We start from the raw sequence: 144,179 nt of genomic DNA, 5'->3' as shown, positions 1-144,179 counted from the left end.
CTTGTTGGTTTTGAATGTGACTAAGCGGCCTGGAAGCTGACTGAGGCGGGCATCTTGGAAACACGAAGTGAGCTGAGGATGCACAGGGGAAGGGAAGTGAAGGAGCCCGAGGCCCTAAGACACCCTCCATCACTGAGCTGTCCACGCCCAGAGGTCTCCTCAAGAGAGATAACGACATGTCTTCATCTCTTAATTGGGTCTCCTATATGGTAATCCCTGGTAACTATGGGGACTGGTTCCAGGACTCCCCGTTGATAACAACATCTGTGGATGCTCATGTCCTTTATGTAAAATGACATAGTATTTGCATAGAAACCATGCATATCCTCCTGTCTACTTTAAAACCTTTCTAGATAACTTACAGTACTTAATACAAATGCAAAATGCTATGTGCTGTCTATGAAATAATGACAAGAGACACAAAGTCTGCATCTGTCTAATACAGCTACAATTTTTATGTATTTGTTTATTTCAGACAGAGCACTCCCATTTACTGGTTCAACCCCCCAAATGCCTGCAAAGTCCAGGAAAGGGCCAGACTGAAGCTGGGAGCCAAGAACTTAAATCCAGGGTCTCCCACACGGACGGCGGGACCCAGTTACTCATGCCGTCACCACTGCGTCCCTGGGCTTTGTGTTAGCAAGAAGCTAGAGTCAGGAACTGGAGCTTGGAATCGAGTCCAGCTGGGACTCAGGTGTCTTAACCGGCATCTTAACCACTACACCAAATGCCTGCCTCAAGGCATGTTTTTCCAAATATTTTTGATGCATAGTCTGTTGAACCCAATGGATGCAGAACACTTTGATAAAGGATTATTATATTAGCATCAGACCTTCTTTACAGAACTAGGCCACAACCACCATTAGTCTTTTTTTTTTTTTTTGTGGAAGAAATGAAGAATTTGCCGAGGGCAAGTGACTGCTAAGGCTGTAAGGGCAGATGGGGTCTCACGTTGAACGCACAGTCTGACTCCAGGCATGCTCTCTGGGCCCTGTCTCTGCCAGCCTATTTGACTTTTGTGACCCAGAGTTAGAGGGTCTGCAAAGATAGTGAGAACCAGATAAAATGGAGTAATAAAAAGAGGACAAGACTGAGAGAAGTTGACTGGTATACTGTAGAGAAATGGCAAAGGGAAGTAGTAAACACATAAGTGGCAGAACAACTGGGGAGAGGGTGGAAAAAGAGATTTTGAGACTCCAATGAGACTGGAACATACAGGACTAGGAATAAAAATTGTGGCAGTTGGCAGGTGTTTCAAAAGATAGAAGTAGGGGCCAGCACTATGACATAGTGGGTAAAGCCACCTCCTGCAGTGCCAGCATCCCATAAGGGCACTGGTTCGAGTCCTGGCTACTCCACTTCCAATCCAACTCTCTGCTATAGCCTGAAAAAGCAGTAGAAGATGGCCCAAGTCCTTGGGCTCCTGAACTTATGTGGGAAGCCTGGCAGAAGCTCCTGGCTCCTGGCTTCGGATTGGTGCAGTTCTGGCCATTGGGGCCAACTAGGGAGTGAACCAGCAGATGGAAGACCTCTTTCTCTCTCTCTCTGCCTCTCCTTCTCTGTGTAACTCTGACTTTCAAATAAATAGATAAATCTTTAGAAAGAGAAATAGAGAGAGAGAGAGAGAGAGATCAAGAGTAGAACTTTCTTCTCTGTAAGGAAAAACAAAACTCCCTATCTATTGGTTCCAAATCTGTAGATCCAATCAACCATGCATTGAAAATATTTTTAAAAACTAGCATAAATGTTTCAAAAATTTGCATCTGTATTGAACACGTGCAGAATTTCTTTCTTGTAATTATTGTCTAAACAATATAGTATGCTAAGTATGCACACAGCATTGATATTGTAGGTATTTTATATAATCTAGGGATGATTAAAGCACCTGGGAGGTGGTGTGCAGGTTGTGTGCCATTGCTATTACTCTACACCATTTTATAGCAGGGACTTGAGCATCCGTGGGTTTTGTAATTCTTTTTCCCCAAAAGTGTTTTTCTGTTCATTTTGACTTACTTGCTGGGTGAGGTGATCAGGAACATAATTGAAGGCATCCAATCCCGAATCCATCAGTCAATTAGTAAATATTGACTCAGAGGTTCCAAACCTTCTCATTTCATGGTGCACTTAGTTTCTCAATATATGTCACGGTACCTCTGGGTCAACAGAAAATCTTCATGTCCATTAAGTAAAGGCCAAACAACTTGGTAAGTACTTATGTCTTAATAATTTGGCAGTTCTTTGAAAAAAAAAAAAACTTGTAAATTGAATGACAACAGTACTTTTTTTTTTAACTTTTATTTAATGAATATAAATTTCCAGTGTACAGCTTATGGATTACAATGGCTTCCCCCTCCCATAACTTCCCTCCCACCCGCAACCCTCCCCTCTCCCGCTCCCTCTTCCCTTCCATTTGCATCAAGATTCATTTTCAATTCTCTTTATATACAGAAGATCAATTTAGTATAAAGATTTCAACAGTTTGCACCCACATAGAAACACAAAGTAAAACATACTGTTTGAGTACTAGTTATAGCATTAAATCACAATGTACAGCACATTAAGGACAGAGATCCCACATGAGGAGCAAGTGCACAGTGGCTCCTGTTGTTGACCCAACAAATTGACACTCTAGTTTATGGCGCCAGTAACCATCCTAGGCTGTCGTCATGAGTTGCCAAGGCTATGGAAGCCTTCCAAGTTTACCGACTCTGATCATATTTAGACAAGGTCATAAAAGACAGTGAGGATAGTAACCAATGATCCTAAGAGTGGCATTTACCAGGTTTGAACAATTATACAGCATTAAGTGGGGAAGAGGACCATCAGTACACACAGGTTGGGAGTAGAGCCATTGGTGGTAGGGTAGAGGTTATGATTACAAAGGAATGAGGCCCAAGTGCACTAGACAGGGCCTAGAACAAATTTCGTCCATCAATGGCCACAATTACTAACAGGATCTGTGGTGAGTCGGGTACTGAGTGATTTCTCAAACTTTGGAATCTGCTTGACACTGCCACTGTCGTTTCCTGCTCCGCATGGATCCTTGTGTGGTGCTTGCATTTTATCACAGCAACAACCAAAAGCCCAGCTTCAAAGATTGGGTGTGACTAAGACAAGTACAGGGAATCTAATTCTGAAACTGTGACTACCTCAAGATGGTAGTCTGCCCTGGGTCCCAGGGATATTAAGACTTGCCCTGTTGCCATCAGAAATGTGAAATATTTTGGGGCTCTTGTGGGTCTGCTGTAGCTTATAGGGTTTGGGAACCATGAGAATGGTAAGCCACTCTGTGCCAAGAGCTCTGCTAGGCATGGCATTTCATGCAGTGAAACAAACGGCCAGTCTGTGTGCCTTGAATCTTGCAGCCCAGTGGATGAGACCAACGTTAATAAAATAATCTGGAAAATAAATGCATTATCACAAGCTAATAGGTGCAGTGTAGTAACAGCAGGGTGTTGCCTGCAGGGTCTTTTTCTCAGGCCTAGAGGAAGAATCTGTTCTTATTTGGTTCCAGCAGGTGCTTCCTTTAGCAGAAGCAAAGCTACAATTGTACTCAGCACCATCCTTCCTGGAACAATGACTTGGATTGGGGGGAAAATGGTGCATCCTGAACACTGGAAGGGGAAATTATAATGGCTGTTCTAACAAGATGCAGGTGGCTGGACCGGAGGACGCCCATATCCTACATCAGTGTCATCTTGTCACCCCTGATTCTCAGGGAAGGTATTTAGAGGGGGCTCTCCAAGAAAGACCACTTTGCATGTCAGCAAGACCTTTGCTACAAACCTTGGGAGCTGGGCCATGCTGGGCTGAGTGCTGGGGCTGTTAGTGTGGATGCCCTTTGTCCTGGCCCCAGGAATCCCCCGGAAGCACAGTGTCTGATTTCTGAGCTTCTGTGCCAAGGGCCCCTCTTCATGTCCAGATTTCCGTTCATCAACCAGACTGTGTTCACAGGGCTGCCTTGCCAAGCCAGCTGCATGGGGTCCTAGGACTTCCCTAGGAGAACATTGTTGGGGAGACTTTTGATCTCAGCCTCTCAGGCCCCAGTCCCCCGAAACACCCCCATCCTGAATTCTAGTCCGTCCTTGGTTTCAAGGAGCGGCGTGAACCGAGAGCTCCCACTAGTGGCCGGAGCGGGCCATCAACGTTGCTTGGTTCTTCATTTGTTTCTTCCCTTATTCGCATGGGCCCTAGCAGCCAGGTCTGTGGTCTGCTAGGAGCATCTCAAACCTCGTGTTCACTTCTAGGGGACATTTGCCCTGACACCGGCAACTCTCTGTGGGCTTGCAGGAGCAGTGGGCATTTGTAGACCTTTCTGAGTATCTCGTCATGTTGTCCCCTAAAGAGGAGGAAAGCTGCGCGTCAGCCCGTTCCTTACTGCTGCCTTCTCCTTCCCCTGTTGCTCTTTTTGCTGAGGCTTGTTCAGAATCAACAGATATAGATCTTTCTCTCTCTCTCTCTCTCTCTCTCGCTCTCGCTCTCGCTCTCACGCGCGCGCACGTGCACACACACACACACACCCATTTATGTGATCCCTCCTTCGCACCAGCAGTGACAGACTGGGCAGCTGGGGAGGTGTACAGTGAGTGGCTTGGAGACGCTCCACAGAGGGGTAAGCAGAGCCATCTTTCCCCCTCACTTCCCAGATGATGCTTTCCCCTGGCCTGCCTTCCCTTGGTGTCAGAACAGAGAGCCTGGGGGAGACTGGGCTGAACGGGCACAGGAGGTTGCCAGCCTTCCCAGAGTTTAGGCTGCCTGTTCACCTCCAGTCAACCCAGAGGCAATGGGGTCCTATGCTGCCTGAGCTCCATTCTAGGTCCCTGGAGCATTAAACTGTAGTATGGGGGCAAAATCCTTACAGCCGTAAAGAACACGCATGTCTGGCATCTCCCTCCTGATCCATCACTGTAATAGATGGGTGGGTGGAGGGTCAGGATTTCAGGGTCCCTGCATCGTTACATACTACCTCATCACAACAACCTACCACAAATAGTACCATTAAGAATGATAGCTTGGGGCCAATGCTGGGCATGGTGGGCAAAGCTTCCCCTTGCAGTGTTGGCAACCCACATGGGCACTGGTTCGAGTCCTGGCTACTCCACTTCCAATCTCACTCTCTGCTGTGGCCTGGAAAAGCAGTGGAAGATGGCCCAAGTGCTTGGGCCCCTGCACCCGCGTGGGAGACCCGGAAGAAGCTCCTGGCTCCTGGCTTCAGATCAGCTCAGCTCTGGCCGTTGCAGCCATATGGGGAGTGAATCAGCCATTGGAAGACCTTTATCTCTATCTCTCCTTCTCTCTGTCACTCTGCCCCTCATCCTATGCGTTTCGTATGACATCCGTGGGTTAGCGAGACTTGAAAGTTCTGAAGTTATTCCTCTCCCAGGACAGAACATTGAAGACAAGGTGGAACAGCCACCAGTGGTTTCCAGTTGTGACATCAAGACTTCTACTGATTTGCAGGGGAGATTCCAGGGGGTGAGGATCTCTTGTCATGAGAGAACTAAGGGACAATACTAAAATGTTCCCAAGCGGTATGTGCTGAGTTGTATCTCTTCAAAATTCCTGTTGCAATCCTAACCCCCAGGACTTCAGAATGTGACTGCCTTTGGAAAAAGAGACTTTCAAAAGGTAATAAAGTTAAGATGAGGTCATTATGGTGAGTCCCAATCCAGTGTAACTGATGTTCTTATAAGAAAAGGAGATTGCGGGTGGGGGGTTGCCCACATCAGAGTGGCGGGGTTTAAGTCCCAGCTCTGATCCCTCACTCCAGCTTTCTGCTAGTGCAGACCCAGGGAGGCAGCAACAAAGCCTTAAGTACCTGGGTCCCTGCCACTGAAATGGGAGACCTGGAGGGAATTCCTGGTTCCTGGCTTTGACCCCAGCCCTGGATGTTGTAGACATTTAAGGAGTGAACCAGAAGATGTGATCTCTCTCTGCCTCTCAAAAATAAACAAACACATAAATAAATGCCATTTCCCCTACTCTCCCCAGCTTCTTCCTAAAGAAGCAATCGGGACTCAGGTGCACCCAGAGGAAAGACCACGTGAAGTCACAGGGCAAAGTCGGCCAACTACAAGCCAAGGAGAGGGAACTCAAGAAATCCACCTACCAACACTTGAATCTCAGATTTCCAGTCTTTAGATCCCTGAGAAAACACATTTCTGTTAACTGCAGCCATGCAGTCTGGCACTGTATTCTGGCATTCCTAGAAACTGAGTGTACCAAGACTGGGCGTTTTCCTGGCCATTTTCATATATTTCAGAACTCAAAATGATACCATTGGCAATGCTGGGAATCCAATTCAAGTCACTGTCACTTCAGAAGCTGTGTGTGAGTGGATGGTACTAATTCTTCGCCACCTTGGGCTATTTGGAAATGATGGCTTTCAAAAGGGTCATTAAAGAATATTTTGAGGGAAAGAATGATTTTTTAGTGAGGACAGCCTTCTCATTGTTAGTGAGTTTTTATTTATTTGAAAGGCAGAGAGATAGAGACAGGCAGAGGCACACAGCCAGGAAAACAGATCTCCCGTCCACTGTTTCACTCCCCAGATGCTGGCAACAGCTGGAGTTGGCCAGTTTGAGGTTGGGAGTCAGGACCTCAATCCAGGGTGAGTGACAGGGACCCAACTAATTGAGCTGCCTGCCAATTAACCTGCTACCTCCCAGGGCGTGCATTTGCAAGAAGGGAGCTGGAATCAGAAGCGGAGCTGGAAGTCAAAACCAAGCACTCTGGTACAGGATGTGGGCATCCCAAAGGGCGCCTTAAGTAATGTACCAAACACCTGCCCCAAGGCTGCTTTCTGAGTTAATGAGGCTTTCTCTGAAGACCCAGACTGGCTTCTGCATCGCCTCCTGGGGCTACCTCCACACAGGGGTTCTGCCGTGAGCATGGGTCCCAGAAGGCAAAACGGGGCGTGGGCTTGCTCAGGCACCACAGGCCGTGTGAGCACATGGCTGTACCAGAAACTTGTCATGAACACATGAGGGCTCGAAGCTTCCCAGAGCGGCTCCGTGTACGGGAACAGTCCCTGTTCTTGGGCTGCATCACTGTGCTGTGGACCCTCATTCTCTAGCCCCACATCCTCAGAGGAGCTGAGACGAATTTCCGCCCTGTTTGGAATTCGCTGCCTGGTGGCAAGTGTCACTGCCAGCCAGGGAACAGGTGTGCAAGCTGCTTTACAGAGATCTCTCTGTGCTGTGCATCTCGGCGTGTGGTACCTCCTAATCCTCACCCACACGCACTGGTCGACTTCATTCCCCAGGACTTCCTGTGTGCTGCATAGGCCAGGCCTCACTCGTATCCTAGTCTTACAGGTGAGAAAAGGATGTCTCAGAGTGACCAAGGCTGACACCTACCCCGCCAAATAACATCACGAACGTGGGGGAGAAAGAGACACCCAAAAGGGAGCTGAGTGTTCCTCACTCCTGCAATGGCCACATCTTCAGGTTTGCTCTGGTTCCCAGAGGAAGAAAACAAAGTTGGAGCCCAGGGATCATGCTGAGCTAACACCATAGCTCCCACGGTAATGTGGAGACAAAGGGTATTTGTAGGTGTGCATGTGGGGGCACAGGTCCCACAAAAAAGCCACTGGTACACAGTATACCAAACAAAGTTTTCTGAGCTCACATTGTTGGTGGGAGTTCTGTTTAGACCTTGAAGCAGACCAAATCCTTAGAAACTTGGGGTAATTCTTTCAAGGCGACACTTGTGTGCAAATTTAACCAGCACCACTTACTTATTATGTACACTAAGAAAAGAAGTCCTCATCAGTTGCAAGTCTGTCCTTGCGGCAGCCTCCTGTTTCTCTTCATTTCCAAATCTTTTTGATATTGACTTCTTTAACTATAAAAAGATCTCCTTATCTCCTCCAATAATGGTTTCATTCACTAATAAAGAACTATCTTAAGATGGACTTCCTGGGGCTGGCATTGTGGTATAGCAGATTAAGCCTGTGATACTGACACCCCATATGGGTGCCAGTACGAATCCTGGCAGCTCTGCTTTTGATCCTGCTAATGCACCTGCAGAAGCAGTGGGAGATGGCCCAAATACTTGGGCCTTGGCACCCATGTGGGAGATCTGGAGGAAGCTCCTGGCTCCTGGCTCTGACCTGAACCAAACCCAGCCATTGTGGCCATCTAGGGAGTGAACCAACAGATGGACGCTCTCTCACTCTCTCTCTCTCTCTCTCTAACTCTAACTCTCTAACTCTGCCTTTCAAATAAATAAATAGTTTTTTAATGAAAGCTGGACTTCCTGGGAAATCTTTTGAGGTCTGAGAATGCCTTAATCCCCTCCATCTCTGACTTTGACCTGCCCACCTGCGGCCTGCCAGGACTGGCTCATTCTCCAGGTGCTGCCCTATTCTGCTGAGAGCATTTGTTGCAGGGTCACCCAGCAGCCTACAGGGCTCCTCCAAGCAAGCGGAAAACACCCTCTGTCCCTGGAGGCTGATGTAGCCCTGCAGGCCTGGGCGGTGAGCTGACTGGGCCTTGGCATGGAAGAAGGGCCCTCCGCCCTGGAAGCACAGACAGGGTGCAGGGCTTGGAGATCGGAGTGCAGGCTGGACTAGGGTTGCCCTTGGCCTGGCAGGTGCACAAAGGTCTGTGCCTGCAGCCTGGAGCCTCTCACCCCTGCAGGAGCCCCAGCTTCGACCTCCTTCTGATCCTCCCTGGGGGGTTCCTACCTGCAGGCACCACTCCATCTCACCCCTAGCTAGGGGGCATCAGAAGCCCAAGAAGTGGTCTCTGCCTCCCTTGTCGCCTCTTTTCTTCTCTTTTCTTGTCACCTGGGAACTCTAGATTATGCTGTTGCCTCTCTCCTGACTTCACTTCTGGTTTCCCGTAAATCTCTGTGCTTCAAGCTTGGCACCCTCAACTGTTAATACGTGAGCCAGACTAATTCACTAAAAAGCCAATTTGTCAGGTGAGCAACTTGCCCAAATTCTGGAGATTTTTTGAAGAGTTAACTTTGCCCTAAACCTGCCCTAGCTCTATCCCCAACCCCAGAAGCTGTCATAACAATATTTACCTCTGGGCACAGGACGGTTTGCAGGGTTATTGTACCGCCCAAGGCAGGAACAATGGCAGAAGCAGGTTACCCAGCTTTATAAGGGGAGTGCTGGTATCTAGCCCTGGTTTTTCTTAGGATTAATTCATTTGATACAAAGAAGGCATGTACAACAGTCTGGCAGGCAAAACACAGAACCCAATCAATATAATTTTCAATATTCATTTTACACATGCATTTAAACAATACGCACATTTAAATTGCACATGAGATGAAAACAAAAAACAGCAATTTAAACGGAGATGCCAGGATATGAAGACAGCAGTCACCAGGGCTGCTTCAGTGCCCATATTCTTTTCTCTTATTTATTTTTTATAGATTATTTATTTATTCATTTATTTATTTATTTGAAAAGCAGGCTGACAGAGATGGAGAGACAGAGAAAAAGAGGTCTTCCATCTGCTAGTTCACTCCCCAAATGGCTACAACAACCAGGGCAGGGTCAGACTGAAGCTAGGAGCCAGGAACTGTATCCAGGTCTCCCACGTGGGTGGCAGGGACCCAAGGACTTGGGCCATCTTCTGCGGCCTTCCCAGGTGTATTAACAGGGAGTTGGATTGGAAGTGAAGCAGCCAGGACTTGAACAAGCACTCCCGCGGGAGTGCCAGCTTCCCAAGTGGCAACTCAACCCACTGTGCCACAACATAGGCCCCTTCTCTCATTTTTTAACTAAAAATATTCATTTGAAAGGAAGACAGAGAAAGAGAAGCATCATGCAAAGAGAGACAAACAGATAGAAAGACAAAGAAAGCTCCTATCCACTGGTTCACTCTCCACATACTCCCACTTACCTGGCTGGTTCAAAGCTGGGGGCAGGAAGTTTAATCCAGGCCCCCCATGTGGGCAGCAGAAACCCAACTAGTTGAGCCGTAAGCCGGTGCACCCAAGGATGTGCAATATAGGAAGCTGGAATCAGGAGTAGAGCCAGGATATAAACTCAGTCACTCTCAGATAGAATTAGGAGCATCCCAACTGGTGTCTTAACCTCTAGGCCAAATGCCTGCCCATGGCCCATACTTTTGGTCTCATCATTGACCACAGGTTTTATAATTACATCTAGTGGCCAGGGTGTACATACAGAGCTATACTTGTGAACCTTATGATGAATTTTTGGGGATTTTCAACAATGACTCTGAGAACAGGTGATTTGTATCTTTTTTTTTTTTTATTTTTTTTTTATTTTTTTTTTTAACTTTTATTTAATGAATATAAATTTCCAGTATACAGCTTATGGATTACAATGGCTTCCCCTTCCCATAATTTCCCTCCCACCCGCAACCCTCCCCTCTCCTGCCCCCTCTCCCCTTCCATTCACATCAAGATTCATTTTCAATTCTATTTATATACAGAAGATCAATTTAGTATAAATACTTCAACAGTTTGCACCCACATAGAAACACAAAGTGAAACATACTGTTTGAGTACTAGTTATAGCATTAAATCAAAATGTACAGTACATTAAGGACAGAGATCCCACATCAGGAGCAAGCGCACAGTGGCTCCTGTTGTTGACCCAACAAATTGACACTCTAGTTTATGGCGCCAGTAACCACCCTAGGCTGTCGTCATGAGTTGCCAAGGCTATGGAAGCCTTCCAAGTTCCCCGACTCTGATCATATTTAGACAAGGTCATAAAAGACAGGTTGAGGATAGTAACCAATGATCCTAAGAGTGGCCTTAACCAGGTCTGAACAATTATACAGCATTAAGTGGGGAAGAGGACCATCAGTACACACAGGTTGGGAGTAGAGCCATTGGTGGTAGAGTAGAGGTTATGATTACAAAGGAATGAGGCCCAAGTGCACTAGACAGGGTCTAGAACAAAGGACAGAGTCATTATTAGAGGAGCTAAGAAAGGTGCTGTCTAAGCTACAATTAAGTTTTCTGATTGAGAGGCAAATAGAACCTGATAGAAGGGGCTTGATAATAATCTGGTGGGCTTTAGGCCTTGTAAGTTAAGAGGCCCAGACCTATCTATCTCTTCACATGGGGTATATCCTAAGGGAGGTGTGAACCTCCTAGGGGAAGGCACTCTGTTGACTTTCATTACTTGGCTGGCCTGGGAGGAGAGCTGGCCAGGTAAAGGCAGGGGGCATCTCTAACAAGAAATTTACAGTTCTGCCTGCAATGTTGCTGACCCTACTTGGCTGTCCCCTCAGCTGCAGTGGTCACTTTGGAAGTTGGGCTGAGTGAAGGGCTTTTCAGCTTGGAGCCAATAGGATCTGTGGCTCTGACCTGGGCATCCTTCGACTCCAGGGCAGGTCCATTTCCAGTGATCCAACTCTTGGCAGAGCTGCCAGGGCTCTTCACAAGCTGACTTCTGCTGAAGCCCAGGCTTACCACATTGAAAGCCACTGCAGTGGACTGGCCTGTTGGGTCTCCTTGAGGGCAGATCACTGTACAGATCAGCCATTAATAGGCCTGCCACCCATTGCTTCTGATGACTAGCTTTCTTTTCCTCCTGGTTTGTGTTAAAGCAGACCAGACGATGCAAGTCAAGGGAGTGCCCGTGTCCCATCTCTAATCTTCGGTGGCCTGAACTACAAGTCTATAGTCACAGACATGTTCTGTAGCAGTTTTTCTAAGGTAGACAATGCCCATGAGGAAAATTATATTCTCACTTTAAAACTTTCTTTCCCTTTGGTCTGAAAGGGAGGTTTTTTTTTCCTACTTACTGTATACTTCGCTGATGGCAATGTGAATCTAGCTATGAGATTATTAGTTAAGTTCATATTTTGGCTATGCTATTACAGAAAAATGTTAGCCATCTCTTATAAGGTCTAAAGATTAAATTGTGCATCCTACAGATTCCTTCATAATAGAATTAGTTCCCTACCTTGAAGAGAATAGAGAAGTGAAAGAACAAGTTGGGCTTAGAATAGAGAGATGATGGAGCAAGTCCTAGATCACTTGCTGACAATAGCAATATTACATGAATACTTAGCAAACCGTTTCAACCTTTAGATAAGAACTTAATAAAACATTTACCAGAAGGTCCAATGCCTTCTATAAATTTTAAGAATCATGTATTTGAAAACACGTCTTAAATATCTAACATGGTGTAGTTTGTTTAACCAGTAAACTTAAGCACAACCATATAAAATGTTTTTAGTTTCTTTCTACCAACAAGTCTAAAACATATGATACACAGATTCAGGTCCCACAAATTAAAATGTATCTTTGATTGATTTTAGCAGCTTAAATTTATGGACAATCTTATCTATAAGCCATTTAAAATAAAACTCTTAATAAAATTTCCCCATGTGGAAATACAATATGTACGCACATATAACATAGCATAATAGACCAATATCAAAATCCAAAATATCTGGTTGAAATAAGATTCCTTAAAATCATGACATAACATAGACCAAATCTGATCATTGTTACAAGGTGATTATTCAAGTCTTTGAAAATAAGCACATAGTTAAATAACCCATAGCTCTTCATCTCCTCCCTCTCTTTTTCCACTCTTAGATTTAACAGGGATCACTTTTCAGTTAAAATTTAAACACCTAAGAATAATTGTGTGTTAATTACTGAGTTCAACCAATAGTACTAGAACCACAACAACAACAACAAATACTAAAAAGGATAAAGTATTACATTGTACATCTAAAGTCAGGACAGGAGCTGATCAGTTCATTGTTGCTTATAGTGTCCATTTCACTTAACAGGTTTCCCCTTTGGCGCTCAGTTGTCACCGATCAGGGAAAACAAATGATATTTTTCTCTTTGGGACTGGCTTAATTCACTCAGCATGATGTTTTCCAGATTGCTCCATCTTGTTGCAAATGACTGGGTTTCGTTGTTTCTTACTGCTGTATAGTATTCTATGGAGTACATGTCCCATAATTTCTTTATCCAGTCTACTGTTGATGGGCATTTGGGTTGGTTCCAGGTCTTAGCTATTGTGAATTGAGCTGCAATAAACATTAATGTGCAGATGGCTTTTTTATTTGCCAAATTAATTTCCTTTGGGTAAATTCCAAGGAGTGGGATGGCTGGGTTGTATGGTAGGGTTATGTTCAGGTTTCTGAGGAATCTCCAGACAGACTTCCATAGTGGCTTAACCAGTTTGCATTCCCACCAACAGTGGGTTAGTGTCCCTTTTTCCCCACATCCTCTCCAGCATCTGTTGTTGGTAGATTTCTGAATGTGAGCCATTCTCACCGGGGTGAGATGGAACCTCATTGTGGTTTTGATTTGCATTTCTCTGATTGCTAGTGATCTTGAACATTTTTTCATGTGTCTGTTGGCCATTTGGATTTCCTCTTTTGAAAAATGTCTATTGAGGTCCTTGGCCCATCTCTTAAGTGGGTTGTTTGTTTTGTTGTTGTGGATTTTCTTGATTTCTTTGTAGATTCTGGTTATCAATCCTTTATCTGTAGTATAGTTTGCGAATATTTTTTCCCATTCTGTTGGTTGCCTCTTCACTTTCCTGACTGTTTCTTTTGAAGTACAGAAACTTCTCAATTTGATGCAATCCCAAATGTTAATTTTGGTTTTGACTGCCTGTGCTGTTGGAGTATTTTCCAGGAAGTCTTTGCCTGTGCCTATATCTTGCAGGGTTTCTCCAATGCTCTCTAATAATTTGATGGTTTCGGGTCGTAGATTTAAGGCTTTAATCCATGTTGAGTGAATTTTTGTGTAAGGTGATAGGTATGGGTCTTGCTTCAAGCTTCTGCATGTGGAAATCCAATTTTCCCAGCACCATTTATTGAATAGACTGTCCTTATTCCAGGGATTAGTTTTGGATCTTTGGTCAAATATAAGTTGGCTGTAGATGTTTGGATTGATTTCTGGTGTTTCTATTCTGTTCCATTGGTCTATCCATCTGTTTCTGTACCAGTACCATGCTGTTTTGATAACAACTGCCCTGTAGTATGTCCTAAAATCAGGTATTGTGATGCCTCCGGCTTTGTTTTTGTTGTACAGGATTGCTTTGGCTATTCGAGGTCTTCTGTGTCTCCATATGAATTTCAGCATCATTTTTTCCAGATCTGAGAAGAAGGTCTTCGGGATCTTGATGGGTATTGCATTGAATGTATAAATTGCTTTTGGGAGAATAGACATTTTGATGATATTGATTCTTCCAATCCATGAGCATGGAAGATTTCTCCATTTTTTGGTATCCTCTTCTATTTCTTTCTGTAAGGTTTTGTAGTTTTCATCGTAGAGATCTTTAACGTCTTTGGTTAAGTTTATTCCAAGGTATTTGATTGTTTTTGTAGCTATTGTGAATGGGATTGATTTTAGAAGTTCTTCCTCAGCCGTGGCATTGCCTGTGTATACAAAGGCTGTTGATTTTTGTGCATTGATTTTATATCCTGCTACTTTGCCAAACTCTTCGATGAGTTCCAGCAGTCTCTTAGTAGAGTTCTTTGGGTCCCCTAAATAAAGAATCATATCATCTGCAAAGAGGGATAGTTTGAGTTCGTCCTTCCCAATTTGTATCCCTTTAATTTCTTTTTCTTGCCTAATAGCTCTGGCCAAAACTTCCAGAACTATATTGAATAGCAGTGGTGAGAGAGGGCATCCCTGTCTGGTACCAGATTTCAGTGGAAATGCTTCCAACTTTTCCCCATTCAATAGGATGTTGGCCGTGGGTTTTTCATATATTGCTTTGATTGTGTTAAGGAATGTTCCTTTCATACCCAGTTTGCTTAGAGTTTTCATCATGAAAGGGTGTTGTATTTTATCAAATGCTTTCTCTGCGTCTATTGAGAGAATCATATGGTTTTTCTTCTGCAGTCTGTTAATGTAGTGTATTACGTTGATTGTTTTGCGAATGTTGAACCATCCCTGCATACCGGGGATGAATCCCACTTGGTCTGGGTGGATGATCTTTCTGATGTGTTGTTGCATTCTATTGGCCAGAATTTTATTGAGGATTTTTGCATCTATGTTCATCAGGGATATTGGTCTGTAATTCTCTTTCAATGTTGCATCTCTTTCTGGCTTAGGAATTAAGGTGATGGTGGCTTCATAGAAAGAATTTGGGAGGATTCCCTCTTTTTCGATTGCTCTGAATAGTTTGAGGAGAATTGGAGTTAGTTCTTCTCTAAATGTCTGGTAGAACTCAGCAGTGAATCCATCTGGCCCTGGGCTTTTCTTTGTTGGGAGGGCCTTTATTACTGTTTCAATTTCTGTGTCAGTTATTGGTCTGTTTAGATTTTCTATGTCTTCCTGGCTCAATTTAGGGAGGTTGTATGTGTCCAAGAATCTGTCCATTTCTGATAGATTTCCCTGTTTGCTGGCATACAAGTCCTTGTAGTAATTTCTGATGATTCTTTTTATTTCTGTGGCGTCTGTTGTTACGTTTCCCATTTCATCTCTGATCCTATTGATTTGGGTCTTTTCTCTTCTTTTTTTAGTTAGTTGGGCCAATGGGGTGTCAATTTTGTTTATTTTTTCAAAAAACCAGCTCCTTGTTTGGCTGATTTTTTGTAATGTTTTTTTGGATTCAATCCTGTTGATTTCTTCTCTGATTTTAATTATTTCTCTTCTCCTACTGGGTTTGGGTTTGGTTTGCTGCAGGTTTTCTAGATCTTTGAGATGACTTGAAAGCTCATCTATTTGGTGCCTTTCCAATTTCTTGATGTAGGCACCTATTGATATAAACTTTCCTCTTAACACTGCTTTTGTTGTATCCCATAGGTTTTGGTATGTTGTGCTGTTATCCTCATTTACTTCCAGAAAATTTTTGATTTCTCTTTTAATTTCTTCTATGACCCATTGTTCATTCAGGAGCATGTTGTTCAATCTCCATGTGTTTGCACGTGCTCTAGGGATTCCTGAGTTGCCAATTTCCAATTTCATTCCTTTGTGGTCTGAGAAGCTGCATGGTATGATTCTAATTCTTTTGAATTTGCTGAGACTTGCTTTATGGCCTAGTATGTGGTCAATCCTAGAGAGGGTTCCATGTACTGCTGAGAAGAATGTAAAGTCCTTAGATGTAGGATGAAATGTTCTGTAGATATCTATTAGATCCATTTGGGCTATAGTGTCATTTAAATCTACTGTCTCCTTGTTGATCTTCTGTCCTGTTGATCTGTCTATCTCTGAGAGTGGAGTATTGAAGTCCCCCAGTACTATTGTATTGGGGTCTAAGTCTCCCTTTAAGTCCCTTAACAAGTCTTTTAAATAAGCTGGTGCCCTGTAATTAGGTGCATATACGTTGATAATCGTTATATCTTCCTGTTGAATGGATCCCTTAATCATTAAATAGTGCCCCTCTTTGTCTCTCCTAACAGTTTTTGTGGTGAAGTTTATGTTGTCCGATATTAAGATGGCTACGCCCGCTCTCTTTTCATTTCTGTTGGCGTGGTATATCTTTTTCCAGCCTTTCACTCTCAGCTTGTATGGATCATTGTTGGATAGATGGGTTTCTTGTAAGCAGCAAAAGGATGGGTTTTGTTCCTTAACCCAATCGGCCAATCGGTGTCTTTTAACTGGACAGTTCAAGCCATTAACATTCAATGTGACTATTGAGAAGGAGTAACTTTGCCCTGCCATTAGCCAAAGATACTTTCTAATATATGGTTTGAGATTCCTGTGTTCTTTTGGTGTGAGGTTTCCTACCTTTACCTTCTTTCATATTGGTGACCGTGTTTCTGTGTTTCTGTATGTAACACATCTTTAAGCATCTTTTGCAGGGCTGGACGAGTGGCGACAAATTCTTGCAATTTCTGTTTGCTGTGAAAGGTCTTTATTTCACCTTCATTCATAAATGAGAGCTTTGCAGGATATAATATTCTGGGCTGGCAGTTTTTCTCTCTTAGCACCTGGGCTATGTCTCGCCATTCTCTCCTAGCTTGCAGGGTTTCTGAAGAGAAGTCAGCTGTGAGTCTGATTGGAGATCCTCTGAGAGTAATCTGGCGTTTCTCTCTTGCACATTTTAGGATCTTTTCTTTGTGTTTCACTGTGGTGAGTTTGATTACGACGTGTCGTGGTGAGGATCTCTTTTGGTCATGTTTATTAGGGGTTCTATGAGCTTCCTGTATTAGGATGTCTCTGTCTTTCTCCAAACCTGGGAAATTTTCTGCTAGTATGTCACTAAAAAGGCCTTCTAATCCTTTCTCTCTCTCCATGCCTTCAGGTACTCCTAGAACCCGAATGTTGGGTTTTTTAAGAGTATCCTGTAGATTCCTGACAGTATTTTTTAGGTTTCTGATTTCTTCTTCTTTTCTTTGATTTGATTGTTTCCTTTCCTGTTCTCTGTCTTCTAAGTCTGATATTCTCTCTTCTGCTTCGTCCATTCTGTTTTTAAGACTCTCTAATGTGTTTGTCATTTGATCTATTGAATTCTTCATTTCATTATGATTTCTCATCACTATCACCATTTCTTGTTCCACTAGTTGTTTCAATTCATTTTGATTCCTCCTTAATATTTCATTTTCACGAGAGAGATTTTCTATCTTGTCCATGAAGGATTTCTGTAGTTCAAGAATTTGTTTTTGAGAACTTCTTAATGTTATTATCAATTTTTTGAGATCTGATTCTTGCATTTCTTCAATCTCCCCATCTTCATAATCTTGAATTGGGGTGTCTTTTTCATTTGGGGGTGTCATAGTGTCTTCCTTGTTCTTGTTAGCTCGGTTTTTGCGTTTGTTGTTTGGCATGTTGGAGATATTTGGTTTCTTCACTGTGGTGTTTTTTCTTGTTACACTATGGCTCTATATTAAGTGGACTGTCTGCTTTCAGTGGTGCCTTAGAGGCTTGGGATGAGTGTGGACTGAGAGCTGTGTTTGGTTCCTCAGGGCTGAGGGTGTGTCAAAGATGAGACTCCCAGGTTAGGTGTGGTAAATCTCTCTCTTTTTTGATTCAAAAGGGAAGTAATTCCGCACAGCTGAATGTAATTGGAGGTAGTTAGCAGGCAAATGATATACCCACAGGAGCCAGAGATCGGAAGCTCTTTCCCACGGACCACACAGGGAATCTCTGCTGCCCTCAGTGTGGGCACCAATTCTCCCGCAATCTCCCACTGGGTTGCCAAGTTAGATGCTAATCTCCTGTTATTTCACCCCTCCCCCCAGAGTCAGGTTTTTCTGCTAGGCTAAGGGCTGGCGCAGACCTGAGGTCGCCCTGCTTATGACGTATGTCCAAAATGGCGCCTGCTCTGTCTTGCTCGCCTTTGAGAGGTGAGCGGAGAGAGAGAAACTTGTGTCCGTATCGGTCGCTTTTTTTTATTTTTTTCCTCTCTCTCTTCAAGTTAGCCTGGTGAACTTTTCCCCACGAAGTTTCAAGCCTCGTTCCCTCTAGCCTCCTCTTTCCGCTTGCCCGCTGGTGTCTCGGGTTATTGTGGTTCGGCTCACCTCGCGTTCCAGCGCTGGTGCGTTGAGTCTGCTGCTGGTGTCCCGATCTTGGGCTCCCACGCTCTCCACGCAGGTACACTGTGAATCTCTAGTTCCGGAAGAGTTTCCTATGCTGTTTTATCCCCTACTCTTCCTTGACCCTGCAGTATCTCCACTTATATTAACCTGTCTCTCTCTCCAGCCTAATAGTGTGCTTCCTGCCTATTCCGCCCAGTCCATGCCTTTCCTGATTTGTATCTTACAGACTGAAGAACCAGATCACGATTACGTGACTATCCTGCATTGAGAATCTTGGAGGAGGTGGCACAGGGTATGGAATCCATTGTTTAAAGAGTATCTCTTATAAAGAAAAGACTTCCAAGGACAAGCTGTGGGGAGCACTCCTTTCACAAATTACTAGAAGATCTTAAAAAGGCAGAAAGTTGATCTAGAACTAGAGACGTGCCGTCGTCCCAGAATCCATGTATGGAGGACTTCTCCCCATGCTGCCAAGGGCCAAAGGCAGCCGACTTGACGGATGGAACCCTGGAAGAACAGTGGGAGCTGCAGTTGTGTGCTGGCTCTCAGACTTCAGGGAGCATCAGACCCTGCTGCCTCCTGTTGTCCGAGGCTTGGCTACGCTTTGAAACAGCTCTCGTTGGGAAGATGACAAGCCTGCGACTTTCTAAGTGATGCCAAGTTGAACCAGTGATTTTTCTCAAAGAATAAATTGATTAATCTAATCAAATTGACTAAACCAGTTGGTTGTTCTAATAGAGTAAATCATTTCAAATTTGTAGGCTAGCTAGGAGCCATGTTCTTCTATGCAAGCGTGTTATTATTTTTATGTCCAATGCTTAGACACAGATTGTTTCTCTTGACACTCAGGTCATTGTGATTGGGTGATTCGGCTCTAGAATCAGGTAGATTTGGTTTTGATACTTTCTCCTGTCACACGGTATATTTTCTTAGCTCTAAGTAGCCATCAACTAGTAGTAAGATGTTCCACTTTAAATACACTAATCACCTGTAAAATATATCTGGTTTGAAAATATTGCAGTTGGGGCCGGCGCCGTGGCACAGTAGGTTAATCCTCCACCTGCAGCGCAGCCATCCCGTATGGGTTCCGAGTTCTAGTCCCGGCTGCTCCTCTTCCAACCCAGCTCTCTGCTATGGCCTGGGAAGGCAGTGGAAGATGGCCCAAGTGCTTGGGCCCCTGCACACGCGTGGGAGACATGGAAGAAGCTCCTGGCTCCTGGCATCGGATCGGCGCAGCTCCGGTGATTGTGACCATCTGGGGAGTGCACCAACGGAAGGAAGCCCTTTCTCTCTGTCTCACTCTCACTGTCTGTAACTCTACCTCTCAAATAAATAAATAAATAATCTTAAATAAAAAAAAGAAAAAAGAAAAATATCGCAGTGACAAAAATGACTCTTGACAATGAGATACTTAACTGTGAACCTGAGCAAATCACTTAACCTCTTGCTTCCTGAATTTTCTCATCTGCACAGTGGCAATGACAGCAGCCCAACCTCACGGCTTGCTGTGATAATTAATTCACCTCTGCAGAGAGAACACCATACTGGAGGAATAGAAAGCGGCTAAGAGATGCCTGGAAAAAAATTGTTCTAGTCAAATGTAGTGCTTCTAAAATGTCAGCTACTACAGGAGGAAAAATTAGTATTGAAACATTTTGCAATGCTGTAAATGCAACTTGCACTAAGTAAAGTTATCACTGCTAATCCTACCCACACAATTTTTCTATAGAGACTATCTCAAGGTCGGAATGACAATTTCCAGTGTCACCTGGTTGTCAGCTATTTTGTCCCTCCAATTGCCCTCAAATTCTTGGGGAGAGCTATTGTAACACTTTCAGAAGAAGCGCAATGGAGACACACGTGAATGACTATTTACAAGTAAATAGGTAGCACGGACACCAAAACAAATCACTGATAAACATATAGTTGGGACCAATATATGCAATCCTACATGAGAAACTTGAAGGTGATAGCTTGAATTCTGAGTGTAACAGCCTTGCTTAAAAATCAGCATTTCAGCAAGCGAGTTCAGTATTCAGAACACCATGCGGGCTTTTACTGAGATTGTTTTTTCCATGAAGTTAATGCAGTCAGATCCCTGAACCTGCAGGTTCCACATCCGTGAATTAAATGTTCAAAAAACTTGTACTTGTACAAGTAAGTGGACTTTTTTTCTTGTCATTATTCCCTAAATAATCCAATCTAACAACTATTTACATAGCATTTACAATACATTAGATTTTTTTTTTTTTTTTTTTTTTGGACAGGCAGAGTTAGTGAGAGAGAGAGACAGAGAGAAAGGTCTTCCTTTTTGCCATTGGTTCACCCTCCAATGGCCGCCGCGGCCGGTGCGCTGCGGCCGGCGCATTGTGCTGATCCAAAGCCAGGAGCCAGGTGCTTCCTCCTGGTCTCCCATGCAGGTGCAGGGCCCAAGCACTTGGGCCATCCTCCACTGACTTCCCAGGCCACAGCAGAGAGCTGGACTGGAAGAGGGCAACCAGGACAGAACCGGCACCCCAACTGGGACTAGAATCCGGGGTGCCGGCACCACAGGGAGAGGATTAGCCTAGTGAACCGCGGCGCTGGCCTATGCATTAGATTTTAAAGCTCGTCTGGAGATGGCTTAGAGTGTATGGGAGGATGTGGGTGGGTTATGTGCAAATACTAGGCCATTGCATACCAGCAACTTGAGTATCTGCCAATTATTGGCATCTGTGGGGTGTCCCAGAACCAGTCCACCAAGGAGACTAAGGGCTGATTATATCCAGCCCTGAAACAGACACAGTGAATCCAGATCACCTGCTTCCCAGTGATCAAGTCCAAGTGCCTGCAGAATGTGTCTGCTGTCAAGGCCCAGGCCAGCAAAGCCGAGCCATGTGCTCAACCCGGCTCCTTCTCTAAAATAAGAACTGCAAGCAAACCAATGCCCTCTTTCACAGCCTGGGAAGGAGCAACTTCTCAAAAACACAAGGGCTCTGTATCCTCGCCAAAAAGCCCGCAGTGATAAAGCGGAAGGAGCGGAGGGCAAGTGCAGGTCACTATATCTCTGAGGGGCCTTGTTTCCAGAGTGGTCACATGGGGCTGCTTCCTCTGCCCACTGTTTTCCCAGAGTGGTCTGAAAACTGTGCGACCGCGTGAAGCAGGCTGGAGACAGAAGCCACAAGCTCCCAGACATGCTGGGCCGTCTCAGGCGTGCACGTCCAGAGGGCAGAGCCTGCTTAACTTACGACACATACGAAGGTGAGGAAGACATGGGGGATATGGGGCCTCTTTCTTCCCACCAGCACCCCAGCACTCACCCAGAGTCCTCCGTGTGCAATGGGAAGAGTTCTCTCTCTTGCTCTCTTGCTCTCTCTCTCTCTCGCTCTCGCTCTCTCTCTTTCCCCCCAAGGTCTCACTGGCGGGACATCCTCCATGCACTGTGCTCCACTGGAGGACCCTCCCACGCTCATGGGAGGAGGAAAGAGTTCTCTAAATGGAAAGAGCCTTGAGAATATGTAAGGAAGTTGAGCACACAGAGCCCTGCGAGGCTCATCCCTTAGCCACATGAGATCAGACTCTGAGGAGACCCCATCCCAGTTAATCCTGAGAGACATCTGGAGGGTGGTCCTGCTGATACGGAGCCCTGAGTTGATGCCAGGCAAAGACCTGGCAATGTGTGACCCCTCCAGCCACCGTCACAGCAGCAGTGGGCACGGCCGGGGCTGTGGGGAGGGTGTCTGCCTGCTGACATGTCTCCACATTGGTGCTGAAGTGGGAAAGGCACGATGCGTGCTTCTTCCCAGAATTTCCAACCAGGCTTCTCTTTTTAAGAGAAAATGACGTTAGCCATTTTATTTCAGTCCATCACCGCCAAGAGATGGTTTTCTGTGTCGCCCTTCTTCCCCATATGAGGGTCAGGCTGACACAGCATTGGGCAAATTGGACAGACTCGCTTCAGTTCCGAGCTCTGCTGCATTGAAACCTCAGGAAAACAGACTTGATTGTAATCAAAGAGCTACGGGATGTACAGTTCCCCTAGAGTGGAGGGCACTCACATCCCATACAATAGTTCCTGGCTTGACTCCCAATTGCAGCTTCCTACTGACGCATACCCTGGGATACACAGCTCAAGCAGCTGAGTCCCTGCCACCCATGGAGGAGACCTGGATTGGGCTCCTGCCTACCGGCTTCGGTCTGGCCCAGTCCTGGCCACTGTACATATTTGGAGAATGAGCAGTAGATGGGAGCTCTGTCTATCTGTTTGTCTCCCTCTCTTTCCCTCTCAGATTCTCAAATAAAAGTAATTTTTAAAGATTTTATTTATTTAATTGAGAGGTAGAAGGGGAGAGACAGGGGTTTTCCATCCACTGGTTCACTCCCAAAATGACCTGCAATGAAGCCAAGCAGAAAGAGCTTCCTCCAGGTCTCCCATGTGGGTGTAGGGGGCCAAACACCTGGGCCATCTTCTATTGCTTTCTCAGGCCAGAGCAGAGAGCTGGATTGGAAGTGGAGCAGCCAGGAGTCAAACCGTTGCCCATATGGGCTGCCCATATGGGCACCACAGTGCTGGCTCCCAAAAAATGTTTTAAAAAGACAAAATTTGATTGAAGACATGAAGGCAACTCATATTCCAAATGCTTGTCACAGTGCAGAGAAGAACAGGTGTTTGCTGTTTATTAGTGGTAGTTATTGTGATGATGTTGACACCGGGATCTGGAGTGATGTCTGAATACGGTGGGACCCAGCAGGACCAAGGGAACATCAACAGTGGGGGAACAGGGAGCAGAAAAGACATCCGGGTGCCCACTTCAACCTGTCATCAGGTGTGCTTAGGGCAAACTTGAAGGGAGAGTGAGCCAGCGGACGGAAGATCTCTTTCTTTGTCACTCTGTTTTTCAAATAAATAAAATAAACCCCAGTAAATAAATAAATCCCAATTCATTCTGATTTGTTACCAGGATTATTAAACACAGCTCAAACTGCTCAGTTTGACCTGAGTTTGATTAATGACAGTGTTAAATCTATCTACTGCCCCTCCCACCAGCAGTCAACACAACCATGCTCTCTGGTCTTCCCTGCTCTCAGAATTGCCTGTCTAGCTTTTCTGCCCTGTCGCTCCATCTGAAGTGGCCAGTACACTGCAGTACCTGGTGACGTCCCTGCTCTTAGTCTGTCCCTTCACCCACCACCCAACTCACCTGGCAGGCTCTCATGCCTTCATTCTACAGCTCTCTTCCAGGAATCAGACCACTGTTTTAAAAGCTGGTTTCAGTGATTAATGGAGGCTTCATGGTTTTCTCCCAGTAACAACACATTCATGGTCAATATTGTAAGCTACTGGTAGGGATACCTTAATCTAATATGGATCTGAAAAGAAGATGTTTTTAATCAGAGCTATTCCCAGTACTCTATAAAACAAGCCCACGTGTTCTTACCTTCTGTGCCTAAGAATAGAATCTACCTGTACACAAGTTGAGCGCACTCTTATTATTAAAGCAGTCTCAAAATTCTTGGATTTGTTCATGACTAAGCTGTTATATTGAGACTTTTTGAAAAGATTTATTTATTTATTTGACAGAGTTAAACAGAGAGGAAGAGAGATATAGAGAGATTTTCCATCCACTGGTTCACTCCCCAGATGGCCACAATGGCCAGCACTGGGCCAGACCAACACTAAGAGCCAGGAGCTTCTTCTGGGTCTCCCATGTGGGTGGCAGGGGCCCAAACATTTGAGTCACCTTCTGCTGCTTTTTCCAGGTGATTAGCAGGGAGCTGGGTTGGAAGAAGAGCAGCTGGGACGCGAACCAACACCATATGGGGTGCTGTTGTCTCAGGTGATGGGTTACCCCACTACGCCACACCACCAGCCCCAGAGATTTTTTGGTAACATCCCCAGGCTCAGATTTCCCTATCTGCAAAATGGGCATATAACATAAACCCATTCTCTGTCTCTTCTTAGGTACCTCTTATCCTAAACAAACGAGTTCATGATAAGCCAGCGTGTAGGGAAAACCAGAGAGCTCAGTTGTGTTGACTGCTGGTGGGAGGGGCAGTAGATAGATTTAACACTGTCATTAATCACAACTCAGGTCAAACTGAGCAGTTTGAGCTGTGTTTAATAATCCTGGTAACATATCAGAATGAATTGGGATTTATTTATTTATTTACTGGGATTTATTTTATTTATTTGAAAAACAGAGTGACAAAGAAAGAGATCTTCCCTCCATTGGTTCACTCTCCCAAATGGCTACAACAGCCAGGGCTGGATCAGGCCAAAGCCATAAGCCAGGTACTCCATCCGGGTCTCCTATGTAGGTGACTGAGGCCCAAGTACTCAGACCATTATCAGCTACATTCCCAGGCACATTAGTAGGAAGCTGGATCGGAAGTAGAGCAACCGGGACTCCAAGCGGCACTCTGATACGGGATGCCAGCATTACAGGCAGTGGCTTAACCTACTGCACCACAACGCTGGCCTCAGGATTTATTTTTTTATACTGACTGTTAGAACTTACCCTCTAGGACTCCAATCGACTGATGTGGGTCGGGATCTGAGTGTCAGCATTGTTTCGAAAAGCACTTGAGGTGATTGTCCTATGCAGCCAAGGCTGCAAACCACCGCCTTAGAATACCATTGCTAAGAAAACAAGCAGGTGTAAAATGGCATCATACGGGGTGGGTCTTGCCTGTGACCCCAAGCTGAGGCCAGTTCTCTATTCTGGAAGCGCTCAGCAACAGAGGCTTGATAAGTTTCACACCTGGTTGTGGTTGAGGGGAGAAAACCCTTGGACAGAAGTCAAGAACCACAAGAATCACTAAACTGTGGCTTGGAGCAGCCTTCAAAAATCACCTCCATCAGTCCTCCTCATCGCTGTGTGAGCACTGGCCCTTCAGCTTATGACCCTGGGCCTCAGTTTTCCTGTTGACCAAGTAGGCAGGTTGATTAGATACACACGAGGGTGTCATCCAGGTCTGTTCCTCTGTGATTCTATGCGTGTCTTCCAGCAGCAGGGGAAAGAGCAGCCACGGGTCCATACCCAGGTGGGTAGCGGCTCTGGAGCTGCACTGGAGCCTTCTAGCTCCAGCCCTCTCTGGTCAGCCTGGGCTCCTCAATCGGCAGCCCAAGGCTCCAGCCGTGGGGCCTGCATCCTCCCAGCCTTCCGGGGCAGGGTGAAAGATTGCGTGTGATTCTTGTAAAGGCGGCCCAGTGGGGCCGGCGCTGTGGCATAGCTGGTAAAACCCCCGCCTGCAGTGCTGGCATCCCATATGGGTGCCAGTTCGAGTCCTGACTGCTCTACTTCCAATTCAGCTCTCTGCTGTGGCCTGGGATAGCAGTGGAAGATGGCCCAAGTGCTTGGGCCCCTGCACCCACATGGGAGACCTGGAAGAAGGTTCTGGCTCCTGGCTTCGGATCAGCTCAGCTCTGGTCATTGTAGTCATTTGGGGAGTGAACCAATGGATAGAAAACCTCTCTCTGTCTTTGGCTCTACCTCTCTCTGTAACTCTGTCTTTCAAATAAATACAATAAATCTTTAAAAAAAAAAAAAATAGGCGGCCTGGTTTAATTGCAGCCGCAGCCCCGATGTTCCCTCTGCTCCCCAGCCAGCATGCGGCCTGACTGCTGCTGGTATCTGCACAGGAAGCGGTGGAATGCGGGAGTTTACACCACGCCAGTGTACGGCATCTTCTGGGCCAGGCCATGGAGCCCAGCCAGTGGATGCCGGCCACTGTGCCGCCCCTTCTCAGCAGGCCTGGCCAGCCCTGGGTTCCTGTTTTGGGCTTTTCTGAGATGAGGGCCTCTGAATGGAGCTTGACCAAGTCGGCCAGAAGCGCAGCTACAGATGTTTACTGCCTGCTTCCTGTGCAGCATCTCCGTCCTAGGAATGCCAGACTCAGTTCTCTCCTGGCTTCAGACTCTGACCACAATCCCACAGTCATCCCAGCTGATCCCTAGGACAAACTGTTCTCCCCAGGGCACAGCCTTACTGGAAAGCCACAAACCTGCCTCAGACTTGAGAGAGAAGTGTCCTGGAGAAGCCACGCTCCAGGCTGGGAGGCCAAAGAGTGCGAGGGGCTCTCCAGTGCACAGCTCCGATCTTTGCAAGTTTTCAGCAGGTGCGTGGGCGGAAGCGGGGAAGGTGAAGGTGACGGGCGTGGCTGGACAGAAGGAAGACTCAGCAGAGCCTTGTCCTTGAAGAGCATCTGAAAGCAAAGACCGGAGCTGGAATGGGCCTGTCTCCCAGCACTGCCTTCTAGAATGTGGCCCCAGGTCCAGGTGAGTTCCAGATGCATGCCCCATCATGCATCTCGTGGATGCCCTTTTGGGACATTGAGGACGGTGGCATCGGAACCCACAGGCCCCTCCCTTGTCTGCCTGTGGACTCAGGAGGACCTGGGGATCTGGAAGAACGCTGTTTCTTTGCCCTCCTTATCTGGAGGGTGGCACAGGAACAAAGGGTGGCAACTTAAGCAAGCCGGCTTCTCGACAGTGAAAAGGAACTGACAGTCCCAGACTCCTCAGTGCTTCAGAAGCTGCAACGGCAGTTCTGCTGTTTTGTGATATTGGCAGGAAGCGTAGACCTGCACTGACACTGCCACGCAGCCCAAGCTCTGGCTTACAGACCCGGCGAGCTCCTCTAGCACGGGCCTCAAAAGAAACTGGCCGGCACCATGGTTCAACAGGCTAATCCTCCGCCTTGCGGCGCCAGCACACCGGGTTCTAGTCCCGGTCGGGGCGCCGGATTCTATCCCGGTTGCCCCTCTTCCAGGCCAGCTCTCTGCTGTGGCCAGGGAGTGCAGTGGAGGATGGCCCAAGTGCTTGGGCCCTGCACCCCCTGGGAGACCAGGAGAAGCACCTGGCTCCTGGCTTCAGATCAGTGCGGTGCGCCGGCCGCAGCGGCCATTGGAGAGTGAACCAACGGCAAAAAGGAAGACCTTTCTCTCTGTCTCTCTCTCTATCCACTCTGCCTGTCACCAAAAAAAAAAAAAAAAAAAAAAAAAAAAAAAAAAAAAAGAGAGAAAGAGAGAAAGAGAGAAAGAAAGAAAGAAAGAAAGAAAGAAAGAAACTGACTACATGGTCTCCTCTTCATACCTTCGACCAAATGATCTTCAGAGACTTTCACTTCCACTCTCAAATCAACTAGCACCCTCCGGGTCAGTGCGAGGGATCTGCACACACTCACCAACACAAGCCAGGTATCCAATAAGGGTTTCCTGTTTGTGGATCTAATTAAAGTACATTTAAACTCCAGGAAGACACATATTTGACCGCTTTTCTTGGTGATGACCCAAATTTCCCCCTCAATCTTCTGTAAGCAGGGCTGTCAGAGGATGCTTTGTGCTGTCCCCCACCCCATCAATCCTCAAGGGACTGCGTGGTGGAGCAGGGCCTGCGCACCAGGAATAAGCAATTCTGATCCTTCTGTCTGTGAGTACTAAGTCTTGACCACAGGCAGGGGGCACTAACCAGACTGAAGAAAACGATTAAAGTAAAAGGCGTGAACAGGTGGCACACATATGCTGGGGAAGGCTATGCCCTCACTACAAACTGCAGGCTGCAAACCACAAATTAAGCCATGGCTTAATTCTAGGGTTCATGTAAACTCATGGGAACAGTGGGGTGAAAAGTACTAAACACGTACAGGTAATACCTGCTGGAAATCATGCCAGGGGTCTAGAGAGCTGGAAGCACATTCAAGAGCATCTATTGGCCTTGGATTTTATCTCACTGGTTTCTGTCCTGAGTGTATTACATTATGCATGGCGTAGTAGTGCAGTAGTACATGTATACACAGTTCTCCAGTTGTCCCACAGTATCCACACTGGGTTGGATACTAACATCCTGGGATATTAAAGTCCCTTAGATAAAATGGTGCTGTATCTGCACATAGCCGATACCCATCTTCCCATATATTTCAAATCATCCCTAAATTACTTACAGTACTTGACACAAGGTAAATGCTAGGTAAATAGTTGCCATACTATATTGTTTAAGGCATAATGATAAGAAAAATTAGAACATGTACAGTACAGACACATTATTTTTTTCCTTAATATCTCTGAGCCGTGGTTGGTTGAATCCATGGATGTGGAACTCATGGATGTTGATGTCCGGCTGTAATTTATAGATAGATATGTCTACAGTGGGAAGATGCTCTGACAACTCCTGCTGCTGGCACACACAGGCAGAAGAGCTTGGAGACAATCTAACTAGAAGGATGGAAAAAAAAACATAAAAGGCTCAACTAAGCAGAATAAAGGGTCCAAGATATTACCAAGGGTGTCTGCCAGGCTGACCTGATGTAGAAAGGGAATAGTCAGCTGTCCACTGGGAAGTCCCTCCCCCAGGGATTGCCTAGTGCCCCATATTCTCTTAAAGGATAAATTCACTTGCACTTTGGTGAGACAGAAAAGAATGTCATCATCCCGACTCTTGCCATCTAAGCCCACAACCAGTCTCTGGCGTCTCATTACACTTAGCAGCCTTTGTTCTCAGGCCCTCCACACAAAAGCATGGCCCTGAAAGGCTAGGAGGGGTGCAGCCCAGCCCATGCCCAGCTCACCAACCCACGTGCCTCAGAGAGGGGCCGTCTGCTGAAGGAAGAGCCGTCTTTTATGAATTCTCACAAACGCTCTGTAAGCAATAGCAATGCCCTTGCTTTTTGCTCTTTATTTGAATGCAATTTTCCCATTTGGTTTTGCTTTTATAAATACAGTTTATTGCTTGTTTTGTCTTAGTTTAATAATAAGTCTGAGAACCCTTGAGCAATGTGCATCATGGTAAGGGTGGCAGAATGAGGTTCTGATTTCAGCAGGTGCAGCTTCCCCCAAACACAGCCCTCCAGGAGTCAGCACATGGACGATGAATATCGTTTCCTGCCCATGTGGCCAAGACGCCCTGAGGCCATCCACACGGAAAACGCAAAATGAAATGTTTGAGTCCTGCCTCTGGCTTACCAGCCTGTCTCACATATCTCTGTTGGACATGGTCATTCAGCAAAGGAAAGTTCCAGGCCACACATCCTGAGGCCGCTGTGAATAACACAGTCGCTTTGAGTGCTGCAACAGCTGGCCACAGATGTGCACACACGTTGCAGCTCACTCTCCTCCTGCAAGCTCCACTGATTTATGTGCTGGGAAATGCAGTGCCTTCTCCCCAAATGTCCTCTCCCTCTTCGGGAGTAACCGCCTCTCTCAAGATGTCCCCGTGGCACTTCCGGGATGCTCAGGCATCCGGTTTGGGCTCCTTCATGGATTTGACAAATTCCTTGACTTCCTCTTCCAAGACTTTGTTCCTCCGCTCCACGTCCTCCCGGGAGCGCTCCACGTTGCGGAGCCTGATTTCCAAGGCTGAGAATTTCTTCTTTTCCTGCTCCAGCTCTTCGTTGAGCCTCACCACCTTGGCCCAGACATCGTAATTTTCCTTCTCCAGACTATGAGGAAAGAAAGTGAACAGGGCATTAGTTCTAGATTCTTCCTTCACCCTGGCCCCAACCTCCGCTCATTTTCCTCCCTACAGAACCATATGCAACTCCTATCTCTTATTCATGCCCCTCCTCCTACATAAGGACTTCCCAGTGAATCTGAATTCCATAACAGGTGTGAGCCCCTCCTTCCTCACGTGACACTCCTATTATTGTTATTGATGTTCATGTTGTTTTGTGTGTTTTATGTCATCTTTGTAAGAAGGGACCCCTAATATATGCATATTGTTATTAGTCCTGCTCGACAGAAGCTGTGGAAGCCCCATCCATATTCTCAATCTCCTCATCCAGGTTCAAGGGTGAGCACGGGCCATCACTCTCTCTATCAAAGTCCTCCTGGGATCAGGATTTGAAGAAGCAAAGGCAATCACCCATTGGGAAGCAATGGTCCCAGGTGCCCCACCCTCACTTCGGAATCCTACTACAAGTGGAATATATGTAAGATGCTGCGTTCCTTGGATTTTCATTGCTGCTGACCAAAATCCTTATGTGGTCCCAGGTAACCCCCTGCCAGGTTGAATTCACCCTTAGGAGTGAGTATGCAGAGATCATTTTTAAGCCAAAGAAGGGAATTTCGGATGAGTGGGGGAGATTGTGTGATTGGAAATTTGCTTTGCGTTTCATTCATTGGTGAGCAGCCTCCCAACAGTCCTGGCTCCCCAGACAGCCTGCCCGTGCTCACAGGGAGACTTGACTCCCACCTGTGCCCGTGCTCTGGGTGCTCGCCTCAAGGGCCTTGGCCTATTCTGTGCGTAATGGGCCCTCTTCAGAGCCTTGCCCACGCCTGCCTGCCCCTTCTGAAAGCTACCCTGGGCTTCCTCCTTCTGACTGGCTCATTACAGATCACATTTTCTTCTCCAAGTTCTCCATGCCCATCTGGCTCTAGTGGAAGTGACGGATTCCCTCTTGACCACTGAGCACCGGGCAGAAGTGGAATCCATATGGGCTCAGGGGACTGGCGGACCCAGGTTCACATCCCAGCCCACCTCCGTATGACGAGTTCTGAGACCTTCAGAAGAGTTTTATACCTCCCAGCGCCCATTTCTGCTGTTCAGCGGGGCTTCCCTATTTCACAGGATGGCTGTGGGGACTGCGTGAACAGATGACACTGAAGCACAAAGCTAAGAGTGGGCACTGCTCACTGTCAATCCCTCTCACTCTAAGGGGCTAAGAGTGGCCCCCGCTATGGCAGCTGGTTCCTCTCCTACTCTCTCAATGCCACAGGGTAAGAACACACTGTGATTCTTCTCTGGGATGGCTATAGTCACTGCCAAGACATCACACAAGTCTCCTCATCCTACCAATGACTGCTGGCAGGTTCTCAGGCACAGAAGCTATGTTTCACTTCTAGATGGGCAGCTCTGGACCAAGAAGTATCCATAAATGTGAGAACCCCGCTCATTGACATTTCACTTTTTTTTTTTTTTTTTTGGACAGTCAGAGTTAGACAGTGAGAGAGAGAGACAGAGAGAAAGGTCTTCTTTCCATTGGTTAACCCCCAAATGATTGCTATGGCCGGCGCTGTGCCGATCCGAAGCCAGGAGCCAGGTGCTTCCTCCTGGTCTCACATGCAGGTGCAGGGCCCAAGCACTTGGGCCATCCTCCACTGCACTCCCGGGCCACAGCAGAGAGCTGGACTGGAAGAGGAGTGACCAGGACAGAACTGGGGTCCCGACCAGGACTAGAACCCGGAGTCCCGGCGCCGCAGGTGGAGGATTAGCCTAGTGAGCCGCAGCGCCAGCCCACATTTCACTCTTATGACTTGTGTTCACATGGGCAAAGCTGGATTGAGGTTTTCCCTCAGGAAAAGCATGGTGCTGGAGAACTAGTCATGTGAAAGAAATTTCACGAACACACTTGCCTAAGTGCGTCCAAGCACCTTAGGAACTGGCTTGAAATTGTGGAGGTGACTTCCTGACAGATCTGCTACTTTGGTTTGCCTGGTACAGCCTGCGCTCAGTGGGGAGTCAGTGACCCATGAATCAAAGCAAGTGCCAACCATCCAGAAGCTTCCACCTTACTCAAGCTTCCTGGAGGTCACCAAAACCCTACTGTGCTCTGGCTTCCTGTTTCTCCCCCCTCACCTTGTAGCATTGCCCTCCCTCTCCTCCAGCTCTCTCCTGCTATCCTCCTGTGGCCTCCACCCCTCTGCTTCTCTCCACCAGCCAGGCTCTTTCCACACCTGTGGACCTGACTTGGTTGCAGAATCAATGAACAGCTTTGAAATGAAACAATTAAAATGCTCCTTTTAATCCATCAAAACATGTTGATCCTTAAAGAGCCACTATTTATTTGGAAACTAGTGGTTGAGTTACGTTAGAGATTGACATTTTTGGAAATCAAATCCTAAGTTTAGAGCTTATACTAATTTAGTCATCTCTTCACTTCCCTTATCCTTTCTCCCTTGGGCCTGCTGCACGTCAACTGGCTTCCCTAAACTGAGTTTTTCAGTGTGAATTCTTTGGGAGATGAGAACAACTCCCCTGCTCAAGACGGAAGCCGAGCGCTACCTAGCACTCCTCCGCGTGTGACTCACTTTTTAATCTGCTCCTCGTACATTTGCTTCTGGGATTCGATCTTCTCTCGCAGCTCCTGGACCACCCTCTGCAGGGACTGAAATTCCTCTTCTTCAGAGTTCTTTTTTCCAGGCCCTGTTTCAGAGTGTGGGCCGGCAAGAGGATCTCTCTTGGAGTCCCAGGCAGGGGGAGAGAGGGCGCCCACCTCCTGGCGAGAGGACCTTGGTGGGGCCGGGACGTTGTCATAGGTGGAAGTCCGCTGGGAGTCGGGAAGGTGCCGTATGTCTTGAGACATGGTTCTCCTGTGCCCCTCCCCTGCCTTGGCTTCTGCGGAAGGCACCCAGAATTCATTCTTAAAGATCTCCACTTTGCCACCGTTGGCGCCTTGGAAAGCTGATGTCAAGAAACATTTTCGGTTAGGGAGCGTCTGAGTCCTTTTACGTGATTGCAGCTTCCAGTCTCCTGGCTTGTCCCTGGGTGCTCTGCTGCTGTCCTCTGGAAGTCCATCACTAGGCTGCTTTCCGAAGGGGCTGCTGGCCTCAGAGTCGCTTGTCTGGAAAACAATGGCCATGGTCATCACAAGAGTTTTCCCCACCCTGTCTTGTGCTTCCCAGATAAGGGCTTGGAAGAAGTGTTTCTTGGTTGCACACCTACGACACGCTTAAACAGAAGCATATTTCTTAATTTATCACATCCGTTGATTACCTGCCCGGTACTTTTTTTTCCCTGAAGGACATTGAACTGACAGCAACCCTCGCTCTACAGATGAAGTGAGTCCATTGTTTGTTGGTGGTAAAAGAATTCTACACTAGGATACTTTTATAACCCCAGAATGGGAAGTCTTTCAAACTGTGACTCAAAATCCAGAAGCCATAAAAATTCAATGAATTCAACTGACATAGATTTCCTTGACCTTTTGAATTAAAGGGAACAAAAATAAAACAAGCAAGCCACCACATGCTAATTCAAAAATAAATGACAAAATGGCAAACGTATTTACAATGCATAACACAGGCAACTCTAACCTAGAAAGCTTATAAAAATCAGTTCCAAAAACCTCACAGCCAATATAAATATGGATAAAGGACAAGATTAGACAGGACACAGAGGGGGAAATGTGACTGATTTTTACACACAAGGAAAACCTCTCTCCTAATGGCAAACTCAAATTTAAATTCAAATTTACTGGAATACCAATTCTCTCCTATCACACGGGCAAATCCTCTAAATTTGACAACTCACTGTTGGCAAAACTATAAGGAAACAGGTTCTCTCAGGCACTGCTTGCAGATATGCAGTGGCATAAATTCTAATAAATTTTATAAAAACTACACATTTATATCCATTTGCCCTCTGAACTAGCAGTTACACTTCTGGGAGTTTATTGCAGAAAAACATCTGCATGGATATGTAAGGAGATACGGTCAAATTTCCTCATTGCAACCTTGTTTGTAGTACAAAGGACTGAAAACAACCTGTTCTTCTATAGCGGCTGGGTAAGTAGAACGTGAGACATGCACAGAATAGGATGCTATACACCTGCCAAAAGTGAGGTGATGGCCTATTGACACTGGGAAGTCTCAGGACTTGGTGAAGTTCTGCTGAGTACAAAATGCCAGCTATAAAGTGCGTGTGTATGGAGAGAAAAAGAAAGTGGCATTATAACACATTTTGTGTAGAAAGTGTGGTGAATAAGAGTTTGCTTCCATGTGCACTTACATTTGCATAAACAAAGACTGGAAGAAAAAACAAAAAACTAACAGGGGCAGGGAGGGTTGAGGTAAGTGGAGACAGGTGAAGGAACAGGACTTCTCAATGTATACCTTTTCCTATCTTGATTCTTTGAACCGGGTGTATATATCATGTATTAGAAGATTAAGCTATGAAGAAGAAAGAAAATGAGAAAAGAATGAACTGTAAATGTAAAATCAGTGGCCAGTGCTGTGCCATAGCAGGCAAAGCCACCGCCTGCAGTACTAGCATCCCATATGGCAGCCGGTTCAAGTCCCGGCTGCTCCACTTCCAATCCTGCTCTCTGCTGTGGCCTGGGAAAGCAGTGGAAAATAGTCCAAGCACTTGGGCCCCTGCACCCACGTGGGAGACCCCAAAGAAGCTCCTGGCTCCCAGCTGCGGATCCGTGGAGATGCAGCCATTGCGGCCAATTGGGGAGTGAACCAGCGGATGGATAGATCTCTCTCTCTCTTTCTGCCTCTCATCTCTCTGTGTAACTTTCTCCCTGCCTTTCAAATAAATAAAATAAATCTTTCAAAAAAATGTAAAATCGGAAAATCAAGACTTAAGATCCCCCTCTCATTCTTTCAGCCCATCGTCTGCCTCACAACCTCATCTGGAGTCGGAAGCACTGGGTCCTGAGGTGGGAATGAGAGCAGGGTCCCCTTCTATACCAGGCTGGGATGATGCCGTGGGCCTACTGGTCAGCTTCTTGGAGTCTCAGCTCCTCAAGCATAACATGTGGATGAGAAAGTCTGCCCTGCACAGTTAAGATAAGGACTCCAGAGATGACATATTTTTAAAAATTTATTGGCTTATTTTATTTGAGACATACACAGACAGAAAAGAGAGAGAGAGAGAGAGAGAGAGAGAGAGAGAGAGAGAGAACGAGCTCTTATCCACTGGTTCACTCCCCCAAATGATTATAATGGCTGGGACTAGGACAAGCCAAGGCTGGGAGCCAGGAACTCAATTTGAATCTCTTACATGGGCGGCAGGAATCCAATACCTTCTCCCTCTCAGATTACATGTCAGCGGGAAGCTGGAGTCGGGAGGCACTTAGGTGTAGTAGGACACAGGTACCCTAACCAGTGTCTTAACCACCAGGTTAAACACTCACTGCACTGCCAGAGGTGACCTATTTAAATCTTCCAGCATGGTGGCTATGGAGCCAACAACAGACAGTAAAATTCCGTTAAATCAGCACCATAAGGGCTGTTTTCAAGGATTTCTAGGATGATCTCTTCACAAAAAGTGTGAAAATTTCTATTTGGTTTTAGAGTATGAATACGTTGCATTGTTTCTAGAAAGGCCTCACCTAAGGAAGACCACAACCACTGTCTACCTTTTTTTTCATCTCTAAGATTACTGGTTACTATAGGTACTTTTCATTATCTGGTCAACCAGAAATCTTGCAATCATTTCTTGGCCACACATAAGTTGCTATATTAAGTTTGCATGTTCTTTATAAAAACATCTGTCCCTATAAATATATGAAAGTATTTGACCTTTGTAAATGATTGCCCTCAAATAGCCTACATTTCAGAGTCGGCAGGATTTTTGGACATTGAGAACGTGAGCCCCAACCCTTCAGTACAAAGGAGGGGGTGACATTGCTGAGAGAGTTTATCAGGGAATGAGAAATATTCCACAAACACATCACATACTCTGAGAAAGAAATCACGTTTCACAGCTTAGCAGGAAACCAGCTCTCACTCAACTTTCACCCAGGATTTCCAACAGTTCTCACTAGCATATTTGCAATGTGGTCTATGTTTTGTCCTCGACCATGAACTTCCTGACCTATGTTGGAAGGGGCTGCAGGGAGGACCGCCATCGTTCAGCCTTTGGGAGATCAGCACACACATCACTGACCGCCCCCTCCAGTAGAGAAGAGATTTTGAAGGAGGCCAGGTTTTCGGGCTGTCTTCATACTGGTCTGTTCCAGCTGTGCCACAAGCCCCCAAATGACCCAGAGCCGCTCTCACATGGAGCGAGCAGGACTAGCAGAAGAGTCCAGTGGGAGCAGGGAGGCTCTGCATCTTACCACGTTACTGAAGCTGTCCCTCCTGGACACTGGGGGGTCTTCACTGGCATCCCAGCCCACAGAGCTGCGAGGCACAGGAGGCTTCTTGGGGTCGTTTTTCTGGGCAGGAGGTGACAAGGGTACATCCTTAGACTTGGGGAACAAGACTTCGTGGTCTCTGATCATCATCGTCATCACTCTTTGGATCTGAGGAGTGCCTGCAAGAAAGCAGAGAGGCATTAGGAGGCATGAAATCCATAGCATGTCTCTATACACGGCTCTCAAAACAGAGGCTCTCAGAGACCTCACTTTGCTCCTCACAGGGTCTTTCTCAGTTGCTTTGTGGATTGAAGGGACGCAATAGAAGAGAGGCAGCAAAGAAGGGTGAAAGAGAGAGCTATTCAAGTATTTTCAGCCTATGATGCACTGGATCAGTCTCTGACCAGAACAAAATAGGCTATATAACAAGAATAAAATAAGGAGAGAAAAATCAAGACATCTTTTTCTCCTAAGGTGGTCCTCAATATGACATTTAGTTTATTTTGGGACACACAGAAAATATGTGCCAGGCATACTACTTCTCCAAACCCATGTCAGGCATCAGTAGTCTATGCCGGTACTTGTGCTCATTGAGAGAAGATACAACCTCAGAAGTCTGATAATACATTTTTATAAGCAGCCTTTTCATGAGCTGGTCTTCAAGTGAAACCATGTACTCTATCTGGCTAAAGGCATTTAAAAGTAATGAAAGATTAAGAAACACTGTTTTCAGGCTAGCCTACTGTACCATGTGAGCATTGGGCAAACCTTGACCTCCCTCTTCTGTTGTTATCTGCAAAATGGACATAATTCCTGCCCTGCCTTATTTCACAGGGCCATGGTGCAACTGAGTCAGGAGATCAGCTGAAAATGCTTAGGAAACTACAGAGCTGTGCACAAGCATCAGGGGTAGTATAGTATTGCTGCCGCTTCCTCTGTACGACCAGCCCTACCTCTCATGATCACCGCAGGGTCTTCCACTTTAGACCTGATGAGATTCACACCGATCACAGTGGCCAAGTTGTCCACGCTCATCTTGTTAACAGCACAGTTCAACTGGATTTCATGCAGGAACCTGCAGGCAGCCAAGAAATCCCATAGTAGAAAATGAAAAGCTGCCAGGAGGATGCGTTTCAAGGTCCCGAGAACTCAGGGGTGGATCCCAACTCTTTCCCGGGGTCTCAGGACTATCTTGTAAGAGTTAGCTTCTTCCTGAAAGACCCAAGGCCAAGGAAGGAAGAGAAACTAGGAGCAGCCTGCCCAGCTGCGGTGGACCAGGCAAGGGGCTGGAGGTAGGAGGGGGGAACCACACACACCAGCAGGGGGCAGGATCCTATTCAGGGAGCAAAGAGGAGACCGGAGACCACAAGAACTACAATCTTGCCTTACAGGCTTGTCTTTCAACTCCAGAACCCACCCCACTCAAGTGTTCAGAGAGGAGAAATTTGTTGGTGAGAAGGTCTTGGATGGGGCTCTGTGGTACCTTATCATCCTCATCCTCCCATTTCAGCCCCAAGTATTTCCAATTTCCAGCAAGTGCTCAAGAACTAAACTAAATTTTGACTATAGTTCTACCCATTTGGGGCATGCAACTCTCATATTCACTGTAAAGAAAAATAATGAACACATCAGTGAGGGGAGTTCCAAATATTCTGTAAAAATCATTTTTAAATGGGTAGAAAATTCCAAACATAGGGAAATTGTTAAATAATTGGTGGTGTGCCCAAATGATGAGACAGTATGGAGTAGTATAGATTCATTTATAAGTGCATAGTCTTATTTTATGATATAAGGAAATGCATATAGCATAAAGTCAAAGGAAAAAAGGCAGACTATGACTCCTTATATGAGTATACTCATATATATATATGCATATATAGTATAATTCCAATTTGTATTTCAAAGTTGTGCCCTATATTTATGTTGACATATGAAATGGTCTATCACAGGGAGAGAATACCCAAGGAAACATACTAAGTGTTAATAGTGATTACTGCTGGGTGAGGGACGTGCAGATAATTTTTATTTCTTTTTTCTAGTTTGCTGTATTTTCCTGGTTTCCAAATCAAGCAAGGATAACTTTTGTAATCTGGAAACAAACAAACAAACAAAAAGAATAAAAAAAGCCAGAACTGGGTCTGTGTGGGTTGAAAATCCAGGGTCCCGGCCCAGCATAACGAACGGATGAGCCCTCAGGCACGAGATGATGCCACAGGCACAGCACACAGCAGGTCCTCAGAAAGTGAAAAGGATGGCCCAGGATGAATGTCTCCAGGTGCTGAGTTCCAACCCAGGGTTAGGAGAATGGGGGATAATTCTAAAAAGACTCTGCATTCTCTCACATGTTCTGGGACTTTGGGCGGTGCCGGGGCAGACCTGAAGGAAGGAGCACGTTCATTTTGTATGCAGATTGGGTAATCAGGGATCCTAGCAATTACCGTGTGCAGACAGGAAGCCAGCTCGGTGCTGTGTGAAGACAGCTGACCTCCCAATGCTCTGGGCCAGAGTCTCTGGTCCTTGTCTAAGCAGAGCCTTGTTCCCAATGCAGCTGAAAATTGTACAGTTGGTAGCAGGGGACTCTCACCTGCAGAGGTAGCTCAGGAGACTATAGTTGTCGCGAGGAAGGATGGAGAGCTGCTTCATCAACTCCTGCTGAGCCTGGGAAAAGATGCATCTTCCATGAACTCTGAAGACCCCTTATACTTGACTTCTTTAGCTTCTAAATCCCAATAGTGAATTCAAACAAAACTATTTTGGGGGCAAATATTGCCTTTGCCTACAGGGATATATCACCCTGTAGGCAATCAGTAAATAAGCCAGCCTAGGAAGTCAGCCTGTCTACTTGCCAGCAATGAGATCCTGAAACATTTTTGGGGTATCTGTTCAGAAACCACACACTGGTGGTCACACCTGTTCATACAGTTTTGTGATTTTTTTTAAACTTATTTTGGAAAAACAATGAATTCTTGAAAGTTGCAAAAAAATATCCTAGAGAGGGGCGTGTTTTGTTGTTAAGATGCCCACATCCCACACTGGTGTACCTGGATTCAATCCCCAGCTACAGTTCCTGACTCCAGCTTCCTGCATTTGCACACCGTGGGAGGTAGCGAGTGATGGCTCAACTTGTTAGGTCCCTGCCCACCCGTGTGGGAGATCTGGATTGTGCTCTGGGCTCCCAGCTCTGCCCTGATGCAGCCACAGACAGGTCCCAGCTGAACTAAGATACCTGCATAAATTAAGACATCATATCCTCTTCTCTCTCCCCCTACAAAAGTTACAATTCATGTATAACCTCCCCTCCATCAGGTCATATAATCTAAGTTTTGCTTGGAAAATAGCTACAATAGCTCTAGCATGTTAACTGCTTGTCACTGTCCTCGTCCTTTCCTAATTAACTTGGGCGAGGATCTACTCAAATCATCAGGTGCTTCACTGTAGGCCAGGATCAAGAAGTCTCCCACAAGGATAGGGCACTCTTTCTTCATTCATTTTTAAAATATGTATTCTTCCTATGTTTTGCCCTTAGTCTTCAAAGAAGTTCTGGATACAAGAGATATGATTATTACAACTAAGTTTGTGCTGTCCAATACAATAGCTTGCCACATGTGGCTGTTTAAATTTAAATACATTCAAATGAGATACAATTACTAATAGACTCCTCAGGTGCACTAGCCACAGTGCAGGTGCCTCACAGCCATGAGTGGCTAGCAGTTACCACTGGACAGTGGGGAGATACAGCAGTTCCATTCAACACAGACTGTTCGATTGGTCAAAGTAAATACATAGCCTCATAGAGTCTCATAGATGAGGCATAATTTGCTTAATGGCAGAATCAGATTTAAATGCACATCTTCATTATAGATTTTTTGTATGCACCACCTCACCAGAAAAAACTTCTAATATAGTCATGACAGAAACCAACCTATTCACAGGAGGCACTTAGCACCCCCATGTTAGCAATGTAGTACACATACATTCAATGGCCATTTGGTGTTGAAAATCTTGGTTCAGAGCCATGAAGGCTTTACAGTGGTGAAATGGATTTATTCATTTCTTTTTGGTTGGCTTATTAACATACTCCAGTGTGGTGATTGTTGACTACAAGGCTTCCCTGGAAACAGTTTATGTAGGATCAAAAAAGTCTACCTATGCATTTGTGTGCTCTCACAAGCACGATGGTGCAGGAGGTGAGCAGGCCCTTCAGGCAGCTGTGGCTGAAAAGAACAAAGAAGAGCCCCCGTCCTCAACTCTCCTTGGCACACACATTCCTTGAGCAACCCGGTCTCCTGCCCCAGCCATCACAGAGCATGTACAGGGCCCTCTGGTGTGGCCAGCCCGCCCCCGTGTCTCAGCAGGTCTCACTCCCCCAGGCTGCAGTGCCTGACTCCCTTCTCAGAAGCATCACCTTTTTTTTTTTTTTAATTTATTTTTGACAGGCAGAGTGGACAGTGAGAGAGAGAGACAGAGAGAAAGGTCTTCCTTTGCTGTTGGTTCACCCTCCAATGGCCGCCGCGGTAGGCGTGCTGTGGCCGGCGCACCGCGCTGATCCGATGGCAGGAGCCAGGTGCTAATCCTGGTCTCCCATGGGGTGAAGGGCCCAAGGACCTGGGCCATCCTCCACTGCACTCCCTGGCCACAGCAGAGAGCTAGCCTGGAAGAGGGGCAACCGGGACAGAATCCGGTGCCCCGACCGGGACTAGAACCTGGTGTGCCGGCGCCACAAGGCGGAGGATTAGCCTAGTGAGCCGCGGCGCCAGCTCAGAAGCATCACCTTTTGTCGCCACACACTTTAAAGTGCTTCTGAGATAGCTCACTAGGGCCCACCTTGTTACTGGATTCTTAAGCAGCCTATACATTTGCCAGTCACTGTGATTGGCATTGTCTGCCTTTTGCTGCTGAGCAATTTCCAGTTTAACAACGAATCTCATCTGAAGGCCTGGGGCCCCCTCATCCACTGTTGCCTACGAGAATAGCAATCAGGAGACAAATCACTCTCTCCTAAAGCAGGACGCTGAGCGCTGATGGAATACAAACCTTGACCTCATCCGCATTCATGAGCTGCCCACAGAGCAGGAAGCCCTCGTACTGGCTCCAGGGAACCACAGGCTCTGGCAGGTCTCGGAGGTAGAGCTTCAGCAGGGAGGCCACGGTGTGCACGTCTGTCTCACTGTAAGAAAACAGGCACAGCGCTTCGAAAGGGGCACTGTGGCCCTCTCCCCACTCCCACCCGCGGACCCACCAACAGAACTTCCAGCTTCCAGCTGGAGTTTCACGGAACACAAGAGGCTGATGAAGAATCAGGCCAGAATGCTTGTACTGGTGCCCCTTCCAGAGCAACAACCCTCGATGTTTTTCCCTCTCTCTTCCACCCAACTGCCTTGGAGGGAAATTGAAATCCCTCCTCCCCCCTTTCTTTCTAAACTCTTTTTAACTATCTGGGTTTTTATAGCTTTTTTTTTTTTTTTCAAATCACTTTGTACCACAAGCACTGTCTAATTAGTCACTAATTTTTCATCAGTTAACTATTTATATCTTTGGTGTATTGATCTCTTCAAGCTCCCAGGGTGCTTAAAATCATCCTAAGAGTCATTCATATATTCACTCAAGAATTCACTCAATCAATAAGCTTTGAGAGAGCTTCCTAGGTACAAGATACTGCGCCAAGTACTGGGATTTCAGTAGCAAGCCCAAGGGACACCCGGGGCTCGTAGCCTCATGGAGTCACAGAGCTTGGGGGACTCAAATATTATCAGGTCATTGTTAGTGCCATGATATGGGAAACCAGGGTTCAGGACCATATGGAACAGTGGGAAAGGGATGCCCAAGACACAGCTGGGGAGCCACTGGTGATTCTCCAGATAAACAGCACCACAGTGGGACGCACAAAGTGGCAAGGGGCTACGGCACAGGGCAGGCAGCACATGTGTCAGCCTGGAGGGTGGGAGAGGAGGCCCCTGCAGGCGCTGAGATGGAATCCAGATGACTGCCTGGTGGCCTGCCCGCGGTAGGGGCTCTTTGGTTAAGCTTGTCCAGTTTATAGCAATGCTCAGCAAAACACAGTCAGCAGGCAAATCTGCTGTGTGTGCACAGCCTGTGACCTAAGAGTGATTTTTGCATTTCTAAATGATTGACAAAAAACTAGTCAGAAAGAGAAGGATATCTCACAGCGTGAAAATTAGGAGAAATTCCAATTTCGGTATTCATATATAAAATTTTAGAAGCACACAGCCACACTTGTTCACAGATGTGTTGTCTTGGTCTGCTTTCTCACGGTGAGAGCAGAGTGTGGCTGTGGCAGAGATGGTCTGGTCTGCACAGCCTAAATATTTCATACAAGGCCCATTAGGAAAATGTTGATGATCCCTGTTTCATAAGGGTATTGCTACAAGAGGAAATAAACCTGACCTTGCATACACAGTCATGTGTTGCTTAACGACAGGATCTGTTTTAAGTGATAGGGCACTAGGCAATTTCATGATTGTGTGAACACCACAGAACGTATTTACACAAACCTGGATGGCTGAGCCTCCTATACACCCAGGCTGTATGGTGTTTGCTGGCTTCTATGTGTCAGTATACAGCACATGACTATACGTTAAGCTCCTTAAGGAACAAATGTTTATCTCACATAGATAAAAACTGACGTTATTTTTAATAATGTGCTCTAATGCAATCATTCCTTTTTAAAATAGTTATCTTTATCTGAAAGGCAGAGAGAGAGAGAGACAGACAGACAGACAGACACCTTCCATTTGCCAGTTCATCTCCAAATGCCCACAACAGCCAGAACTAGGCCAGGCCAAAGCCAGGAGCCTGGAACTCAATCGGGGTCTCCCACATGAGTGGCACGGATCCAACCACTCGGATCATCACCTGCTGCCTCTGAGGGTGTGCAGTAGTAGGAAGATGGAGTTTGGAAGCAGATCCAAGACTCAAACCCAGGCACTCTACTATGAGGTGTGGGCATCCCAAGTGGTATCTTAACCACGATGCCAAATCATCCCTAACTTGGCATTCCCAGGGAGCAACACAGGGGCATCTTGAAAAGCTGTGATCTGCTAAGAGGTGCTGATAACCTGGGGAGGATGGGACAAGAGCTGGAGGAGGGAGGCATCTGGGGCAGTAGAAACAAGCACCTGGGGACCTGACTGTAAGCCCTGCCCTGGTGTTTTGTGTCCATTTTGTTGGCTGTTGACGGCCAGGTGTCAGAGCTACCTTCCGAGAAGGCTCCACCTCTGCACCGTGAACTCTCTACCTCCACAGGAGGACACAGTGCTGGCACGGACCTCTGCCAATGCCCCTGCCTGCAGGAAGTCTGGGGCGGGGACCATTCACGCACCATGGGGATTTGGGAAAATCCTTTCCTGCTGAGTCACTGCCTAAAAATACCCCTGGACAAAGGCCGGCAAAAGCACCCATGGCAAAATACAACGAGAAGTTCCTAAGAGTGTCAGGAAGACAACCAGCTAACAATTTGCAGAAGCTGCGTTCTCTCCGAGTCCTAACATCATACCCTAATGTCCTTAATCTCAGCTCACCTACTTGTCTTTAGCAGAATCTCAGCACCCCGGTTTCAGGGGGCCGTGTCTTCACTCGACCACTAAGTAATCTCCCCAGTCTCCTCAATGCCATTAACCCCAGGTAGTGAGAATCCCACAAAGCCCATCTCCTCCATTCACTACCCCGCTTCCGGTCACTGCTGCTCCTCAGAGCTCTGCCTCAGGTCTCTGCCCAGCCTCCTATCTGGTCTCCCTGCTTCCAGTGTTCAATTCACTGATGCACTGTCCACACACATGGACATGGCATGGCAGTCAATACACAAAACACAGCCATGGAATGAATGCAGAAAACAAAGAATTTGAAGCAAGAAAAGCAGCATAAACAGTAAGTGTAGAACTCAACTTTTTAAAGAAAAACAATAATTTTCTTTAAAAGGCAATTAAATAATTTGATCAGAGCAAACTTTAACAGCTCATGGCCCAGCTATTTCCTGTATTGGGTCTCAGCTTAAATATCATTTTCTTAGGGACCTCCTGAAATCCACCAAGCCCCTGTTTTAAGTTTTCATAGTTAGCTATTTTTCTTGCTTACAGCTTAGCAGAGTGGACCTTATATAGCTATTTCTTTAACTTTTGGTTTTAACTTTTGTGCACCAATTATGCCATGGCTGATACAGATGTCGTTCACACAGAAAAAACTCCCAGCATCATTTTTCCTGAGTTGGATATTCCTCTAATCCACTGAGACATCCTTGAATGATTTTTAAAAAAAATCAAGGACCAAGAGCAAATCAGGCAGGATCCGGGTGGCCTCTGAGTTCAACAGTGGATGGGCCAGCGCTGTGGTGTAGTAGGTTAAGCCTTCACCTGTGGTGCCGGCATCCTAGATGGGTGCCAGTTCAAGTCCTGGCTGCTAAACTTCCAATCCAGCTCCCTGCTGATGGCCTGGGAAAGTGGCAGAGGATGGCCCAGGAGCTTGGGCACCTACACCCATATGGGGAACCCAGGATCAGCTCCAGCTGTTGTGGCCTCCAGCTGTTGTGGCCATTTGGGGAGTGAACCAGTGGATGGAAGACCTCTCTCTCTCTCTCTCCAAATATTCCATAGCAATCAGACACTTCGCCACGAACCCCCATGCTGACCTACAGGTCAGGCAGTTATTTGGAAAATCCCAGCAATCACCTCTATTCCTTTTGCCTTGCTGTTTTTGGATTATTTTAACAATAACCCACCTGTATCTTTTGATCTACTCAAGGCAAATTAAAAACATAAACAGAGGAAAAGTGGCATGTAAAGGTGGGAAGCTTAATGGAACAGATGCCTGCTCACAAAAAACAGTTTACAGTGTTGCTGACAAGTCCCTAAAGTGGACAACCCACAACCTTCCAGAGCCCCAGCAACAAGCACCCCACCTGGGGCTTCCCCAGGAGGCCGTAGGACGCTAGAGTAATCTCTCTCGGTAAATTAACACATTGCATGCCAAGGGCAGACCAGACAGACAGCTGTGGTTTAAACTAAGACCGTGGCTTTAGCATGGAGACAAACAGATGACCTCGGAGATGGTTCAGAGGAAAAACAAGCATTGTTGGTGATTACAGTGGAGAGTGAGGGCGAGGTAGCAATGAGCCTGCCTAACCCTTGGGTCTTCACAATTTCCCCAGGATCAGTGCTACCCCTCCACACCACCTAAGTTCTGGAAAATTTCAGCTTTTGCACACTGGAGAGAGCTCAGGCCCATCTTAGTAAACCTTGCTTTATGGACTCTTCACTTGGAAAGAGCAATCCATCTTCTGCCAGCAGGACAAGCGCACACAGGCCGCTGGGGCAGATATTTCTCAATAGGCAGGGGCTGAGCAGCGTCAGGGAGGGCATTGTGCTAGAGAAGGAGACGTCTGCTGGGCAGAGGGAGCGGGGAGAGGAGGGGGAGGGTGCCAAGAAACATCACTGCATTGCTCGATGTGCTTCTAACAGGGGTGTCGAGGAAAAGGCCAGGGACAAGATGGTGAAATGTGCTCCCCCAAAAAGGGCTCAGTGCTGCGGTTAGAACTGCTCAGTGCTGTGGCTCGGACACTGCTGAGAACCCCCAGTTCTGCTGTGTTGGGAGCCCCGAGGAAACCCGCTGGCCGTGCCTGTGCAGCCAGCTTAGCTCTTTGGTGTTCCTCCTCTGCCCAGGCGGCGGGCTTCGGGCCAGTCCTCACTCTTGTCCCCTCCTTGGACTGTCCCCTCTCCTACATCCTGCACACCCCTTGACCGTGCCCAGCACGGCTCTAGTGTGGTTGCCACCATCCCCCCTCCACACCCTCAGCATACTCTCCTAGCTGCTCCAGGCCCCCAAATTCCAAATTATTAGCGAAACAAAAGGCCCTTTCTGCTGGAGCCAGACTCTTGGGAGCGTCTGTGAAGTCACACGCTCAGCTGGCACGGAGGGCTGCTCTCACGGAAGCCAGGCCTACCTGTCGAAGGACGGCCGCTCCCCGGCGTCAAAAGTGTCTCGGAGCTGCTTCACCAGGTTGTCCTGGCCAGGCAGCCGGAAGATGCCCTCTTCATTGACGCCATGCTCCAGGATGAACTCTGCACACTTCTCCACCAGGATGGGCACCGGGTGGGGCCCGAACTTCTGCTCATAGGCCACAGTCTCATCCAAGCGCTGGCCAAACACCGCTGCAAAGAGAAAAAGGAGGCCCTGCCCATCACGGCACCGTCCTTGGATGGCTGCGTGGCTCTGAGTGCTTGCCTGTGTCGGGATCCTCTGTGTCGCCTGTCACTTCAAAGGGGTCAGTGGGGGTGATACTAAACAAACTCTGGGGAACAAATCACTCATCCCATTTCCTGGAGCTATTAATGTGGGACAGTGGCTGTCCGTGTTCTCATGTTGACTCACATTCTTCCATATGTAACATGATTGGCAGCTTTTACAGAGTACACCTGCACACCTTTTCCCATTTGGTCTCGACAGCAACCTCAAGAGGTGACAGTGCTGTCACACCCACTTCACTATTAGACACTGAGCCCTGGAGGCACCAGTGGACTTGGCGGGTCAGGTGGCATGGGGTGTGGCTTTTACAGAGTACACCTGCACACCTTTTCCCATTTGGTCTCGACAGCAACCTCAAGAGGTGACAGTGCTGTCACACCCACTTCACTATTAGACACTGAGCCCTGGAGGCACCAGTGGACTTGGCGGGTCAGGTGGCATGGGGTGTGGCCCAGTCAGAATTCAAGGAATGGGCATTCGGCTTAGGATAAGAGGCCAGTTGGGATATTCGTGTTCCACATCACAGTGCCTGAGTTCCATGTCTAGCTCTGGTCCCTGACTCTAGGTTCCTGCTAATGCAGACTCTGTGAGGCAGCAGGTGGTGGTAGCTCAGGGGGTTGGTTTGCTGGGAGGCCTGGAGTGGTTGCTGGCTTTTGGCCCCTGAGCCATCGTAGGCATTTGGGAGTGGGCTGGTAGATGGGAGCTGTCTGTCTCTTAAATAAATACATTAATGTTTTTTTAAAAAAAATAGTCACTCAAGCCCAGGCAGTCAGCTCCTAAGAATGTGCCCTTAACAGCAGCAGCAAGCAGCCAGTCTGTCTGTGTCATGGAGCACCGTAAGAAAGCAGGATGGCATTTAAAATCATTTAGGTTGTTTACTATGGTCTACTATTATAAACACTGCCACAACAGACATGCTCATTCACCCAGCAGAGGTCTGGAATGTAGGCTGTACAATGTGTAATTTCTAATTAATTGCTTAATTAATTCATTAACATTTGGAGGGAAGAACACAGACGTTTTTCTTTTGAATTATTTACTTAGAACACATTTCCACATACAGAATCACAGGGTCAAATGTTTTGACCATTTTTATGACCTGATGGTATGCAAATTGCTTTCTAAAAATATGTTTCCAAATTATACATCCTCCAGCAATGCAAGTGTGGACCAGCTCCACCCCAGTCCTGTCGGCACCTAGCCCTGTAATTTCTCCACCTCCAGCAGCGTGATGAGATTAGTTTCTGAGCCAAGGCCCGTGTTGCCTACCCGCCCTCCCACCATGTCCTGAAAGATCAGAAGGCATTCCCCGTGGTTTCACTTTTGTCCTGTCTCCTTTTCCCTCTGTTGTAATTAGGACTCAGCTGTACCCGATCCGTACGACCTTGGTTTCTAAGTCCCTTCACTCTCCCCATGACTTTCTCTGTGTCTCTGATTGGTCCTCCCTGTCCACTCTGTGATTTAGCGTCCATTCCACCTCTACAGAGAGCTGTACCAGGCTCCTGAACCCCCCGCGTGCGGTCTCGCCTGCTCACTGCCCACACCCAGGCCAGCTGTGCTCGCTGTGATCTCGTCTCCCTACCAAGTGTGGAACCCTCCTGCTAACTACCTCTCCAAACTGCTGGTACCCAGCTGTCCACTCTTCCCTGCTGCCGCAGTGATGTTTCTCAAATGCTCCCACAAATCCCTGGGAGCTCCTCACGGCCCCTCCCTCATTATGCCAGGTGCTGAGAGGAGAGGGAGGCAGATCTTGGAGGAGCTAAGTAAGTGGACCTCGGGACTCCGCAAGCCCAACCAGATCAGCTGTTTGACATAGTACAAGCGAGGCTTTGTCTGATTAAATATTTCTGCGGATAAAACTGGAAAACCAAGACAGGCATTCCCTAGGTAAGCATTCATCCTGGTGAGACTTCCTGCTGTGCTCCCAAAGGCACTCACCCTGACACTCCCAAAGCAGTGCTCTCCTGTCCCCCTGTCCTCAGACAGTCCCTGTCCTGTCCAGGGTAAACTCCCCCTCTCCTCTCTGCTGGTTGTCTTCCCTGGCCCTGCATGAACCTCATCGTCCCTGCCACGCCTTCCCTGAGCCCGGCTGGGGAGATGACAGCCCTGCTCTGTGAACTTATCCAAGTCCCTTCCGAGCAGCCCCACCCCTTACTACTACGCTGTGCAGTAATGAATCGCGTGTGCCTGTGTCTGCCACATGACCGGAAGCCCCCCAGTGCTGGGACTATGGGGAGGGTCTAAGGAATCCAGTGATGGGAATAATATGGGAATATTAAGCTCAATATGTAGCATAATAATAGCATAAGACAGACAGTCAACAAATGTTTGCCAAATTACTTAATGAGCTAATTTTTCATGGCCAATGATTATTTTGGCATTTCTTTAAACACTCATAGGCCTCTCCTGGGGAAACGAATTTGGCCTCACATTCAGCTTTATGAGTGCCCTGCCATGGGCCAGCAGCTGGCACCTGGAACAGGTGCATGTATGAACTGGTTCTTGCTTTCAGTTGATCTACCATCAAAAAAAGAACCATGCAAAAATGGTGATAAACAATTAGGAAGCATCAGTAAGTATGCAGCATTAGATCTCTACCTGTCTGTGAAAGGAACTGGGTATATATGTTTACCAAGTTGGAAGGACCTGATTGAAATGATCTGATCTAGAACGTAAACCACTGGCATTAGGAAAATTCCCTTTGAGGGTCCCAGCCAGGGAGGGGCTCTGCACAGGGAGAGGCAGATGCCTCTTGAGAAGCTGAAACTTGGGTTCTAGGATCTCATTGGATGCTGATGGGACAAGACAGTCCAACCACAACATAAGGATGTATGAGCTTTTGGACATGAACTCCGTTTCTGAGGAGGTGAGGAAGATGCCTTGCAGGGGACTGGAACCCAGCTCCTTCTCACGTTACTCTGCACGGCCAGCTATCTAACACTTCTCCTCAACTGAGCCAGTCAGCCTCGCCCTTTGCGTTATTTCTAACTCCAGTCTCTCTTGGGTTCCAGACCTTCCCCACCAAGTTCACCAAGCAGCTCCCTCCATTCTCTCAGCAGGTGGCCTTCTTTCTACACATGGAGGGAGACGGTGGACTCCCTTGGTCCCTGTCTCTCCTATGCTTCTTCCTACCTGTGTCCCCGTCCTCCCTCAGAGGGCTTTCCTCGAGGTTGATGCTTTCCTGAGGTGTGTGCGCCGCCCCTCCCACGCCTTCATCTCTTCATTCTCTCTGTGGATCTTAAATTTTCCTCTTTTTTTTTTTTTATTTGACAGAGTTAGACAGTGATAGAGACAGCGAGAAAGGTCTTCCCTCCATTGGTTCACCCCCAAAATGGCCGCTACAACCGGAGCTACATCGATCTGAAGCCAGAAGCCAGGTGCTTTCTCCTGGTCTCACATGCAGGTGCAGGGGCCCAAACACTTGGGCCATCCTCCACTGCACTCCCGGGCCACAGCAGAGAGCTGGACTGGAAGAGGGGCAACCGGGGCTAGAACCCGGTGCTCATATGGAATGCTGGTGCTGTAGGCAGAGGATTAACCAAGTGAGCCACAGCGCCAGCCCCAAATTTTCCTCTTTAATTGAGTCTAGTTTTGTGTCAATTATGCTGTCACTCAAATAACCTTTCTTCTCTGCACCAATACACTCATAGTAAAGATGCATCTCCTTCGAGAGAGATGGCCACCCTCACAGCCCCCACTTCCACTTGTCACTCTCTTCTCAGCCTCTCAACCCATCCCAGTCTGGATTCCTTAGACCCTCCCCATAGTCCCAGCACTGGGGGGCTTCTGGTCGTGTGGCAGACACAGGCACACACGAATCAATTAGCACAGCGTGGTAGGGGGTGGGGCTGCTCGGAAGGGACTTGGATGAGTTCACGGAGCATGGCTGTCATCTCCCCAGCCGGGCTCAGGGAAGGCGTGGCAGGGATGATGAGGTTCATGCAGGGCCAGGGAAGACAACCAGCGGAGAGGAGAGGGGGAGTTTACCCCGGACAGGACAGGGACTGTCTGAGGACAGGGGGACGGGAGAGCACTGTGTTTTGGAAATGTCAGGGTGATGTGCCATCAGGAGTGTGGCAGGAAGCCACGCCAGGATGAACACCTATCTTAGGAATGCCTATCTGGGTTTTCCATCAGATCTGCTCACTAATACTTCTGGTGGCCTCTTCAAGGTCATGTCCAGCCCACGTTGATTCCACACCCTCCTGGTCTCCTCTGAACACCCATATGGTCTCGATTCTTCCCCTTTAAGACTTTCTGTCTTCTTTTCTTCTCTAGGTAGACATTCTTTTTAGGAAAGTATATGTGATTCTCCTATTTGAATACCACCTATAAACCACTAACTTGTAAATTGCAGAGCTGGTCCAGATATCTCTATCTCTATTTCTCTCTCTCTCTCTCTCTCTCTCTCTCCATGCATACATGCACATACACACACAGAGATAAAACCAGCATCATCTATCCTTCCATATACATATAAACAAAACACACACTCCATAGCTACCACCACCACCATCATCATCTCTCTCTTTTTCTCTCTCTCTCTTTTTTCCTCCCTCTCTCCCTCCCTTCTCTGTTCCAATGTGTAATGGCAATTCTTCATCTCACTCTCCTCCCACCCCAAACCACTGCTTCTCCTATAGCCTTCCTCACAGGCAATGCCATCCAATCCACAAGCCAAGCTCCACGCCTACTCCTAGACACTGAAAATCCCAAATCATCAATATAAGGCACCTGCAATTCAACCAACTCAATTAGCAAAATTATGAGCGCTTGAATTTTTTGCAGTACTCTCCTCTCCCTCCAAATAGATCAGGACATTCTAAATACCTCTCCATCAATTGTCTGTTCTCATAGCTACTGCCAGGATTATTGCAAAAATTTCTTTTACAAATCTATTCCTTCTATCAGAATTCACAAAATTATTCAGCAAGCATAGACTAGGCATAAACTGGGGGGTCAGATCATTTGGTAGCTAGAGATTGTGAAACAAAGAATGAAAATGGTCTTGGTTCTTCTAAATTCTTGAGTTAACGCCTTTCCTCCAACTCCCCACCTGGAAACCTGATGGTCCTGACTTTGGACCTCTTCTCAAAGGAGACAAAGTGGTCACTCCCTCTGAGCTTACAGAGCTCCCTGTGTACACTTCTGTTTTACCGCCTTGCCTCTCATTTGACGGTGTTTTACCTAAACATCCCTCTTCCACTGCAATGTGGGCTTCTCAAAGGCAGACATCCTGTCTGGCTCACCATCTATTTTTATCTTCTGGCACAGAGACTAGCACATGATGGACCCGTCTCCAAAGTGCTGCTACTACCTGCTATCTCGCTTTCTTCCCATTCCCCGCTCCTTCTCTTTGCTCAGCACTTCTCCAAACCTGCTCTTCTCTAGGGGATCAATGGCCTTTCACCATTTTAAATCCAGGCCTTAAATCTTCAATCCTCATCTCCATCGCTCTCACAGCTCCATGTGCACAGCTAACCACCCCCTCTTTCTGGAGACACCGTCTCACATGGCCTTAGGACACCACACTCTTGATCCTCCATCTATCTCACTGGCTGCTCCCGCCCAGCTCTCCCGGTGATCCTCCTCTCCTTGGATCCAAGTGCTGCAGTGTCTCAGGCCCCTTCCTCATCTGCATATGCTGGCCTCATAGTCCCAGGATTACAGTCTCATCCAAGTGATAGAGACTTTGGACGCTGCATCTCCAGGCTAGGAATCAGGCAAAGCTCTTGCCTCCAACTAGAGTAATCACTGTGTGTGCCAGATACACGGGGGCATGAGAAAAAGGGTATCCTCGTCTCTCGAGAGGGTCTAAGTCAGGCTTTGACCCTCTGCATCTCAGAGGGACATCAATCCACCTCTCCTGGACCTAAAGACCCGATGCTGCGTGCCAAGCCCTGACCTCTGGATCCTGACTGCCGCTCTTTGAATACGGATGGACACAAAGATGCCTAGATGAAGAGAAATCCTAAGAAAGCTGGGGAAGGAGGCTGGTCAAGGAAGAAGAGAGTCACTCCCACTCCATTCTCTACTCCAACAACCACAAGGACAAGACCCAGGCTCTCGTCCTGCATTGTGCTCTCCTAGGTTGTACCCAGTCCTGCAGGGGACTGGCCTTCTAGGGCTCTCCACACCCTCCGGCAGCAGAACAGGGGAAACCACTCATTCACTTGGAACTCTTATCTCTTCAGCCCAGCCACCAATAGTGTAGGAATTTCCACCTGAGGTGTAAGTGTTAATTAATTATGTTTATAATTATGTGCCATTATAACTATGTATAATCGATTGTTATATATTATAATTATTATTGCATATAATCTGTCATTAATAATTAGCTAACTTAATTAAGTCAATGCTGGCAATGCCCTAGGTGCTTTCGTCTGTGCTATCTCATTCAGTCCTCATGAGAACCCTGCAAAGTAGATATTATTGTTCCATCCTACACATGACAAAACTGGGACTTGGATTAGGAATTTGTACAGTCATATTTACCCTGTGATTCTCTATTCAGAACTTTAATTTCTTTGGTTTAAAGTCAATGAGGTAAAGTTTCAGACACCATCAAGTCTCAAGGGAAGGGATTAAGGTATTGGAATGCTTGGAGCTGCTCCCACAGACCTCTCATGCTATCCCGGGCCAGCCCCACCTCCCCTCATACCACGGCCACCTTGGTCTTTACCTGCCCCCAGACGTAAAGCTTTGGCCAGAAAGTGCCCCATCCCAAAGGAGACTTCACTGCCACAGACTAGGTACTTGCCCACCTCTACACCCCGGATTGGCTAGAAGACCCCAGGATACTGACTTGGTTTGGGGAAATGAACAAATCAGCTGTCACCTCCTTCCCAACCTTGTTCCTCTTCTGTCCTAACTCGGACACTCATGGGCTCAGACATGAGCCGCTCCCCTCCCACTCTGCCTCCAGCCCAGCCCAGTCCCCAGGAGGGCTCCCCATGCACCTGCCAGGCCAGTCCTGCTCCCTGAGTCCCAGGGACTCAGCTCCAGGAGCATCCTCTACGAGTGACAAGACTAGGAAGAGAAGCCAAGGAAAGTGTGTCTAGTGGAAGAAGTGAATCAAGAAACAGGAGGACATACCTTTCCTTCGGAGCTGAGGGTTTTTCTTCCCGAAATTCCAGCAAAAGAGCAACGCCAGGGCAGAAAAGCCACAGCTCAGCTCCCATCGCGGCATCTTGAGAATCTGAGGCATGGCCGGCCGGGACTCCAACCTCTGTCCTGCAGCCTCAGGCTTTCCCTCCGCCCCAAGCCGGAGGAACCGTCCCCTGGCTCCCAGCTCAGCACATGCTCGCTAACGCCAAGCGCAGCTCAGGTCTGAGTCCTGTGCGGAAACTCTGGGATCTGTCGGCACCTGCCCAGGGCCCGCGGCCCCTCCTCCCTACACCACTTCCCCTCCCCACTCACCTTTGCACACAGGACTCTTGGCTTTGAAAGAGTGAACATAAAGCTGTCAGGGCCGCAATAAAAATAAGTGCCTCCTTTTACTTAGCAGCTAATTGTCAACTGCCATTCAGGGGATACCTCAGAGGTGGGTTTAAAAAAAAAAAAAAAAAAGCCACGCGCAAGCCCAGCCCTTACCAGCACTGCCCCATATATCAAAGTGTCTGGCACAAACACAGAATTTCACTTAGCATTTAGGAAAGCAGCCCACCCTCCCCTGGAAATGCTTTCAGAGTCGCACGTGGCACAGTCGGGAGCTTCAGAGTGAATGATCCTGGAGGCAGGCTGCTGGGGTGGCAGCCCTGCCAGGCCTTCCCAGGAGACTTGAAATGGACTCCGTGCATCCCGGGGCGGGGACGGGGTGGGGGGGACAGGCAGGAGCAAGGTTGCCAGGAAGGGCCCTGGAGCAGGCTCTCGCTGCTCAGCCGTCCCAGATCCAGAGTCAGGAAAGGAGGACTGACCTGGGACACCCCTGTGTCAGACTCTGCCACGTGCACATTGTCGCCCCCAAAGCACTGAGTAGATCTGCTCACTTTCCTCCATGCTCACCGCACTCACAACTATCTGCCTCTCTTGCCTGGATGACAGCTTGAGCTCCATGTTTGCTTTCTTGCCTCTACTATGATCTGTTGCCATCAGCTCAGTCCATTCTCCGCACAGCAGCTAGAGTGATCTTTTACGTAGGGTCTGAATTATGGGCTTCTGGCTAGAAACCTCCAACGGTGCCTTGCTGGTCCTCCACAGAGCTATCTCCACTGTCAGGATCTTCCTATCATCCCAGAACCTGCTCTGCCTGTCACAGGACCTTTGTACGTGCTCTGCCCTCTGGCTGAGATACCATTCCTCTTCCCCATCTTCTCTCTCTCTAGCCATCCTCCGCTGGCACCTTCCGAGGTGGGCTCACTTGTCGGTAGCTCAGGGCAGCCTTCACTGTCCTTGACAAAGGCTGACTTTCCTACGTGACACTTCATAGTGTCTTCACAGCTGTAGCTTGTGTCTTATTGTGGTCCCCACGTAGACTGTGAGTTCTGTGAGAGAAGCAACTTTGTCTTGCTTTCTTCTCTCTTCTTTTTCTTACCCTGGTATCCCCAGGGCCAGCACAGTGCTTGGCACATGGCACATGATCAAGAAACGGCTGCAAAGTAAATGAAGAAACAAGTGCCAGGCTGCTCTCAGGAGCTGGGGGCAGGCACAAGGAGGCATTTAGTGGAAAGCAGTAGAAATTGTCCCCCTTATTGTTCCGTTTAAGTAGACAGAAAGGACCAGAGCCCTCGAAATAGCAAGGAATCAGATGCAGCACACCCCCACCAGACTGAACTTGGCTGTGCCCTGTGGAGTCAGGCTGAGAGCAAGCGGGGGGGGGGGGGGGGGGGCTAAGTATATGACCATTCAGTGTTTCCATACTACGTGCCTTGCCTTGGTAAACACACAATATGCCCAGGGCCTTATAACTGGGCTGGGCAGAGCAGAACTAGGAACAATTTAAGGCAGAGTCCATAAACCTGACAATGACCCAAGCAAAACCTCAAATGGCTGCTCTGAGGAAGAGGACCAGAGTAGGGCTGCACTGAGGACCAGTTTGCACCTGGACCACCTGCTCTCTGGTGTTGGGACAGGAACGAGGCTCCAACAGGAGGGCCTGGAGAACACATGGCCTTCTTAGCTTGAGAACGGTTGTCAGCAGTCAAGACAAAAGTGCCTCTGTCCCCTGCCTCCTGCCTATCAGAGACACCAGGATTGCACCCAGAACTTCTGGGGGAAGAAGTGGTCCAACCTCTCCAGCCAGGCTCTCAGGAGAGGGCTGTACGAGAAGAGAAAGGCTGAAGCAAGAGGCAGGCGCTGCTCTCGAAGGTAGAGGACCGCTCAGATCCCTGCGCGAGGCAGCAGAAGCCAGGGGGAGGGCAGGTGCCGTGCGGTGGAGACCACGGGGCCATCTCTCCAGTCAGGAGACGAGGTGGCGGCAGCGGGGCCGGGGCAGGGAGGGGCACTGGCTCTGCAGATCTGTCAGCACGCGGGCTGCTGACACTGAACTTGGGGATTGCACTGAGGGGGCACATGTGGGCGACAGGTGTCTGAACAGAGCTTGCTGCTGAACACAGAACTGTTGGCCTCCAGGTCCCTTTCTGGGGAGTCTCAGTGGCTTGGATCAGATTCTCTAAGGATGTCTGGGCCAAGGCTCCTCGCTGACAAGCGTGGAGGAAGATCATCCCAGAGGCAGCAGCCCCTTTACTGGCAGTTTCTCAGATACGCTGATCATCCTGTTCACGGAGAGGAGAGCCTCCAGGAGAGGAACAGGGAGAGGAGGCCATTCCCCTACTCATTGACTAAATATTTGCTGAGCATCTATTATAGCAGGCTCTGTTTAGATATGTGGGTCCAGTACTGAGCAAGACAGAGAAAAATAATTCTGGCCAAGACGAGTGAAGTTTTCATTCTAGGGCAGCTTAACTATGAAGGAAACCAGCAAGTACAACATTCAGCAGGACAGAAAGCAGTACATGGCCAGGTGGGAACCGCAGGAGGAGGGAGGGAGCGGGAGGGCTGGGGTAGGGTGGGAAAGGGGCTCAGGGTTAACTGCCAAGGCCAGGGCCACGGCCAGGCTTACTGACAGCATATCTGAGCAAAGGTCTCGAGGAAGCAAGGAACCAAGCCATGCAGCTCCTTGGAGAAAGAGGAGTCCTGGCAGGAGCAAGGGAAATGCAAGTGCCCTGGGGCAGGAACACGCCTGGGGTGCCTGAGGAAGCTGTTGAAGGAGGGGGTGAAGTGAGCCCAGGGAGAGGGTTCTAGGAAACTAGGTCAGAGGTAATGGGGCGGGACAGGTAGTGCACTGGAAGTCATTATGAAGCTGTTGACTTTCACTCTAAGTAAGGAAGGAAGTGATTGGAGACTGCTGCGCAGGGAAGGACCCTGGTAAGACAGACAGAACAGGCTGCGAAAAGCCAGGGATGGGGCCAGCGACTTGTCTTATTGGGTTGGGCATCACCTGCGATACATCCATCCCATTTGGGCGCCGGTTCGAGTCCAGGCTGCTCCAATTCCCATCTAGCTCCCTGCTAATGGCCTGGGAAAGCAGTAGAAGATCGCCCAAGTGAGCACCTGCACCCATGTGGAGAACCCAGATGAAGCTCTTGGTTCTTGCCTTTGGCCCAGCCCAGTCCTGCCCGTTGTTCCCATTCAGGAAGTGAACCAGCAGGTGGAAGACTCCTCTCTCTCTTTCTCTCTGTAACTCTGCCTTTCAACTAAATAAATAAGATGAAGATGAAGGAGGAGGACGAGGAGATGGAGGAGGTGGAGAATGAGAAAGAGAAGGAGAAGGAAGCGGCGGCAGTGTGGGCAGGCACGGCTGTGGGGAGATGAGGGTGGAAGCCATGGCTGTGATCCGGACATGAGAAGGATTCCGCACTTTCCACCAGGGTGGCAGTGGCAAAGGTAGTGAGAAGAAGGCAGGTTCCAGACGGAAAAAGCCACTGACAATTTCACAAGGGGCTGGAAAGACACAGCAGCCACACTTCTCAGTGGAGTCATGATATTTGGGGGACATCCCCTGCTGATCCAGTCAGCCCATAACAGGGGTAATGACAGGTGCTTCACACGGTGGCAAACCTCCCAGGCCCTGCCCCACACAGGTCTCTGGGTTCCCTCAAGGCCGAGATTCCCTGACTTGCAATTAGGAAGAACAGACATCCGCTTTGCCCTGTGGCCTTAGTGAGACTGCTCTCCTGAAACACCTTGTCAGTCTGGGATCTAGGATCTGGGCTCCATGAATAACTCTATGAACGGCCATGGTCCCCATCAGAGTAACACTGTTGCTCCTTGCGTAAGTGGCCCTGCAGCCCACGTCGCCTCCTCCGGACTTTCCGTCACCCACAGGACACATGCTTGACTTGCTTTTCAGGGTGGGGGCCTTCGGGAGAAATTCCCCCAGGAGGATTATGACTGAGCACAGCCACTCCGCATGGCATGGCTTAGCCAAGCATCACAGGAGGACGGATCCTAGTAAAAGTACACAGGTGGCGTTTTGACTCAAAACAGGTGCATGACTGAGCAACAGCCACGCCCACGGTCAAGCACTGGCCTGGGAGAGCAGCAGCCACAGCGCACAAGTCTCATAACCAGAACAATAAGGGAGGTCGCAGCTACGGTCACCCAGGATAAGACAGCATATAATTAAGCTTGAATACATAAAAACCGCATCTCAGCCCATCAGCACAGCAGGGGAAAGCAATATGTGTAGGCACCGGGAAACTGCTAGTCTTTTTTGTAAATGCGAAATGCACGTGTTTGTAAGGATGGCTGTGGCAGGTCCCCTTGGGTTGGGGCTGTCTCCCACTCAGGTCATTTCTGGCCTCCAATGCCCTCTGGGGGGTCACCAGCCACGACTGCCTCTCTGCCCCAGGTTCTAGATCCAGGCAGACTCCTGAGCTCACCTGAAATGGGCAGAATCTTTCTCCAGAATTTGGAAGGCTGAGCTGGTGTTGAAGGGAGACGCATAGGAAAGCTGGGCTGGCCCAGTAGTGTTTGGGGCAAGAGTATACACAAGGGGGCTACTGACTACATAGAAACAGGCATCCATGCAGAGAAAAGCAGAGTAAGAAATTGCAGGGACCCGGAGAAACGGACAGGATAAGCTCAAGGCCTGTGTGCTTAAGGCTTCTGCGTAGTTCCTGCCCCTGGCTTAGTTCTGTAGTTACCGACTAAATCTCTTTGTTGCTTGAGCTTATTGGACAGGATTTTTCATTTCTTGTACACAAACAACCCCTGAAATGCATCAATGAAAATTCAATAGAAACAAAGATGTGCTTATGTGATAAAATAAATGCTATTAAACTGTATATCTATCATTTGGGAAAAGGTACGTACATGAGGGCACTTAAAAAAGTTCGTGGAAAATGGAATTCAAAGATAAGTTTATTTTGACGCAAAACAGTTTTGAAATCTATGCATAGTTGTTTCATAACACACACATTGCACCAACTTTTTGAAGAGCCTTTCTATGCATGGGTTTCAACAAATTTTTGCACCAAAATCAATTTTCTTTGAATCCATTTCCCATGAATATTTTGAAGGTCCCTTGCATAGCAAGACTGGCTGGAAATAAAGGCATAAAATTGCTTCTGATGGTTGGGGGGGGATCATCTTTTTCCCCAGATTTCCATACAATTATTGCAGTGCTTATAATTTTTGAAAGATGCCTCCAGGCTATTAAATTAATATTTAAGCCATGAAAACCTCCATCAGTGATTTGCTAAATGAACCAGGCAGTGTGGTCAACAAATAATTCTACATTCACGCAGTTAACCCGCAGATCTCACAAGATAGGTGTGTTCCTGAACAGCTACAGGAAAATGGTAGCTCGGAACCCGTGCACACCAGTTCTTCTTTCCTCTTTTACAGAAAGGAAGAAAACATACCAGATTGGCATGTTTGTTAACTTCAGGGTCTTTTTTGCAGGTTTTCAGTGTGTGTGTGTGCATGCACACGCGTGCGCGCGCGTGTGTGTGTAGGGCCCTCCTCAACTGTGGAAACACCACTAGGAGTCCCAGAGAGCTCCAACACCTGAGCCACGTAACCCAGAAAAGTGTTGAGCACAGAATTCTCATGTCCCTGCAGGAGCCTGGACACAACGCCTATACCTTCCTCCAGTCCTCTTCCCTTCTTCTGGACAGCAACTTTGTCTTCCGTGCTAATCAGCCTAACTTAGACTTTCCGTACAGTTCCTACCACCAGCCCAGCCAGATCCCAAAAGCCCCATGACCAGGCAAACTCATGGTGCTGCATGAGTTAGTGGTGCTGGGGACCCTGGGTCAGCCGGTTCAACCCATCTATTTTACACATGAGCGTTCCTTGGCCAAGAGATGAGAACAGATGCTCAGGGTAGCACAAACATTTGCCGACAAACTGCAAAAGGCTTGGTGGATCTGGAGTCAACTGTGTGGTGACCCAGGGAGGGAAGCCCTGAACCCTCTTTTCCTCCACTGGATGCAGGTCTTGGCTGGGTTGTCACCCTTGAACACTGTTCCTGGGGAGATTATGGTTGGAACTCCTTCCACACAGTGCCTGAGAAATCACAGACCTGCCCGGGGAAGCCCACAGGCATCCTTACCTCCAGAGGGTGTGCCAGCGACTCTCCTGAGGAACTTAACCCACTCCTCCATCTCCGCCTGGGAACTGGCCATGAGCACATAGGAATCCTGTCCTGTGCGGTTCTGGTCCCACGAGGCTGGAGGGAGAGGTAGCACAAATGAAGGTCTTGGAGTGGGAAGGGGGTCGGGGCGAGGGGAAGGGGAAGACGTGAATTCGCTCCTTGAGTAAATGGGGCATTGCCAGTCAAACACCACAAAAGCAGTATCCAGTTATGCTCAGTGGAGCAGGCGTCCACGCAGTTTGAGCTGAAGCTCCAATTCTGACAAATCACAGGAGACAATGATTTCCTACTCGGACGGCTTAAGCTGAGAGCTGCTCCCATCAAGGATACAAGTCACCTCTTAGCAAAAGGAAGAGGAAGTTCAAGGAGAAATTTCAGTGTGTGTGTGTGTGTGTGTGTGTGGCAGGGGTGGGGAGAGAGGATAGGATCAGCCCACGTGAGTCCAAACTGACTTCAGTTCATCACACAGTAATGCAAGCTTTTTTCGGGTGACCGTGAGCTGGGAGATGGAAGTGGAGGAAGAAGACAGCAACCCCGGGGGACAGGGACGCCTCTGTTGCGAGTTGGTGCTTCCTGTTCAGAGGACTGCCCTCCTGACCACACCAGACCTCACAAACAGGGAGGTTCTCCTCCGCACCTCGGTTAATGGACATGTGAAGCTTCTCAGCACTTTCTGTACCATTTTCGCTTTAAGATTACAGCCTTGTGGTGTTTCCTGGGTTGCTGTTCTCAAATGGACAAAGAGTAGAGGAAGTGACAAGTGTAAGGGAGGAGGAGGCCAAGAGAAGAATGGGGAGAAGTGACAAAAAGAGAACAAGAGAGAGGAGGGGAGTAAATAGGGAAAGGGAGAGTAGCAAGCGCAGCTCTTAGACCAAGGAGTAGCAGATCTGCGATCAGAACTACAGCGTCCACTAACCTCCTTGCAAATGGAAATCTGCAAAGTTGGAATTGTAAGTTGTCCAAAAGAAAAAAAAAAAAAACAAAGAAAAGAAAAACAGTTCCTTGGAGGAACAAGAAAATAGAAGTGATCCCTTTCAACTGCAGGATACTATTGAATTTCAAAGTGCCTTTGTAAACATCAGCCCATTCTTCTCCCAGGTCAGGCCTGTATGCTCTGACAGAACCTGTTCTAGCTCCAAGTTCTGTTCAAACTTGTGCTTTCTTGCAGGACAATAACAGATATTCAACTCCCCTTTGGCTCTGGTCTCTAGAACCTAGCCTAATAGCACCAAGCTTCACTATAGTTCACAACTAGTTTGGGACAATCTGATTCTAATCTTTTTATCAGTCACCAGCTGTCTGACCAGAAGGTCCAGTCCCCAGAAAATTGGGCCATTCAGGACCACCCTGAGAGCTGGTTTATCCAGAAATAAAAAGTGCTCATTGCTGAAAGATCTCCTAGGAGTTGCCATATCCCTTTGAAATAGATTAAAGAGTTCATAGTAACAGACCTAAAGATTAAAGATGCAGAGGCCCCTGCCCATCAGCACCCTGTGAGTTTTGGTGAAACTTGAGCAAGGCCACTGTTCTCCTCTCCCCCAAAAAAGATTCTCTGCTAGCCCATATTGCTTCCCAATTTGACCTTGGAACAAAGTCCTTAGGCTTCCTTCATCCCCCATCTATGTTCCAGGCTACAGTGTGGTCAAAAGCCGCCTTCTTCCTTCACCCTGACCCCCGGGAGACCTTTTAGTTCGGTCACAGGCAACCTCCTGGGGAAACGCCCAGCCCGCAGGATGTTTGGGAATGGCCAGGGAGAGCGGATGACCAGTGACAAGGTGGGTTGGGGATCAGGTTGTTCCAAAGGGTAACAGAAGACACGGCTTGATGGGCTTGATGTTAGGAAGATAGGCCTAAAGGACCAGAGCCCGAGGGCATTCAGTTACCTTTTTTATTGCCTTCAACTCAACTATTTGGGTACAACTGGGATCAAGGACAAGCTTTCTCTGAGGGAAACTGACTGACAATGTGCATAGCCCAGGAACCCAACCCTGCCCTCAGGCGCACACTCCCCAGCCTGGGGAGCACGTGTGTCACCAGTTAGGCAGACACAGGCCTGCCTGCTTTTGTTATTCTAAGGAACTTCTATTCATTCTTTTTTTTTAATTCATTCTTTAACACCCAATTCAGGAGACATCCATTCTAGGCACCTTTTCTTAACATCTCCGCCCCCTCGTCCAGACTGAGTGGGGGGCCTATTCTGTAGTCCCTTAACATCTTAGCCTGGCCTCTACCACGGCAGGGGCTCAATTATCCTAAACAGTGCTCTCCTTATCAGTTCAATCCAGCTGATTACCTGATAGTACAAACCCGAAGCCCTGCGCAGAAACAACATTGCTACGTGCACGGATCTCAGTGCCAGTAAACCTACCTTTCCTGTTTTTTATTAGCTACTTTTTATTCTCAACTCAAAAGACTTTGAAAACGTGAACGACATGATGTCACTGTTGTGCTCAGAAGCGCTTCTAGCACAAAACCTGAAGTTCTCACAAATGCCTACGAGGGCCAATAAATTCCGTGTCCACCCCTCCCAAATGCCCTACTGAGTCCACTGTCTCATGACTCCATTCTAACCACATTGGCCTCCTGGATGTTCCTGGAACGTGGAAACAGGCGCAGGGATTCTGCACTGGCTTTTCCCTCATCACCGGAGGCTCTTCCTCCAGATGTGTGCTAGGCTCACTCTTTGTCCAAAGGTCACATCTTCCATGACACATCCTCTGTCAGCTCTGTTTAAAATGAGTGCCACCCACACCTTGGCCAGTGCCATCTCACCCTCTGCTTTAATTATTCCATAGTACTTAGCCCATCAGAGAAACTGTGCCATTTACTCATCTACTCTATCGGCTGCCAGTCTCCCTCTACCAATCTGTAAGCTGCACACAGGGTGTTTTCTTCTTTGGTAGATTCTTTGTCCTACCATACCACTGAGTTTGTAGTAGGTGCTCAATAAATGTGCTGGCTAAATGAATGACAGCATCTCCCAAAGTGTTAGGAGAATTCAATGAGACAGGATATGTACGAAAGGAACCTATATCTCTGGTGACTCCCTGGGGTGGGAGGAGAACAGAAGTTACTCAGCTGCAGGACTGTGGGGGAGACACAACCTTGCCCTAGATTGCTCCTGCTCTAATTTTTTTAAAAGCATACCAGGAGTGAGTAGCTTCCATGTGGTCTTTGTGCAACTAAAACTCATGATCACCCAGAAAGGATCCTGATTAGGGAACCCATGTCTTACCCCTGAGAATCACTAACCACTGAAAAGCATCTTGCACAAGAGGATGACAAAAAAAGGAACTGCAAATTCTCTACATCATGACCAAAAAAAAAAGGCTGTCTTTTTTAAGGATGGGTGGAGCCCTGGAAGGCCTTTAGGAAAATGGTTCCCTACCTTGCTGTTGCTTTAGAGTTGTTGTTGTTGTTGTTGTGTGTGTGTGTGCATGTGTGTGTTGGGGGGGAGGAGAGGGGGAGAGAGAGAGAGAGAGAGAGAGAGAGCGAGAGAGAGCATCTTTCCAAGGATCCCCAGCAGCCCAGAGTGTGACTATGAGAGGATGACCCCTCCTTCTCTGGTACAGCAGTCTTCGAGGAGGCTGGCCTTCTGTTGATTTTATTTTGGAAGACTGAGACATAGAAACAAAGAGAGAAGTTTCTCATCTCCTGGTTCACTCCCCAGATACCTGAAGCCTCCAGAGCCGGGCCTGGCCAAAATTAACAAGCCTGGGATTCCATCTAGTTCTCCTACATAGGTGGCTGAGGGCAAAACACTTGAGCCGTCACCTGCTGCCTCCCCGAGTGTGCGTTGGCAGGAAGCTGGATCAGGAGCAGAGCCAGGACTCAGACTCAGACACTGTATTATGGGATGCAGACATCTCCAAGCAGCATCTTAACCACTGTACCACATGCTTGTCCCTCGTGCTGGACTTCCATGCAGAGCCCATGGGGAATTTTCAGCAGAGCTCCCGGCGGGGTTATCCTAGCTTGAAAACTCAGACTTAGGAATGTGTGTTACCAAGAATGTCTGCATCTCACAAATGGCCCTGTGAGAAGGATCCTAGGAATGGGACCCTTGTTTTTCTATTCCTAGGGACAGAGATACTGAGAAAACAGGCTCTTTTTCTGAGAAGAAGAGAAAATAGACCTTCAGATTAAAAAACAATGGGATGGCCATCAGGGGACCACTTGGGAACGTAAAAATAATTTTTCCTGGGGCCAGCCCCGTGGCTCACTTGCTTAATCCTTTGCCCACAGCGCCAGCATCCCATATGGGCGCCGGATTCTAGTACCGGTGGCTCCTCTTCCAGTCCAGCTCTCTGCTGTGGCCTGGAAGGGCAGTATAGGATGGCCCAAGTGCTTGGGTCCTTGCACCTGCATGGGAGACCAGGAAGAAGCACCTGGCTCCTGGCTTCAGATCGGCACAGCGCTGGCTGTAGCGGCCATTTGGGGAGTGAACCAACAGAAGGAAGACCTTTCTCTCTGTCTCTCTCTCTCTCACTGTCTATAACTCTACCTGTCAAAAAAAATAATATTTTTTCCTTTGTTTTCTCTACCTTGTCTTAGCTCATTTTAGGATCCCCACCCCCACCCCCACTCCCCATATAATTCCCTCTAGTTATCTTCCAGATGTCAAACATGGCACTACTTGGCACTGAGCCAAGAAGTTTCTTTTTTTTTTTTTTAATTTTTTATTTATTTATTTATTTTTGACAGGCAGAGTGGACAGTGAGAGAGAGACAGAGAGAAAGGTCTTCCTTTTGCCGTTGGTTCATCCTCCAATGGCCGCCGCGGCAGCGCGCTGCGGCCGGCGCACCGCGCTGATCCGATGGCAGGAGCCAGGTGCTTATCCTGGTCTCCCATGGGGTGCAGGGCCCAAACACTTGGGCCATCCTCCACTGCACTCCCTGGCCACAGCAGAGAGCTGGCCTGGAAGAGGGGCAACCGGGACAGGATCGGTGCCCCGACCGGGACTAGAACCCGGTGTGCCGGCGCCGCAAGGCGGAGGATTAGCCTAGTGAGCCGCGGCACCGGCCCCAAGAAGTTTCTTTAATCCCCCTCTTCATCATCCTTGTCCTCACTTTATAGATAGAGAAAAAACGTGGAGAAATGAAGAACCCCATTACATAAATAGTAAGTGGCAGGGTCAAGATTTGAATGCAGGCAGGCTGGCTCTAGCCTGGGCATTCTAACCACTGGGCTACTCGGCCTCCTGCATCAACCTTCTCATGCACACTGCCCCCTTGTGCGAGTGGGAAGGAAGAGTCACGGGAAGGGGCACTCAGGGACCGGCAGCCTCCCCTGCTGTGGTCAGTGTGGCAGGGACAGCAAGGTGGTGCGGTTGGATCGCAGTCCTGGAGTTCCGGCGGGGCTAGGGCTGGCACAGGAGCAGGAGGCAGGGAGGAGATGGGGAGAAGCAGCCTCCCCGTGGCAGTCACAAGTATGAGCCCGACTCCCCACCCCAGATACATTTGGGAAGAGGACGTTTGATTGGGAAGAGGCTCTCTGCAGTGTAGATGACGTGTACACGCATGTGCAGCAGATGATGGACAGCACCTGACACATGCCCAGGGCTCAGCCGGCCAAGCTGTCGTTTCTCTTTAGGTCACACTGAACTGTAAGAGACTGATTTCTTTCCACCACTTTTGATCCACCATGCTGGCAATTTCACATAGCTCAACTTGTATCTTATCCATCAATTTTAACGTCCCACCTACCTTCTAGATTGAGCTCCTTGTAGTGAGTGAAGACTTGGCACTTTGTACCTGGCTTCAAGCATGCACTCATGAAAAGTTACAGAGTTCAACCAAAGGAGCACCCACTTAGTTCACGGGGTGCTTTTCATCCACTTGCTGTTAGCTTATGAGCTTGGGTAGGTTCACTAACCACATACACAGCCATGATACATTCTGCAAAATGGTTGGTTGGTTAGTTGGCTGAAGGACCCCCTGAGGCTAGCCCCTGACATCCGGGATCCAGAATGGGAATGTAGTGCACCTCTACCCCACTTTCTGATGCCTACCTGGAATGACTTCGAAGATAAACTTCCCAGCTTCTTCAGGGTGTGTGGCGATCTCCTTGACTGTGCTTCCTGGCAGATACATGGAGCCCTGAAAGATCAAAATCAGATCTTCAAGATCTGCGGCAATCTTATCACCTATGACCAAGGTTCAGTTGGAGGACAGATAGGAGAGTGATGGCTGGAATGCCAGGAGGGTGGGTGGAGAGGACCTGGAAAGTTAGCAGCCCAGTCCTGATGGGGACTTTCTGCTACTCGGGCCATGGTCAATTTAAGTGGCAGTGGTCTGAGAACAGGCTGGATGCCTGGAGAGAGAAGGAAAAGTCCTGACATACAACACATGCCATCCAGCAACACTCGTCTCTTCACACTTTTCCAAAGATCCAACTTCATGGCCAAACCAGATACTTGATGGTTGAAAGGCAATGCTAAGGGTGGTGAGACAATATTCCAGCTGCTAGCAGAGGCAGTTAGGGAGGAACCACAGGTTCCAGGAGACAGGGTCACCTAGTAGCAACAAGAGCCAGTGAGCAGCACCTTCAGGTGTCTACTGCTTGCTAATCTCCTTGAATGTACAACTCACTTATTCTTTCTAGTAATCCTCCAAGCAGGGTATCATCACACACATTTTATAAGTGAGAAAACTGTGAATCAGAAAGCTCTGGCCATTTTTCCAAGGTCACAGGGCTAATAAGTAAAGTGGCAGAATGACAGCTCGTTCTAGAAGTGAGTCTCAAGACAGTGCTCCTTAACATCACAGCTGAAATGTGGGAAACAGTCAGCTCCACCCACCCCTTCCCCAGAGCCAGGGAAGGGGTCTGTAGGCAGTCTCAGTAGGATAAGCAACATAGCAGACACAGACACGGCATCCAACGGACAGGTCACTTCCACCACGTGCATCTTGGCACTTTATCATTTACAGTGCATTTCTCCTAGGAGCCCCGTGGCAGCTGCATATCAAGATCATGGCATGATTTATCACTTCAACTTCGCAGACGGGGAAACTGGCGCTGGTACCATGGAAGTCCAAGTGATTGCACAAAGTGACAGAGTAGACTGTACCAATCAATATTCATAAATCACATCTCACTAGACACTGAAGACAGTGTGTCTGATTGTGAGCTGAGAAAACATGTGTCTCTATTCCAGAACAAAGAATGGGTAAACAGACTGGACCAGAGAAACCTAGAAAGGCAAAAGAATCTTGAGTCGCTCAGAAGTAAGATAGTAAGATCAACTCGAGTGTCTCAAAGAGTAAATGTTCTTGAGGTACTAGAAATAAAGATGTCTAAGACTGAGTGAGAAAGAGACAAGATGGAGCGGGAGGACTAGGCAAGGGGAGGAGGAAGAAGAGGAGAGGGCCAGAGGACAGTGAGGCCGAGAAGGAAGGGGACGAGGAGGAAGGGAAGGAGGAGAAAAAACTCTACCACAGAGGTCTGCACTTTCTTCACCTTCCTCTAGTTAGTGCTTAAAACCACCTCCACTGCTACGGTCGACTTCATCCACAGTCGTCCCATCACTGCCATCAGGACCGAAGGGCCCTGGGATTGTGCTGCAGGTCTGCTTTGGGCAAGGCAGGGCGTGAGAATCAAAGGCCAAACCACTTTCTTTTTTGTTTTTTGTTTTTTTAAAGACATTATTTTTTATTTATTTGAGGGGTAGAGTTACAGACAGAGAGAGGGAGAGACAGAGAGAAAGGTCTTCTACTGCTGGTTCATTCCCCAATTGGCCGCAACGGCCAGAGCTGCGCTGATCTGAAACCAGGAGTCAGGAGCTTCCTCCAGGTCTCCCACACGGGTGCAGGAGCCCAGGAGCTTAGGCCATCTTCTACTGTTTTCCCAGACCATAGCAGAGAGCTGGACTGGAAGAGGAGCAGCCAGGACTAGAACCGGCGCCCATATGGGATGCTGGCACCACACAGGAGGATTAACCTACTGCGCCATAGAGCCAGCCCCAGGCCATGCCACTTTCAGACAAGAAGGAACACGTCCTGATGGGAAGAGAAGGAAATAGCAAACTTCAGAGGTTCCTGCCTTCCCTAAGTACCACTCTAAACTGTCTTGCACTAATCAAAATTGTTTCATCAGAAAATAGTAAAAATAAAATAATAAAAATATACATACCATACATTGAGCGGTCTGTGCTAACTTCTCTGAATGTATCAGCACACCTAATCTGCATAAGAACTTTTATTATTTTCCCCCATTGCAGAGAGGAGGAAGTAAGGCTCAGAGGGGTCACAAAGCTAGTTAATAAGAAAGCTCGGACTCAAGCCTTGGTCAGAATCACAATTGTTACTTTTAAGTAGGCGTCAGAGTTAATCTGATTCACACCACGTGTACATGACTGACTGCAGGCCCTCTCCTCACCCTGAGCATCAAAGATGGATCGGAGAGGATGGATAGAGGGGAGACCTCAGATGGAGAAAGGACTGACACAGAAGGGGAAGGGCCCAATTGGCTCATAACCACTTTCACCTGCTGTGCAAGTTGACAAGGGTGGGCTTCGTGACGAGAGAAGGAAGGGGAGCTTCAGACTGAGCCCACCAGTCCTGCAGCCATGGAGTGGCAGTGACAGCAGAGCCAGGGACCTGCGGGAGCCAGCTTGCTTTTGCTTTTTGGTTTTTTTTGACAGGTAGAGTTATAGACAGTGAGAGAGAGACAGAGGGAAAGGTTTTCCTTCCGTTGGTTCATTCCCCAAATGGCCGCTAGAGAGAGCTGGACTGGAAGAGGAGCAACCGGGACTAGAACCCGGCGGCCATATGGGATGCCGGCGCCACAGGCGGAGGATTAACCAAGCGAGCCATGGCACTGGCCCCCTGGCTTGTATTGGTTAACAAGAACTAGCTGCCACCTTGTCAGGGGCATTGTGAACCAGATGCTAAACACTGTTATAACTGTGCTTAAACTGAAGCTTAAATCATACGAACTTATGATGAAAAATTTTATACAAAACAAGATAATAACACAAAAGTTGTTTGCTTCCTAATTATTAAATATAAAAGGCTCATGGAAAATGAAATTAAAAGCTAATTGTGCAAAAACTTTTTGAAACCTAGGCATAATTTTTTTTTTTAATTTTTTGCCAGGCAGAGTTAGACAGTGAAGAGAGAGAGAGAGAGAGAAAGGTCTTTCCATTGCTTCACCCCCAAAATGGCCTCTATGGCCTGTGCGCTGCGCCGATCCAAAGCCAGGAGCCAGGTGCTTCTCCTGGTCTCCCATGTGGGTGCAGGGCCCAAGCACTTGGGCCATCCTCCACTGCACTCCTGGGCCACAGCAGAGAGCTAGACTGGAAGAGGAGCGACCGGGACAGAATCTGGCGCCCCAACCGGGACTAGAACCCAGGGTGCTGGCACCGCAGGCGGAGGATTAGCCAAGTGAGCCGCAGCGCTGACCCTGGCATATTTTTTTTTTTACAATGCATATTTTCCATGAACCTTTTAAAATCCCCTTATATGTTACTATGACTTCTTCTGTTGTGGTTATTTCCACTTATTCTCGCTGTGCGGTGGAGATTCTACGCAACACAGTGCTAATGCACATCTCCTCTCAACTCTGAGTCAGTGATCTCGCCTTGGTGGCTTGAATCAGTTGTGACGGGAGAACTCAGGTCACAGAAACTGGCAAACACGTGAAAATCAACATCCCCACCAGAGCCGGCTGGTAAAACATTTACCAGCACACCACCGACAGAAAGCCACAGGCTGGTTAATTTCTACATTTAATGCAGTACGGGGGCAGGTGTTTGGCCTCGAAGTTAAGATGCCTGTGTCCTCACGTTGGAGTGCCTGGGTTTGATTCCCAGCTCCAATTTCTGACCAGTGTAGACCCTCAAGTCACCCATGTGGGAGCCTCTGATTGAGTTCCCAGCTCTTTGCTCCAGCACAGCCACCGCCCTGGCCACTGCAGGCTGTGCACTGGGAGCTTTCAGTGTGTCTCTCTTCCTCTCACATACATTAATATGTAATTTTTTTAAAAAAGTAGGCCAGAGAATTTTACATTTAGATTAACCTTCGAAAAGGATGTACAGACTGTCATTTCCAAGAAACTATGCTTGAAAATTCACGTTTCCTAGTCCTCTAGGAAACTGTTGTCAATTTGATGGGGGACAGTGGTGTTTCATGAGCTTACTCTGTGTATCCTTAATTATTGCCGAGATTGAACTCTGCAATATATGCTTATTAGCCATTACATTTCTTTGGTAAGTTGCCCATTTGTATCATTGTTTATTTTTCTATGGAGTTGCCTGGATTTTTCCTATGGATTTAAAAGAATACTTTAAATATTAAGAATATTTGTTTACTACGTAGACGTACACATTTTTTACCCTATTTGTTATTTGCAGTTTCACTTTATGTTGGTTTTTAAGATGTATTTTTATTGAAAAAATTGGTCTTTTGTTTGTGCTGTCTTTGCTGTTATGCTTAAAACCTCCCTACTCGCCAGATAACTATGTTTTCCTCTGGCATTTTTACAACTTGATTTTTCACATTTAAATCTTTAATCCACCTCGAATTGTGAATGGTGTGAAACATAATGCAGAAATAAGTTATTATTTTCCCCCAAGAATTTAGCTCATGTCCAACTTTCTTTTCATTTCTAGATTTTTGTAATGGATAGGAATCCCAAAACCATGTTAGAGTACAGTACAATAGCAGCACTTCATTTTAAACAGATTTTACTTTATCTTAATGAAATAATTATAACTGTGTAAAAATCTATAAGGGTGTCCAGATATGTATTTAACTCGTTTGTGGCCATCAAACACCTTGTGATAATAATACATGAATTTCCATCCAAATCCCCAACAGCAGGAAATTAATTAAATAAATTATAGAACATCCATATAAACGGTAATTTTACCACCAGTGAGAATCACATCATAAAATAATATTTAATGTTGGGGCAATATTCATGGCACATTATTAACTTTTAATTAAATACTATTATACAAATTTCATAATTATAATAGATGACTTTCCAAATGTCAATCCATAGATAAATGAAATCCATAGATTTAATTTAAGTGTCTATTTCTTGCTGATGGAACTGTAAGTAATTTTTCTTTTCTACTTGTGTTTTTCTGTGTCTGCTAAATTTCCTATCACATGTATAGCTCTTGTTATCAAAATATGCATATCAACATACAGTAAAATAAATTATTGTATTCCTAAAACTTCTACTCTCTATGCCTGAAGTGAATGTTGGAGTTTATCAAGTGCTTTTTGCAGCCATTTGTTGAGGGGTTGTATGTTTTTCCTCACTTGCCCTATTGATTTGATGAACTAAATTAATAGATTTTCTAAAAACAAACCACCCTGTCCTCCTGGAGGAAGCTTTACCTAATTATCCAAGGCGCATTTAATCCTGAGGAAGCCCTGAGTGCCTCCTCTCAGAAGTAAAGGGGAGAAGCAAGGCCTTTCAAATATTTATTTTACTCTTTGACATTAGTTTATGGTTTTACAAAATGATATTTTACATATGCTTTATGTCATTGGTTCCAGTGACAAATGCAGGCCAGGGAGCATTATTTTACAAAAGAAAGATGGGTCCAGAAAAATTAAATAATGGCATGGCCAGATGGTGGTGGAGCCAGGAAAAGAACCCAACCTTTCACATGAGGAACCTCTCACAGGCCTCACGCCATGGAAACAGACCCCGGCGTCCTCCTGGTCGGCTCAGGACGGCCAGCACACCCTGCCCATCTCCCTCCCTCACTCTCTGCCGAAGGGAAGGCCTCCTGAGTTGTCTCAATGTGGCCGTCTCAGCCCAGAACGGCTTGGCTCTCGTGAGCTCTGGGTTGTTCAAGAAGAGCAGAAAGTCTGGTTACCATGCCCAGGACAGCAGGCAGCAGGCCCAGCCAGCCGAGTCCTGCGATGCCGTACAGATCCTCAAGTCATCCCTGAAACCGTCCTCTTCAAAATGACCGCTTTGTTTTGGTCCCCCCTACACACCCATTCACCCTCGATACCCACACACTTCCTATCTTCACCCATGTTTTTTTTTTTTTTTTTTTCCTTTTTCTTTTTCATGGCTCTAGAAGGTTCTAGTCTTCTTCCCTAAGAAATCAACACTGGCCAAATCCATCTCCACAGCCTCAAGTTCTGGATGGCCAGGCATCTGGGTTACCCCTGAGGTCATAGGTCACTGGATAACGGCCCTCTCACTCTCACACACCACTGTGGCCGGAAGCTTTAGCGACGTGGGGAGAAGAGACCAAAGCCCAGGATTTAGGATTAAAGCCCACTCTCACAGCCTCATCCACTCTGTCAGGGAAGTCAGACGGTCCACGTTCAAAGCACATCCGGAATCTGACCATCTTCCTCCAGCCCCTGACTCCCGCTGAGATTCTAAACATCATAACCTCTTACCCTGAGTATCCATGCTCTCCCTCCCCAGACCACATCTGGAACTGGACACAGTAGCCAGAGCCCTCTTTTCACAACATTGAGTCAAAGAATGCTGAAACGGACTCTGCCCCCTACCGTCCTCAGGAAATGCTCGGGTCCCTCCAGCGGCCTACAGAACCCTTCACGACCTGCACGCAAGCCTGGCCCTCGCCCTCACTTGTCCGACCTCACGGCCTGATTCCCACTCCCTGGCTCTGTGCCAGCCACATTGACCTTGCCCTTCCCACTCAGCCAGACTTGTACTACCTGGGCCTCTGTGTGGAAGGCTCATGCCCCAGGGACGTGCCAAGCTCATTCCCAGTCTTTGCTGCAATGTCACCTTCCTCCTGAGGTCATGGCCACCCTCCAGGCCCCTCTTAACACAGCCTACTTTGTTCTCCATAGAACTCATTTCATCTAATGAACTATTTACTTCTCTTATCAATTATATTTATTTCTTATCTTCTTCCCATATTCTAAGCACCACATTACAGGGATTTTTATCTATTTAACTCTCTGGTTTATTTCAGTACCTAGAACACAGTATCTGGCGCATAATATATGCTCAACAAACATTCACTGAACAAAAAAGCCAGTGAGGGGCTGGCGCTGTGGCATAGCAGGTAAAGCTGCCGCCTGCAGTGCCAGCATCCCATATGGGCACCAGTTCGAGTCCCAGCTGCTCCACTTCCCATCCAGCTCTCTGCTATGGCCTGGGAAAGCAGCCAAGGATGGCTCAAGTCCTTGGGCCCCTGCACCCACGTGGGAGACCCGGAAGAAGCTCCTGGCTCCTGGCTTCGGATCGGCGCAGCTCCGGCTGTTGCGGCCATTTGGAGAGTGAACCAAGAAGACCTCTTTCTCTCTCTCTCTCTCTCTCTCTCTCTCTCTCTCTCTGCCTCTGCCTCTCTGTAACTCTGCCTTTCAAGTAAATAAATAAATCTTTTTTTTATTTAAAAAAAAGCCAGTGAGCCGGTGCCACCATAGCTCACTAGGCTAATCCTCCACCTGTGGCGCCGGCACACCAGATTCTAGTCCTGGTCAGGGTGCCAGATTCCGTCCCGGTTGCCCCTCTTCCAGTCCAGCTCTCTGCTGTGGCCCGGGAATGCAGTGGAGGATGGCCCAAGTCCCTGGGCCCTGCGCCTGCATGGGAGACCAGGAGAAGCACCTGGCTCCTGGCTTTGGATCAGCGCAGTGCGCCAGCAGTAGCGCGCGGGCCACAGCAGCCATTGGGGGGGTGAACCAACAGAAAAAGGAAGACCTTTCTCTCTGTCTCTCTCTCTCACTGTCCACTTTGCCTGTCAAAAAAATAAATAAATAAAATAAAATTTAAAAAAAGCCAGTGAGATCCCAAATCAATTCTGCTGAACCCCAAACCACTCTCTCTGAGTGCTCAATTTAGTGTCGCCACCATCACCCCTGTGCTGTGAGCCGTGACTCAGAGCTGCACGGGGGACACTCCCCAGCGCCCACCTCTTGGAGGACTTCTCAATAATCCTTGCAACTCAGCTTATATATCTAGAAAACGGCCCAAAGCAAAAAGCACCCTCCACTCAAATGCATGTGTCTTGTGCTATTGAGGTCTGTGTGACATCTGGTAGAATCTTGGGGGGCTCCCTGCCACCTGCCCGGTGCCTGGAGGGGGCCGGCCATGTTAACGGGGACAAACAGTCCGCCTGTACCTGGGGCTTCATGTCCTCTTCGTCCTTGTAGTAGTAGAGCTGCTGCGCCCTCAGCACGAAGTACCGCTGCTGCCAGTTCTTCACGATGGACCTCTGCTTCTTCAGCCAGCCCATCTTGATGGGCCTCTCCAGCGGGTTGGGGGCGGACGACAGCTGACAGGCCGCCATCTGCTCGCCAGTCATCACACTCCTGGACCGCGCTGTGGAAAGGAGCACACGCACAGTCAGGCGGGCTGACTGAGGGGCATGCCGCAGAGAGCAAGGAGCGGGTGGGGAGGCCGGGGAGGAAGCCCCGCGTGGGCCGAGAGGCCGGTGCGGCCGCAGCCAGGTCCAGGTCACGGGCGCGGAGGGGTCTGCTCCCGACCCGGGCCGGAGCCGGACAGACACGCACGCAGTCCGGCAGCTGCCGCGGGCCCCCTCAGTCTGCAAAGCGAAAGACTGGCTGGAGCCTTCTGAAGAGGAAGTGGCCGCAGCATCTGACACAAGGTGCTTCCTTTTCCTGCGTGGGAGTCGGTATCTGACAAGAGAGGAGAAAACAAGGGCTCGGCGTGAGTCCCACGCAGCTGTAGAGGCCGCCGGAAGCCGCCCTGGCGCTCTTCCACGGAGGCTCGGTATGAGGAGGCACCGGTCACCTTTTCCTGACCTCACCGTGAACTGGGGACCGCACGAAGACCCCGGCCTTCCCCGACACACTGCTCTAAAGACGCCTGCAGGGGGTGGGCATCTCCTGAAGCCTCCTGCCCAGCGTTCTCAGGTTCCATTCTGTCCCCCGCCCAGTGGCGCTGCTCACAGCACTGCACCTTCACTTCCCAAAGGCTTGCGATGGCCAAGACTGAGCCAGGCCGAAGCCAGGAGCCCGGAAGGCGATGCAGGTCTCCCACGTGAGTGGCAGGAACCCAATTACTGGAGCCAGCACCTGCTGCCTCCCAGGGTGTGCATTAGCAGCAAGTGGAATGGAGAGTGGGGCCGGGACTTGAACCGAGGCACTCTGATATGGGATGCCAATGGCCCAAGAAGCATCGCAGCCTCCATGCCAAATGCCTGTTCCTACTTTACTAACAGTCAACTTTGCTTCCTACTATGGAGGTCATTTTTGAGAGCTTCCTTACCTTCTCTCTTCACTTCAAAATATCCCCCCATCACCAAGCCCCCTTTCTTCCTTTTCCTAGCTTTAGCGCATTTAATTGTCAACTACTCCCCCTTGGTTCTAATTTCTTTCTCTCTCCTTCAAGGCCTCTGGTTCTTCGCCTTTATTTACACCCATTGCCTACTTGCAAATACTAGATTTTCACGCAGCATGAGTCTTCATCCAAGAAACTAAGAAGATCTGGAGTCATGCCCCTGTAGTCCTGCCCAATTGGGCTCCCTTGACCCTCACCAGGGGTCTGTGTTCCAGCAGCATGCCCTTAGACCTGGTTCCAGTTTGCAATTCCTCCTCACCTCCCATCAGAGATCTGCAGAGGTCAGACCAAGTTGTACCACAGGTTGCCAGACACACGGTATTTCACTTCCTATTGGATGAACTTCATCATGAGAGTGCATATCCTCGGTTGTAGTAAAAAAAAAAAAATCTGATATTTGATGAAATTTGCAAAGGGCTTGCATTATCAGTGTGTCCTGACATTCCAGGTAAGGACCTGATCTTAGATATTGCTTCTCCATTCCCTGTCCGTTTACAAGTCTCCCATTGGGAACTCAAAGACTGGCTCCTCCAGGGTCGATCAGTTACTGCAAGGCTGTGTAAATGGTGCAAAGGGAACCTAGAAGGATTTTGTTAGGAACAGAGTGAAGAGGAAGAAATTTGAAGGACTATATACAGTTCTCTATCTCTCTAATCCAGAGACTGTACCTTGCAAAGACTCCTATCTGTCCTAGAGAGAGGGCAGAGAGACTGGGCTGGAATAAAGGGGGTGGTTTCCAAGCAATGTTTGGAAGAAAATGGAATGAATGAGGCATTCTGGTAGATGCAGGAGCATTGTTCTCCATCTCCATGGCTTGTGTGATCACCCACCAGAAGCCAGCCATGAGAAGAGGAACAGTGTCATGAGGACCTCTTATGGCTTCTGTGGTGACGCTACCAAACGGAGTCCACACAAGAGACGGGGAAATCAGGCAGGTACCACGAGGTAGCCATGAGGACTCAAGCCTCGTGATCCCTCCCAGAAACCCACAGAAATGGTTAGGACTACTATGGGAGATGGAAGAAACTGAAGGTCTCCAGTGATATTTGAAGAAGGGAAGCAGGGCTAGATACTGCAGATTGAAGAGAACTCCGTGACTGGGATATGATCTTGTGCTTACTGCCGGGAAATTGTTCAGGCTCCATGGGGCCACATATAACAGCCACAAACCAAAGCCCTCCCTGCAGAGGAGGTGAGGACTGTTCGCTCAGACCTGCCCAGAGGTGCTTGCTGTCCTTGAGACAGAAGGCAACTGTCTCGCCTGCCTTCCCAGGATCATATTTATATTCTATAAATGAGGCCACTCACCATGTAGCAAAGCAGTGTTTCTTGGGTACCTGTTTCAGCCTGCCACAACTGTGGGCACTGGGCCACCCCTTCCAAATTAGAGTATGGGGAGCTCAGTACAAAGTCCACACTCCTGGAATCAGTCCCAAACACCAGAGGGCGGGGGCTCAGAAGGGCCAGCACATCAGCAAGGGAATATGCTGTCCCGTGTGCAGAGTGACCTCCTGCCTTAGCCCGTGGCATTGCTCACCAGGCAGGCCTGTCATAGGATGATGCAAAGACCAGAGAAAAAGGCCCAGTGGCCTTGAGTTGGGTTTGGTTTTGACTGACTTTCGTTGTTAGTTTCTGTAAGCAGTCTGTCATCTTTGTGGGTGTGATTTGTTCCCAGAAAGAGTAAACAAAGAGATCTGTTACTATTATTAAAGCTGTTTGTCATAAAGAAAATAAAAAATAGATAAACATCGCTGTGAGCCAATCATTGTACTGAGTTCCCAGCCCTTTGGGGAGGTGGTCTGGGGAGAAGCTATGGGCAGACCTGGGAGACAAGATGAAAAAGCAGTTGCCCAACACCAACAGAATGCTCTAGGACAAGTGGGAAATGAGCATCTCATTGAGGCCAGAAATCCACCCTCACTCTAGCAGAGAGAGGAACAGGCACCTAGCTTGGGAAGTCCAGTACTGTAGCTCTTAGCCAGGAGTGCTGCACACATCCACATGAACTCACACAAATGGAAAGCCACAATCTAGTTCCTCAGGCACACCAGCCACATTTGCAGTGCTCAGGAGCCCTGTGTGGCTCACAGCTATAGTACTGAACAACACACATAGAAGACATTTCTGTCACCATAGAGCACACTGTTGTCCAGCCACTCCTGGAGTCTGAGGGTTATCGGTAGCAAGCACAGTGCTCAATGGGTCCTAAAGCTGGGCAGCATTTCATCAAATGCAGAAAGCAAGCTGGAAGGTCCAGAGAAGACGGGGCTTATGTGGCAGGATGAGATGTTCAGCCTTGATCTGAAAGGTAACAGGCAGCCCTTTCATGTTCCTGAGCCATGAGAAAATACGGCTGTGCTGTGTAATTGTACTACTTAGGCTGCATCGTGGTCTGTAGGCGAGGTGCAGCACCAGAAAGGAAAGAAGAGAAATGGCAAACGAGTCCCATTCTCACGGATGTTGTTTCTGCAGCAGAAATAACTGCTTTTTGCCCAAGCTAGAGCAAAAGAGAATTAAGGAAGGGAGTAGGAGTGGAGAAGTCACCTGGGACCCAGAATCACTGCCTTTCCTCATCTTCTCTGCTTCTGACTCCAGCTCCAAAAACAATCGATCACAAAATCCCCAAGGGCCTACTTTTAAGATAGCTCTTCTTGGCCGGCGCCGTGGCTCAATAGGCTAATCCTCCACCTGTGGCACTGGCACACCGGGTTCTAGTCCTGGTCAGGGCACCGGTTCTGTCCCAGTTGCCCCTCTTCCAGTCCAGCTCTCTGCTATGGCTCAGGAGTGCAGTGGAGGATGGCCCAAGTGCTTGGGCCCTGCACCTGCATGGGAGACCAGGAGAAGCACCTGGTTCCTGGCTTTGGATCAGTGTGGTGTGCCGACCGCAGTGGCCATTGAGGGGTGAACCAACGGCAAAAGGAAGACCTTTCTCTCTCTCTTTCACTGTCCACTCTGCCTGTTAAAAAAAAAAAAAAAGACAGTGCTCCTCTCTTCTCTATATTCTCTTTTGGGTGGATATGAACAGCAGACAAGGTGCGAGGAGTTCATTCAAAGCTCGGGAAGCTGCTTCAGGTACTTTCTCTTTCACGTTTGACATAAGCCATGCATTCGTTTGGAAGCCATGTTTCGTTGAGTCAGAAAAGGGAGTGAAATTTATGTGGTTTCGCCTAAGTCCTCTCTCCTGAGCTACACACTTATGGATCTGGGGATCTACATGCACCTTAGTGTGACTCTTAAACTCACCAATGTTGCTACCCAAACCTACCACCTTCTCCTTTCCCACCTTCCACCAGGCCCCTGCCTTGCACCGACAAACACATCCGAGCTGCTGAGTGTCCCACAGGTATCTATGATGCGCTGTGAGTGACCTCATCTCAGCCGATCAGCCCCACCAGAAAGCTGCCCCTCCCTGCAGTCAACACAGAATACTTTGCTTACGACATAATCCTTCCAAAACACAAAACTGATCATGTCACTCTCTTGCCTGAACTTGTGATAGTAATATGTACCTTGTGGGGGTGATTAATGCATGGGGATTAATAATGGTAAGTGGATAGGTCTCAGCCAGTGCCTGGCTCTTAAAATATGGGCCTTAAGTGGAAGCCACGATCATTCAATTATTGTAATATGGACTCAATGTGTTAAACGAGAGGAAAGAAACAAGAGACAGAAAGGGGGAGGGATGAAAGGAAGGAGATGGAAGAAACAAAGACAACAGCTGCACATTACACAACACCCTAGGCGCAAATAGAGGCTGACCCAGGATGCTGCTGCTGATGGCAGAGGAAAGACTCTAAGAGACACTCAGCCACCAGCTGAACAGGAGCAGGAGGCAAGGACTACTGCAAGGTCTGGGTTTGAGCAGCTCAAACCCTCCCCACCCCTTCACTCAACACATGCTGGCTGAGCACTTGACATGCACCAATAAACAAGGCCAAGGTAAGCAGACAGGGGAGTCCAGGTCTGGACAGGATGAAGTGCGAGCATGGACTGAGAGCACCAGGCTCCTCCAGAGCTCTGGCTTTGACAGGAAAGCCTTCCGGATTAAGAAAGAGGTTGGGGAGAAGCAGGTGCAAGTGATAGCCAGGAGGGTCGAGTGATGTAAAAAGTAACGTGACAGAAAGTTCAGCAACCTGGGGCCAGCGTTGTAGCATAGTGAGTAAAGCTGCTCCTTGCAACACCGATTCGAGTCCCTGCTGTTCCACTTCCAATCTGGCTCCCTGCTAATGTGCCTGGGAAAACAGCGGGAAAATGGCCCAAGTGCTTGGGCCCCTACCTCCCATGTGGGAGACCCAGATGAAGCTCTTGGTTCCTGGTTCAGCCTGGCCCCACCCTGCCTGTTGCAGCTTTTTGGGGGAGTGTGAAACAGCAGATGGAAGATCTCTCTCTCTCTCTCTGTAATTCAGGCTTTCAAATACATAAATAAACCTTAAAAAAAAAAAAAAAAACAAAGAAGTTCAGCAACCAAAGAAAAGGCTGAGCATAGAGGAAATTGCCCCTGTAACCTGAGTTTGTGGAAATAAACCTAGAGGAACTTCAAACAGAGCTTCATACCTCCTTGAAGAGTGTCTGGCCAATGAATGGCTCTTAATAAAACTTGTTGAGTGAACAAAAGAAACATTTTAGAATGAAATGTGAGCCATCATCAAAGCATTTTATATTTTTGTGGGAGCAGTTTGCTTATTTGAGATTTCTGGATATGTTCCCTTGTGCCTACTCAGAGTGGCGGGTAGGAGATCCAGCTCCTGATCTATTAACCATTAACATCAGTGGTTATTGATTAAGCACCGACCACGTGGCAGCTGGAGTGCAAGCACTTAGATGTTAATCCTGTTTCATGCCCATGTTGTTTATAGTCATAGCCTGTTCTCATGCCCATTTTACAGAAAAGGAACTGGAGCTCAGAGACATGGAATTATTTTCTCCACTAGGAGAAACTAGAAATCCAGTCCTTCCAATCTTCTTTTTCCTAAAGGTGTATTTATTCATTTGAGAGAGAGAGAGAGAGAGAACCTTCCATCCGCTGCTTCAAATGGCGGGGCTGGGATGATCCAAACCCAGGAGATAGTAACTTCTTCTGGGTCTCCCACATGGGTGCAGCGGCCCAAGCATTTAGGCCATCTTCTGCTGCTTTCCCAGGCTCCTTAGCAGGGAGTTGAATAGAAGTGGAGCAGCCAGGACTCTAACCAGCACTCATATGGGATGCCAATGTCACAGGCAGTGGCTTAACCAGTTACGCCATAGCACCAGCCCCTAGAAATCCAGTCTTGAAGGCCAATGTCCACCATGAGGTCACCCAGGGCAGAGGGGAGCATGTGTTCTAGTGGTAAAGAGGGCTGCCACGTGGGGAGCCGTTCTCAGGGTTGGAGAAGAGTGGAGAGGGCAGGGAGGAAAGCCACTCCTTCTAATCCATCACATGGAGCACTGTGTCCAATCCATTTCCTGTGCTACAACAGGGTTCCAGAAAGTGCTCATTTAGAAAGAACAAAGAACTATTTAGCTTGCCATTCTGGGGACTGGGAAGTGCAGAACAGAGTGGCAGCACCTGCTGAGAGCCTTGGTGCCGTGCCATCCTAAGGCAGAGGTTGAGGGCAGAAGGGCAGGAGAGGGCAAGAGACGACCACACTCTCCTAAGAGCCCACTCTCGCAGTACCTAACCCACTCCCGCAGTGACAACACTCACCCATTCAGCAAGGCAGAGCCCTCCTGATATCGTCACCTCCTGTTTAGGCTCCACCTCCTAACACAGCTGCTTTGTGGACTGCATTTCCAACATACGAATTCTGGAGGCCACGTTCAGACCTTAGCAACCTGCCTCAGCCCCACACGTTTCCCCTGGGTCTAGTGCATAAACAACTTTGTGCTACAATTTCCGCCCACTCTATGCTCTGCATGGCTCCGCAGGCCTTGAAAATAAATGACAAGAGAAATGGTACTGAAACCTCCAGCCCACAGGCAAGGCTTTGCCGAGACCCAACAGGAAAATGGAAATCCACCCATGTCGCCCCAGCTCTGTGCCCAGGCTCTTTTGGAGAGACCTAAGCATTCTGACCAAAGCCCAGAGTGGCCAAAGCGTGGGAAAGAGGAAGACTGTGGTAAGTCAGCGTGGGCCCTGAGCTCAGCCCATACCATGGTATGCCCCGCCCCGGGCCAAGACAGAGCTGCTGGAGCCATCTGGAAGGGCAGACCCAGAATCACTGCACCCTGCACAGTACACATGGGCACTGCCCCACCCCCACCCCCACCCCCCATGCAGATCCCCGCCTGTCCCATGACCAGACTGTGGGACGATGGCCCTGGGTTTCCACCCAGAAGAAGGTTGGCATTGATGCCACTTTCTTCACCCCCTTTCCGTCTCCAAAGCAAACTGTCCCCCTGACTACAAGCGTCCACCATTCAGGGGTGTGGGGGACTTTTAAAACCTTTCCACTTTTAAACTCTGCCATTCGGACTTTAGGAGAAACGTGTCTTCTGCTTGTTCTCCTGGAATGCTTTAAAATTCTTTAAAATGCTTTAAAATTGCCCCCTTAAAAAAGACAACAGCCCTAAGCCTGGTGGCACCCAGGACTTTCTCCGTGTGCCCTGAGATCAAACCACACGGGCCTTCCCCAAGGCAGAGTCACACACCATCCTTCACACGGCTTGCTCCGAGTTGTCCCCAAGCGTCTGCCGTGGCACCCAGGAATGGAGAAGGTTTGCTTTTCCCATGTTCTGTAGCTTAGAGAAGTCTCTTTCCTCATTTGGCAAAGTGAGATTTCAACCCTCAAGAGCTGATTCGGCTTTGGAAAGCATTAGTACAGAAGTCTTCTACAGAAAGAGGTAAAAATGCTAACTCAATAGCAATATAAATAGTACTGAGAGAGAGGAGGAGAAATGGGGTGTGTGTGTGCACGCGCGCGGGCGTGTGTGTGTCAGAGCGGAGAGAGAGAACACTGTTCTGTTTCTTACTTCCCTTCAGCCGCTCTAGAAACCCAAGCTAACTGCAGGTCTTGCAAGTTTCCCCGCACCCAGGCACATTTCCTGAGGCTCGGGTGCCTCTCCTGGGGGCCACCCGTCTGGGGTCCACGTCTCGCGGCGGTCACATTTCTTAGGGATTTAGCGTGCGATTATTACCTCCTCTGCGTGTGCAGATGCCTCCATCCGTTGCCAGGCTTCAGCCGGCCCCCTCTGCCTGGCGCTGCATAACAGGAAGCCGGGTGTACTAACGAGAAGCTCACAGAATTGTGAGCGCTTCCTACTCAGCCCTGCCCCGGAGCTGCCCCTTCCTCTGCACAGGGCAAAGTGGGGATTGGACAATCGGGTGGTAAATTTACCCTGGGTTGACCATGTGGCCGGTAGACTGCATCTGGAGGCTACCTGCTTCCCCAGATATGATGTAAGGAAAGGCAATTGAGATCCTGTAGAACTGAGGGATCATTAGCACAAAACACTGCCCCAACCCCAAACACACACACAACGTCTGCAGTGGGTTGCAGCAGGAGCACCGGGAGAAGGAGGAACCCCTTGATTGTCAAAGCTCCTGATTTGTTTCAGGTAAGACGGTTTGTTGCATCAGTCACTAGCATTTATAAATAAAATCTGTATCAGGATGTTTGAAGCATTGGTATTTTGTAGTGGAAGTGAATTCTGTGGCCTCAGCACTTCGCAGCCAGACCCCTGCCAGGGCCACCCTTGAGGCCTGGTGACTGAAGCCATGCCTATCCTGACAGCCGTCAAGCCTGCCCGTCTTCCCAGGGCCTTCACTGGTCCTGAGCAGAATGAGTTAGATTTCAGCTGTGCTGGAGGAGTGAGCGAGGAGCAATGGCTGCAGTGACATGGATCTGATACAAGTAGTGATGCGTTTCTTCTATTCTTCATCCTGGCAAAAAGATTCCCCATTAAAAACCAAAGCAGTTTCATGTTGGGCGGAGGGCAAAGGACACCAATAAAGCATTGATTCACTTGGCTAGACATATCAGGTAATGAGGTCAGGAAACAGAACACCCCCTGGGGTTGCTCGGCTTGGTTTTTACATTTTGGGTTAGAATTCTAATTTCCTAGAAAAAGGAAACGAGGGCTACAGGGAATTCTCAGGACTGACGGCAGAACATACGCATCAAGCTCTGTGCCTGGTATGCAGTGGGTATCTCACGGACACCTTTTAGTGGCTTTACATAGGTATAGCTAACATGTAATAAGCTGCACAACCTGATACATTTTGACATAAATACAAACACGTGAAATCACTACCATAACCAAGGCATTGAAGGCATCCTTCACCCGCAAAACTTTCCCTCACGCCTCCCTTGCAAATTCCTCCCACCCAGCCCTTGCTCAGGCAGCCCCTGCTCCACACTCAGTCATGTCACCTTCCCACCATTCGTGCTTGAGAGCTCCAGTTCTGCCACACCCCCACCAGCACCCGGTATAGTTGCAGTCTTGTTAATTTCAGACACTCTAATAGTTGCCTGGTGACAGTTCATTGTGGTTTTAATTTGCATTTCCTTAATAACTAATGATATCAGGCAGCTTTTCATGTGCTATGTCTTCTTTGTTTAAATCATTTGCCTGCTTTCTAAAATTAGAAATACCCCTATTTTTAAAGACTCAAACCGAAGCATGAGGAAAATACATTATGTCTTGTCTGGGATTTTCTTTAAAATATCTCAGCAAAGAAAAGGATAGATGCAAATGTGGCAAAATCTTAATACTTGTTGAATGTCTGTAACGGGAACACATTAGGGTTCATTATACTTTCTCTGTTGCTGTTTGGAAGGTTTGTATAATAAAACATTTTCTTTCAGATTCTACTAGGCTTAAAAGAGTATGAGGCTTCAATTCTTCACACATCAGCTGTTGCCCTGAACTTCAACTTGCTGATTTTCCCAGGCCTGCATTTCCAGACCTGTTGGTTATTTGTCCGAGCACGAGGGAATGACACTAGCCAGATGTTCTACCACACACGTACGCATTCCCTCCCAGACAGACCCGCCCCTTCATTTCCCCGCTGTCCTGTTATCAGTTAATGAATGGGAAGAATGGAGGCACTCCTGATGCTCCCAGTGCACAGAGTATTTCCTGTAAACTCGACGTTTATTCAACTCCCCTGGAGGGAGGAAGGGCAGCAGGAACTCCGGGGTGGCCTCTGACACACTGTGCAGAGGAGCGCTCAGGGGAACTTCTAGGTGGGCTGACCTCATGCCAACAGCGCCCATGTCCAAAGTGCCGTCAGAAAGACCGCGGGACAATGCTGGCACTCACGAGAGGATATCAGAAATGAAAGTGAAAGTAAACAAAGGCGCTCTCTGTGTGCCTTCTGCAATGGGGGGGGGGGAGGGGGGGGGGTGGGCAGGGATTTCTCTAAGATGTGGGGTAGGCGAGAGCAGAGGGCCCAAGAAGAGTCTACACTAACAGCGCTCAGAGAGGAGCAGCAGTGCTGGGGCATAGCCAGAGAGCCATTTCTAGAAGTGCACAGAGAACAGAGGCCAGCATGGGGCACATCATTCCCAGTCCGCCCAGGCACCCAGCATTAGGCCAAAGAGTGGTGGCTTGATGCCTCCTAAACCAGACCTGCGCCAAGGTGAGGGCGGAGTGCAGTTTTCTGACTAACCTGGGGCCATTCCAAGGAGAAAAACCAGAAGAAACATTCCGAGAACAAAGAGGGAGCTATTCTCTGGCCACCAGATGCTTCTAAGTTACCTGGTTGGTCAGTGCCCACGATGTACACATACTGAATCATCTCACTGTACCCCAAAAATATGTACAATTATCACATGTTAACCACAAATGGGAAAGAGTTACATAAAAGCTGACCACACCACACAGCACTTTTACTATGAGGACTCTAGTCAGGCGAGGCGAGAGCACGTATCTTTTATGTGGGTGTTCTCAGTAGCATTCATCATGGTAATCCAAACTGGAAACTCTCCAGAAACCATCAACTAGCATACAGATGAACAAGATCTGGGATACCCAAAGAATGCATGACTGCTCAGCACGGAAGAGGAAGGAGGTACAGATCCCGGCCACATAAGGAAACTCAAAAACAGAATGCTAAGTGCAAGAGGTTGAATGCAAAAGACAACATTCATGAATCCAGATGTAAGAACTGTCCAACGCCAGCCGGCACCGCGGCTCAATGGGCTAATCCTCTGCCTGCTTCAGATCAGCGCGGTGCGCTGGCTGCAGCGGCCGTTGGGGGGTGAACCAACAGAAAAGGAAGACCTTTCTCTCTGTCTTTCTCACTGTCCACTCTGCCTGTCAAAAAAAAAAAAAAAAAGTAAAAGAATAAAAAAATTCTGAAAAGATTGTGAGCTTGTATTTTATAAATTCAATATTAGTTTATATTTAAAATCAGCTATCAAGGATAGAACACTACATTCTTAGGATGTTTTAGAATATTTATCTCAAAGCAACAATAGGAGGGAATGGAAGGAATGCTCTATACTGCTGAATATCCCACCACTGAAAATTAGAACTGTAAGTTCCTTGGATTCAGGCCAAGTGTCTGCTTGGTATTTAGCTGTCTAAGGAAAAATCATGATGCACAGGTAAGACTCTTCAAAGACACAGACAGTGACACAGCCGGAAACGTCTGGGCTCCCACTGTGGGCTGTGGGGTGTGTGAAGATTCCCACTGCTGTGACATTTTGCAATTCTGTTCTTTTTTTATTTTATTTTATTTTTTGACAGGCAGAATTAGTGAGAGAGAGAGAGAGAAAGACAGAGAGAGAGAAAGGTCTTCCTTTTTTCCGTTGGTTCACCCTCCAATGGCCGCTGCGGCCGGCGCGTCTCGCTGATCCGATGGCAGGAGCCAGGTGCTTCTCCTGGTCTCCCATGTGGGTGCAGGGCCCAAGCACTTGGGCCATCCTCCACTGCACTCCCTGGCCACAGCAGAGAGCTGGACTGGAAGAGGGGCAACCAGGACAGAATCCGGCGCCCCGACCGGGACTAGAACCCAGTGTGCCGGCGCCGCAAGGCGGAGGATTAGCCTAGTGAGCCGGGACACTGGCCTCTTTTTGTTTTTTTAAGAGTTTGATGGGGGAAAAAAAATTCTAAAATTCATGAAACGCAATCCAATAGAGAAAATCCACGTCCACATCTTACTTAGAGCTACCGATTTGTGAGAAACGTTTGCGGTTTTTATTTTTCCATAGAATCCTGCCCTTTCCTGCCTGTCAGCCCAGCGGCAGGCTGCGCGCCCCGGTGGGTGGCTGAGTTCAGCTCCGCAGAGCAGAGGGCAGACCGTCCCCGCAGGGCTCGGCCGCTGACGTCCGCCAGCTCTGCTTCCTCCTGGAGCCTGTCAGACGTCACCAGCTGCCCGCACAGTGCTTCGGGAGGGTTCCCTTTTGTCGCCGGAGGTCCTCTCAGAAATGCTGGGACTTATTTTCTATGCATCTGTGGTCGAGCTGAGCGCCTCTGACCCAGCTTTTGTAGTGTTCACGCTGGGCCGGGGCCCTGAGACATCGCTTCGTGCTGGCCGAGCCTTCACAGTTCTAGTAGGAGAACTGGAGGAATGCCGTGCTTTCTTTTTTCTGATCTGTTTGTAGACAATGGTCACTGAAGCACAAGCTAAGCTTTGATAGAGTGAGTGCACAGGCTGAAGAAACAGGAACCATGGATGGGCAAACAGGAAGTGGAAGAAGAGGAACCCCGAATGGGTGCTGCCACAGGCAGACACCATGGCACCCACCACTTACTCCGAGTCTTGAGGCCCTCTGGCCTGGTGCCTAGTAGCATAAGAAAGCTTTTTTTTTTTTTTTTTTTTTTTTAAGGCTAAAAGAGATCATTTGTAATGTTTGATTTGGGTGGTTTTTTTCCCCAATGATCTTTTATTGTGTTTAAAAAATATATAACATACAAAATTTACCATCTGAGCTATTTAAGAATACACTTCAGTGGTATTAGGCACATTCATATTGCTATGCAATCATCTCCAGAATGCTCTATGTCTTACCAAACTGAAATTCTATACCCTTAACAGTAATGTCCCATCCTTTCCTCCCTAGCCCTGGTAACCAACACGCTACCTTCTGTCTTTAGGAACTTGTTTACTCTAGGTACCTCATGTAAGTGGAATCCTACAATGCTTGTCCTATTGTGACTGGTTTCTTTCACTTAACATAATATCCTCAAGGCTCATCCATGTTGTGGCGTAATGAAGAATCTCCTTCCTCTTTGAGATTGAAGAATACTCCAGTGTATGTGTGTATGCATGACATTTTGTTTATCCATTCATTAGAGCGACACTAGGTTCACTTCCACAATTCATCTATGTGAACAATGCTGCTATGAACAGGGTGTACAAATATCTGCTCAAAACCCTGATTTCATTTTTTGAATGTTTATCCAGAAATGGAATTGCTGGATCATATGGTAGTTTTGTCTTTCACTTTTTGAGAAAATATCCTATTGTGTTCCATAGTGACTGCACCATTTTATATCCCCCCCAACAGAGCACAACAAGGGTCCCAATTCCTCCACAGCCTTGCCAACAACTGTTATTTTCTGACTTTTAACAGTAGACATCCTGATGCATGTGGGGTATCATCTCAGCGATGGCTTCAATTTCCCAGTGATTACTGATGTTGAACATCTTTTCCTGCTTATCTTGGCCATTGGTATATCTTCTTTGGAGGATTTCTATTCAAGTCCTTTGCCCATTTTTGAATTGAGGAAGCTGTTTTGCTAGAGTTTTTGGAATTCTTTCCATATTTGGGATATTATTCCCTTAGCAGATGTACCATTTGTAAACATTTTCTCCCATTCTGTAGAATGCCTTTTAACTCTGTTAATAGTGTCTATTAATACGTAATTTTTTAAATTTTCATGAAGTCTAATTTGTTTAGGTTTTTCTTTTGTTGCCTATGCCTTAAGTGTTGTATCCAAGAAATCATTACCCAATCCAATGTCATGAATCTTGTGTCCCAATGTTTTTGTCTAAGAGGTTTATAGTTTTAGGTCTTACATTTAGATAGTGAATCCATTTTGATTTAATTATCATGTATGATGTTAGGTAATGGTTGAATTTCATTCTTTGGCATTTGGGTATCCAGTTTGTCTAGCACTACTTTTGAAAACACTATCTTTTCCTTAAAAAATGTCTTGACACCTTGTTTTTAAAGATTTATTTATTTGAAAGGCAGAGTTGCAGAGAGGCAGATGGCCGCCATGGCTAGAGCTGCACTGATCCAAAGCCAGGAGCCAGGAGCTTCTTCCAGGTCTCCAACATGGGCGCAGGGGCCCAAGGACTTGGGCCATCTTTTACTGCTTTCTCGGGCCATAGCAGAGAGCTGGATTGGAAGTGGAGCAGCTGGAACTCCAACCGGCGCCCATATGGGATGCCGGCACTACAGATGGCGGCTTTACCCACTGCACCTCAGCACTGGCCCCAACCATATGTATTAGAGTTTATTTCTGAATATTTTATTCTAGTCTATTGGTCTATGTGTGTCTCTTTATGCCAGTACCACACTGTTTGATTAATGTAGCTTTGTGCTGAGTTTTAAAATCATGAAATATGATTCTCCCAGCTATGTTCTATTTTTAGAATTGTTTTGGCTATGCACAAACCCTTGAGATTCCTTATAAATTCTATGATGTGTTTTTCTGTTTCTGAAAAAAAAAATGTCATGGGGATTTTGGTAGGGATTGCATTACACAATGGAATTCTACTCAGGCATAAAAAAGAATGATATCCTGTCTTTTGCAGCAAAATGGATGCAAATGGAGACCATTATGCTTGTGATATAAGCCAGACTCAAAAAGACAAATATATGTTTTCTCTGATTTGTGGTAGCTAATATATAGCATATAAAAAAATCCTGAAAGTATAACAATAAAATTGACACATCATGATTTGATTATTATTTAAAGCCCTTGCCTATATTCCTGTGGAACTATGTATGGTCTTTCTACTTTTTACCATATGTGACACTATATGTAGTAAAGTATTAATACTGTGCTAATAAACTAAATTGAAAGTATGTTATCAAAAAACTACAAGAAAAAAAGAAGAAAGGAAGAAGGGAGTAGGAAGATAGGGAAGCATTGTTATGTTCTCAGAATTATATCTGAACTACATGAAATCTGTTCTCTTCATATCAATAAGAAAGTGTCCAATGTGTGAAGAGATAAATATATTTGCCTCAATTGGATATTATACAGTACGTACATGCACCAAAACACTGCATTATACCCAATAAATATGTACAGTTTTATATGTCTTACATTTTTAAAATAAATTTTAAAAAATTAAATTATGTCCAAAAAAATCTGTAGACCACTTAGATAGTATTGATATCTTAACAATACTAAATCTCTTAATCTGTGAACATGGATGGAACGACTTCTGATTTATTTCTTCTTTAATTCCTTCCAGAAATGTTTCCCGTTTCTAGAGTTTTGGAACACAAGTCTTTTCTCTACTTGGTTAATTTCATTCCTAAGTATTTTATTCTTTTTGATTCTGTTATAAATGAAACTGTTTCCTTAAAATTACTTCTTTGCATTGTTAGTGTATGGAAACAAATGATTTTTAAATGTTGACTTTGTAGCCTGCTACTTTACTGGATTTGTGTATTAGTTCCAACAGTTTTTTTTTTTTTTTTTGATGAAATCTTTAGGGTCCTCTACATAAAAAATCTGATCAAACATAATTGTACTTCTTTTTTTCCAAACTGGAGGCTTTTTATTTGTTTTCTTGCCCAGTTGCTCTGACTCAGACTTCTAGAACTATGTTAAACAGCAGTGACAAATGACACCCTTGCCTTATTTATTCCTCATCTCAGAGCAAAAGCTTTGTCTTTCACCGCTGAGTTTTTCATATACAGATTTTATTATGCTAAGGTAGTCTCCTTCTATACCTAGTTTAAATGCTGTTAGCGTGAAAGAATATTGAATTTTGTCAGATGCTTTTTATTCATCAATGGAAATGATTGTGTGCTTTTTCCTTTATTAAGGTGTATTATACTGATTTTTTTATACTGTATCATCCTTGCATTCCAGTAATAAATCCCACTTGGTCAAGATGTATAATCTTTGATATGCTGCTAGAATCAGTTTCGTACTATGCTGTTAAGAAATTTTGCACTGGGGGCCGGCACTGTGGCACAGTGGGTTAATCCTCTGCCTGCGGCACCGATATCCTATATAGGCGCCGATTCTAATCCTGGCTGCTCCTCTTCTGATCGAGCTCTCTGCTGTGGCCTGGGAAAGCAGTAAGAAGATGGCCCCTGCACCTGGGAGACCGAGAAGAAGCTCCTGGCTCCTGGCTACAGATAGGCGCAGCTCTGGCTGTTGTGGCCATTTGGGGAGTGAAGCAGTGGATGGAAGACTTTTCCCTCTGTCTCTCCCTCTCACTGTTTATAACTCTAACTCTCAATAAAATAAAATAAAATAAAATGCATGTAGAAAACTCATGGAAAGGAGAGATCATTTAAAAAAGAAATCTTGCATTGATTTTATAAGGGATATTGATTGTATATCTCTTACAGTGTGCCTATCTGACTTTTATATCAGAGTAATACCGGTCTTATAGAATGAGTTAAGGAGATTTCTCTTGTCTTCATTTTTTTTTTTTTTTTTTGGGTGGGGCGGGGAAAAGAGCTGGTGTTAGTTCTTTAAGTAGTAAAAATCACTCATGAAGTCATAAGGTCTTTTCTTTGTCAGAAAATTATTGATGGGGGCCCAAGCTGTGGCGTAGCAAGTAAAGTCGCAACCTGCAGAGCCAGCATCCCATATGGGTGCCGGTTCGAGTTCTGGCTGCTCCACTTCTCATTCAGCTCTCTGCTATGGCCTGGGAAACAGTAGAAGCTGGCCCAAGCCCTTGGGCCCCTGCACTTGCATGGGAGACCTGGAAGAGGCTTCTGGCTCCTGGCTTTGGATCAGTGCAGCTCCGGCCGTCGCGGCCAATTGGGGAATGAACCAGCAGATGGAAGACCTCTCTTTCTCTCTCTGCCTCTCCTTCTCTCTCTATGTAACTCTTTCAAATAAATAAATAAATCTTTAAAAAATAGATTATTGAGTTTTAATTCAATCTCTTTTTTGATATGTGCATTCAGATTTTTTATTTGGTTATGACTTAGTTTTTTTCAGTTTTCTGTTTCTAAGAATTCTTCCATTTCAGCTAGGTTATCAAATGTTTAAGTGTGTAATTGCCCATTGTACTCTTATAATCCCTTTAATATCTGTAATAATAGAATAAGTAGTAATCGCATATTTGTTCTGATTTTAGTTATTTGAGTGTTCCCTGTGTTTTAATAGTCCATTTAGATAAAGGTTTGTCAATTTTGTTGATCTTTTTGAAGAACTAACTTTTGGTTTTGTTGATTTTTTTCTTTATCATTTTTCTATTCTCTATTTTCTTGGCATCTGTTTATTGTTTCCTTCCTTCTGCTAGTTTTAGGTTTCATTTGTTCTTTTTCTAGTTCCTTGATTATAAAGTTAGGTTGTTAATCTGAGAGCTTTCTTGTTTTTCTATGTAAATATTAATAGCAATCAGCTTCCCTCTTGTACTGGTTTCTCTGTGTCCCATAAGTTTTGACATGTTTTGTTTTCATCTCTAAATATTTTATTATTACCCTTCCATTTCTTCTTCAATACATTGATTGTTTAAGATTAAGTGGATTGTTTGCTCTTCAGCTTTCCTTCTTATTCTAACTTCATGCCCTTGTGGTTAGAGAAGATACTTTGTATAATACCTATCTTCTTTAAACATTTGTGAGATTTAATTTGTTTCCTAAGATTTGGCCTATCCTGAAAAATATCCCGTGTACAATTGAGACAAATGTTTATTCTATTTTTGTTTGGTAGAGTGTTCTATATTTTGTAAGATGTAGCTGACTGATCGTGTTGTTCAGGTCTTCTGTTTCCTTCCTTGTTTTCAATCTGGTTATTCTATCCATTATTGAGAGTAGCATAGTGAAGCTTCCAACTCTTGATGCAGAATGGTCCATTTCTCCCTCCAATTTTGTTGATATTTGTTTCTGACATTTGGATGGTCTAAAACATTTGGTTTTAGGTGTGTAAATGTTTATAATTGTTATATCTTTGCTGTATGGAACGTTTTATTAATATGCAAAGTCCTTTGTCCCTGCAGCATTTTTTTTTTTTTTTTTTACATTTAAAGTCCATTTTGGTATTAGTACAGTCATTCTTTTTCTCTTTGGTTTAAAGTTTGCATGGAATAGTCCTTTCCATTTTTTCCCCTTTCAACATATTTGTATCTTTGGATCTAAAATGAGTCTTTGTGTAGACAGTGTATAGTTGGATCAACCCTGCTTTCTTTTATTTTATTTTATTTTTATTTTGTTATTTGAGAGATAGAGTTACACAGTGAGAGAGAGAGACAGAGAGAAAGGTCTTCCTTCCTTTGGTTCACCCCCCAAATGGCTGCTACAGCTGGAGCTACGCCGATCCGAAGCCAGCAGCCAGGTGCCTCCTCCCGGTCTCCCATGCGGGTACAAGGCCCAAGCACTTGGGCCATCCTCCACTGCACTCCCGGGCCACAGCAGAGAGCTGTACTGGAAGAGGAACAACCAGGACTAGAACCCGGCGCCCATAAGGGATGCCAGTGCCACAGGCAGAGGATTAAACAAGGTGCTGGCCCCATGAACCCTGCTTTCTTACCCATTCTGCCAATCTCTGTCTTCTGAATGGAGAGTTTAACCTCATCAGCTTTTAAAGAATGACTTACTGCTGGCGCCTCAGCTCACTAGGCTAATCCTCCGCCTGCGGCACCGGCACCCCAGGTTCTAGTCCCGGCTGGGGTGACTCCTGGCTTCGGATCAGCATAGCTCTGGCTGTAGCGGCCATTTAGGGAGTGAGCCAACAGAAGGAAGACCTTTTCCTTTGTCTCTCTCTCTCACTAACTCTGCCTGTCCAAAAAAAAAAAAAAAGAGTGATTTACTTTGTAATTTTGCTACTTGTTTTCTATACACCTTAAAGCATTTTTGTTCCCCATTTCCTACATCAATGTCTTTTTTATGTTTATCTGAATTTTTGTAAAGTTTAAATTCATATCTCATTTCCTTTTGTGTAAGTTATAATAATTTGAATTTATACTAGCTCAACTTCAATAATACATAAATATTCTGTTCCTTTTAACAGCTCTGTTCCCACCCCTTTTAGTTAGCAATGTCATATAATTAGATCTTCATCATGTGTATAAGAAAATAGTAATTTTTTTTTTTTTAAAGAGTGGCAGTAAAAATAGTCTTTTATTCCACCCCGCCTGCCCGCCCCCCGCCCCCCACGGCCCCCGGACACTCATCCCCTCTCGTTCCCACAGCAACAGTTACAATCAGAAAAAAATAAGTTTCAGGGGGCAGGATTTGGAGGAGGGGGGAGGGGATACGGGTAAAAACAGTCAGATCACGACAGGAATCGTTCAAAGTCGGGATTCCGCTTGAAAATGAATCTTTACATGAATGGAAGGGGAAAGGGAGCGGGAGGGGGGAGGGTTGCGGGCGGGAGGGAAGTTATGGGAGGGGGGAAGCCATTGTAACCCATAAGCTATACTTTGGAAATTTATATTCATTAAATAAAAGTTTAATAAAAAAAAAAGAAAATAGTAATTTTAATACATTTGCTTCTTCATTCGCAAAAACAAAGTGTGAAATTACAAACCAGACTTAAATAATACTATCTGGAACTCCATCCGGGTCTCCCACATGAGTGCAGGGGCCCAAGCACTTGGGCCATCTTCTGCTGCTTTTCGAGGCCATTTGCAGGGAGCTGGATTGGAAATGGAGTACCCATACAGGATGTAGTCACCACATGCAGTGGCTTTACCCACTAAATTAAAAATTAAAAATTAAAAATTCTTTTTTAAAAAGGCAGAGCGAGCGAAAGAGAGAGAGAGAGGGAGAGAGAGAGAGAGAAAGAGCAAGATCTTCCATTTGCCATTTAACTTCCCAAACACCCACAACAACTTGAGCTGAGCCAGGCTGAAGCTAGGAGCCAGGCACTCCCTCTGGGTCTCCCACATGAGTGGCAGGGAGGCAAGCACGGGAGCCATCATTGGCTGCCTCTCAGAGTGTGCATTAGCAAGAAGCCAGATTGCAAGCAGAGGTGGGACTCAATCCCATGTGCTCCAATGTGGAGTGTGGGTGTCCCACGAAGTGGCTTAATTGCTGTGTCTCAACCCCCGCTGCATCTGATCCTATTTTCTTCAGTGTTTTTTCTTTCTGTTCCTCACTCTCAATAATTTCTACTGTCCTATCTTCAAGGTTGCTGATTCTTTCTTCTGCCTACTCAAATCTGTGTTTGTGACCCTCTAGTAATTTTTCTACTATAGTTATTATAATTTTCAGCTCTGGTATTTTTAAGGAATCTGTCTATTAATATTTCCATTTTGTTCAGTTATTATTTTCTTGACTTTCTCTACATCTTGCTTTAGCTCTTTGAACATTTTTACGATAATTGTTTCAAAGTCTTTTTCTTCTTCTAATCTTTTTAAAAAGTTTAATCATTTGAAGCAGGTGAAAGAAAAAGAGAGAAATCTTGGATTTGCTGGTTTACTCCCCAAATGCCTGTAACTTCCATGGCTGGACCAAGGTCAAGCCAGAGGCCATGAACTACACCCAGGTCTGTCACGAGGGCGGCAAGGACTCCGGTACCCGGGTCATCACTCGCTGCCTTCCCAGGTGTGTTACCTGGGTGCTGCATGGGGAGCAGAGCAGCCAGGACTGCTGCTAGGGGTTCCTCAGGGACATTTCCTGTCACCCTGTTTTTTTGCCATTTGAATGGGACACACGCTTCTGGTTTTTTACATACTTTTTGATTTTTTATAAATTGAAAACTGGACATTGAACCTAACACTGTGGCAACTCCAGAAATCAGATTCTCCATCTTCCCCACGTGTTGCTGTGTTTTGTTTATTTGTTCGGTGTAACTTACATAGATTGTCTCTGAGCCACCAGGTAGCCCAAGGCATAAACTTAAAAAGTTTTCTCTTGTTTTTCCTGAGACTGCACCTCCCCCTGGGCATGCTCTAATTTCCCCCATAGACGTGATCGCTCTTGAATATCGTCAACGTCTAGCTCCCAAACAGGGGAACAAAAAAAAGGAGTGGTGCTTGGGTAGGGAGGAAAGTCACTGGCCCTTTAAATTCTCTGGAAGTCACTTCAGCCAAAGGGGTGAGCCTAACAACACGGGGGGGGGGGGGGGGGGTGTCACCACCTCTTTGCCTGAACCTTTGGGCTCAGAAGCAATGGTCAGCCATCGGAGTGTAGATTCCTGTTACTGGGAGATCAGGGTTCGTTTTTCCAACCCTGGCTTTTACAAGCTGAGCACAAGCCGCTCCTGAGACGCCTGTGCAGCTGCCTGCCTCTGGAGTAGGGATGCAGGAGGGCTTGCTGCTAGTGTCAGAGCCCGGACTGATCAAAACTGAGCACAATTTACCGTCCAAGGCATCCCCTAGGAGGTCAAATGTTCTTTAGTCACTAGATGTTCAGAATAATTGCCCCAGAGGTAACTGTGCCTAGGTGGGGAGACAGATTCCTAGTGCTGCCTGCTCTCGCCGTGGGAGATTCCTCTATGGCTTACATTTGAAGGGGATAATTTTATTAAACTTACCATGAACCAAAGAGAGATCCATAAAACAGAAAATAAACTGTTGGCTTTATACAATGCTGGCATAGGGAACATTTAGAAAAGAAACAGCAAATATTTTAATGTGACATTTAAGAAATGGAAGAAAAGGGTTTGCTTCACTATGCTTTAGAATGAATCATAATTTTTTCTCCTTCAGATTTTTAACTACCATTCCCATCCCTACTTCTCTTTCTTGACATTTCCTTATTCTATCATCTGTGAAATGGGATGGCTTAAAATCAGACTCCAGAGAAGTAGGAAGGAGTCGTGCTGAGACTCAAGAAAAGATTCTGAAAATATCTATTCTGTCTAATATATGGGAAGTTGCTCCAACTAGACAGAGCATGGCTAATTAATTGATTAGAGCACTAAATTCCATTGCTGTATAGTACACGTTTTCTTACAGCCAAGATGAGTCTTCAGAATGTCATTCAAAGTAAATGGAATAGATTTGAGAAAGCGGATTCAGAATGGTGTTCTGAAGTGTTCTGCTATAAAAATAACTGCGCAGTCCAATCTTCCAGCACGTTCCTATGCATGATAAAAGATATTTTGGAAAATGTGACTTTTATGGCCTCTGGGAGGGGGCCTGGAAAAGAAGGGCTGTGGGTTCAGAGAAACACAGAGAATGTGTGTGTGCGATCCTACGTGTGTGGGTGTGCGCACATGGGCAGCGCCGGAGAAGAACGAAAGGAAATCGGTGGGAGCCATTGCAGTCAGGAGGGGAAGGGAAGCCTGAGAGTCTACAATGTTTTTGAAGTGTATTTGGTGACCACAGAATATCCTGGGTTGTAATCACCAGAAACACTTGACACAATCCAGAAAAGATGGATGTGACGCTGGACTTCTCCAAAAGCGAAATATTCTCCTTCCTAGAAGCCACTAACAGAGTGGAAAGCAAGTCTTACATTGAGAGAAAGCATTTGCTAATTGTGTATCTGACAAAGTACTTAAATACAGAATATATAAATGACCCTTACAACTCAACAGTAAGTAAACATGGGGCCAGCGCTGTGGCGTAGCGGATAAAGCCACCATCTGTGGTGCCAGCATCCCATATGGGCGCCAGTTCAAGTCCTGGCTGCTCCTCTTCCTATCCAGCTCTCTGCTGTGGCCTGGGAAAGCAGTGAAGATGGCCCAAGTCCTTGGGCCCCTACACCCACATGGGAGACCCGGAAGAAGCTCCTGACTTCTGGCTTCAGATCAGCCCAGCTCTAGCCATTGCAGCCATCTGGGGAGTAAACCAGTGGATGGAAGACCTTTTTCTCTCTTTTTTTTTTAATTTTTTAAATTTTATTTATTTATTTTATTTTATTTATTGTGACAGGCAGAGTGGACAGTGAGAGAGAGAGAGACAGAGAGAAAGGTCTTCCTTTTGCCATTGGCTCACCCCACAATGGCCACAGTGGCCAGCGCACCATGCTGATCTGAAGCCAGGAGCCAGGTGCTTCTCCTGGTCTCCCATGGGGTGCAGGGCCCAAGCACTTGGGCCATCCTCCACTGCACTCCCTGGCCACAGTAGAGAGCTGGCCTGGAAGAGGGGCAACCAGAACAGAATCCGGCGCCCTGACTGGGACTAGAACCCAGTGTGCCGGCACCGCAAGGCAGAGGATTAGCCTATTGAGCCGCGGCGCTGGCCGGAAAGACCTTTTTCTCTATCTCTTCCTCTCTCTCTCTGTAGCTCTACCTCTCAAATAAATAAATAAATCTTGAAAAAAAGCAAACATACTAATTTTTTAAATGATATTTGATCTGATACTTAACCAAATGAAAAGATACTAGACATCATTAGTCATTAGGAAAATGTGAATGCACAATGAGATACAACTACCAACAGATTAAATAACAACAACAAAAATGAAAAACTAATGCTACCAAGGAGTGGTAAGGATGAGAAGCAATGGGAACTTTCTTACAAGTCTGGCGGGAACTCACAAATTAATGGCACAGCCACTCAGGAAGCCAATTTGGCAGTTTCTTTTCTTTCTTTCTTTCTTTTTTTTAAGATTTATTTATTTATTTGAAAGTCAGAGTTACACAGAGAAGAGAAGCAGAGAGAGAGGTCTTCCCTCTGCTGGTTCACTCCCCAGATGACCACAATGGCCAGAGCTGCACTGATCCGAAGCCAGGAGCCAGGAGCTTCCCCCAGGTCTCCCATATGGGTGCAGGGGTCCAAGGAACTGGGCCATCCTCCACTGCCTTCCCAGGCCACAGCAGAGAGCTGGATCGGAAGTGGAGCAGTCGGGACTCAAACTGGTGCCCATATGGGATGCTGGCACCGCAGGCCGTGGCTTTACCTGCTACGCCACAGCGCCGGCCCCACCAATTTGGCAGTTTCTTAACTGTGAGCTAAACATACACTCAACATGGGATCCAGCGAGCCCAGTCTTCAGTATCTACCCAAGAGTCATGAAACACCATGAGCACACAATACCAGTAAGCAAATACTTACAGCAGCTTGTCGATAATTTCTAAAAATTTGAAACAGTCCAAATATCTTTTCAACTGATGCATAAATCTGTGCCTACAATGGCATGCTGTGTAGAAATATACAGGACAAAAAAACTACTGGTGATGTAGGCAGTGAAGTAGCCTAGGAGGAGCTAAGATCGCCAGCCACGCCCCCTGCAGCCCTGCAGAGCAGCCCTGCCTGCATGCCCTACAGCTTTCCATGCAGCGGAAAACCCCAGCTTCCAAGGTTTCACTGCACAGACCTGGCCTCAGCTAAAAGTACTCAACATGACTGCCAGCTGTGTTCCCAGGACGTTCAGCTCATTGTAAGTTCATGCCTACTCCCTCCATGCACCTGATGTCATGACACTTTTGGGTTTTCCAAAAAAAGCAAGGAAATAGCTGATACTGAAGCCCCCCTCCCAACTCTACCCTCTCTGAATATTCAATTAAACCCCACTCCAGACACCGCCCCCAGCCCCATGTTTCTGGGATGGCTGCGATGGCCAGGAACCTTGTTGAGCGCAGCCTTCCCTTGGGCATGCCACATCCTTCCTGAGAGTGTACTCTCGCAGTGCATGGAAATAAATCTCGCTTCTCTGCTAACCTTTACCCATGTCATGTCCTCAAATTCCTTCGTGTTAGAGACAAGAATCTGTACCCAGCCACTCCAGGACATTGGTACAAGCAGTAACCTGGCTGACTCCCAAATGCATTACCCTGAGTAGAGAAAGCCAGGCTCCAAAGGCTACATACTATAGGACTCCACTTATATGACATTTTTGGAAAGAAAAAGCCATAGGAACAGAGAACAGATGAGTGGTGCGCACCGGCAGTGTCAGGGAAGAGGAGTAAGAAGACATGCTTTCTCTGCAGTGATGGTAATGTTCCGTGTCTTGATTACATGGCTCTATGGACTTAACCAAAGCCCGTATAATTGCAGACCAACATGAAGAAAGTTTACTGGATATCAGGTTTAAAGTATTTTTTAAAATCTGCGCTCCCATTTGTTCCGTATGTGTTGCATAGGAATGACATTCTCACCTGCCCTGACTAAATGTTTCCATAGCTAACGTGAGTTCTGAATGAGAAAATCAAATGACATTTGCCATTCCATACTGACTCGGGCAAGGTAAGCGAGCACAAGAAAACAAAGGAACACGGTGAGATCAACACGCCAAGCTACATCTACCCCAGCGAGCTGGGAGTGAAGCCCAGAGCCAGTGGTCACAGTCCCCTCACTGAACCTTCCCTTTCACCATGGCAATGCTCTCCCTAGCAACAAGCCCGTACTGCTTCGACTTCCTGTGAAGAAAGCCTGCCCACCATCCTCATCCACCACATTCATTTTGGTGCCCAAACAAATAAAGGAACATAACCAGCAGTGTTTCCTTCCATAGACACAGTCTCCTAATTGCAATACCACAGGTGATAGCACAAGGACAGCAAAATGATAGACAGTTGCTGTGGTTAATGTCTCTGCACTGGAACTTTCAGGTGGAAAGTAGTAGAAAGCTCTCTAGCATTCAGGATGGCTCCCAACAACAAAGATTTAACTGGATTATCCAACTAGTGACATTACACTAGTGCTAAGGTTGGGAAACCCTGACACAGAAACATACACACACATAAGTTGTCTTCAAAACAGTTCATGGAAAATGCAGATTATTATAGAAGTATACACAGATTTCAAAGTCTTTTGCACCAAAATAAACTTATTTTTTATTCCATTTTTCCATGAACTTTTTGAAGGTCCTTCATACATAGTATATAGTGTGTGTGTGTGTGTGTGTAGCATATTGTTCACAAAATCTAAGGAAAATTAATTTAATTTATTTGGGAAGCAAAAGGGAGAGAGACAGAAGGCTAAGGAGAACTAGCTCCCATCCAAGGGTTCACTCCCCAAATGTCCACAACAACCAAAGCAGAAGCTGGGAGCCAAGAGCTCAATCCAGGTCTTCTACATGGGTAGCAGAAAAAAAACTACTTCAGATCCCACTGTTGCCTCCCATGGTTTGCATTAACAGGAAGCTGAAATCAGGAATCAGAATTAGATATCAAGTCTAGGTACTCCAATGTGGAACCCAGACATCTTAACTACTAGTCTAAACACCTGTCTCATAGGGAACTATCAGGAAAAAAATAACAATAATTATTTGAGAAGAGTAGAAATCAAGGTGCATTTTCAGGGTTTGAAAGGTCTTTCTTTCTTTTTAACATTTTAACAGAATTACTTATTTTTATTTGAAGGAAAGATATCTTCCATCCATCTACTGGTTCATTGCCCAGTTGCCTGCAGCATCCAGGACTGGCCAGGGCCATCATTTACTGCCTCCCAGGCACAGTAACAAGAAGCTGGATCAGAAGCATGGAGTAGCCAGGATTTGAACCACGCCCTTTGAAATGGAATGTGGGTGTCCCAAGCAGTGGTTTAACCTGCTGTGCCATCATGCCTGCTCCAGGTTTTAAGTTCTTTTCTTAAAGATTTATTTATTTTGAAAGAGTTACAGAGAGAGGGGGAGACAGATAGAAAGAGCTTCCATCTGCTGGTTCACTTCCCAGATGGTCACAATGGCCAGCTCTGGACCAGGCTGAAGCCGGGAGCTTCATTCAGGTCTTCCACATGGGTGAGGGGCCCAAGCACTTGGGTCATCCTCCACTGCTTTCCCAAGCACATTAGCAGGGAGCAGGAGCAGCCAGGACTTGAACCAGCACCTATATGTGATGCCAGTGTCACAGGTGGCAGCTTTACCCACCACGCCACAATGACGGCCCTTAGATTTTGAGTTCTTAAAAAATTGAAGGTGCTTCTCCCTTGTGATTTGCAGGACTCAGTTCTCAATACCCCGTTTCTGTGAACTTCAGACTGAGAGAAAGTGAGATCCACACAGCTTGAAGCAGCTCTGCATCCTGTCCCAATCAGCCACTTTGAAGATGCCAGGGTTGCGAAGCTCACGCCTGTGGCCCTGGGTGGAGGTTGTTTGGGAGAACACCTCACAGAGGCCTATGACATCTGGCAGCAATGCGTCAAGGATGGCTCCTACTCTGTAAAAGCTGCCACTCACTAAATGGCTGTGCCTCCCCACCCCCACCCCGTAACTTGAGAGTAGAAACTGCGGATCTGCCCCTGAAATGGAATTCATAATTTTTCTTTTTTCCTCTCCATCTTGAAGGACAGTTTGCATTATTTACATTGCTGCAGAACAAATGCACCCACATGATGTCCCACAGTTTGCAAAGCCAATTTCATGAACTTTAGCAAATACTGCTTATTTATGTCATACCCAAGTTTGACTCCCTCAGAGATGGCATGGGAAGGATTGTTTTGCTGCCTGCCTCCTAAGATACATGGGCCAAGTGACGTCATTGAAATCCTTGCTACAACACCGTAAGTGTGAGCCCAAATATGTTCCCAAATGAGGCCCAAAAGTGAATCCTCTACTCCACAGGCTCATATTATTTTAAAGCGAATGAAATGGCTGCCTTCAACCAGCACAGCAAATAAACCCCAACCTTGGCCGGGTGTGCTGCCACCTGGTGGCCACAATTTGCTTCAATTCACACCTCAAGAGGGGGATGCGGTCCTTGCTTTTCCTGAGCAAGGAAAAGACTGAACTGGGGGACCCATGTTGTGGTTCCTATATTCCATAATCTTTTCCTCCGCTTCTGTCTACACACAGCACTCAGAAAATACCTTGGGCTGGGGCTGGGGAGCTGGGCAGGGCAGAATATGGGAGATGTCTGCCTGTGTTGGACCTGGGCTGCTTCTTACAGGATTGCTTGAGGAATTGAGGGGACTTTCACCTCTGTGGCATGACAGCCTCCTTCAAGAAGCCACACACACACACACACACACACGCAATTTTCATACAATCTGGGGAGGGGCTGGGGCTTCTTGAAGCCAGTCCACAGACACAGAGGGAAAGATAATACAGAATTGATACAAGATGCTAATGGGGCATGACTGAGAGCCACTCTGACATGGGAACAGAAAGGGAACATGGCAGGGCAGGCCTGAGAAGGGGAGAGGGAAAGCTACTGCTATCTGGGGGCAACCAGCAACCCCCACAAACCTCCAAAATGCGCCACACGCCCCTGTGGCTCTCTGACTGGCTTACTTGTGCTGTGTGCCCTCCGCCTGGCCTTTTCACCCTTCCTGTGAGCTCCCAGTTTTACACAATTCCCAGCCCTCCCCAATCCCCCGGGAAACCAGCGATGAGGTTGGGAGGACAGTGAGCAGAGGGCTGGGGTTAGGCTAGCCCCGCTAGCGCAACGAGGGAGGGAGCGGATCCTACACCCTCCCTGGGTTCTGAGTGAGGATGAGCACCCCTTAGTCCCTTCTGGGATGGAGGGAGACCCTGCAGGCAGAGCAGCGGTGAGTTAGAGCGCACACCATTGCTACAGTCTGCAGTGTCACTGTAGAGGCCTTGCGGGAGACTCCATGGGCTCTTTGCGCCTAGCGCAGGCGAAACACATGGCAGCTGGGCTTGCTGGCCGAAGAGTGGTGGCACCCCCTCTGTTCCAAGCCCCCTCCTCCCGACCGCCACGCACACACACACACACACAATAACTTTCACCTTTGGTTTTGGCTACAACCTACGGTGGTGGTGTTTACCTATGGGCTGTTGTGCAACTATACACTGAACAATAAATACTGCTATAAGGTCCACTGTTGAAGGAAAAACTCAAAACTGGAAACCACTAACAGAAAAATAACTCAATTCCAAACATTGTGGGGCTCCCTGCTCCCAGCCCCCTTCCGGCCTGTTGCTGTCACTGCTGTGGCCCTGTCTCAGTGGCGCTTCAGCAGTAGACCCCAAACTTCGCTGCATTCCGGACCCCGGGGAACGTCAAGAAGCCTGAACACCTAGACCGCACTCCTGGCCACTTGCATCAGCGTCCCCACAGTGCAGCCAGGTAGGAGCATTTTTTAAATCTCCCCAGGCAGCCAAATCTGAGTGCCAGGGAGTTAGAGGAAGTGGGGAGAATGTACAGCACCAGAGCCTGATGCTGCCTGTCCGCGATTCCCTCGAGCCCTGGTGTGGCGCTTGTAGGCACAGGGAGCATGCGGTGGCCTAAGGAAAAGCCACGAAGACTGCTGGCTGGGGACAGGTGTTTGGTGCAGTGATTCTGCTGCCCCGGGGACCCCTGCACCCCGTATCAGAGGACTTGGGTATGAGTCTGGCTCTGCTTCCAAGTCTAGCTTCCTGCTGATGCACATCCTGGGAGCCAGCAGATGATGACTCAAGTACTTGGGTTCTTGTTACCCTTGTGGGAGTCTTGGATGGAGTCCCTGGCTCCTGGCTTCAGCGTGGCCTAGCTCTGGCTGCTGAGAGCATTTCAGGTGTGAACCAGAAAATGGAGCATCTCTCACTCTCGCTCTATCCCTCTGCCTTTCAGATAAAAGTAAATAAATTTTATTAAACACTGAAGGCTTGGAAATAATTAGGAGGCTCACAGTATAATCTAGCTTGAAATGAAGGTAAGAGAAGAGGGTGGATTTGAGACGCATGTAGGAGGTGGAATTAATAGGACTGATAGTGCCCTGGTCGGGGTGGGAAGAGGCTCTGAGATGAAGGACTGGCTAAAAGATGAGCCCAGTTCCTGGGACACAAGGTGCAGGAACACCAGGGGCAGCTACATAATTCAGAACCCAGTGCAAAATGAAAATGTAGAGCTGTTTGCACAGAAATGTTTAAAAATTTCAAGATGCTGACAACAGCACATTAAACCCAGCCGAGGGCCCTTCAGAGCATGGGAGTGGACAATTGGAGGGGATGCACGGGGAGATGAGTAGATGTGGACAGCCACTGACCGATGGCCTCTGTCTTCAGGAAGGACCCACAGACATGAGGGCTGGAGTCACTGTGGAAGAATTTCCTACTGATCAGTGAACGTCCTGTAGGCTATAGGAGTCTTTGTTCCTATGGCCTAGAGGCACTAACTGGCTGTTGGGGTATCGAGGGCATCAGAAACTCTGATGAAAAGTGTTTGGTGGAAGAGGCTATGGCATGGGCCCATCCAGGTAGAGAAGATAATACCATTTTAGGCAAATGTTACAATGGCGACAATGCCAGTACATCGGAGCTCAGTGTGGGGAGTAGGCATGAGCTTTCAGGGATTTGGGTGCTTGTCAAATATTTGGAGAGGCTGAAGGTGCTCTAAGCCCGTGGAGTACCTCCTGCAGCCATCAGACCCGAGTCTCTTGGGAAATGCTTCCCTCTGAGGATACCACTGGGCAAACTCCACAGGTAAGGCCTCATCCCCATGGCGGCTGCCCCTGCTCTCCTTGCTAGGATACTGGAGAGTGGATCTGGAAGCCACCTGGGCCCTCATCTTATTCACAGAAGCGGCAGCAGCAGCAGCCACAAAGGAGCCACTGGAAGACGGCCCCCTTCACTGCCACTTTCTAGACCGTGTCCAGATGAGCGCAGTTGGCACCAGGTAATCTAGATCTCAAGTCCTAGCTGCGGGGGAGTCAGAGAAATGTTTCTTTTGTGCAGTTTTGTGCAGTTTTTCAACCTCTCCACACTGAGGGAGTGTAGGATGAAGTTCAAGTGAAATCGCCCAGACTAACCACCACAGTCTGTTCTGTCATCCACAACAGTCAAGCAGGACGACTACTCTCTCAGTGTGTGGTTGCTAATACAGTCTGCCTGCTGGTTTGAGGCTGCTTTGACTTGGAGGTCTTTAGATAGTGTCCTTCCAAACTGCAGATCCACGTGGAGGTGCCTCTCTCGCCTACTCACCTTCTCCACTATTTCCCTTCCTTCTTTCCTTGGTCTGCCCTCATCTGCCTCTATATAGTGATGTCTCTCTCTCTCTCTCCCTCCCTCTCTCGCTCTCTCTCTCTCTTCCTTTTTTCCTCTCTCTCTCTCTCCTCTTCCTTCTTTCCTTCCTTCCTACCCTCTCCTTTGTGCACTAGTGTCCTATTTACACCAATGGCCAGACTATGAAACCAAAGTGTCACTTTAGTATTTATGTCTCCTGAGTACACCTGCTCTTCCCAGGCTCACCAGCAAATGCAAACTGAAATTTTCTCCTAGGGATGCGTGCTGTGGCATAGCAGGTAAAGCCTCTGCCTGTGACACACTCATCCTATATGGGCACCAGTTCAAGCCCCAGCTACTCCACTTTCAATTCAGCTCCATGTTAATAGGCTAGGAGAAACAGCAGCAGATGACCCAGGTGCTTGGGCCCCTGCCTCCCACATGGGAGACCTGGAAGAAGTCCTGGCTCCTGGCTTCAGATTGGCTCAGCTCTGGCCATTGTGGCCATCTGGGGAGTGAACCGGTGGATGGACGATCTCTCCCTCTGTCTCTCTCTATATATATCTCTGATTTTCAATATGTAGATAGATAGATGGATGGATAGATGGATGGATAGATAGATAAAAGAAATTTCCTCCTAGAGGAAAAACAACTAGATTTAGTTGTTCCTTTCTCCTGTAGACCTCAATGTGAAAGGTTTCTGGCTGCCTGAGTTGGGCACTCCCTGGATGGTACAGAGGGGAACCTGTGTCCCGTGAGAGATAAGAGGGCAGGGGAGGCCCGTGAACAAGCCTGCCCCGACCGCCCCGACCGCCCCGACTCTGAGTGTCCCGCAGAGGTGTTCTCCATCTTGCTCTCGTCTCAGCCGCCAGGAAGCCTCTGATTAGAGGAGCGAGAAGCATCCCCGTGACCTTGCCCAGAGGTACACGCCCTCAGGGGTAAATAAACGCTCAGTTACCCACGTGCTGCTCCAAATGAGCGTCAGAAACCAAAAGTCTTACTAAGTCCCAGTTACGTCTCTGGATCAAACCATTGCGCAACCACTAATAAGGACAAACAAACAAACAAACAGAAAAAAAATAGTGAAATACGCTTTTGTCTGATTTGAACTTACTGAACTGCGCTGGGGTAAAGGAAAGTTAGAAGGCCACACATGGGCCAGACCCCAGATACTACACAAAAATCCCCTTGATACCTACTCTGTGCGAGGCATTGTTCTTGTTCTTAAACGACAGGACGATCTAAAAACAACTACATAAAGCCCTGTCTGCGAGGAGCTTAGGGTCTAGGGCCCAAACATGTAACTGAATGAGATCACTTCTGGTGTCAACAGTCTTAGGAAGAAAAGGAAGTAAACAATGGAATAGAGAGACTGGAGGGCCCAGCACTACGGTGCAGTGGACTAAGCTGGCAGCACCGGTTTGAGTCCCATCTGTTCTTTTTCCAATCCAGCTCCCTGCTGATGGCCTGAGAAAGCAGCAGAAGATGACCCAAGTCCTTGGGCCCCTGCTCCCACGTGGGGGACCTGTAGGAAGCTCCTGGCTCCTGGCTTCAGATCAGCCCAGCTCTGCCATTGTGGCCACTTGGGGAGTGAACCAGCAGATGGAAGACCTCTCTCTCTCTCTCTTTCTCTCTTTCTCTCCCTCTCCCTGTCTGCAATTCTCACCCTCAAATAAATAAATAAAATCTTTTAAAAAGAAAAAAAAAAGACAGAGATTGGAGTATGGGGTAGTTATAGTAGACACCACGGTCAGGAAGAACCTCTTTGGAGAGGGACTAGTGTTGAGTAAGACTGAGAGAAGCAGCGCAAGGCCATGGTAGGACCTGGGAAAGGGCATTTTAAGGACCAGCGCAGGTAGGCTCTGAGGCAGCCACAGGACCAAGGGTTGGGGGAACCAGAATGCCAGTGGAAGAAGAGCACAGGGCTGGGATGGGACAGAGGCCTGGCCCACAGGCAGGGGTCCTGGTCTGGAATTTCTGAGTCTACTGGTTTTAAGGAAGAAATGATGTTATTTGATTTCTACTTGGAAAAGATGTCGACTCTGGCCACGCTGCAGAAACATCCAGCGCAGGACATGGTGGGCGTGAAGACAAGTTACAGGAGAGCAGGCAAGAAGAGGTGAGGTCGCAGCATCAGAGAACACGCAGACGATCAGGGTCGAGGCGTACATCCGTGATGACGTCAGAAACGGTTCCGGATGCATCAGGTGTGGGGGCAGAGGGCTGAAGACAAACAGAAGACAAACAGAAGACCCAAACAGGGTCTCCGCCTCAGTGAACGGTGAGGTCAGGTGAGCTGGGCGCTGTGGGCTGCAGATCAGGATAATCCAGAATTCCGTGGTGGCTACGCTGGGAGAAAGAAGACCGCGAGGCATCGAAGTGCAGGTGCTGCACTGTCTGGGACCCAGAAGAGAGGCCGGTGCACGCAATAAAAGTGCGGCTGAAGTTTTTTTTTTCATTTCTATATATTTATTTTCATTTTTACTTGAAAGGGAGACAGAAAGAGATCATCCATCCACTGGTCCACTCACCAAATGCCTTCAAGAGCCAGGGCTGGACTAGCCTGAAGCCCAGAGCCAGGAGCTCCATCCGGGCCTCCCACCTGGCGGCAGGGACCCAAGCATCTGAGCCGTCACCTGCTGCCTCCCAGGGTGCACACGAGCAGGAAGCCGGATTGGAAGTGGAGAAGTCGGGACTCCAACCAGGCACTGTGATACGGGATGCAGTCTCCCAGAAAGTGACGTAACTGTCACACCAAATGCCTGTCCCAGGGGTGGAAGGTAAAGCCACAGGAAAGGCTGAGATGACCCAGGTGGTGACACTGGATGAAGGAAAGGGAAGACAGCTGGCCATGCATTTAAAGTGAATCCAGGAGGCTCAGAGGTCTGATTTTTCTCCAACAGTTTTGGTTTCTGAAGTACCGGCCCTGAGCAGGTAGGTTGTTGGATTTAAACAGCTAGGAGTTTTGGGGTGGTTATGATGAGGAAAGAGGGCCAGCAGGTTGTTCACCAGTGGACTTCACAGAGTTAGGAATCTATGGTAACGGGACACAACAGGGTGACTGAAGTGCATTGCTGGGGGGACCAGTGGAACGGTGGCTCGTGGAGCTGATGTCAGAATCGCTGGGGCGGGCGGTGAGCTGGGTGCCCGGACGTGGTGGTTACAGGGTGGGAAGTCTGTAAGCGCAATCTCGGGGGTGGGATGCAGGGGAGGCTATGGTTTTCTTATGACTGTGAGTGGCTGAGCTGCCTGGAGGAAGTGTTACAGAACAACTCTACAAAGCAGGCGGAATCACTGCCCCCATTTTTCAGAGGAGAAAACTGAGACACCAAGACGGGAAAGTGATTCGCACAAAATCAAAGAGGTGACGACAGGGCCATCTCCAAAGTCCTCGCCGTCCACCACGCCCGCTTTTCACACTCGGCTCTGGCTTCTTAGCCAGGATGCTTTCTTTTTTCCTTTCCAGAAACACTTTTTACCTGGAACCTTACTTTTTATCTGCGAAGACAGAAAGGTGACTACGCTCTCAATCAATTTTATTGCCGTGCTGGGCATGGCAGGCAGAAGAATGAGATATGGTGACAATCTGGTGTTGGCCTGAGAACTGCTTACACGTAGAATCTTCTGGAGAGAAACAGACCAAGTCCATCAGTAGAAATACAACGTATTGTCTGTGGTACTCTCTGCTGGCTCTCACCCAGCACAGCAGTCATGATTGGGGATGGAGCTGTTGAGGAAGGAGAGCTTCGACTTCGCCCAAAGCTTGCCCCTCGCAGCTCTTTATGGGCTGTGACCCAAGCGAGACAGAGGAGACTAGTGTTACAGAACACACCCTGTGCCGGCTATTTAAATGTCACAATCCCAATTTTTTGGAGTCTTGTTTCCCTCACTGCCTCTTTAGGGGGTTATCAGAATTGAATCCGTTTTATCTTCTTACAGCCTGAGTCTAGGCCAGCAAAAGTGTCCACTCAGCATGTGTCAATGAGCAAAGACAGATGAGCAAAGTAGGACAGTTCCAGGGAAGAAGGAGAAATTGATCACGCTTGGACAATACCGGAAGACTTCCTGGGAGTAATGGCCATGGTAATGGGAGAGAGGAAGAGTTGGGGGAAAAAAGTCTATTGAATTGAATAGGAAACTTAGAGCGCAGCACGTGTGATTCCGGGAAGAAGTATCTTGCAGTATACTCACAGGTGCGGTGCCCAATCCTTCCCAGGAAAGTGTGAGCAAGAAGAAAAGATTTCATAAAATCAGAGGGAGGAAACTAGCATGTCAGTTTCATAGAGGCTGAGAATAGGGAAATGAACTTGGAAGGACTTTGGAGAGCAGGAACTAAAAAGGAAGAACAAAGTTCTCATTTAAAGATGTTTTGCCGGGGCAGCATTGGTGATGGTGAAGCCGCCACCTGCAACACTAGCATCCTGTGTGGCAGCGCCAGTTCAAGTCCTGGCTGCTCCACTGCCAAGCTCCCTGCTAACATGCCTGGGAAGGCAGCGAGTGATGGCTCGAGTGCTTGTGCTCCTGCCACCCGTGTGGGAGACCCAGATGGAATTCCTGGCTCCTGCTTTCAGCCTAGGCCAGCCTGGACTCTGGATCCATTTGGGGAGTAAACAGGTGGATAGAAGACAGCATTCTCTCGCTCTCACTCACCCTCTGTCTCTGTCTCTCCCCTTTCTATCTGTCACTGTACCTTTCAATAAACAAATAAATCTTTTTTAAAAAAGATTTTATTTTAAAAAAGATTTTATTTTATTTTAAACTCAGAGTTACACAGAGAGAGTAGGAGAGGCAGGGAGAGAGGAGGAGGAGGAGGAGGAGAGAGAGAGAGAGAGAGAGAAAGAGAGAGAGAGGTCTTCCAACCGCTGGTTCACTCCTCAAATGATCCAAAGCCAGGAGCCAGGAGCTCCCTCCAGGTCTCCCAATGTGGGTACAGATGCCCAAGGACTTGGACCATCTTCTACTGCTTTCCCAGGCCATAGCAGAGAGCTGGATTGGAAGTGGAGCAGCTAGAACTTATGGGATGCCAGCACTGCAGGTAGTGGCTTTACCTGCTACACCACAGTGCCAGCCCCAAATAAATCTTTTTTATAAAGACTCTTCCAATAACTCAGTTTTACACTGAATTATATAACCTCACAAGAAATTCAAATCAAGGAATATATGGAGTGTGTATCACAATTATGGCATTTGTTTTCTCAAAACACCTGCTTTTCTCAGGCCTGCAGAGCTGATTCTAAGATGACTCTGGGTTGTCACGCTAGGATTCCCATAATCCAGGAGCCTCCCAAGTCTCATACAAATCGGAACAGCTGGTCACCCTGGGTGGGGGTGAGAACGTGGAATGCTCACAGGATAGAAGATAGGTTTCAAATGGAAGACAAAGCAGATGGCTCTCTCCAGCCTAGAGCGGCTGGGCAGAAAGGAGTGGAGGGAACAACTAAGTGTCTATTGTCATATAACTCTGGGTCCTTTGCACAGTAAATGCCTCACTCATTAGCATTGTGGGTTTCTGGGTTTTAAATGACCAGGTACATGGAATAAAACTCCCAGTGACAGTGACAGAGAAAGAATGTGCTTGTGAGAACCACTGGGTAGCAGGAGCAAAAGTGAGGGTGAGAAAGCGGAGAGCCTCACAATTGTATCTGAACACCAGCAGTAGGCCAGCTGCAGGACCCGTACAGCCCGTGGGAAAACCTCTCAGCCGCCACTGGGAGCCCCAGTATGGGGTCATATAGGCAAGTCCACGCTGCGCCCCATCGGGCCCACACGGAACAGTCATCGACCTCGCTGGAGTGGCCAGAGGAACCCAGGAGAGGGGGTGACGGGGAGCAGGTCTGGGGGAAGTAGCTCCCAAGTCTCAGGAAGGACCTTTCAAGCAGTGCACAAGCCAGAGTCACTGTCCCCCTACGTGAGGTAAAGATTGGCGGAACTGCGCCGTGTCATCAGCGTGGAGCAGAGACGTCTCTACAGCAGGTGTTCTACAGGAAACCTAGCAGAAGCTACCGTGCTCCTCACCGGGTAAGTCATGACTCCAGCATTTTACTGTTTGGGAAAGAACTGGCAAGAGCAAGCAAACAAAATAAAACCAAGAGAAGGAAATAAGACCAGCTGTGCCCATGCGGTTGATAAAATCCACATGATTACAGAGAGACTGAACACAGCAGCCACTGGAGATATAAAGAACAAGAAACATGGCCTGCCTGGGCTGACACCCAGCAAGACAGAGCGTCAGCGGACGTTGGAAAGACCACGTGTCCCGAGCAAGAAAAAAGGGGTAAGTGGACTGAGACAACTGCTGGCTGTGGCCTTTACTAATGACATGATCGAAGGAGTGGAGCCACCTCGCAGTAATGCCCGTGCTGGGGATGACAATGACCATGACACCTCCGGAACACTTATTGTGTGCCAGCTATTATGCTAAAGGATTCTCATAGATCACCTGTGCTAAACCTCCCAACAACCGTGCCAGCCAGCATGATGGCAGCTGTGGATCCTGAGGGCCAAGGTCACAGAGCGGCGATCAGGGATAGTCCTGTTCCAACGCAGACCCTCTGACTCCACACTCCTACGCTGCAGCTGGCGCCACCCAACGCAGTTACTTTAGATTTTGTCAGAAAACTCTTTCTGTCAACTTTATAAAAATGAGTTTAAAATGTTAAAAATGGCCGGTGCCGTGGCTCAATAGGCTAATCCTCCGCCTGAGGCGCCGGCACACCAGGTTCTAGTCCCGGTTGGGGCGCCGGATTCTGTCCTGGTTGCTCCTCTTCCAGGCCAGCTCTCTGCTGTGGCCAGGGAGTGCAGTGGAGGATGGCCCAAGTCCTTGGGCCCTGCACCCCATGGGAGACCAGGAGAAGCACCTGGCTCCTGGCTTCGGATCAGCGTGGTACACCAGCCGCAGCGGCCATTGGAGGGTGAACCAATGGCAAAGGAAGACCTTTCTCTCTGTCTCTCTCTCTCTCACTGTCCATTCTGCCTGTCAAAAAAATTTTTAAAAAAATGTTAAAAATGATTCTGCATCAGACTCACACGCTGTACGCTTCCTCTTTCATTTTGAAACTCCCGACCCACGAGGAAGCACACGAATGGCTCAGCAGCCACAGGTCAGGGTTTGGGCAAGAAAGGGTTGGCAGCTCCTTCTAGAATGAAGACCTGGGTGGAAGCACTTTGGGGGTGGGTGGGGAGAATGGGGAGAGAAGGAGTCAGTCCCAGGTCTGGTGACAGACACCTCGCAGCTCATGGAGAACACGTGCTGGTCACAAAGCTGAGACACTCCTTCTCCACCAAGATGGCGGCGTGCTGCGCGGCTGCTCTCAACATGAGAGGCACAGCATGGGGAACGTCCCTACAGCACAGAGGCGAGCCAGTGTCTCATGAATGAACGGATGAGTGGCTGAGCGGATGGATGAGAGGAAATGACTCACCTGGACCACAGCTTGTACAGCTCCTGGGAGCAGATATAAGTGGCCATAGAATTGCATTCTCATTTATCAACTAAAAGAACGGATCCTCAGCATTTTAATAATCTTTGAATCCTTTTAGAACTCGTGCAATGGGGGTGAATATTTGGTGCAGGGGTTAAGACATCACCTGGGACACGTGCATCCCGTATCAGGGTGCCTGGGTTTCAGATCTGGCTCCACTTTTGATTCTAGCTTCCTGCCAGTGCACACCCTGGGAGGCAGCAGGTGATGGCTCAAGCAGTTGGGTCCCTGCTACCCAAGTGGGAGATCTGGATTGAGTTCCTGGCTCTTGGCTTTAGCCCAGCCCAGCACTGGCTGTTCAAGCATTTGGGGAGTGAACCAGTAGATTGGAGATTTCTCTCTCTCTCCCCTTCTCTCTCTCTGCCTCTACTTCTCAAAAAAATAAAAAAAAAAATTTTTTTTTAAATTGCATTGCTCAGTTGCAACCAAGCATTGTGACATCTCCCCAGGGTTCTCTTTTGCTGTATGGCATATTCTTATACTCTCTTCTTTAAAGGGAAGAATGAACGAGGTTTTTCAGGTTCAAATAGAAAGTCATATGCTAGGAATATACAAATTCTTATCAAAGACAAGCGATATAAGTATGCTAATCAGATGAGTGGAAGTCATCGTGATTGAGCTTCAGCGTGAGCTCAGCTTCCTGGCAGCCAAAGCGAAGAGGCAAACACAGTAAATTGCCCTACTATCTTGTCACAAAAGAGGAAGCACAGCAGGCCCTCAAGACAAACCCAATTACTTCTGAGCACTGAATTCTCAAGGGACCTTCTCGCATAGCGTTATCCCTGGAAATCGCTGGCATTTTCCATTCCTCGCTCTCCTGTTTCCAACACCATTAGGAGTACATTGTAGTGAAATCTTTACTGGCAGTAAAGATAAACCTGAAGGTGCACTGTGAAAGCATAACTCCGTGAGCCCTACTCTGTGGGGCACCAAGACGACATCATCCACACCTGATATCAAGTTGGAAATGAGGTTGCCTATAAAGAAAGGAAGCAGATGTTTGCCAAGCGCTTACCACCTGCATGCAATACCTTCTTCCTGTCTGCGTTCGGTTTCCTAACCATATTTGTACAAGTCGAGCAACTTGCCCTGGATTTACTGCCCTTAGCAATGGGGTCCCAAGCCCACGTCCTCTTTTCTCTACCACACGTCCTCCACCTCCCTGCCCGCCTGCCCTCCCACCCCCGTGGGAAAGAACCAATGAACAATGCAGCCCCTGGACAGGCTTCTCTTGCTGCCACTCTCTTCAGGCAATTTCTGGTTATTCTCTCCCACACGAAGGCCTGGAGTGCTGGAGTCACATATTTTATTAAGGACACATCATTTTGTTCAAAACTCAAATGAGCAGTTGGGACCGGAAGGATGAGTCCTATCACGCAAGTTCAGGGGTGCCCCCGGCTCTCACACCATTGGAAGCAGGTGGTCTCAGAGCTGTAAATGTCTCCGTTTCAATGGCATGAGAGGGGATAATTATATTCCCTTTGCAGGGATTGGCAGGCGTGCACGCCGCGCCCCTGGACAGCAGAGACTATGCAAGGATGGCAGGTCTGGGACCCGCTGTGGAACGTACACAACTCTGTCTTTAAGGGGAATGGCTGTGACAGGCACCCCCGTGCGGCTCCCACACGTTCTCATCACGGGGCTCCCCCTCCCCGTCTTGGACCTGTTTCTTTGCACCTGCGCCTGCCTGCCTGTCAACTCTGCCAGGAGGGGAGAGCACCGGCATCTCTCCGTGTGGCCGCCAGATCTGTGGGTCAGATCCTTTATTTATTTATTTATTTTTTTGTAAAATTATTTTTAGGTTTTTCAAAACGGCTTTCAAAGATAAACTAGTGATGAGTGAAGCACATAACCAGGAACGTCATCTCTTTTCTTTCTTTGTCACTTTCATGTCTCGGTTCCCCCTGGGGACTCTACCAGATTTGCTTGCCGCGGTCCTCTGCGGTGGGCTGTCCCGCGTGCTTTCCCTGGCTCTCCTCAAGTGCCATTTGGTCTCCACTGCTGTGGCCACCACTGGGCTTCGCTTCACTCTGCACACGCTGTCAGCCCTGTGTCTCAATCCCTGTAATTAGTCAGCCCTGGGAACTCTGTCCTGCGAGGCTGAGGTTCCTTACTCTCAGGTTGCCTTGGATGAGAAGGAACCGTCGTCATCCACTTTCTCCTCTGTCAGTCCCAGGAACTTTCCAGCACCTCCATGGTGGGCGCGCCTTGCTCAAAGGACCACACACACTCCAGCTGGGCAGAGTCTTCCCTGAGTTCTCTCACTGGATGAGTGTGAAGGGTGAGATGGAGACACAGCACCACCACGAACGCACAGTGTGTGGCTATGTCTATCCACATCAGGGCCATGGGACATCTGGATCTAAACCTGTTTCTAGAGACATAAGCACCTAGTGCTTGCCTTTGCCCATCCCAGGGCAGTTGGCACCCTTTCTAGCACAGTGCACAGAGTATAAGTCAGCCGGCTCTAATACTGCAGCGGGCACTTTGTACATGAGTGGGGATAAAGCCATTCTGCTCCTGCTGCTGGAGGAGCCATGCACCTGCAGGAGGGAGGGAACTTGATGACGACACAGAGACAGACATTTTTATGTTAGCAAGGAATCATGGTATAAGCTCAGCATATGTACAGGTGTGCTCCTGGAAGGAGCACCCCACTGGTGTTGCTGTTCTCAGCCTAAGGAAGGCAAGTGCCTATCCTTGACTCTGCCTGCGTGTGCTGGCACCTTTATCCGTCAGGAACTGGGAGCCAATCAGGGAGCACAAGACTTTGGCCACAGCAAATACACTGCACTTGCTCGAGAACTCAGGCTGGTCAGGATTAGCACGTGGTGAGTTTGGCAGTGAACTGTAAAGAGAGCTAAACATCAAACAAGCATAGGCGACCTCACTATGGGCTGTGTGGTTTCAAGATTCCCAACCTGGGGCGCCAGCATTTCAGTGTTCAGAAATGCTAAAGAAGGCTGGCCTGGTCACTGTGGAGCCGTGTAGCTCCTTCAAGATAACCTTGTGTCTGGACTAAGACCCAGAGGGCTGGCAGAAGAGCAGATGTGGCTACGGGCTTGTTAGGAACTTTGCATTCGGATGAGGGCTTTGGAGCTGGCTGCTAGATCTCCAAAGAACCTGTGTCTTCTGTATATCTATATATCTGTATAAAACCACATTTTCAAATCTGATTTCTTTTCACAAGAATCGTAACCTACATTGCATAAAGCTTTACGGTTTTATAAATTGGCCTAGTTATGAAAGTGTCAAGTAACACATGTTTATATTCCTTTTACTTTGATTTTCCAAACAGCAGAACTAGATCCCATATCAGATAAATAATTAATAGGTCAGTATCCAATGGAAATAAAGGAGGGGATTTCTCCACTATTGGCATTATTAACTATTCTATTTAGAGACCACAATGAATGAATTTTAGTTTCTCATAAGTTTTTTATTCAATATTAAATTTCAAGGAGAATAACTTGAAAACAACCACTCTTCCATAATTACTTTCATTATGTCTCTCAGAAACATATACCCATCGGGTCCTCTTATCCCCTAGTTTGGTTTAGTGGAGCTAAGAAAAAAAAAAACACTGGATATAATATGAGTGGCTCAGTAATCGTCCATCAAAATATCCCCAGATAAGCCACAGAGTAGAGAGGGCTTTCCCTGGATGGTGGGTGCCCCCTCAGTGAGGTGCCTACCTGCCAGGCACAGGTGTGCCAGGCCCTTGATAGCCATGCAAGGGAGGACGCTGTGCCCCAGAACCTCCCCTCCAGTGATGGGGATGCAGGCGAGAAGCCAGACATACAAAAGAGTGAAAATGACTGAGTGGGAGGCTGTCACAGTTCTACCTGCTGGACTGGAATCCAAGATGGTGAAGGGTTAAAGGAGGAGACACACGCTCTGGACTCCATCGCAAGTCAAGGCCTCATGTACCACATTTCCCTTCTGCTTCCACGCGTTGCTGTCCACCAGGACCAGCAGGACAGATGCCCCATGATGTGCACCACATCCTCTCTTCGCTGCCTCAAGAGCTGCCAGGCCCAGGTGGTGGTCTTGGGGAAGTCCTGCCCCATACCCCCTGGGCCCCCCAGGTCTCTGAGATGGAAGTACAGAGGAGAGTCCCTAACCTACTCTCAAGGACTTTCACTTTCACTCAAGCCCTGGCTCAGCACTCGCAAGTCTAGGGGAGGAGCTGACCAGGAAAGAGTAGGGCCCCTTCCTGTGCCACACAGTAGGTCAATATCTTTTATTTCCCCAGCAGGTGCTCTTCCTAAAGTTCTTCCCACACTACTGCCTCTCTCTCTGAAGTCAAACGAGAGGTCTTCAAAGAGTTCACAGAAAATGCATATTATGAATTTTTTATGCATGGATTTCAAATAGCTTTGCACCAAAATTAAATTATACTTTAATTCTGTTTCCTATGAACTTTTCCAAGCGCCCTCCTGTCTTATAAAAGCCTCTTGAACATTGAACTGGAAGGCGAATCCTGGACTATTCTTTGGGTGGCCTTACAAATGTGTCCCCTAAGTGACCATCTGTTCCAGGTCCCAGTGATTCTCCACCAGGAAGACATCTTCCCTCCATCCCCCACCTCCTGGGAACAATTGGTAATGTCTGGAGATGTCTGTGGTTATCACAAGTGGTGGTGATAGTGGGGGTGCTACCATCATCTGGTAGGTAGAGGCCACAGATGCTGCCAAACATCCTGTAATGCAGAGGACACCCCCATACCAAAGAACTAGCCAGCCCCCAAATGTCCTTAATGTCCAAGTTGTGAACCCTGACCCACCCCTCACTACCCACACAAGAGGGCTTCTCTGCCCCAACTCTCAGTTCCTCGGGTCTTCCGAATGGAGGTGAGCTCCTCTGATATATTGTTCCTACAGGGGCACTTGGTCACAGGATGCTGGAGAAGAGGCCAGGAGTCCTGTGGCTGAGTCAGTGGCTCTCTCCCCTCAGAGGACTCAGCTCGTGGCCCGAATTCTAGGTTATGTGACACTCACAAAAATGCACTCTACTGCATTCCAATTCCTCAGGGCGGCAGACTTACAGATGGCATGGATAATGACAAAGTTTCCTCTGTGTTTCATTGACCTCATATTTTTCTTTAAGTAATACTAAAGGATGGCATCTACATGTAGCCAAATAGTCATTAAATCAGCAAAGATTTATTGTGTGCCCAGCAGGTCGAGTCACTGGGCTCTGTGCTTGATGGATGGTGAATCTGAGGCTAGTGCAATTAGATGGCGGCCCCTGCAGCGGGAGTCCTGCACCAGGTGGGGAGGGGGGAGTGGGCGCTTATTAAGGCAGAATCCTAATCTCCCTCCAGACATCCTGATTTCCTAAGGGAGGCTGGGGCTGAGGAATCTGTAGTTTTAGCCAGAGACTCAAGGCGACTCACTCAGGCCATCCATGGGACCACACTTTAAGAAATGATAGTAGAAATCTTGAAATCCTACCAATCCCAGGTCTAAAATCTACCATGGTCATTTCCTGAGCTCCTGGAAGAATATGATTTAACTATAGAATTTTTATGGCATGGAGTGAGCATTAGACAAGCCCATTTGTTTCGGTGGTAGTTAGGAGAAGAGTCCCTTGTATGTGAGAGAGGTGTGAATGCTCATCTCTGAACCCAGCGTACAGCGATTACAGATCACTAATCTTCCCTGGTTACCAAGATGAATGACTCCCCTGATTACTCTCAGTTTTCTTTCAAACCCTCGCTCAAACAGCTGTCATAAGCACTCCTTGTTGGTGACTTCTCAATGGATCTCTCTTTAATAGCACAAAGATCACCATCAGAGGTCCAAATCTAAACCTTGTTTCAGGCAAAAACTCTCCAAAGCCATTAGAAACACCGGAACACTCACCTATGGCTAATATCAAGGACGTTATCTCACTACACAGGTGAGACACATATAAAACATAGGCGATCACTTTCAGCCCAATTACTCGACGCCAAATTTCTGTGCTCAATTTAGTAATAGAAGAAATCAACAAAAAGAACCTTATGATAATCATGAAATAGCAGATCACATTGAATGTATCATCATGCGCACTGGAGAAGAGACATACGGATTAATGGCCAGAATATCTCAGAAAATGTGCCAGCATCTCCTAACATGACTAATTATAAATATATCTCATGTTCAACTCATTCTGCTCCTTTATACTTGTCTTTATCATACTTTCACATGTCTCTGTGTTTCTGTTTTGTCCTCGCTGTGCACTTTTTGCTGTGGATAACCCCACCGATACCCACTGAGCTCACAAAATTGGACCCCATTGACTTTACTCCCAGATCAAGTGCTGCCAAAGACTCCAGTCTCTGTGTTGCTATTGAAACCAGGCAAAATATGAATGAATTTCCAAATAGGATGGAAATAGTGCTTCCATAATCTATAGAGAAAAACTCACAGTTTTGTGTGTGGTCTGTAGCCTTCAACCATCCACAGTAACCCAGGTCCCACACTCCAAAGAACTCCATGTCCCTGGCACCATCAAATGAAAGAGAAGGCCCCTCCAGCACTTTGGAACTTTGAGTCCACCTATCAATTCAAATGCAAATCTTCCCCCCTCAAACTCCAGTCCGCTGATTTGCTGTCAGACCATTTTTGAGTAGACCCTGCTCCCCGCACAGCCGCATGCAAATGGTGGGTGCTCAAGTATAAGAGGCGACAGAAAGACTGGGACCATACCTATTTTTGCAGCCTCCACCTTCAGGTTGAAATCCCAGTTCCTGGGCAGCTTTAAGGACATCTTGCTCCGGGTTTGGCCGAACGGCTTGGGGAGCCGCGCGTCCGTCCTGATCGGCTCCGGTCTCGCCTGTCCGCTCTTCCCCTCTGGTTGTGTATGCTTTCTCCCACTTCGGATTCCTTCACAGCAATCTTAGGTTTGAGGTTGACTTGCCAACGTGCCTCTTCTTCCTCTCAGATGAGAGGTCCATCCATCTGTCGCTCATGGACGGCACCCAAGGGCCCACTGTCCCGCAGGGCTGGTGCCTTGCTCCTCCGGCTTTCAGTTTTACCAGAAATTTCCCAGTTGACCTCTCTTTGCGCTGCGTCATGGGAAGCAAAGCTCTTGTTCAAAAGAATCTCAGGCCTCACCAAGGCAAGGTCCTGATAAACAACTGCCGCCTCTGGGCTTTTTTTTTTTTTTTTTTTTTTTTTAAACTGTCTGCTTCCTTGCATTTGAGGAAGTGGGTGGCTGTTCAGTGTAATGATGCATTATGAGCACCCTTCGTTGAGAAAATGGTTTTTGGAAACGTTTGTAAAACGAGAGTGAATAGTTTGGGGATTAAAAGAAAACAAGTCTGAGACCCCTACCATATACCTCTACTTTAAGCTCTCCTGCTCCTCACCGGATGAATCAAAGATCCAAAAAACGATCAGGAAGACAAGCACAATGCCCCACCCCCACCACCAAATTAACTCCTTTTAAATTCCTCCTGCACTAAGGGCACATGGTAAGTGCTCCACCTGCCCAGGACAAAGGTTCCCAGTGATCCCAGCCTGAAGCAGGGAGGGTTTGGATGCCTTTAGCCATAAGTCCTCATTCACTGGCCAGACCCCTTCAAAGGCCAGCATGGTTCTTTTTTTATCATTGTGGACACCATGTGAGCTTCAGCATCCCACGACATGAGTTCAAAACTCAGTTCTTCCACGTTCTAGCTCTGCAACCCTTTAAAAGTGACTCTTATTTACCTATTTATTTGTTTGAAAGGCAAAGAGACAGAGAGATGGCGATCTCTCATCTTCCAGTTCATTCTCCAAATGCCTACCACAGTCAGGCAGAAGCCAGGAGGAGCTGGGAATTCAATCCAGGTCTCCCACATGGAGGCAGGGCCCCCAGTCCTAGCACCATCACTGACTGCCGTCAGGGTACATATTAGCAGGAGGCTGGACTCAGGAGCTCGGACTTGAATCCAGGCACTCCAGTGTGGGATGTCAGCATCCCACGCAGCGTCTTAACTGTTGCACCAAATGCCTACTTCTAGCTCTGTAACTTTTAACGAGCAATTGAATCTCTCTGGGCCTCAGCATCCTCGACAGGAAAAAGGAGGCTGACAGTAACCCTGCCTGCACACAGCACTGCAGAGGCGTCGAGCGCAGAGCCTGCCACACAGTGGTTGTCCCACAGGCATCAGTTCAGCCCCTGTGCTGTTTAGCTCGGTTCTATGGCGGGCTTTCCTACGTTTAACGGAGTCCGCCAGGCCTAGGAGTTTAGTGTTTGGGCCCTGGCAACAGATTGCCTGTGTTCAAATGCTGGCTCGAACAGTGTCTGGCTTTGTGAGTTTGGACAGGTCTCTTGACCACACCCTCAACTGCGATTTCTTCAACTGTAAGTGAGGTATATGGGGCCCACCTGGTACATGACTGTTATGAGGTCTTATTAGCTAGGAGGTACAAAATGTTCAGAACAGTGATGCCAGCCAGCCCCCAAGCCACACATCCTGGGCCCATGCAGTCTTCGCCTGTCCGGCATGAGCAGCTGCTGCTTTCTCCGCTGATGGCCTTGCTCCCTGTTTCATTGAGAAAGGACTGGAAGAGAATGTCATCAAGACCCCTCACCCTGGCACACAAAAAGGTGTCCACACAGCTGCCTGTGAGCTCTGCACTCCACATGTTCCCTATCTCAGGCCGTCACGCCACCTTCTCTACTGCGTCAGCACTTCCTTCTCTCTCCCGGACTTTCTCTCTGTGTTCAACTTACCACTGATTACCCCATCTTTTAGCAAATCTCTGGATGCCACACCCCCTTCAGCCACAGCCCCGTCTCTCCTTGCTTTGTGAGCTAAAGCTTTGGCAGACATTGTCTGCACAAGTTTCTCCTTCGTCCCTCCTGAATCTGCCCCCCATCAATGTTTTTGTCCCTAAAACTCCACAGAATATATTCTTGTCAACCACACTGACCACTTTCCTGTCACTAAATCCACAGGTCGATGCTCCTTCCAAATCCCACCGATCTACCAGCAAGACTGCACACATCCCATTGCTTTCTCCAACTCTGAGCCCTCTCCCCACGTGGCTCTCAGAACCTAGGCCAGGCCTGCTTGTCTTCCTGACTCTCTGCCTCTGGTTCCTCGCTGATTTCCTCTCATCTCTGACCTCTAAGGAAATCAAGCCTAACCAGCGGGCTTTTTCCCATCTGCACTCATACCTTTCTGAGCTAGACTGGCTCAAGACTAGACACCATTACCTATGGATGACTACAAGTGATATTGCCAGCCTAGGCTGTACAGTCCGCACCCCTGACCCACCCCACACTTGCATCTCTGTTTAGGTCTCCAGTATTCATCCCAAACCAAAGATGTCCGAAGCTTCTATTCCGGGGATCAGGCTGAAGGAGCAGTGGTGACCGGGGGTGTATTCTCATCAAGCATGACAGAAGCTTTAAGAAGGAAGAACCACAGAAGTGTATTGAAAGTTACTGCTCGCATTCCATGGCCTAGCCCAAAGCCTCTGAGACAGGAAGTACACACAGCCCCTGGAGGAAGGGAAAAGCACTTTTTTTAAAAAGATTTATTTTATTTATTTGAAAGACAGAGTTACAGAGAGAGGTAGAGACAGACAGAGAGAGAGGTCTTCCATCTGCTGGTTCACTTCCCAAATGGCTGCAACGGCCAGAGCTGTACCGATCCAAAGTCAGGATCCAGGAGCTTCTTCCGGGATCTCCCATGTGTATGCAGGGGCCCAAGAACTTGGGCCATCTTCCACTGTTTTCCCAGGCCACAGCAGAGAGCTGGATCAGAAGAGGAGCAGCCGGGACTAGAATCGGCGACCACATGGGATGCTGGTGCTGCAGGCCAGGGCTTTAACCCACTGTGCCACAGTGCGGGCCCCAGCACTGTCTGCTGGTCAGGACTCCAGTCCTCCTCACTCCCCAGCTTGCCCAGCTGTCCTCCAGCTCCCCAGCAGCGCTGGACTCCTCTGAACCTTGGCTCAGCCAACAGTAGACTCTGCATGACCTCCTGTCCAACCCCAAGCCAGCTGCTCTCTCCCTTGCCCTAAATGAGGCGGCAGTCATCCTGGCCCCTACCCCCACTCACAGGGAACTTGCCACCACCCAGAGTTTCAGTCCTGAGATCCTTAATTCAGAAACTGAGAATATTTTGGTTTTTTATTATTATATTATTTTAAATGTTGGATTAGTGTGTAATATTTAGACATTTTTATGGGGTACAAGTCTAATATGTCAACACATATTAGTATACTACTTAAATCTACTACACACAAAGTATACTACTTAAATCAATCATATCAGACAATTACCTTTCCATTTCCTTACCTTTTCTTTGTGTATCGTGCCTGCCAGCTCTTCTTTCTTTATAGAAGATATGGTGCATTATGGTGACCCAGAGTCACCCCTCTGTGTGTAGAACACCAGATCCCCTCGCCTCCCTCTGACCGCACTTGGGAATTCACTGCCCAACTCCTCTCGGCTTCTCCCCCACCCTTCCCAGCCTCCAGTAACCCAGTTAAGTTCAGCTCAACTATGTATTTTTTGGAATTTCTGAAAATATTTCGAAGATGGCTTTTAGAAACACACAGGGAACTTCCTGTGCTGTGTAGGGTAGGTCCCTGTGAGTCTTGGAAAAACTCATGACCCGTGGGGGAAGTTGGTCGTGCACACTCAGGCAGTCAGAGGAAAGGCAGCCTTGCAAAGACGTGGCACAGCTGGGGTCCCTGCAGCCCTCGGCAGAGCCCCCTCTGGGTCAGTCAGCTGTGTGTGAGCGGGGGGGGGGGGGGGGCTGTTATGTTGCCACCCTCCCTCTCTGGCCTTCACAGAATGAAGAATACGCTTTACTGGTCCCCAAGTTTGAATAACCATCCACAATAACCAAAGCAAAAATCCATTTACCTGTTCCTTATTGCATGTTAACCATTTATGGAGGGCTGAATTTCAGCTGGACCTTGGAAGAATGTTCACGAACAAACAGACTGGGTGTGTCCCTCCCCCTTCCCTTCAGGCACTAACAGTCTGTAGAGGGAGAGGAACAATTGAGTGTGCAGTTAAACATGACATAAGAAAGGCTTTGTTGGGGAAGTGTGGGGAACTATGGGGGTTTGTGGTGGAGGAGCCTGAAACTGGGGCTTGGAGAGTGAGGGAAGGCTTCCTGGAAGAAGTGCCTTTATTAAATTAAAGTTTGGTGCAAGAGTTGAGGAGACCAAAATGCTCCAAACAAAGCAAATGGCATGCAGGAGGCACGCGCACAAGCAAGGTGCCTTCAGGAAGGCTGAAAGCATGGGTTGGAGGTGAGGGGCCAGGTGCATATGGGCTGCAGCCTGCAGGCCACAGAGAGCCTTGGTAAAGAGTGTGGACTTGCCCTGGAGCAAATAGAGGCCTCAGAGAAGTTTCTATTCGGGTGGAGTGAGAGGGCTGCTGTAGGCATTCAGGTGAGAGAGAGCCGAGAGGGCAAGAAGGAAGATGGGCAGAGGAGAGAGGGAGAGAGGGGGAGAGGGAGAGAAGCGTAGAGGGGAGAGGGAGAGTGGGGGAGAGGGAGAGAGGGCAGCCGCAGGGGCAAGGGAAGAAAGGAGTCCTTTGGGTGGTGAACTTATAGCCTTGGGGGAGTTTTTACAGGAGGGGGAGGATAGAGACACCTGGAGCTTCTGATCAGAGAGATGGGCGAGGCTCCACAGCGAGGGGCAAGAAGTCGGGGTACCCCCAGCAGAAGCTGTGGGGCTCAGTGTGTGTGCGTTGCGTTGGAGATCCACAAGCACCTGGATGCAGATCTCCTGCAACTGGGCGGACCTAGAGCGCAGATCATGCCTTCATCCACTCGTTCGCTCCGTAAACGTTTGTCCAGGACTGGGCTGAATGCGAGTAGACACCGGCAGTCAGGAACCTGGCTAATCCATAAATGGCTCACAAGAGAGAAGTGTAAACAGAAGGCAGTGCCCTGAGGGGTGCCAAAGCAGTGCACACACGGGGCAGGGTGGGATGGGAAGTGGTTAGCTCTGCTTGGGTGGCCAAGGGTGGCTTCCCAGGAAATGGGACCTTCAAGAGGTGATCGGAGCAGGACCCTCTAGACAAATGAAGCAAACGAAGGGGGCCGGCAAATGCAGCAGGTGTTCAGGGAAGTACCCGGGCTGGCTGCGGGGGCAGACACAGCAGGGCCAAGAGCCTGCTACCTTTGCTGAGGCAGGGGACCCTACCCTAAGCTGAGGGTCACTGGAGAGTTTTCTAAACATTTCTTTCACTGCTGTTTCCCACTACAGAAGTCTAGGCATGGTCTTTGTAGAAGTTTTCAATTAGCAGAAAGATAATTAAAATCACTCTTATCATCTGATATGTAAGAAGAATTTTTGTAGTTCTTAGTTTCCTGTCGCTTATTCTATTTACATGTGTAGGTGGTCTATATATTTACATGTTTTAAATTTTTTTAAAAAAACACTGTATGTGCTGTTTTATTTTTTTTTTTTTTAATTTTTGCCAGGCAGAGTTAGACAATGAGAGAGAGAGACAGAGAGAGTTATAGACAGTGATAGAGAGAGAGAGAGGTCTACCTTCCGTTGGTTCACTCTCCTAATGGCCGCTACAGCCCGTGCGCTGCGTTGATCCAAAGGCAGGAGCCAGGTGCTTCTCCTGGTCTCCCATGGGGTGCAGGGCCCACGCACTTGGGCCATCCTCCATTGCACTCCCGGGCCACAGCAGAGAGCTGGCCTGGAAGAGGGGCAACCGGGACAGAATCCAGCGCCCCAACCAGGACTAGAACCCGGTGTGCCGGCACCACAGGCGGAGGATTAGCCTAGTGAGCCACAGCGCCAGCCCTGTGTGCTGTTTCACAAGTTGTTAAGCTTACTTTGACCAAAACAAAACATGAATTATTGTCATTACACATTTTACTGAAGCATCACGACCAATGGGTTCATAGTTTTTAATTCTATGGTGAAAGCAAACTTTGTTCACTAGATTCTGTTTCACTGAGCATTTGGGATGTGTATAAATTGTCATAATATTCTTGTAGCTAAATATCTGGATAAATCCATTTTTCCTCCTCCCACTCCAAGAGGAATTCTTGAAGATACACATGCTGAGAAGGTGGATAAGCTAATGGGAAGACGTGTCATGGATTCCAAATTGCCCTCTGGAAGTTTCCACCAATTTCTGTCCCATCAGCAGTATGCGAGGGGCCCATATCCTGCTGAGCCCGTGAGTTGACATTGTGATTTTTTTTAAGAACCTCCAACCGAATAAGCAAACGATCCTGTGTTAAGCAGTGGAACTAAGTTTATTTTATCATGTGCTTCTCAGCCATCTGTAGGGGTTAATGTGAGCGATTTTGCAAGCAATCAGTGCACGTTTTCTGGTATCTTTGTGACCTTCAGCCACAGGCTCTAGGATCTTCAGACTCCAGTTTTCCATGAACTAGCACTCCACTTTGTCACCTCCTTGCCCTTCGTTTCTTCATCTCTGTTACTCTCCTCTGACAGCTTTGTTAGTATAGATTCCGCACACCATACCATTCATCCATTTAAAGTGTACAACTCAAAGACTCTTTTTTTGTTTTTTTTTTATTTTTTTTAACTTTTATTTAATAAATATAAATTTCCAAAGTATAGTTTATGGATTACAATGGCTTTTCCCCCCATAACTTCCCTCACAACTCAATGACTCTTAGTATATTCACTGAGCTGTGCAGTATCAGCACAATCAATTCTAGGCCATGTTCATCACACACACACACACACACACACACCAAAGAAACCCCATATCATACAACATAGAGCAGAGGTGAGCATCCCCTCTCCATTTTCACCAGTCTACTTTGTCTGTATAGATTTGCCTATTGTGGACATTTCACGTAAACAGGGCCAGACAATACTCTCATGTGATCTTTTGTGGCTGTCTTCTTAGCATAATGTTTCAAGATTCACTAATATTGTAGAATGTACCAGTGCTTTATTTCTTTTCCTGTTTAAATAGTATTCTGTTGCATGGATATGTCATGTCTTGCTTATTCATTAGCTGATGGCCATTTGAGTTGTTTTCACTTCTTGGCTATTATAAATAATGCTGCTATGAGCATTCATGTCCAAGCTTTTATGTGGCCATAACATATGCTTTCGTTTCTTTTAGGTATGCCCATAGCAGTGGAATTTCTAGATTATATAGTAACTCAGAGTTCAAGCTTTTGAGAAATGACCAGAATGTTTTCCAAAGTAGGTATACTGGGGCCGGTGCTGTGGCGTAACAGCTAAAGCCACAGCCTGCAGTGCCGGCATCCCAAATGGGGGCTGGTTCAAGTCCCTGCTGCTCCGCTTCCGATCCAGCTCTCTGCTATGCCCTGGGAGAGCATTAGAAGATGGCTCAAGTCCTTGGGCCCCTGCACCTGTGTGGGAGACCCGGAAGAAGCTCCTGGCTCCTGGCTTCAGATCAGCACAGCTCCAGCCACTGCGGTCAATTGGGGAGTGAACCAAAGGATGGAGGATCTCTCTCTCTCTCTCTCTCTCTCTCTCTCTTTCTCTTTCTCTCTCTTTCTCTGACTCTCCTTCTCTCTGTGGAACTCTTTCAAATAAATAATAAATCTTTTTTAAAAAGCAGTTATACTGTTTTACATTCCCTTTAGCAGTGTTTGAGAGTTCCATCTTTTTTCACATCCTCCCCAATGCTTGTTATCTTCTTCCCTTTCTATTTTAGCCAACCTAGTGGGTAAGAAATTTTAAATCATTACGCTTTTGATTTGTATTTCTCCAGTGGCTAACGATGTTGAACCCCTTTCCCTGTGCTTATTGACTGGACTGGTTTCCCAAAGCAAAAATTCTCCTTCTTGAAACATCTCAAGATGTTTCCTTTGTTTGTTTCCTTTGTGGCAGGTAGGCAGAGAGAGAAGCAAGAGAGAGAGAGAGAGAAAGAGAGAGAGAGAGAGAGCTCCCATTCACTCATTCACTTTTTTTTTTTAAATATTGATTATTTATTTTACTTGAAAGTCAGAGTTATACAGAGAGAGGAGAGGCAGAGAGAAAGAGAGGTCTTCCATCTCCCCAGTTGGCTGCAACGGCCAGAGCTGCACCGATCTAAAGTCAGGAGCCAGGAGCTTCTTCTGGGTCTCCCACATGAGTGAGGGGCCCAAGGGCTTGTGCCATCTTCTACTTCTCTCCCAGGCCATAGCAGAGAGCTGGATAGGAAGTGGAACAGCCGGGACTGGAACCGGTGCCCATATGGGATGCCGGCACTGTAAGCAGCGGCTTTACCCGCTACACCACAGCACCAGCCCCCAAAGATTCACCTTGCAAATGTCCCAAATGGCTGGGGCTGGGCCAGGCTGAAGCTGGGAGCCAGGAACTCAATCAAGGTCTCCCACCTAGGTGGTAGGAACCCGATTACTTGAGCAGCCCTTGCTGCCTCCCAGGGTGTTCATTAGCAGGAGGCCAGATCGGAAGTAGAGCCAGGAATCCAGCCCAGGCACTCTGAGGTGGGACTTGGACATCTGAACTGGCACCTTTATTGCTAGGCCCAATGCCCACCTCTGTTTGGTTTCTTTTTAATTCTTCCTTAGCAGAAGCTGTTGCATGCTGTGCTCAGACCATTCCGAATTTCTGGCAGCTTCCTTCCCACATACTTCTGCTGTCCTGAAGTGTCATCTTGTTCCAGTTTCTTGCCTGGCTCTCTGGAACTTTTAGGTGATGCTGGGCCTGAGAAGGCAGTCACAGCTTCCTGGGAGTGATTAGATGCGGTGGAGAGAGCCCCGGTCACCAGACCACTGCCAACATCACCTTTATGGTTGCAGCCATCGTTTCCTGCAGGGATTTATAAGGATGGCTGGCTGGGGAGGGGAGAAGGGAGTACCCTGCAGTGCCTCACCGAGAGACATCAGAGACTTGGAGGAAGGCGCAGGGAGAAAGATCAGTTTTCTGGATTCTTTTTTTTTTTTTTTTTTGACAGGCAGAGTGAACAGTGAGAGAGAGAGACAGAGAGAAAGGTCTTCCTTTGCCGTTGGTTCACCCTCCAATGGCCGCTGCGGCTGGTGTACCACGCTGATCCGATGTCAGGAGCCAGGTGCTTCTCCTGGTCTCCCATGGGGTGGGTACAGGGCCCAAGGACTTGGGCCATCCTCCACTGCACTCCCTGGCCACAGCAGAGAGCTGGCCTGGAAGAGGGGCAACCGGGACAGGATCGGTGCCCCAACCGGGACTAGAACCCGGTGTGCCGGCACCGCAAGGCGGAGGATTAGCCTAGTGAGCCGCGGCGCCGGCCCCAGTTTTCTGGATTCTACACCTTGGAGCCCCTGAGTGAAAACCCAACTCCAGGAGAGTCCGAAGGTGAGCGCCTGCCTTTGTCTGGGTCTCCTGCCTGGATGGACTTTCTTTGAACCCAGGCCACTGTACAGTAGGACAGTGCCCTAGGGGGAAAAAAGATTTATTTATTTATTTGAAAGGCAGAGTGATAGAGAGAGAAGAGACAGACAGATGAACAGACAGAGAAATATTCCATCTGTTGATGTACTCCCCAAATGCCCACAGCAACCATGGGTGGGCCAGGCTGAAGTCAGGAGCCAGTAACTCCATCCTGGTCTCCCACATGGGTGGCAGGACTCAAGTACTTGAACCATCATCTACTACCTTTCCAGGTGCATTAGCAGGAAGTTGGATCAGAAGCAGATGAACCAACACTCAAAATGCTCTTTTAATCAGCATATGGAAGCTTGCCAGAGGTCCACTCTCCGACTGGTCAAGTGCACTCAGTCAAAACACTTCCAGTTCTCTGAGGCAGTGTCAGGTGTCATTGTGGTCACACTAGTCCTGTCATTTTCCTTACTACAGATTTAAGAAGAAAAGAGGACTACATTACAGATAAATCTCATTGAAAAGTTGCCTGAAAAAAAAAAAAAAAGTAGGCTGAGGTCAAGCAGGTTAGGAGAAAGCACACCCTGCTCTGTGGATGCTAGTCGGCCTGTTTTGCTGCTTGAATTTCCTAACTGGTCCCCACAGGGGCACCCAACAAGGAACTCCACTTTTAGCTAAGGGCCACATTTTGCAACCTTGAGTGACAGATCTTTGGTATGTGTGGCCTGGAATAGGGGCATTTGGAGGAACCAAAAATAAAGATCTTTTTAATGTGAACTTTAATACTCTATGTCTTTAAGAAAGCTAGATTTAAGACCTTTCTCTCCGGCGCCGGCACACCGGGTTCTAGTCCTAGTCGGGGCACTGGATTCTACCCCGGTTGCCCCTCTTCCAGGCCAGCTCTCTGCTGTGGCCCGGGAAGGCAGTGGAGGATGGCCCAAGTGCTTGGGCCCTGCACCTGCATGGGAGACCAGGAGAAGCACCTGGCTCCTGGCTTCGGATCAGCGTGATGCGCCGGCTGCAGCGGCCATTGGAGGGTGAACCAATGGCAAAAAGGAAGACCTTTCTCTCTGTCTCTCTCTCTCACTATCCACTCTGCCTGTCAAAAAAAAAAAAAAAAAGACCTTTCTCTCTGTCTCTCTCTCTCACTGTCCACTCTGCCTGCCAAAAAAAAAAAAAAAAAAAGGCCGGCGCCGCGGCTCAATAGGCTAATCCTCTGCCTTGCGGCGCCGGCACACCAGGTTCTAGTCCCAGTCGGGGCGCCGGATTCTGTCCCGGTTGCCCCTCTTCCAGGCCAGCTCTCTGCTGTGGCCAGGGAGTGCAGTGGAGGATGGCCCAAGTACTTGGGTCCTGCACCCGCATGGGAGACCAGGAGAAGCACCTGGCTCCTGGCTTCGGATCAGCGTGGTGCGCCGGCCGCAGTGCACTGGCTGCAGCAGCCATTGGAGAGTGACCCATCGGCAAAGGAAGACCTTTCTCCCTGTCTCTCTCACTGTCCACTCTGCCTGTCAAAAAAAAAAAAAAAAAAGAAAAGAAAAGAAAGCTAGATTTAGTTTTTTTGTTTTATTTTTAAAGATTTATTTATTTATTTGAAAGTCAGAGTTACTCAGAGAAGGAGAGGCAGAGAGAGAGAGCGAGAGAGAAAGAGAAAGAGAGAGAGAGAGAGAGAGAGAGGTCTTCCATCCACTGGTTCACTCCCCAATTGGATGCAATAACCAGAGCTGTGCTGATTCAAAGCCAGGAGCCAGGAGCTTCTTCCTGGTCTCCCACATGGGTTGAGGGGACCAAGCATTTGGACCATCTTCTACTGCTTTCCTAGGACACAGCAGTGAGCTGGATTGGAAGTGGAGCAGCCGGGACTAGAACCAGTACCCATATGGAATGCTGGCATTGCAGGCGGTGCCTTTTCCTGATGCGCCACAGCAACGGCCCCATAGATTTAGTTTTTAATATTTATTTATTTATTTATTTATCATTTGAAAGGCAGAATTACAGAGAGAGACAGAAGAGAGAGAGGTCTTCCATCTGCTGGTTTACTTCCCAAATGGCTGCAAAGGCCAGAGGTGGGCTGGTCCAAAGCCAGGAGCCAGGATCTTCTTCCAGGTCTCCCACATGGGTGCAGGGGCCCAAGTACTTTGGCCACCTCCCACTACTTTCCCAGGCCATTAGCAGGGAGCTGGATGGGAAGTGAAGCAGCAGGGACTCAAACCAGTGCCCATATGGCAGCAGCTTTACCTGTTAAACCACAGCACTGGCCTCAGAAAGTTAGATTTAGAAGGGACAAGGTCAAAGTTTTATTCCTTTCCTTAGATATATAGGAAAACAGAAAAACCGCTAGCTGGCAGAAGAAGATCTGTGTCCCCTAAACATCAATATGAGTTTAAGGTGACCAGGTACAGGCTCCTTGGCCTGGATCATTGGGCCTGTTCCCCCAGCCCAGGTCAGTGGGTGAGAGGTGCCTGTCTCTTTATTGATCTCACCTCTGCCAAGGTCCCTGACATTGGATCTGATGTCTGGCCACAGTCTGATAGCCCCTTAACCCTTTACTTTTTCTGACTCTCCCGTAGCCAAGGAAAAAAAGTCTACGTGGAGGCCTAAAGACCAAGACTGGCATTGTTGCTGCCAAAACTCTGCCAAAAGAAGGCTGTTCTGTGGATCGTGGGGTTAGGGAGAGAAATGTCCATTTAAACAGGGAATTTGTTTCTCATTAGTTATAAACAGAGCCTGGTGTTTCCAAAGGGAAGTGCAAGGAGCAACTCAAGAGGCTGTCCCTCATGCAGTACCTCCTTGTGGCCATGACAGACTACAATGTATTAGATAGGACCACGCGGAAGTGCCAAGATTTGACAGCTTTTGACCAGCAAAAGCAATTTCGTAGGGTTCAATGTCGTAGGCCCAGTCTGCTTTTTGCCATTCATTCAACAAATATTAATAGGGTTGTTCACCTATGATTGCCAAGCACTGCTAAGGTGCTGAAGACACAGCTAACAGCAAGACAGACAACAATGCCTGCTTACATGAAGCTATCCTAGCGAGAAGAGACAGACAGTGGACAAGAGAAACAAGCAAATATACTAGATGGTGGTAAGTGCTGTAGAATAAAAGATTAGAAGCTGTGGGAACAAGGGGAGAAGGATCAGGTTAGGGAAAGGGGAGGAAGGTTGTAGTTTGAAACAGCTGCACAGCAGAAGTCTCATGGAGTAGGTGACATTTGAGAAAAGACCTGAAGAAAGTGAGAACGAGCCAGGTAAGCATATGTGCAAGAACTTTCCATGGGAGGAAGAGCAAGTACATGAGCTCCGAGCTCCTCCAGGGGTGGAAACAGGCCTAGGGCACTTCAGAAAGTTAGTGGGAAATGCAACTGAAAATTTTTGAAAATTCATGCATAGTTTTTTCATACTACATATCTTCCAAGAACATTTTTGAAGACCCCTTGTATGCATGGATTTCAAAATTTTTCTTTTTCTTTTTAAGATTTATTTATTTATTTGAAAGTCAGAGTTACACAGAGAGAGAGAAGAGGCAGAGAGAGAGAGAGGTCTTCCATCTGTTGATTCACTCCCCAAATGGCTGCAATGGCCAGAGCTGCGCCAATCTGAAGCCAAGAGCCAGGAGCTTCTTCCCAGTCTCCCACACGGGTGCAGGGGCCCAAGGACTTGAGCCATCTTCTACTGCTTTCCCAGGCCATAGCAGAGAGCTGGATCAGAAGTGGAGCAGCCGGATCTTGAACCGGCGCCCACATGGGATGCCAGCACTTCAGGCCAGTGCATTAACCCGCAGCGCCACAGCACCAGCCCCTCAAAATTTTTCTGCACCAAAATCAATCTATCTGTTAATTCCACTTTTAGCGAAGTTGTTGAAGTGTCCTCATTTGTTCAACAAAAAACAGGAGGCAGTGTGTCTACAGCAAAGGGAGACAGGGGAAGGTTATCGGAGACAGAGCCAGCACCTTAACAGGGATCCCATTGCTTGGAGCTCTGTGAGACTCTGTCAGGACCTTGGTTTTTGCTTGGAGTGCAGTTTATGGGAGAAGAGTGACTTGATTTGATCCATACTTGTAAAGACCACTGTGGCTTCCATGTTGAGGATGCACTGAGTGAGGGGGAGGGCAAGGGCAGGGGCAGAGAGATATCGGCGCCTGACTGCCACAGTCCCAGAGAGCAAGGATGGTGGGCGTAGGCCAGTGTGGACCATCCAGCACGCTGCATGGAGCTGTGTGGCCATTGCACTGCACAAGGCACCTGCCTCATGAGGCTACGGCCCAGAGCCTAAGCGTGGAGCTGCAGCCCTCCGCAGGAAGTCCGTTTCTAACTGTTACAAAAGCAAGTGTCCTATGGACCAGTGAAGTCTTTAGTGGTAGCCAGGGAGGGGATGAGAAACGCATCGTAGCTCAATCCTGCCAGCTGCACTAATGGATTGCAGGGGGAGTGTGAGAGAAAGAGAAGAATCAAGGGGAGCTCCAAAGAGGAAACAGGAGCATGGAGGTGCCGTTCATTGAGATCAGAAAGCCAGAAAAGGAACACACCAGAGTGAAGGGTGGAGATGGACAACATGTGAAGCTGGAGATGCCCCAGCAAGCATCCAAATGGAGATGGTCCAGTAGGCAGCCGAATATGAATCTGCTGTTTATGGTTGCGAATCATCGGATGGATAGTTTAGATAATGTAAAACCACTTGGCTTCTTGGCCTTACATTTTGTGGCCATCCAGAGCAACTCAGGAAGAACACTGCCAATGTTCGCAGCCTGGAAGGTCACAGGTATCCACCGTGCATGTCCTTTCAACATCCTGCGGAGATTATGCACCGAGGGGTTTTCCTCTCCTGAGGCAACTGACCATGCCTTTGCTGTGCTCTATTATACAGGGGCTAGCAGGGGTCAGCACTGTGGCATAACAGGTAAAGCCACTAGCTGCAACACTGGCATCCCCTGTGGGCATCAGTTCATGTCCCGGCTGCTGCACTTCCAATTCAGATCCTGGCTAATTTGCCTGGGAAAAGCAGTGGAAGATGGGCCCTTGCTATCCACAGTGGAGACCCGGATGAAACTCCTGCATCCTCACTTTTGTCTAGCCCAGCCCTGGTTGTTGCAGCCATCTGGAGAATGAAGCAGAGGATGGAAGCATTCTCTCTCTCTCTCTCTCTCTCTCTCTCTCTCTCTCTCTCTCTCTTTCTCTGTAACTCTGGCTTTCAAATAAACAAACCTTCAAAACGAAGGCCTAGTTAGAGAGAGGACTTGCTCAGGAGAAATAAGCATCATAGGCTCAGATGTCAGCAAGTGCGTGCTTAGAAGCCAGGTAAAGCTTCGGCAGCTTAGAAGAAATGCTGGGACCCTGTCATCCCAAGAGTCTGGGAGCCCAGAGCAAAGTGAGGCTGAGTCCAGGAGGGTTTTCCCAGGGAGAAGGGAAGATATCCTTTCAGGCTACCCAGGGAACTCTCGAGATCTCACATCTGACCATCCAGCTCCTTGGAGTTATTTGGAGATATTTGTAATAAGTGGGACAGGTAAGAGGAAACAGATGGGAGCCCAGAGCAGTTATAGGAAGGCGGGTGACCATCCAGAGTACGTCAAGAAGGAAGAAGGGCAAAGGGGGCTCTTCTTGCCCTAGGGCTCCCTCTAGGGATTAGCAAGCGAGTCCACTGGGTTCAGAGGACTTGGAGGACAAAGAATAGGACCCTAAATCTTGGTATCTTGACCGCCAGTGTCCATTTTTGAGATCTCCCAATAAATCTAGCCCAGACTTACAATTTTGCATGGGTCCGTTGGCTTTCTGTTTGCAACAAGTCTCCAAATTGGTCTGCAGGCCTAGGCAGGTTTCTCAAGGATCCCCATGGGGGTAAGAGCCTCAGGATGCCCCTCACTCCAGGTGACCACTCTCCCTCATTCACCTTGGCTCCACTGAGCATTTTTTGCTGTTAACCAGCAGACATGGTACAAGCACCTAGGTGACTGCAGGCTTTCTTAAGAACAAATTTTTTTCTTGCTGAGTCCCTTGAACACAAACTCACCACCCTGTGTGGGCCAACCAAGACAAGCAGCTGGAGAGGCAACAGTCACATGCATTGTTCTGGTTCTCTCAGGATTCTGCTGAGCCTGCTTTTCCTTTTCGGGCTTTCAGTGTTTTCCCTGAACTTAAAAATTACTAGCTCCTCCATTTCTCATCTAACAAGATGCTGTTAGCATCTTGCTTTAAATGATGGGTTCCCATGGGAGATAAGTCCCACCCATTTTCCTTTCTTGGCTCTCTCCATCCTTTGACTCCTCTTTCCTGGGAGATAAAGCTGGAGTTCATGCTGACAGAGTGGGCTGTAGCCAGGTGCCTGTGGTCTTGGTAGGGGTGCTCCAACTTTGCATTTGCATTCTCTAGGAAGTTATGTACCCCACGCCAGAATGCAAACATGCTCACTAGGAGCCCAGTTCCACACTGGCTGGGTGCATCTGGCCCCCTCCTGATCAGCCAGACTAGACAGCACATTCCACAGCAACGGGCCCAATGGCAACCGTCTGCTGTGTGTCCTGCAGCCTTACTCAGCTCAGAGGGATCCCATCTAAAGATGCCTCCAGCATGGGCCCGGGGAGCCCAGTTTTCCTTCCCCAGAAGTTCCCAGGGTAAATCTGTACCATCAGTGCTCCATCCCAGAACTCATTCCCGCCGAGCCCTCTGCATTATGAGGATGGCTCAAAGGACTGAATGCAGTGCCCTCGTGGCTGTGGTCCCCTCTGTGGGTAAGCCACTGAGCCAGGGGTTCTGAGAGACCTTGTTTCTCAGGGCTTTCTTGGCCCATATCTGACAACGTGACCACCAGACCCTGACCCTCCCGGGACCACTGACCTCTCCTCAAAGGGATTTTGGCCCATGGACAGCCTGATCCCCCAGTGACCGTTCTCTCCTGTCCTGCTGTCTCCTGGGAATAGGGGAAGATATCTTCCACCTTGAAGGGCCCTGTGACTCCTACCCCTTGCCCAGCTGGCCAGCATTCATGCCACTTTGGCACACTCTGCCACAGCAAACACTGACACCATTGCTATGGCTGCTGGGACCCAGGGCACCCACAGCCCCCATCCTCTCAGCTATGAATGTCGGGCTGTGCTCCCCAGAAGGGACCACTTCGGAGAAAAGCGTTTGGAATGAAACAGCCCAGGGAGCCTTTGGATGCAGCTGCCTTTGCAGCAGACCCACAGGTGACCACAGCTGACCGCTGGGGCCTGCAGGGTCAGAAATGAAGCTGTCACTAAGGACTGGGAAGCCAAACACAGACTCGGTGAGACACAGAGATGCATTGCTTGACAGCTAAGTGGTTTGTGGCTGGAGTGACCTGGGCTCAATCCCACAAGTGTTGAGCGTGGCTCTCTTGCATGACTAACTTTACAGGCTCCCTCACCTCACAGGGGGCTTTGTTTTCCTGACCACGTTGTCAGGCCATGAGGCTGTCTACCTCTCCTGAGTGGATGACCACAGTCTGTTAAGATTAGGGTTGGCAGGGCCGGTCCTATGGCATAGTGGGTAAAGCAGTGCCAACATCCCATATGGGCTCTGGTTTAAGTCCCAGTTGCTCCACTTCCAACCCAGCTCTCTGCTATGGCCTGGGAAAACAGTAGAAGATGGCCCAAGAGCTTGGCACCCTGCAACCACATGGGAGACCCAGAAGAAACTCTTGGCTCCTGACTTTGGATCAATGCAATTCTGGCCGCTGTAGCCAACTAACGAATGAACCAGTGGATGGAAGACCTCTCTCTCTCTCTCTCTCTGCCTTCCCTCTCTCTGAGTAACTGGCTTTCAAATAAATAAATAAATTCCTTTAGCATGTGTCAAATTCCCTGACAGTCTGACTCTCATCCCTCTCTCTGGACCCAGCAGCACAAACTGGCCAACTACTCCACACTCTTCACCATCACCAAGACATCTAAATGAGCACCAGAGTGACCAGCTCAAAACACAAGGCACAGCCGCTGTGCTCCATGCCCCGTGGTTTAGTGGTTAGGTTGCCGGTTAAAACCCTCATGTCCCGTGTGGCAGTGCCTGGGTTCAGATCCTGACTTCATTCCCGACTCCTGCTTCCTGTGAATGCCACACTGGGAGGCAGCAGTGACTGCTCAAGTGGTTGGATCCCGGCCACTCACAGGCTTTGGCCTGGCCCAGCCCTGGATGTTTATAGGCATCTAGGGAGTGAACCAGCAGATGGGAAGTCTCTCTTTGTCTGTCTGTCTCTGTCTCTGTCTCTCTTTCTCTGTTTCTTTCCCTCTTTCCTGCTCTCAAACTTAATAAATAAATAAACGCCAAGATGTGGTGGCACCCCTCTGCCAAAGCACCAGCCCAGTGTCTCCAGTGGAGCCCCAAATCAAGCTCCTCTCTCCCCAGTTTGGAGACTGGGGGCCTGCGTGCCTACTGAGGGCGTGTGCACTGAGTGACACTGGCTCATGTGGGTACAACACCTGACTCAGCTGTTCTTGAGTGCCCCAGTGCCTGCAAGAGACCTGGCAAGGCCAGGGAGTTCAGGAACCTGGGCTAGGGTGAGAAGGAAGGCAAGGCCCAGGAGCCCAGGAGCCCAAGAGCCCAGGAGCCATTCTGGTTTCCAGTCCTCAGCTTACTACCTGTGTGACTGTGGGCCTGTTGGTTAAGAGCACTAAGCTTTACTTCTCTCATATGCAAAATGCAGGTAATCATTACATCTATCCTGCAGAGCTGATGAAAAGATCAAATGAGATAACACATAAAAAGTAGCCAGTCTGGTGCCTGGCACAGAGCAATTCTTAATAATTTGTAAGAGTGGGGAAAGAGGTTCCAGTGATGAAGTTACGAGTCCTCAAGAGCCCTTGATGCTGCATTTCACATGGCTTTCTCAGAAAGCGAGCTGGGGCGGTGAGAAGCTAAAATGTGCTGCATCTGTGCCAACCTGGGGGACGTGAGAAGTGTCCTCCCTTGTTTGAAAGGCTTACCGGGCTGCAGAGCCACCGGGGGCACCTGGAGAGGCGTACGGGGAGGGGAGAGGATGGGTGCTGTCTGTCCACAGAGCACTGCAGAGCCGAGGTGCACAGGGAGGAGGCTAACTTCTGGACCACAAACCACTGATGTGGTTTCAGGAGCTCCTCCTCGCCAGCTCAGTAGCCCAGCACATGGGCAAATAACGACACACCCGATTTGATGGCTTGGACATACTGGGTAGGAGGAAGTGGTATCCTGGGGAGGGGAAGACGCAGGTAGGAAAGGGGAGAGTTCTAATCCCACGAGGGATCCACGTGGCAGAAAGGTGAACTTGTCTCTTCTGTCTACCTGGCGTTTCACTAACAGGAAATCCAATGCCACAGTTGGAGAACTCTGTTTCTGAGCCAAACCCTACTTCTGGGCTGGTCAGCTTCCACTCCCCTGAGATCACGAGATGTCAGCAGGGAACTGTCAGAACAGGAAGTGACAAAGGCAGCTGCTGATATGAAACTCACAGTTCACGTTGAGTAACTGATTACACACAGAACACCCGATCCTGCCAGGAGAAGGAAAGGGTCATGGGCACACGTACCTTCGCTTTACAGTGAGTGTGCACATTGGCCAAGACAGCACCATGACCCTCAGAGCCAATGCTAATCCATTCTCCCCTCATGATTCTCACCATGACCTTTTTGGTGAAGAGGGCAGATACTCATTCATTCCATGTTATATATCCAAGAAGCATGGAATGGGTGGATAACTTGTATACTGGTCAGGCTAGAAATTCATATTTTGTCCATGAGTTGTTGCAAGCTGTAGTGGTCAGAAAATGCACAGTGTGATCTTTAAGATAAAGTATAAAATTCAAAATAAAGAAATGAGTCTCTGATGATGAGTTCTGATGTCAGAAAGAGGAAGCAAGTTTGGGCCAATCTCATAAAAGGAGTCATCGTACTTTAACCGTTAAGCAAAATAACTTTGTTTATGAAATTGGAAGTAGCCAGGCCGGCGCCACAGCTCAATAGGCTAATCCTTTGCCTGCGGCGCCCGCACACCCAGTTCTAATCCTGGTCGGGGCGCCGGATTCTGTCTCGGTTGCTCCTCTTCCAGTCCAGCTCTCTGCTCTGGCCCGGGAGTGCAGTGGAGGATGGCCCAGGTCCTTGGGCCCTGCACCCTCATGGGAGACCAGGAGGAAGCACCTAGCTCCTGGCTTCAGGTCGGCACAGCGCACCAGCTGCAATGCGCCAGCCGTAGTGGCCACTTGGGGAGTGAACCAACGGAAAAAGGAAGGCCTTTCTCTCTGTCTGTCTCTCTCTCACTGTCTAACTCTGCCTGTCCAAAAAAAAAAAAAAAAAAAAAGAAAGAAAGAAAGAAAGAAATTGGAAGTAGCCAGTGCAATTAAACCTTGCACACATTTTCATTTGAAACATAACTATTTCCAATGTTAATCTAGAGTGGCTAGTAGTTGGGATTGTCCCCCGGCAATTTCTCTGGGGGTTCCTGGTACCTTGGGCAATGAGGATGTTCATACACAGTAAGAGCCTGGATCTGGGGATGCCTGAAGTCTCTGTGCAATTCAGTCACCTCTGTGAGCTTAGCTGGCATCTCTACAAACCCATTTCAGTTGTGAACGATTATATTGGTCAAGTCGGTCTTTGGAATCACATTCAACTATCCCAACACATCCAGGGTAGGAGAGCGTTTCAAAAAATAGCTGACAAGCTGCAAAACTGCAGAGTCCACCTCACGATGCGACTTTGGGGACAGGGAAATGGGCAAAAGGCTGAAAGCAGGCTATGGCACCAAAAGCATGCCTTTCCAGACAATGCCAGTAACAACATGAGTATGGCCACAGGGTTCAGAGGAATTTGGCCTTTGCACAGAGCAGGGTACATCTGACATGTTCCCCAGTCTAAGATCTCTGCTCTGTCCCGGTTTCACTCCTCTGCCCTGCTAATCCTTTGAGCTGCACTCATTAGAGTGACTCTCTCGAGACCGCCGAGCCAAGGGGCAGCATTTCTCTCTGACGCCTGTGCGCTCAGCCTGGGGACCTGCCCTGTCTGTGTGATTTCTAGAAAAGCTGTTGGTGCACAGGAAGTTGCTAGAGTTCTTCACCAACGCCATCTATCTGATCTTTGCATTACATTTAAAAGTTCCTTCTTAAAGTAGCCTTAAGTTTTAGATCAGGGGACACACAGGTCAGTGGGCAAGCCGTAAATGTCAAATATCACTCATGCTGAGTTTGGGACAAGGCCGGAGATTAAGAGCAGCTCCTTCAGCTCTGTCTGGGTGCCAGTCTCTGCCATCATCACTCATTGTGGTTTCTGAGCCCCAGATTTCTCACCTGCAATGGCAGGATGATACCATCTACAGTGGGGTATTTTTTTCAAAGATTTATTTACTTGAAAGTCAGAGTTACAGAAAGAGGGAAGGACAGAGAGAAACAGGGAGAGAGAGAGAGAGAGAGAGATCTTACATCCCCTGTTTCATTCCCCAGATGGCCACAATGGCCAGGTGGAAACCAGGAACCTGTAGTTTCATATGGGTCCTCCAGAAGGGTGGCAGGGGCCCAAACACTTGGGCCATCTTCCACTGCTCTCCCCAAATGCATTATCAGGGAGCTGGATAGGAAGCAGAGCAGCCGAGACTCAAATCTATAAGCCGGTGTCACAAAGAGTGACTGCCCAGCACACCGCAATGCCATGGGGTATTCTTGTAAGAATTGGGGTTCTTGAATATGAGGGGTCTTCAAAAAGTTCAGAGGAAGTGCATATTATGGGAAAACTACATGCACTGCAAAATTTTGGCACCAAATAAATTTATCTTTCCATTTCATTTCCACAGATGTTTTGAAGTTCCCTGGGACGTAAAGTACCTGGCTCATATGAGACATTGCTAAATAGTGGTGGTAGTAATTGTTAAATTCTTCAAAACTGTGTCTGACAACAAGATCATAAGCTGAAAAATACTCCTCCAAAGATATGCAGGTTCTGTCTTTCCCTCGAACTTGAGAACATATCCCTGTGGATAAATATGAAAAGTTTCTTTCTCTTCTGTATTCTCAACATTTCACGTCACTCTGGTCACCACAAGTGTGTGTGTGTCTGTGTGTGTGTGTGTGTGTTGGCTCATTGCCCACCCTTTTTCCAGCACCAGTTGGGTGTACTAGAATTCAAATCAGTTGTGACACTATCCACCTGGAGGCAGCATCTGGCCCTGGAGGTTAAGGCCTCAGTCCCATGAGACTGCCCCCACCTCAGACACCAAGCACAGAGCTGCCGCATGTACTTCTAAAGGATCAGCCATATATTGGGATTCCCACGATCTTCTCCTTGTTGCCTCCACAATTTGCTAGAATGGCCCACAGACCTGAGGGAAACACTTGGGTTTACCAGCTTATAATGTAATAAAAGATATGGCGAAACAGCTAGAGGGAGAGTATGTGGGATCAGTTCTGGGAGGATGCTGAGCGCATCCTGTCCCTGTGGAGGTGGGGGACGCTGTCCTCTGGCACGTGGACATGGTCACCAACCTGGAAGCTATCAAAACCCCAAACTTCAGGGGTTGCTTTTTTAGTTTCACCACGTAGGCCTAGCCAGCTCTTATCTCGATCTCCAGTTTCTACCACCACCCCAGAGCGTGGGGTGCTTCGAAAGCTCCAAGTGGCTTCATCGTCCTCGTGGCCAACGCCCATCATGAAGCCATCCAGGAGCCCAGTCAAGAGTTGCCCCCTCTAGGACAAAAGATACTCCTGTCCCCCAGGGACCGCCGAGAGACTTCGGAGCTCCGTGTCGGGACCTGGAGACAAAGATGACAGATCGGAACAGAGGCTGCTCCTCTCCTAGTACCTCGGACCTGCAGGAACACATGAGGGTTTTAGGCACTCTGTGTCAGAAGCCAGAGACGGAGATCAGTATGCCGATTTCTGATTATTTCACAAAGGTAAAGGGATCTGGGGCAGATGTGATTCCGTCAAGGAGCTTACGACGGGGACGCTCTTCCTGGGTGACTCAGGTGGGCCCAGGTTGGAATCACAGGGAGGCAGGAGAAGATCTGACCACAGCTACCGGAGATGCAGAAGCGGGGTCAAAGGAACGCCAGGAAGGGGCCAGGAGGCACGGAGTGCAGGCTGCCTCCAGGACCGGGAAAAGCTAAGGAAACAGACCCCCTCCCCCCTGAGATGTTTCGGAGAGAACCTATTGGCTGACACCTTGACTTTGGCCATGTGAGTCTGATTCTGAACCCCAGAGCTGTCAGAGACTAAATCTGTATTCTTTGAGGCTGTGGAGTTGGTGATCATTTGTTGCAGTAGCAAGGGGAAACTCAAAGGCTGTGGAACCCTTTGCCTGTGTGGCCCATAAGCTGCCCCTGGAGGCGTGTTTCAACCAAAGCGTGTTTCCTATCTTTTCAGAACGAGATGCTCACCCATGAATGGTGCACTTATTTTGTACCAGACTCAAAAGTGGGCAAGCCTACCTCGGGAAAATGCTTACAGCAGGGAGAACAGAGGCCAGACCACAGAACCATCGCCAGCGGTTCTCTGCCTTCCTTGTGCATCTGAGTTGCCTGAGTATTCATTCAAATGAAGATTCAGATTCAAGAAGCCTGGAGGCTGGCCTGAGACAGCATTTCTTTTTTTTCTTTTTAAAGATTTTATTTATTCGGGAGGCAGGATTACAGAGAGAGAGAGAGAGAGGGAGGGAGAGACAGAGAGAGAAGAGACGTCTTCCATCAGCTGGTTCACTCCCCAGAGGAGCGCAATGGCCAGAACTGGGCCGATCTGGCGTCCATATGGGATGCAGGCACTTCAGGCAGAGGCTTAATCTATGACACCGCGGCGCCAGCCCTGTAAAACAGCATTTCTAACACACACACACACACACACCCCACATGACGTAATGCTGCTGGTCCTCAGGCTGTATTCTGATGAGCCAGGCTCTAGAGCACGAGTTTCAGGGGACACATCTGATTGGCATTGCCTACTCCCTTAATGGATCTGCCTTTAACTAAGTTCCCACTTCTCTCCAGCGCTTTGTCAGTCTCCTTGAGGGGCACCCAGTTACCTACTGCGTGCTCACAGCTGGTAGCACGCCATTCACTTCTGCTCCCACCAAGGCCATCATGTGGATGAACTCAGGTGTCTGCTTCCCCACCCGATGACTGCACCCTAAGCTAATACAGTCTTATTATAGAATCACAATGATATGAAGTAGGTTATTTAAGCCAGTGAAATATGAGTGCAAAGGAACAACAGAATTCTATCTATGAAAAGTAGGCTAACAGCTTTAAAAAAGGAGGAGCGTGAATACCACTAGAAAACATGTACATTTGTGTGTGGGTAAGTGGAGGGAGAAATCGTCCAAATCTCTGCACTTGGCATGACTGCCACCATGCCTAGGCTTTCACTCTCATTCTGAAGGAACCAGAACTTTGTCAGTGCTTTCTGGATGAAGTTATCCATATGTATCTGCTTTATAGGTAAGTGTGAAAGGGCACACGCCATGGGGGGATGGCGCGTTTGTTTACATTCCAGGCCTCTGAGTCCACGTTGGCAACACTGGAGCCTTGTCAGCACCACAGACCTGTGGGAGGCTGTGGTTCATCTCTCATCTTGTGCAGGGGAAGAGGCTGAAGGTCAAAAGAAAGCAGCAAATTGACACAGGTTTGGAACCTGTAAAAACCGCAACATCCTGACCCCGTGGCCGGTGCAGGCAATGGTTCTGCCACACTTTGCCCTTTTGGAGGGGGGTCCTTAGTGGTTTAACGTGTGCTTAACTCTCACAGGAATGTTAAGCAATTCGCATGAAACAGATGCTGCTAGACATATGGAATGTCACTTTCTGACATTTAAGAGAGATCTGTACTTACTGTTCCACTAGGATCAAAGAATAAAGAGAAAGATGGGCTGTGGCAAAGCCATACCAACTCGAAGGAAGTTTGGGCAGAAAATTCTATGCAGTGGAATAAGGATACCTCTCTGAGATAACCCCAGGATTCCCATGTTGGTTTATCACCAGTGTGAGTGCTACCCAAGAAAGTGTTGTGTGGCTGAGGATTTAAATAAAACTATTTACAGTACGGCCATTCTCAATGTTTTTGTGCTTGACAATCAAACTTCCATTTCATTAGATTGTGGAGGCAAACAGGCTCATGTTTCATGTTTTCCGAGAGGGAAGAAAGTTCATCCCAGCTCCAGGCAAGGAGAGAAGTAGTTTAAGGCCAACTTAGGAACCCTATGGGTCTCTCCTCTGTCAAGCTGATTCATTGTAGTGTCCCTGCCTATCTTGAAAGGTCTACATATGGGAGGAGTGAGCCACAGAGTGTAAACAGTTATCCATCATTTCCATTTGGCCTGGCAGGGAAGTGCTAATTTAGACACCTGTGTCCCACCTGGAGTGCTTGGGTC

The 144,179-nt window shown here is 47.9% G+C and overlaps 1 protein-coding gene across 1 annotated transcript; it reads right to left on the bottom strand.

The window, feature by feature from the left end:
• Positions 1-29,061: 29,061 nt before the first annotated feature.
• ARHGAP25 (Rho GTPase activating protein 25) lies at positions 29,062-119,452 on the bottom strand. Its single transcript, XM_062208697.1, has 11 exons — positions 119,265-119,452; positions 74,113-74,312; positions 66,049-66,136; positions 59,997-60,113; positions 46,137-46,344; positions 41,219-41,351; positions 38,769-38,842; positions 37,138-37,259; positions 36,167-36,363; positions 32,409-32,941; positions 29,062-29,821 (listed from the first exon to the last, which is right to left on the bottom strand). Exons 1-11 carry the CDS (start codon positions 119,323-119,325, stop codon positions 29,614-29,616), a joined length of 1,941 nt encoding a protein of 646 aa, XP_062064681.1. The 5' UTR covers positions 119,326-119,452; the 3' UTR covers positions 29,062-29,613.
• Positions 119,453-144,179: the final 24,727 nt, after the last annotated feature.

The sequence above is a fragment of the Lepus europaeus genome, chromosome 13 (assembly GCF_033115175.1).
Source record: "Lepus europaeus isolate LE1 chromosome 13, mLepTim1.pri, whole genome shotgun sequence".
Lineage (NCBI taxonomy): Eukaryota > Metazoa > Chordata > Mammalia > Lagomorpha > Leporidae > Lepus > Lepus europaeus.
The sequence above is the reverse complement of the archived record's forward strand: the minus strand, read 5'-3'. Positions and strand labels throughout refer to the sequence as shown.

Coding starts and splice junctions, on each gene's coding strand:
- ARHGAP25 (XM_062208697.1), bottom strand. CDS start 119,325: ATGTCCTTAAAGCTGCCCAGGAACTGGGATTTCAACCTGAAGGTGGAG. Junction 74,313..119,264: donor GGTGGAGGCTGCAAAAATAG/GTATGGTCCCAG, acceptor TCCTTTCCACAG/CGCGGTCCAGGAGTGTGATG. Junction 36,364..37,137: donor CCCTGCGGTGATCATGAGAG/GTAGGGCTGGTC, acceptor GCTTTCTTGCAG/GCACTCCTCAGATCCAAAGA.